Source organism: Prionailurus bengalensis, chromosome D1 (genome assembly GCF_016509475.1).
Source record: "Prionailurus bengalensis isolate Pbe53 chromosome D1, Fcat_Pben_1.1_paternal_pri, whole genome shotgun sequence".
Taxonomy (NCBI): domain Eukaryota; kingdom Metazoa; phylum Chordata; class Mammalia; order Carnivora; family Felidae; genus Prionailurus; species Prionailurus bengalensis.
In genome coordinates this window covers 21,794,372-21,934,365 of record NC_057346.1, presented here as the reverse complement: position 1 = coordinate 21,934,365, position 139,994 = coordinate 21,794,372, and the positions used below count along the sequence as shown (strand labels likewise).

Genomic DNA, 139,994 nt, shown 5'->3' with positions numbered 1-139,994 from the left:
ACCCTTGTTCTGGGCACTAGGAAGCAGCACCTGTGCAGAGAAGCAAGGAAAACTTGCTGTCGCTGAGCAAGGGTCTGCCCGACACTGCCAGGCACTTTCCTACATGATCTCATTTCATCTCAGAGTCCGTCCTGGGTTATTATCCCTAATTTATGGACATGGAGAGTGAGGCCAAGGCCACAGGTGCAGGAAACAGAGCAGGAATCAAACCAGGCTGTGTCTGACTGTCAACTTCTAAGCCAGTGGGATCAGAATGTGGCTCTTGGGCCAGCAACACCAGCATCGCCTGACAACTTGTTAGAAATGCAAATCCTTGGGTCCTTCCCAGGCTGATGAATCAGAAACTCAGGGACGGACCTAGCAACCTGGATTGGTAACAAATCCTCCCAGTGACTCGAAAGCACAGTGAAATTGGAGAACCACGGCCTAACGCCCATTTTAGCAGATTGTTTTTTGTCCCCCCTGCTGTCAGCCTAGAGAGAAGGCTCTCTCACTCCGTAGGGAGAAGGGAATAGGAAGTGTGGCTACATCGGGTGGGGGAGTGCTCCCAGGGGAACAGCGGGGCAGGATGACCACATGGCCAGTGGTGGAGGACTCGGCCCCTGGGATGGCGCAGGGGGTGGTGCGGGGGGTGGTGAGTGCCCATTTCCCCTTGTGCCTCAGGTCTGGAGCCTGGGCAACACTTCGTTGCCCCCAGCCAACTGGACTGTGGCGGGCGAGCAGACCCAGCTGGAGATGGCCACCCAGATGCCAGGTTCCTACTGCGTACAAGTGGCTGCGGTCACGGGCGCTGGGGCTGGGCCCCCCAGTAGCCCTGTCTGCCTCCTCTTAGGTGAGGGCGGTGCCCACCCGTACCCCGCGAGCCCCCATCCCCACCTTCCTCTCGCCCTGTTCCCGCCTCACACGTCCAGCTCATTGTCTGCATGACCCTCATAGCGCCACCCACCCCTCCCACTGAGCTCAAATTCCCACATAGAGCGGACCATGGAGCGAGCCACTCAAGAACTCAGCGATGGTCCCTGGACCCTGGAGCAGCTGAGGGCCGCCCTAAGGCGGCCAGAAGTGATTGCTAGCGGGGGTGTTGTGCTCTGGCTGCTGCTGCTGGGCACTGCCGTGTGTGTCCACCGCCGGCGCAGAGCTGGGGTTCACCTGGGCCCGGGTAAGAGGATGGACCCCCGGGGGGCCCAGGCCACACGATGCAGGGGCTTAGATCTCTGGCCAGGTGTTAGGCCCTCTGGATTTAGCTCTCTCCCTTTTGCTCCCAGGTCTGTACAGATACACCAGTGAGGACGCCATCCTAAAACACAGGTGAGAGATGAAATGCGGGGGGGCTTGAGGTGAGGGGGCAGGTAGAGGGGCCAAGGGGCCGTGGAGCTGGGACAGAGAGTTGGATGGAATGCTGTCTCCCCTACTGCCAGGCAGTTCGGGACCCTACTACCCAAATCTCTCCTGAACTCCAAGTGAGAATTAATTTCTCTTTCATTAGTGTTCCTACCACACTGCTTGACAGTTGAGTAAACGGAGACGCAGAGACGCCAGACTTAAGTGACTTTGCCCGAGGCTACACTGCTAGTAGCTGGCCTTCTGAATTCCCAATCTAGGACTCTTGTCACCCACCTCTCACTAATCCTCACTACACTCTCCTGCTGACCCATTCTGCTAGGTGGGGAATAACTAGCACGGGACGACCAGCCTAATTTCTCATTTTCTCTGTAGACCCCGGGTCTGCCTAGCAGCGCCTTCGCATTCAGGAAATCACCCAAATAGGGAGTGATCTTCACAATAATCACCCACAGTTCCAGCAGAGGGCGCTCTGCCCCTATGTTCTCAATTCTCACACCTCGTTCTCAGTAGCAGGGTCAGCTTGCAGGTACACCTGCTCCAAGTGTCTTTGGCTGCCAAAGCAAGTCTGTGGTTATGAGACAGGGTGCCAAGAAAGAAAAGATACTTTTTTGTCCTGTTGGCTGAGTTTCACACTAAATAACCATTTCATCTCTCTGCTCTTTTATCTCGTTGGATTTCCTCTGAAGGGCTTCACGTTCCAAGTCTGCATCTTTCAACAGAAGTTTATCAAGTACCTACAATGTGCCAGACACGTCCAGCCCTTGGGTTACCATTTTGCAAGGTTCCGAGTGGGCTGGGGCCGTATATTCCTGCGTTATTCTGTGCTCACTGGCCTTTCTCTTCCAGCTACCTCCTGGCCTTTGTTCTGTCCCCGAACCTTCTCTGGCTCCCCTGGAACTTTATCCCTTGTCTCTGAAGGGGATTCCACTCTGATTCTCTTGTTCATCCATCTCTTTAGCACAGGCTCCGTCCACCGGACAGCCATGCCAGCATATGCATGCAATCGAGAGCTAGATGTGTGGAAACATGTATAAGACACGTGGAAGAGGTGGGGTGGGGGAAAATTCCACGTCTACCCTGATGGTACGAAGGGGAAAGGCAAAAGAGCAGCGGGAAGAACTAGCCTGCTATGTTCATAGGGAAAGATAAGCTGTTTGGTCTGGCTAGGATGTGGGTTGCAAGATGTATCGGAGTAAAGGATAAGGTCAGGGAGCTGAAGGCCAGACCAACAAGGGTGCTGCTCGCCCTGCTAGGCAGCTGGTAAATGGGGAGCCACTGACGGTTCTAGGCAGAGAAGTGCTTTGGTATGATCTCTGTTCTTGAAAGATTGCTCAGGCAGCCAGCAGGACGCCCGGTTCAAAGGGAACCAGACTAGAGGTACAGAAGGCAAATTCCACGTAGCAAACTCTTGCTCTGCCAGCTGAGTGATCTCACATTTCCTCATTTCAACTCAAAACATCAGCCTTATATGGCAGCCCTTTTACAGATAAAGAACCAGGGCTTAGGCTAATAGACTTCTTTGCCCAGAGTCGCACACATAGGCTGTAGCAGATGGGGATTTTCACACTGGGTTTGTCTGTCCCCGGATCTGTGTTCCCTTTGTTTCAACACATAGCTGTCTCTCTTTAATGCCTCCTCATTCTGGGCCACTTGGACTTCCCCGGTCCCAGAATAAGAAAGGACCACTGAGTTTTGGGATGCCAGGTCAGAGATCCTAAGGAGTCTGTAAAGGGCTGGAAAGCAGCAAGAATAAAGCTGCTGCCACCCTCTACTCAACCCCTTCTGCTACCCTCTGAACTGGAGGTCTTGTCCAATGATGTTCTCGCTTTACCCCATTTCTTCTGTCCCCCCCCCATTGTCCCAGGATGGATCACAGTGACTCCCCTTGGCTGGCAGACACTTGGCGCTCTACCTCTGGCTCTCGGGACCTGAGCAGCAGCAGCAGCCTCAGCAGCAGGCTGGGAGTGGACCCCCGGGACCCACTAGACTGTCGTCGCTCCTGTGAGCATGCCCAGTGGGGCCAGGGCTCTGCAGTGGAGCAGGGATCCCAGGGCTGGAGATGGGCGTTGTGGGGGTGGGAGGCACTCACCGTAATTCTTCCTGTCATTTTTACCACAGTGATCTCCTGGGATCCCCGAAGCCCTGGTGTGCCCCTGCTTCCCGACACCAGCACTTTTTATGGCTCCCTCATCGCTGAGCTGCCTTCCAGCCCCCCAGCCCGGCCAAGCCCCCGGACCCCAGCTGTCAGGCGCCTCCCGCCCCAGCTGGCCCGGCTCTCCAGCCCCTGGCCCAGTCCAGACAGCCTCTGCAGCCACAGGGGACTCTCTTCTCCCCGCTTGCCTCTGGCCCCTGTGGAGGCTTGGAAGGCCAAAAAGAAGCAGGGTAAGGATGGGGAGCATAGACACAACCCGAAGCGGGTGGCAGGAGGACCAGGAGTGGGAACGTGGTGGGACCGTGGCCTGGAGACCTCGAAGCCAGATGTGGGCTGTATCCCACCCACGGCTTCCAGTTCCCTGCCCTGGTGGACACCAGGTCTCCCCGCTATCACCAAGGCACTCAGAGAGGGGTGTGCTGGCCTCCGCTTTTCTTTACATGGTTGTCTGCTTCCACTCGACCCACACCAGCAGTGGGCCCTCTTTCTGCATGCAATTGAATTTGGCAAACATTTCGTAAGCACCACTGTAAGCCAGATGTGGGGACACAAGAGACAGTTCTTGCCATCTAAGGGCTCAGAGTATGGTGACAGTGCCTGACCAGCACATAAGGAACTCTAGAACCTGGCGGTGTGCGACCGGTGCTAGCTTGAAGCCTCATCTCCATGGACACTGTGCACGGGCCTCTCCAGGCACTGACTCCCCACTCACTTCCCAGAGCAGATTAATTCCCTTCTGCCCAGATTCCTCTCCTGAATTCCAGCTACTTGCTTCGCCTTTCCAGAGAGAAATAATTACAGTCTCTGTTTCTTTTGGAACTACTATACGTTAGGTGCTTTATTTGTTTCATTTAATCCCCCCAACCTATTGGCTAGATATTATTTCTCTAATTTTGCAGGTGGGGAAAGAGGATCAGAAATGAGTCACTTGTTCAAAATCCCACAAGTCAGTAAGCTGCCGAACTCAGATTCGAAGCCAAAAAGGTCTGCTTCCTAAGGCCACCCTCTGAGAGCTCCCTTAGAAGATTTGATTCTATCACTATTTTCTCTTGTTTCTGAATGTGGGTCTGAGCCCCACCTGCTGTCTTCACAAGCCTTCTGTGCTGCTTAGTAAGACTTACGAATGTCCTACAGCCAATTCTTTCTTCCCCCCAGTGGATATAATCCAAATTTCACAGAGACAAAGATGGATACAGAGTAATTAAGAGCTTGTCCAATATCCAGAACTTTATGACTCTAAATATTAGCAAAGCTGGCATTCTTTCCAGCTTCGCCTCAGATGTATTGCATTAGGAATCCTCAGTGGGCACAAAATAGCAGCTAAAAAGGGATTGAACCAGTCCCATTTAAAACCCAGCCTTCCCACGGAGAACGGCACTGACCCGATTTAATGTAGAGCTCATCTTCGACTGTTAATACTGCTGGGAAAAAAAATGAGAAATTTTCTACAGCCAATTCTTCAGAAAGGTTCCAATTCCAAGATGAGACTTAGGTCCTCACTTCACCCTGTGTCTCTTCACCCCAGCCCCGCTGGTTGACCACAGTAAGGCCCCTGGGCTGGTGGACACTTAATCGCCCACCTCTGGCTCCTGGGACCTCAGCCACAGCAAGTTCGTGCTATGGTCTGGTCAGAGCCATGGAGTTTGGCTCTGCTGCTGTAAGTCCAAAAGACTGAGGATTCTTTGTCATCTAACGCTGGCAAGCTCTCTCAGTGCCCCCTACTCCCTTGATCTGTTTATTCTTTTTTTCTTATTATTTGCCCTTAGGTGGGTTTTTTTCTCCACCACTGATATGCTCAGAACTGTACTCTCCCGTGTTTCATCCATTATATAAGGATGTTAGTTTCACTCTTCCAGATACGCCCACTGAATATCCTAATTCATTCATTAATTAATTAGTACAAATATTAATTGCCATTCAGGTGTGCCCAGTGAGATTTGACCTAACCTTCATAACATTTTTATGGTGTAGTTTGCTCAAATAACAGTGAAACTAAGATCCAAGTAATTACAAGCAGGGTGGAAGGAGGCTTTTTGTTATGAGAATCCTTTAGAGGAAATGAATGGGTTGGGACAAATGTGGCCTTTTCTAGGACTGGCCTTTCCTCTTCCTCTTCCACACAAACCAACCAACTGACATGGGTCCCATTTCTGAGCTTTCTCAGGAAGCCAGGCACCAGACGAGACAAAGCTGTTCAGAGCAGAGTTGGAGCACCTGAAGTTGGCCTCCAGAACTCCCTAGATCATACAACTAAAGGAAATTTAAAAAACAAAGCAGCCTAGGTACAAAAGGAAATTTTGATGGAGGAAGTCTAGCCATTGTGTGGGTTTTCATCCCAGAGGCTCAGAAGGTCTGGCCACCGTATAGGGATTCCCAGGGGCCAGATAGTCTCAGGGAATGCCGTAGCCTTGATCTCCTCCCTGCTCTGAACCTGCCCATGGTGGCTTCCAAATCTTTGAGGACAGCTGTGCCTTGAGGATCCTGCCTGGTCTCTGGTTTACCAAGGAAGGAACCCCCTTCCTGACTGAGCTTCTGATCATGTGGCACAAATCTGAAGACTGGTTCCTTTTTGCCTTTACTTGATAGTTTCCTGGTTCCTGGTCTTGAGGAAATCTCTTCCATCACCCTTCTGGTTCCCTTTTGGCTTAAACTGAGATCCATTTGGGGTTTGGCCTGACCAAGAAGCATGCTCTAGGGTCACTGCACCCAGCTAGGTCTGTTTCTTCAGTTACCTCAGCTTCTCCACTATCAGAGTTCACTGAGAGCCCTGTCTCTTAAGTGGCCATGTGAGCCAGATGGTAGCTGCAATCTTGTGATTCTTCTCACCTTGTGTTCACATCTACCTCTCTCAGATTATCCATCTGTTTGTTCATTCATTCAACAAATATCACCGAATATCTATTGGTAGGGCACTGTCTCCCTGGGTGAGACCAACACTCTTCCTATTCTAGAGGTCCTCTCCTCCTCAGCTGACTCCTGTCCCACTCGGCATGGTGTGGGGTTGTCTTACCTACTCAGCTCAACTTGACAGTCCAACCCTTCTTCCCAAGTGAGAAACACTCGGGTTTCTCGGGCAAGGTTACCCACAACCATGTGAGATATTTGTAATGTGAGAAATGGAAATTAACAGATTCTCTTCAAGAAAAGAAGGGGTATTTGTCTTCACAGAGCCAAAATTCATGAGAAGAGTAGCAAGGTAGGGGGATAGAGATCAGGAAGATTGGGATGTATACATGAGGAAAAGAAAGTTGTCCAAGTATCTTTTAGGCACCAGGAACTTTCCAATCTGTTTTTAGAAATAAATTAAAATTGGCAAAACTATGGTTTCACTGGATGTTCCCAAATGAAACAGGAGCCCAGAACATTTAGTGGATTTGCCTGAGGTCACACAGCAACTATGTAACTGCGCTGGGCTGTGAGCGCAGGTCTTTTGACTCTAAGCCTCTTGCTACCTTCCTGCCAGGGGGAAGGGGGTCGGGGCAGAGGACGCAGGGTGGTTCTTCCCTCTTGTCTCTGAATTCAGGGACCCTAACGCCTGACTGAATGACAAGGCTGAACATAGAGCCTGTGGTTGGGGTCTGAAAGGCCCACCCTGGCTTGCCCCCCACCCACTGACTCTCGCCTTTGCAGAGCTGCACCAAGCCAACAGCTCCCCGCCCCTCCGGGCCAGCCACCCTATGGAGTTCTGGGCCTGGGAGTTGGGGAGTAAAGGCTCCAAGAACCTTTCCCAAAGTCCAGGTAAGAGGAGGCCCTGAGAGGAAAGTGAGGAGGTGAGGCAGGGTGTAGGGGTGGGAGTGGGAACAGGAAGCTGGGGGACAGGGTTGGGGCTGGGGCTCATGGGGGCCCTGCCATTCTCACCCCTAGGCTATTGTTCTCCAGGAGCCGTGCCCCAAGCTCTGGTTGCCTGGAGGGCCCTGGGACCGCAGCTCCTCCGATCCTCCAATGAGCTGCTTTCGCGCCCTCTCCCCTCAGCACCCCTCGCTTCTCGTGGAGCCTCCACTCAGAGTCAGCAGACCCAGTAAGAGGGCATGGGGTCAGGAAGCAGGGGTGGGGGACTGGGGTGTGAGTGGTCTTTGCTGTGCTTGAACAGGGGCTGGGGGAGGGGTGGACAGGGGCTGCAGTAATGACCCTGTCATCACTCTCTTACCCCCATCAGGCCCTCGGCAGAGCCCCAAGCTCCCTCCTCCCTCCCACTGCCAGCTGCCCCCCTCCCCATCCCTGTCCCCTCCAGTCCCCCCAGTCCCTCCAGCCCCCAGGCCTCTTCCCTCTCTGGCCCCAGTCCACCTTCCAGTCGTCTGTCCAGCTCCTCGCTGTCATCCCTGGGGGAGGATCAGGACAGTGTACTGACTCCTGAGGAGGTGGCCCTGTGCCTGGAGCTCAGTGACGGTGAGGAGACCCCCAGGTGAGTTGTCTGAGGGATGACCAAAGGACTGTAGATACGCACACAACAGGGGTATGCTTATCTCAACTGGAATGTCTCTGCTGTGCCAGTAGACCCACCTCAACCATAGCACTGTGTCCCATTTTGCCTTTTCTAGGAATAGTGTCTCTCCTATGCCAAGGGCTCCTTCACCCCCTGTCACCTACGGCTACATCAGCATCCCGACAGCCTCAGAGCTGGCGGACGTGGGCAGGGCCGGAGGAGGGGTGGGGTCCGAAGTGAGGGGCTTGCTGTGCCCACCCCGGCCCTGCCCCACCCCCACCCCCAGCGAGGGCTCCTTGGCCAACGGCTGGGGCTCAGCCTCCGAGGACAACGCCCCCAGCGCCAGAGCCAGCCTTGTCAGCTCCTCTGACGGCTCCTTCCTTGCGGACGCCCACTTTGCCCGGGCCCTGGCAATGGCTGTGGACAGCTTTGGCTTTGGTCTGGAGCCCAGGGAGGCCGACTGCGTCTTCATGGGTATGTGAGACCACCCTGCCTTTCTCCTCACCCCACCCCTTGGAATGAACTCAGATCCCATAAGAACCCCTCCCTCCTTTTCCCCAACCAAGAGGCAGGGCTTCCTAATCATTGTCTTTGTTGTTTTTTTTTTTAAGTTTGTTTCTTTATTTTGAGAGAGAGAGAGAGAGAGAGCCTCGTGAGCAGGGGGAGGGGCAGAGAGAAAGGGAGAGAAAGAAGTCCAAGCAGGCTCAGTGCTGTCAGCACAGAGCCTGATGTGGGGCTCCACCTAACAACCGTGAGACCATGACTTGAGCCGAAATTAAGAGGTGGACGCTAAACCGACTGAGCCACCCAGGCGCCCCCCAATCATTGTCTTTGTGGTTATCCTTAAAACAGCCAGCTTTTTATTTTATTACTATGCCCCAGGCCCTGTGATAAGTGCTTTATATACATTCAATATTAAAACTCTATGAAAAATATTATCTTTCTCTTCCAAATGAGGGAACTGTAAGTCAAACAGGTTTTTTAACTTGCCCAAGGTTGCCCACAAGAACAAGGACAAAATGTTCAAGTCTAAAGCCCAGAGGCAGCCAGTTATATTGCCCTCCCCCCAGGTCCCTCGTCTTACCCAGACACCGATCACCAGGAAAGATTGCTCCCCACCTCTTCTATTTACTATTTACTCCAACCCCCTGTTCCAGATTCTCCTCATGATGGGAACTTCTGTTTTCTCTCTTATTTCCCACTGTGCTTGCAAGCCCTCCTCTTGTCCTGTCTGTGGCTGGGATAAAGGGAAGATGGGCTCACTCCTTCACATGTCTACCAGAGTGGGACCATTATCTCCAAGGCAACAGAAGGTAGCTCAGGGCTCCCCGTGCCCCTTCCTCATACACTCTGTCAGATCCCCTATCGCCATCCTATGAACCCCAATAAAAACAACCAGGCTTGTAGTAAACGGGAAAGCAAGGATTATCCAGGGTAGAAGTGCCCACAACAGAGGGAGAAGAAAGGTGCCCAGGGAGAGGAAGGGTAAAGGGAAAGAGTATGGATAGAGGGCCAGAGCTGGGGGGCACCTGGGTGGTTCAGTCAGTTAAGTGTCTGACTCTTGGTTTTGGCTCTGGTCGTGATCTCATGGTTTCCACACCAACAGTGTGGAGCCTGCTTGGGATTCTGTCTCCCTCTCCCTCTGCCCCTCCCCCCACTCACACTGCCTGTCTCTCTCAAAATAAATAAGTAAATAAATAAAAAGAAGGCCAGAGGTGGGCTAGGAGGAAACAGTTCAAGCTATTCTCCCTAAGAAACCAATGGACTGATTCCAGTGGCCCCCAGAATTGATGGGCCGAGTTGGGGCTAGGTTATCTTCTGGGTTGGATGTATGCCTTAAGCAGGTCCTAAGTGTTCTGCCCTAAACTGGTCCCTCAGAGTGAAGGCCAACCCTCCACAAACAAATCTACCCTCCCTGACAGATGCCTCCTCACCTCCCTCCCCCCGGGATGACCTCTTCCTGACCTCCACCCTCTCCCTGCCCCTGTGGGAGTGGAGGTCAGACTGGTTGGAGGACATGGAGAACAACCACAGCCAGAGGCTGGGAAGGGGGCTGCCTCCCTGGCCCCCCGACTCTCGGATCTCTTCCGGAAGAAGTCAGCTCAGCCGTCCTGAGCCCAAGGCCGGCAGTAAGTGCCTGTCTGCCATACTCTTGATGGAGGGATTCTGGGGAGGAGCCAAGAGGCAACCCCTGGGGTTGGAGAGGTGAGATTAAGGAGGGTAACTCCATTCTCCTTCAACTTCCCTGCAGGCTCCTCATGAAGTGTACCTGAGACAGGAGACGGCCAAGAGGAGAATCAAAAACCACCCCGCTGAGGAGTGTCAGTCTTGGCCTGTATTCTCTGCAGCTGGGGGACCACCTTGCCTCGCCACCAGGACAGTTCTCCTTCCGGGATTGTGAGAACAAATGAAAGCAAAACAAAATAAGAGCAAAGCAGACCTGGAGCCCCCAGTGAGCAAAAAGTCATCTCGGCCTGACTCCTACCCCTTGCTTTCTCCTCTGCTCCATCCATCCCAAACCGGGTCTTGTGGCCTGAGAAGCAGGCTTATCTCCTGATCTCCCCCCCCCCCCCACTTGCATCACCAGAAGTGGAAGAACCAGAGATCTTCCCGGACAACAGCATCTTGTGGGACAAGCTGGTTAGGGAAGGAGCTTTATGGAGCCATGCCCCTCAGGAAGGCACCTTTCCTACGTAGGCAGGCTCACTTCTCCCCAGCCACACCCGTAAAGGAAGGATGGAGGAACACCCAGTGAGGACCAGCCTTGTTTCCAAGGCAGAGGGTCCAGAATGGACCTAGGGAGGGAGCCAAAGGAAGGGTGGAAAATGTGGGGCCAACACCCTCTTCATACTGTGGACTCTATGAGCTTAAGAAATTGATACCATTAAACTGAAATGACTTGAGTTTGTTGAGATCATCCCCCAGAGCACCATTCTGGGGAGGGTACCTGGAGGTATGGGAAGAATTCTCTCAGTTGGGGCGGAACTGAGCATTCGTTGGCACTCAGGGCCTGTCACTTATTTCTGTTCTGCAATTGAGGGAAGAATTACACACATCCATCAGATTTTCCCAGTCTGCTGGTCGTAACAACTGGTCCTGGGAAGACACTCCTGTTTTCAGCGGTCCCGGTGCCCCGCTCCCCAGAGACCAGTCCTGGATGGTTAAGAACAGGTGTTTTCTTAAAATAGACAAAGTAGCTAGATTCCACAAAAGGTAGGACCACCTATAATGGTTGCCTAGTGAGCACCCTTCAGACAAAACAACAGCACAGAGAAATGGAGCAGGACTGACAAGCCTGAGCCACAGGAAGCAGGGCAGGTGGGGGCTGGTCTTTTTTCTAACTTGGTGGGAAAGGCAGGGGCAGGACACACACAAGCTGCAGGGGATGGTGCTCCTGCGTGTGACCAGGGCCACCGGAGGACATCTTTAGGGAGGGCTGATCAGGAAGCAGGCCCTGGAAGGGGGTGATAATCCCCCCCCCCGAAACCAAGGCAGCTCTACCTGGAGGCCACTCTGAACTCAGAGGCTGCGTGAGCCGGGGGGACACGGTGCTGCCTGAACTACCTTAAACCGGCCAGTCTGGTCTGGAATGTCATAATCTCAGGATGAGAAATCAGTGCTCCGGATACATATCCGTTCCTCTCTATTTGCTTTTCCTTTTTTGGATTTTGTTTTTCTTTTAGTTTCCTGGTAAAATTCCTTTTGAAAACATTCCAACCCTGTTTGCCAGACCAAAGGAGAAAAAGGGATTTGTGCACACTTAGGTCAAAGTGGCAGGAGAGGTCAGAGGCCTGGGCTTGGGGTGGGGGTGGGGAGTAGTGGCCATCCCCTGAGAGCCCAGAGCAGTTCCTGAGCCTGGGGGTGAAAAAATGAGAAGGAAACAAACCACAGAAAACCAGTGAGTGGCATGGGCTGTGGGTGGGGGAGCAATGGTCACTATGGCATTCGGGGCCAATATTTTAAAAAATCCTGTGTCAGCCAAACCCATCACATTGGGGTCTCGCCTGGCCAGGAGGTATCTGTTTGCACACATCCAGGGTCAGGGAGCCTGACAAAAGCCTGTTTTCCCTTCTTGGCTGGGGTTTCCCCCATCAACTCCTTTCTATTATTTTTTTTAATTTTTTTTAATGTTTACTTATTTTTGAGAGAGTGACAGACAGACAGAGTGTGAGTGGGGGAGGGGCAGATAGAGAGGGAGACACAGAATCTGAAGCGGGCTTCAGGCTTTAAGCTATCAGCACAGAGCCTGATGCAGGACTCGAACCCACGAACCATGAGATCATGACCTGACCCAAAGTTGGACGCCTAACCGACTGAGCCACCAAGGTGCCCCAACTCCTTTTTTGTATTATTATTGTTAGGGGCATATTTCCCCCTAGAGAGGAGAGAGGCCCCAGAGGAGGGCCCCAAGGGAGAGCCTGGCTTAGTTATCTGAAGGTGGGACAAGTTTCAGCTCCTTCAGGAGGCAGGCCAGGCCAGCATCTCTTAGCCCCTGTCCTCAGCTGGTGCTTTTGACAGAAGAGTTTCAAGCGAGTGCCTTGATCTACACTGTCTCGCAGTCTTTCTTCCCCATGCCCCACATGAAACCAGACAAGCAGGGCCCAGAGCTCTGAACAGACTCTTTTTATTTGTCCCTTTTACACATGAGTTTCAGGTAGAAAGAGGTGGAAAGTTTCAGGTAGGAAGAGCTGGCTCTCTGGCTTTTAAGCATCATTGCTGGGAGGGAAGAGGGCCCCCCCTGCTCCTCTCTGCTCACACCCATTTACCAGGGGGAGGGGCTCCCATCCAAGGCTCCCAGCCCAGGGACAAGCCCTTCCCCGTGGAACTCCTGATATCCTCATCCAGGGTCATCTTGGTTCCTAGAGAGAGAAAGAGGCTAGTTTGCAAGGCCCTAGGCCCTGGCAAACAGGCTATGGGGGGGGACGTGCCTCTTTTCTCCTCAGCCCTCCTCCTGAACCCACTCTCCTCTGGGGAGCCCAGGCTCCTCCACATATCACCTTGTCCTCACCCTTCATCACCTGTTCTCCAGGATCCCTCCCTTCCCCCTCACCTACTGGGTCTCCTCCTTTTTGACACTTGCTCAGAAAGCCCTTCTCTCCTTTCCTGTTTCCAATCATCCCTTGGCTCGCCCCTCCTAGTCTTCTCGTCTCCCATAGTTTGCCTACCCCAGCCCCCACCTCTCCGCGTTTCTGTCCTGGTCTTTGGCTCCGGCTCCGGCTCCGGCTCCGTCCAGGGCCCCGGGAGCCTCGGGAGCTGCTGGAGCCTCTGGAGGAGTTGCTGCCAGCTGTGGAACAGGTGCTGGTGCCCTGGCCCCGGGACAGGAAGCTGGGTCGGCTGTAAGGGAGCCAGGCCTCTTCTGCAGCACAAGAGAGAAGGGCCACCAGGCCCGGGCAGAGAGCAGAAGGTCACTGTTTGCCCACTGTGCCACCTTGACTGCAATCCCAGATCTGGAAGGAGGGCGGAGGGCAGGCATAGGGCCCAGGCCCTTCTGGGGGCTGAGGAGACATAGAACACCCAGCACATGGCCTTGACATAGCACCTGCTCAGACACCCAGAGGGAGCTCCCGGGCAGAGGGAGCCTTGGGAAAGGAGGGACAGAACATGGAGTCCCACTCTTGCCTCTTCTGGGCTTCAGTCCTGGGAAACTATACAACTTGACAACTTCTGGGGATCTTTTCCAGAGAGAGCTACAGAGACGTGTAGGATTTGATCAAGTGCATGAACCCCGCTGAAGACAAGGGGTGAGCTGGGTGAACATTAGTCCTTCTTGGCTGTACTACACTAGCTGCCAGTCCCACCTTCTTGGGTAGGGATGACCTTCTGGCCTTTCCTGGCCCTCCTTACCATCCAGGTGGGGACCCCGCTGGGCCCCCAAGGGCCCGGCCTGCACCATTCTCCTCTCTCCACTGCGCTCCCGTTCCCGTTCCAAGGAGGACATGCTGCCTGCTGCCCTCAGCCCTACGGCCCAGCTTGCCTCTTCCTCTGGTGGCGGCAAGGGTGGCGGGGGCAAGTCTGGGGAGAGACCTGTTTTCAGCAGAGTCTCCCGCTCCTCCTGATACCAGTCTTCCTCCCGCTCCTACTCCCTGGCCCCAGGAGGCTGCGACTGAACAGCCCAAGATTTGGGTGCACCTGCTTCCTCCTCCAGCACCACTCCCCCCCCCCCAAGCAGAGCTCACCCTTGGTTTCCTGCCTGTTCCCCCTCCTTTCACCATCTCTCAGGCCCCTGGCACCCTCACCCCCAGGACTGTGCTCCCGTCGGTAGGGAACAGCCTTGGGTTTCCGGATTCGGGCACGGGGCGCTTGAAGTGGAGGAGTCATCTCCCCAGGGACCTGCCGGGTTCTCCCTGTAGCATTAGGGGACAGGAAGAGCAGGTGAGACAGAGGATCAGGAAACAGGCTTGAGGATGAAGAAGAAAGAAGCTTCGAAGGGTATGGAGAAGTAGGAGCAGGTTAAGGCTTCTGCAGACTCACCTGGGGCACTGCTGGCTGTACTAGGGACAGGGCTGGGGCTGAGGTGATGGGAGGCTGTGGGTCCAGCACCCAGGCCAGCAGGCCTCCCTTCATGGCTACTCAGAGTGGGCTGGGATACACTGAGAGGGGAACTTGGACCAAGGGGCACCCTCCTGCAATGACATGAGGCCTCAGCATTTGTTCACGTGACAAACGCTAAGTGCCTACCATGTGCTAGACACTCAGACGAATAAGGCACAGCCTGCCCCCAACAAGGCTCCCCAGCTAGTGAAGTATGAGGAGAGCCATGTCTTTGAAATGCCCGAGAAGCTTGCAGAACCAGTCCAATGGAGAAACAGTCTGAAGGGAGTGAGAGACCTTGTCAGCCTCCACGTTCCTTCCCAAATCACACTTCCACTGTGATGTGGCCATGAGACCTCTGCGTCCCAGATTCATCCATCCATCCATCCATCCATCCATTCATCTATCCATCCAGTCATCCACTCCATAGATATGTACCCAGGGCCTATAATGTGCAAGGCATCATATACCTCCCTACCTGGGCATCTGGTGGAGATGGGGGATGTCAGTGGGGGGCTGGGGAGGGTCAGGAGGTGAGGGGGTAAGAGTGGCTGTGGACTGCTGTCCATAGGAAGATGTGGGAGAGGGGGCTTCCCCTTGGGACGGAGGGACCAAGCACCCTCCACTGGAGCTGGGCTCTGCCAGGTGGCTCCTCTCAGGCATTGGTGGACACCACTCTTCTGGCTCTGAGCTGGGGGCAAACAGGGGTGATTGAGTAGCTTCCATACCTTCCCCTTGGCCTTCCAGTTGCCCTCTTCCCTTCCTCTCCCAGCACCTCTGCCCTCCCCCTGCAGGAGGCCCTGCAGTCCCATCTGTATAGGGCATCCGCAGCAGGGCACATCCTTACCCGCCCTCCAGCTCCTCCTCAGGCCCCTCGAGGCAGCTCAGTTCACAGGAAGGGGGAGGTGGTGGCAGGGCTTCTGGCCAGTTGAGAGAGGGCATCTGCACAGGTTTTCCCAGAAGCTTTACTTTGCCTCCCCTGGCTCCTGAGGAGGGTAGGATGGGGACACACCAAGATAGGAGGCAGATGAGAAATGTCAGAAGAAAGTGCTGGGCTAGGTCCCAGAGGGGAACGGTAAAGGATATTCTTTGGGGATCCTCTGCTCAGAGCTAAAAGGGGGGGGGGTATTTGGAACCACAGTCATACCACTGTTCCCCTGGCTCCATTCTGGAGGAGCGTACTGGCTCCAGGTGCCTGGATCCCCTGAGGGATTTGGGGGGAATCCCCCGTGGAAGGTCTGCAGCTCCTCCCCAGCTGGGTCAATGGTGCTGTAGACAGGACCCTCAGTCGGGGCGGCAGGACCCCGGGCCGTCTGAGCCAGGTACAGGGAGATTCCTGCTTCTGAGGAGGAGAAAGAGGGAGGCCAGGGGGGGAGGCAAGGGGCAGGGGGCAGAGACAGAAAAATAGCGGACAACAGGAGAATGGAGGGCAAAAGGAGATCCCACCGGACCAACTTCTCCCCCTTCCCAAACCTTACTTCCAAACTGGGGTGAAGGTTAGGCATGAGAGAGGCTCCCCCAACTCATATCCTCCCCAAGGACTGACCAACCTCAGGAAGACTGGCAATCCTCGGCTCCCTTCAGTTTGCCCCAGTAGGTTGAGAGGAGAGAAGGGTGTTGGGGGCCAGGTGTGCCCCTGAGAGAATTAGAACTCCTCACCATTGTAATATCTGTCATCTGGGTCAGGATTGCTGGGGCAGCAGCTTCCCCTGGGCTCCGGGGCTGAGGGGCTTCGAGATGGGTGGGGCCACGAGTCTGCTAGCCATGGGTAGGGGGCGGGGCCAAGGCCCATGGGTGGCCTGAGGGAAAGCACGTGAACGCTGGGGACTGAGAGCCCGAACAGGCCAGCGAATGTAAGAGTAACCAGGAGTCCTAGGGCAGTGATGGAGAATTTGGGGGTGACAGGTGGTAGGCAGCGTGGGGAGGCACTGAGGCCTGGGGAGGAAGGAGAATAGTCTCTTGATGGAGGGGATTATCCTTGAGAGATGAATTAAGAGGATTACCTGGAACTGGCTCCAGAGAGGCCCTCTGAGTGTGGGAAGGACACTGGGGAAGATGAGGGGGACACTGAGTGAGAGAAGGGCCCGTACTTGGGGTCTGAACCCCACTGGAGCAGAGATATCTTACCTGCAGGTGTGTAGGCAAAGGAGGCTTCCGAAAAGGAATCCATGGGAGAAAGAGGAGGGTAAATGGAGAAAGGGTCAGAAATACTCACATTCTTGTCCCCTTCTTGGCCCCGGTCCCAATTCCACCACTCAACCTGTACCCTGGACCAATTTCATCAGAATTTCTAGGAGTGGGACTCAAGCATCAGTATTTTTCTAAAGTTCCCAAGTGATTCTTATGTGTAGCCAAGATGGGGGGGCCCCCTGATCTCAGAGACCGCTGAATCTCTCCAGACACGCCCCTTATGGGGGAGTAGCAGAAATCAAGTCGCCCCTCTCAGCGGGCCCCACCTTTCCACCCAGATCCCGCCCCACAATTTAACGTCCAGGGTCCTGGCCACCCACCTGCTGCTAGGCCCCGCCTTTCAGGAAGTGAGTTTTCCCCCTCTCCAGAATTGCCCCTTCTATACAGAGACGGATGGCAAAGCCCGCTGTCTTATCGAGGCATCTTAGGGGGAAATTTTACCCCTCTCCCCAGATTCAGGTACGGGCCCCGCCGTTCCCCCAGTCCCGTCGGCTCCCTGCCCCATCTTTGCGTACCCCGCCCCTCTGGAAGGGGCTGAGCTGTGGTGCGACCCCTTCCTTCTGACTCCCCCGCCCCCCCCCACTCACCGAGCCGTGAGCCCCTCCCGTCCCGCTCTCGGTTCCGCCCGCCTCCCTCCCTCCAGGCTCCGCCCACTCCAAGGCGCTCCTCTCGGTCTAACCAAAGCCCAAGTGCGCCCCTCGGCCCGCGCAGGGCCCCAGGTCCCGCTCACCCGTGTAGTGACTGAGCTCCTTGCGCTGCCTCCGGCGCCGGTAGAGGACGCCGCAGAGCCCGAGGAGCAGCGCCCCGCACGCGGCGCCGCTGCCCGCGAGGAAGGCAGGCTCCCGCAGCACCCTCGCCAGCCGCTCCGCCAGCCCCGGGCCCACCTCGAGCCCAGGCTCCAATCCCGGCGGGGAAGCTGTAGGGGTCAGAGAGGTGAGGGGACTAGGGGCCTGGAAACCCGGGAGCGAGGAAGGGGTCATCCCTGACCCCGCAGGCACGGTTACACTAGGACCCCACTTCAGTTCCCCAGCGCGCCCACCCCCACCCCCACTCCCACCCCCGGACTCACGCAGTTGCACTGACACCGGGGCACTGGCCACGCCCACGCCCACGCTGGTGGCCGCCGCGACCTGGGTCCGGTAGAGAACACCGGGCAGCAGTCCCCGGAGCACCGCGGAGCGTGCCCAGCCTGCCGCAGACCGGTTGAGGTGGAAGCGACTCTCATTGCCCAGGCACCATATCTGGGGAGAGGAGACCCGGGTTCAGAGAGTCTGAAATGGGATCCTGGCCTCACGTGGAAACTTGAAGCTCTGAATGGTAGACGGGGCTTAGCCAGGTATCGTTCAGCCTGGAGGGATACTCTTGAAACCTCTCTCCTTTCCCCCAACCTCATCTCCAACCCTAAAGCCAGTCCTGGGTTTCCTCCTCCCTAATCCTAGCCCCTAGGTCCTCCCTCTCCCTCCCCTCCCCAGTCCCTTCTCAAACCCTGTACCTGGTATTCCTTGATGATCCCATTTTGCTGGGAAGGGAGTGGAGGTTCCCAGGACACTGTGACACTGCTGTTGCCTTCACCCCCCAGGGCTACTGTCACCCCCTGGGGGGGACCACTGGGGGCTGGGCCAGGGTAGAGCATGGTGAGAAAGACACAGTCATGCCAGCTACCCTTCCTGCCCCAACCTGCCCCCTCCCAGGTTGACACCTTAGGGAAGGAAGGTATCTTTTCTTCCCACAACTCCCCTTGCTCTCCCCCTGCAAACCTTTATCCTCCCCCACTCCCTCTTTCCTGTTGTCTATTCATCAGCTCTGTGCACCACCTCCCTTACCCTCCTCAGGAATGCTTCTGGTCATGAAGGGACTTTCAGGCCCCAGCCCCTCGTGGCCTTGGGCTTGCACCTTGACCTGAATTTGGGTCCCTGGGGGGAGTCCTCTTAGCACAGTACTTTGCTGGCTTGGGGACTGTAGGTCCAGTACTGTCCAGTGTCCCCCATCAGGGCCTGCTACCTTCCAAGACACTCGGAAACCTTGCACCAGCTGGACTGGGCCATCTACCTACAGGAGACAGGACAAAGCATACCAGAAGGAGAAGTAAGGACCACACAAGTCCTCCAGGTCCTGTCCCTCCTCGACTTACCTGTCTTTCCCAGCCACTCACTTCCCACTTTCCCATACCCATTCTTGGAGATCTCTACCACCCCCATCATCGTCCCTGCCCTTAACCTCGTCCCCATGCCACACTCACAGTCCAGGACACCTGCAAGGTCCGGGGCCCAAGGACTATGGGCTCCTGCATACGCACGGCCACTTCAGCCAGTCCCCTCTGGCCTCTCCATGGGTCCTCCACTGGCCTGGATGGGTTGCTGTCTATTGACCAAAAAGCCCACTCAGCAAGAGCCACCAAGGATAGAGTCAGACTGAAAGTGTGCTGTACCGACTGTATCCTCAGTCCTCCAGAGCACACCCCAGCCTCAGGAGGGGGCTGGTCAGGGGAATAGCTTCCAGAGGTGGGCCTGTGTGTCCAGCAAATATGAATCTACTTTCTGCATAACCACATATGTAGCCTTTAAAGACCTCAGTTCCTCATCTCTAACATGAAGATGAACTCTCCAGTGTCCCTTCCAGTCCTCATAAGCTACGTTATCTGTGGGTAATCCCCTCTTCTCTTGTCCCTAGATGAGAGGGAGGCCTGACCTACTCCAGGCTGGGCCACAGTAGAGACGTGACACTGCAGAAGAGAGTGGCTGTGCTCCCGTGGTTTGGGGGGAGGCGTGCTCTGCAGCATTCCATGTCATAGCCTTGAGCCAGGGACTCTGGCCCTACTCACCCCGGGTGCGGACAGGCTCAGAGACGGGGCTGGGCTCACTGAGGCCCCAGGCTCCCACAGCTCGTACCAGGAACAGATAGATGGTGTTGGGCTGCAGACCGCTGACAGTGTGTGTCTCCAGCTGCACGCCATCTGCCACTGTCCGCCACGTGTTGCCAGCTGCTTGGCTGCAACAGGAATGGGGTGACAGACTTGTCTGAGCCTGGGGACCCCTCATGCATTCTCTGTGGCCCCCTACTATCTCCTTGCCCTGGGAGAGGGAACTGGCAAAACTCTCCCCACCATAGCAAAGACCCTAAGGACATAAGATTCCCTTCTTCCAACTTTCCAGGTTTGCTTTCAACATTTTCTCCATACCTGAAGGCCTCTATCACGTAAGAGGTGACTGTGGCCCCCGCCTGCGGGTTGGGCTTCCAGGTCAGGGTAATGCTGTTCTTGGTGATCTCAGTGACCAGTGGCTGAGAGGGAGGCCCTGGAGGGGTACTGGGCTCCGTAGGGGGCTCTGATGAAACTCCCCAGTCCTCTGCAGTGAGGCGATAATCTTTCAGTAGAAGGATGGGAAAGGGACGGCACCTGCGTCACCAGCCTCCTTCCCAGAGAAGCTCTGGGGCTGTGGCATTGGTAATGGTGGAGACGGGGACGTGGTTACTGAACTGACCCCTCCTCACATCTGCCTCCCAAGGGCATCACTTGTGTCAAGCTCCTCCTCACCACCATGGCCGTGGCATTTGGAAGATAAATCAGTTCTGGGGCTCAGGGAGGTACTGAGTACCTTCGAAGCAGGTTTGGATGAAGGTGCTGGCAAAGCAAGGGGACAAACAAAACTCACCCCGCCTCCTAAGCCAGCTACTCCATGTGGCCTCCCCTGTGGAACTCTTGGCCACACAGCTGTAGAAACCCATGTCCATCTCCTGCGGGAGAGGGTAGAGGACTGGCAAACAGAGTGGATCAAGGTAGGGCGAGGGGGTGGCGGTGGGTATACAGAAGGGTGGTGAGGGCATTGTACACTTTAGGTAGTCTAAGCAGAGGAGTAGAAATGGAGTTAGTCCCAGAGGGTACTTCCGAGATTTGGGCATGTGGACTGTGTGGCCATTCTCGGTTACTCAGGGCCCAGGGGTGAGACTCACCTGCACCCTGGCGATGTACAGGGTACCGTTGGCCATTAGATTGAGTTGCACGTCGTCCCCCTGCAGCCACTGCCCGTCCTTCTTCCACTGGATGCTAGGTTGAGGGTTCCCAGTCACTCTGCATGGCAGCCACACAGAGGAGCCAAGTGCCAGCGTCTGATTGGCTGGTCCCTGGAGGATGATGGGAGGCAGCCCGTCCAAGGAGGAGGCTGAGAGAGGAAGAACTTGGGCACCTCAGGAGAGGATCCTGGGTTCAGGAAACCAGCCCCTTGTCCTCCTTCTCTGCTCCTTCAGCCCTCCTTCCCCTGGAGATTGGAAGGGTTTCGATAACCATCTGTAGTCTCTGCCTGGAACCAGCCATCTATTACTGGCTTCTGTAGCTGATTTCCTAACTTCAAGGCCATGTCTCAGGAACACGCCCCTCCCCTTGCAGACATATGATACAGAACCCAAGAAAAACAGATGTCCTTAAGCCATGATTTCCTTCCAGGCCATGGGGCCAGGCCTCTCTCCATGAGCACTTACCTGCTTTTACCTCCAACAGGGCCTTGGCCAGGATGCTGCCGGCCACACTAACAGCCTGACACACATAGTAGCCAGCGTCCCCACTCTGCACATCAGTAATGTTGAGCTGGCCTCTGGGAGAGACTGAGAAGCGCCCCTTGGGCTGAAGTGGCTGACTGGGGAAAAGCAGGACCTGTGGACAAAGCCAGGAACCGAGACAAGGAATGAACAGGCAGCTGGCAGAGAGATCCCCATTCCCATCAACCCCCGAATTCAGAGAATCCCTAAGGTTCTAGTTCATACTGTCCCCAGCCAGTTATATGGCCTTGGGCAAAATAGTTAGATTGACTCACAAAAATGTGGAAATTTTATGAGATGATATTGGGGTGCACTTCCTAGCTTTGTGATTACTAGTTGGGAAACTCTGAGCAACATATTTAACCTTCCTGAGCCCCAGTTTCCACAAAGTTGATAGTCATGAGGATAGTCATGAGGATTAAATGATTAAACATATGAAAATCTTTTAATGCATTGTGTGATAATTGTCAAAAACTTTCCCCTTCTTTCTGGCTTTAACATTTTACGTTACCTAGATACATGGAAGGTAGGGAAGGTGGTTGGGTCACAGGTAAATGGCACCAGGCTGATCCCCTGATGGATACCTACTCCCACCCTCTACTACCACCAGCATTTTTATTCATTTAAAATACAGCAATCCCAGATGCTAGAGAAGATATTGGAAAATTGTGGCTGTGGATTTGAAATGAGGTAGTGGGAGAGCTGGTTTTCCAGGGAGGTGGAGTTAGGCAGACTGATTTTATTATACTGACCCTGCTTCCTAGGAGCAAAATGCCCACCTTTCACCTAGTGGGCGGGACTCGTGTTGTAACTTCAGTTAATATTCTTTCCTGTTGTGCAATCAGCAATTTGTTGGCGAAGATTGGAGAGGGGTGCCTGTGAGCTCCCCCTGGTGGAAGTCCCTTGTAAAATGATGAGCAAGTAATGCTGTTCGCTGAGCAGCTTTGGTACAGTACACACTTTCCAGAGCAGCATATTAAAGCCCAGACCCCAGGTGTCTGGGAGAGGAGGCATCCAAGTGGATGTGCTACATCCTCAGGGCAGCCTTGCCTAAAATAGAAGGATTCTCCAAGGAATTACCATACAGGACTCTTTCCTTTCACCTAAACATATTATCAGTTTTTTTTGTTTTTTTTAAGTGTTCGGTATGTTAGCTAGCCCTTTTATATTCATTATCTTATTTGACCCACACAAATAACCTGCAAGGGTTTCTGGGAGGACCAAAGGTAAAACAGAGAGAAGTGTGCAGAGAATACAGAAGCGGGGAGGCTAAGACCCAGAGGAGAAGATTGTGGGAAGGCCCACCATGCAGCTGGCCACCTACTTGACTTCCCTCCTTCTGCCAGAAGATGGCAGGTGGGGGGTTTCCTTTGGTCTCGCATTGGAAAGCCACGCTCTCTCCAGGAGCTGCCATCTGGTCCTGGGGCTGGGTGACCAGCTGGGGAGGGACTGGGAAGGGGGAGGGGATAAAGGAACAGGGAGTCAGGGTACTCAGAAGGGAGACTGAGGGAACAGGAGAGAGAAGCCCAAGCTTGGCTTAAGTAAGAGCAGATATCCATCTCTTGTTCAAGCCTGTTCAGCTCTCTCCTTCTAGAAGTGTCAAGGGATCCCCCCCCACCACCATATCTCCCATTCTGTCCTTTGTCCCTCATTCTCCTCTTCATCCCATCCTCCCTGGTCCCTCATTTCATCCCTGCTTCTGACAGTCCCAGGCCAGCCCTCACCGTGAACACTGAGGGAGCCAGATGCTTCGGCACGGCCCACGCTGTTCTCAGCCACACAGGTGTACGTTCCCTCGTCGTCCGCACTCACACGCCCGATCCAAAGGCTGTGGTCACTCCGGATCTCATACCTGCTCCACTCCCCACCCCCAGAATGGGTTGGCCACAGCTAGAGACTCCTTCTCTCTCCCCCAGACAGACACCAGGATCAGGGTACGTAAAGACAAGGTAGGCCTCAACAGGGACAGAGGCTGGTACCCATGGACCCATAAAAGGAGCTGGAGACTGGAGAGGGGAGGGGCCACAGGCTCCAGGGTAACAGATTTCTCTGAGAGGGTGTCTGCCTGTCCCTTTTCTAGGGCAGGGTGTGCTCTTGAGTGGTTGGGTCTCCTTACAGGCAGGAGGAGGGGGCTTCTCACCTGCCTGTGGGTAGTTCCCCATCTTCCTTGCGCCATCTTAGACGAGGTGGCGGATCTCCTTGCACCTCACATGGGAAATCCACGGGGGCATCTGCCAGGACCACCTGATTCACAGGTCTACGCAGGAATGAGGGTCGCTCTATGGATCGGGAAGGAGTGAATCATCAAGGGATCTGCACAGCTTCTTACTGCCCAGGCTGCACACCCCCATAATTCCCAAACTCCCTGTGCCTACCCAGGACCACAAGTTCGGCTGCCCCACTCTCCCGTTCTCCTGCCATGTTGGAGGCCACACACACATACATCCCTGCATCACTCTTGAGTGTATGTGACATCATCAGCTTCCCTCCACGAATCTGCAGAGTAATAATGGTAACTTTGGTCTTTTGTAACCATCAAAGTATATTTATTTATTTGATCCTCCTAGTAAACTAATGAAAACCTGTAAAATTGACTCACTTATCAGATAAGGAATCCTTAAGTGATTTACCCAAGGTGGGGCTCAGGTCTGTGTTTGTTCCCACAGCCCAAACCACCTCCCACAAGTCCCTGGGGCATCTTGCTCCCCACCTAATTCATACCAGTTTCTTCCTATCCATCCTTAACTTATCCCTTACTTAATAGCTGCCTCTCAGCCTCTGGTCAGCTGATACCCTGACCTTAAATCTCCTGCCTTATCACATCTAAGACATTATTCCTCGCCCCTCCAAGACCCTGAGATTCACTGCTTCCTCCTTTGAGACATACCCAACCCCCTAACCTGTGGCTCCACCTCTCATGATGGCTCTGGCCCTGGCCCTTAGTCAGATCCCTAGCCAGGGCACGCCTCCTCACCGTGATCCTTCCCTCCTCCTCCTTGAGTCTTGCACTGTCCTTCTTCCAAGACACGGAAGGCTCCGGGTGGCCACGGGGGGGCACGCATTCCATTACCGCTGGCTCCCCCACTGCCACCACCACGTTCCCAGGAGACTGCCGGAAATCATCACGGAGGACTGTAAAGAGAGACAGACAGACAAGGACAGAGGCAGAGACAAAGAGACAGTGAGAATGAATGACCAGGGGAATAAACAGGAGTAACTGGGTTAAGACACAAGGCAATTGTTTTGGGGAGGGCTGTATCACCGCAGACGGGAACTCTTGCCCAGGGGCCAAAATACCAGGGCCACTTCCTCCCTCCGGTCAAGGCATGTATGTTAGAGACCAAAGGTCACGGTCTCCAAAGAAGATGTTGAAGGAGCTGAGATCGGGCTGGTTCTGGATCAGATTATCTGGTACCCTCCCGCCTCCCCTAGGCTGGGGAAGCAACCAGCGGACAGTGCGGACTCTCACCTGCCACTTCTAGCGAGGCATTTCTACTAGCCGCTGCCCCCAGGTAGTTGCGCGCCACGCAAGTGTAGACACCTTCGTCGGGCCGCGCGCGGCGCCCGTGAACGATGCGCGGGAAGAAGAGTGCCCCGCTGGGCAGCAGCAGGCGGTGCGCGCGCGGGTCCTCGCGCGCAGTGGCCACTCGCGCCCCATTCTTGTACCACTCGATGTTGGGCCGGGGCCGGCCCTCCGCGCGACAGGGCAGAGTGGCCGGCTCGCCTCTGGAGACCAACAGATCAGGCGGCTGCTCCACGATGCGCGGCATCGCGTCCTCCGGCTCCACCCTTGACACTAAGAGTAGGGGTGTTGGCACAGAGCATTTAGACCGGGAAATTAGGGGAGAGATTGAGGCTCCAGAGAGAAAAATAACCACTCCTGCCCACCCTGCCCACCCTTTCTCTGTAGGGTCTATTGTCTCCTCTGGGAAGGCACTCCCACGTTCTTGGGCTGGTGAGGACACACGTTACAAACAGGCAGATGGGTAGAGGAATCAGGACACCAACTCCTAGGCTGGCTTTCTAGGCTGCCCAAAGACAGACACTAGCCTTCTCTCTGGCCAAGTTTGAGTGACAGGGCTTCCCCTCCAGCCCACTGTTATTCAGTCTCCCACCCTCACTGGTTTTCAGATTGTCCTTGCCCCTGAAGACCTGCACCAGAGCTAACACTTGTTTCTTGGCCCTCTGCATGGCCGCGGGTCATAAAAATGGAGAATGGGGACAAGCCTGGAGTCCCTCCCTTAGGAAAGGTAAGAGGAGACTGATCCGACTAGAGACTGGACTAGAAGGGGTTCTTAACCTGGAGCCAATGCATGGACATGGAGCCCTTCTTCTTCTTTTTCATTTCTTAAAAAAAATTTTTTTTTTATTAAGTAAACTCAATGCCCAACATGGGGCTCCAACTCACAACCTTGAGATCAAGAGTCACCTGCTCTCCCAACTGAGCCAGCCAGGTGCCCCTCTTACTGACACCCCAGACAATCATGCTTGGAAAAACCTGTAGAGTCACAGGACTTGAGTGAAAATGGTAGTGAAAATGTTAGTAGTGGCTCCTTTTCTAGAGGTGCAAAGTTTTCAACAGCTTATTCTACAGGTTGATCGACGGATAGAGGCTAAGAACCACTGGGAAGGGGATTCCTCTCCTTCCTGTCTCATCAGATCCATTCACCTGGATGTTCTGTTCCTGCCTCTCACTTGGCCTACAGACTTCTGCTGGCTTCATCCTCTGCACTTGCCTTGGGATCCAGGATCCTGGAACCCGTTAGGCTCAGACACTTCCAGCTTCTTCTGAAGTGGATTCGTAACCCATGGCGGCCAGTAGGCGCCGCTGCTGCCTCGCGTGATTTGGTGTCCTCCGAAACCAGGGACTACCCCCGCTTCTGTTCTCTACCTTACCCTTCCCCGCCCGCGCCCCTCCCACTCTGTTCCAAAATCCGCAGGGACCTCCCTGTAGCTTCACGCTTCGTGTGGGATCGGGTTTCATTTCCCCACCCCTACCCTGAGAAGTTCTTATGGAGACTAGGCCAGAAGGAGGTTGCCCCATGCTGGTACTGTCCCGGGGAGAATTTATTTAACTGGCTAGGACCAGATTAGTGTCCCTCCTACTTAGGGAAGGGAGTAATTTTTCTCCGGTTGCTTCCTTCCAAATGGAGATCTCTGCTTCTCCGTCGTCTCTTCCCCTGCACCTCGTCCCCGTCCGGTTTAGACAGACCTCCATCCTGAGCGGCACTAGAGTGGTGAAGAGCTCAGGGGTCGTCCTGGAACCAAGTAGGGCTGGGATCTCAGATTTGACACTTCTTGACTGCAAGAACTTGGGCAAATTATTGAATTTGTTTGAGTCTCAGTTTATTTATTTTAAATATGGGAGTAGTGATAGGGTTGTCTTCAGATCATAATATATGTAAAGCAATTGAGGGAAGGCTCAATATATATGTCAATTCTGTGATGACTTGAGGGCTCTCCCTCCCTGGCCTACCTTAGCTTATCTTGGCTACTATAGTCTATACCTGACTCAGATTCTAACAGGCCCCAATATTCCTTTGTTCCCCTTCACAAATCATTAGAGTGTACTGGAAATAGGTTTGTTATTGCTAAGCTTTATGTTGCTTCTGTGACCCCTGGGGTACTTTTCATCTTTTCTGAATTTGTTTCCTCACTTGCAAAATGTGGCCATCAACGCCTTCCCTGCATACCTCCTTACATTTTCCAGCTTGAATGAGGCAGTGTATGGTGGAACCTACACCCTAAGAGCGCTGGGGGAACGGAGGTGTGTCTGGGGCGTCTGTGAGAAGGGCTCTCTCTGTGCCTACCCTCCTGGGAATCTACAGCGGGTCAGGAATTTGGAGACCTCCGGCTCATTTCCGACTTTCTTCGTCCCTGCTCCTTCGTGTACATACCACACCCTTCTGGTCGGCCCTTTCCCCCTAATTCCTGTAGACACAGCTGCAGGCGCCCTTTCCCTGGAATTTCTTCCCTGTCATTCCCGGTCTCAGGAGAGGCTCAGACAGCAGCTAATGAATAGCTAATGATCATGCTAATAGGGCTCTGGGGCTCCTCCCCCAGCACCTGGAGTACCCCAGACACAAACACATGCACATTGTCTAGGTCTCCTTTACCGTCATCTTCGAGTTTCCAGGACCGTGCTGCCCCTAGATTCGAGTGGGTGGATGTCAAGGGATGGGGACTGGGGAGGAACCACGGGGGAAATCACCCGCAAAGAGGTCCGGGAAAGCGGGGGATTCCCGACACCGCCCGCAGGGGGCGCGATCGGGCGTCTCCCCAGACTCCGGGAGATCAACTCTGGCCGCCTCCCCGCCGCGCTAGGGGCGAGCGCGCTGTCTAGTCATTTATTAATCACCGTAATTAGCGGTAACGACCTCGCCGCCGGCGCAGCCAGCCCGCCGCAGTTCCGCGGGGTGGGCCGGGGTGAGTTCCACCTCTGAGGGGCAAACTTCCGAGTTTCCCTAAAACGGTCTCAGCGTCTGTCGCCCTCTGTAGTAAACACACCCAACATTTTAGCTTCCTCACCCTAATCCTAAGTGAGCTCTTGGAAAACTTAGGGTCCCGAAGGAAAACTTGCTACCTGGGTGAGTCACTAAGTGGCGCGGCTTGGCCACCGCGTTCCCTCCTCTGCCCTCCCTGCAGTGGGTCCCAGCCACTCTAAGCTCCGTAGTTGCCCGTCACCAGCCACGGTTCTCCTCACTTGGGGCGGCAGTGGCGGTCGGTGGCGCAGGTGGAGAGCAACGGACTTAGCAGCCATCTCCTCCCAAGCCCTCGATCTTCCGTCGATACCTCCACTCGGGTGCTAGAAGCTCCAAATTATCCCCTGGTCCCCAATCCGGAGGAGGCGCTAGGAGGCGCCGCTTGGTCCCAGTTATTGGGACAGGAGCTCTTTGACCTCCCCTTCCACGACGCCCTCCCACCTTACTCCATCCCTTGATCTGAGGTCCCCATGGAGCAAGGTCTTACCGTTGAAAGAGGGATCGCCGGGGGGCAGCAGGCTGTGGTTGAGCGCCGCTACCGAGGAGTTGAAGCCGAAGAGCAGGTCACTGGAGTTGGAAATGTCCCCCGCCAGGGAGTCCGCGAACAAGTTCATCTGCAGCAGTGTTTTGAGCAGGTAGCGCAGCATGGCGCGACCCAACTGGGACCGGGGCGGGGGGCTCGGGGCCCAGCCCCTGGGTCTGAGACCCGCGGGCCGGGAGCCGAAAGCCCCTCCACAGCCTCTGCGCACTGCCCCAGCCACGGTGCCGCTCTCCTGCCGGCGCGCCTGGGTACGGTGCGTGCCTCCGCGTGCCCTCCTCCTTCCCTCGTCCTTCTCTCCACCCCCCAGTGCCGGGGTCCCCCGGGAGCTGGGCGGGCGGAAAGCAGGTGCCACGCCGATCACGGCGTAATTAAGGGATTAATCCGCCTCCTTCCACCCTCCCATCCCCACCCGGATGGCCACTAGCAGGGCCAGAGACTAGAGTTGCGTAGCGCGCGAGTTGGAGTCCCCGCCCCGCGCCCCGCGTCCTGGGTCGGGTTCTGGACACCGCAGGAGAGTTTCCCTCCTTTCTCAAAGCAGCCAAGATGAGGGGCGAGGCTCTGTCGGACTCTGCCCTTATGACTGACTTTAAAACAAGAATCCCATCTCTCTTTTAACGGCCCTTAGGCAAAAGAGCAAGAACACTCCCCTGGCTGTCAAAGCCCTGGCTTTCATTTCCTCCCAAGTCCGGGGTCTTAGCGGCGCAGTGCTGGAGGCTGGGGTGGTTTGGAGCGGAAGTTGGGAGTGGGTGGGGAATAACTGCATGGCACGTCCACCCCTTTACCCCGCGGCCGCCCGTTTGGCAGCCGAGAAGCCAGGGGACAAGGTGCCGAGTCTTGAACCGGAGTCCTGCTTCAGACGCTCTAATCTACTAGTTCTTGCAGGAGGCTAAGAACAAGAATAAAACCGGAGGGGGGGGCGGAGCCCCAGGCTCCCAGGCATTTAACAGCTATATGCATACCTCTGGCATCGATTTGCATACTTTTGCATTACTGTGCTCTGACATTGTCTATTAAATTGTTTTACCTTCTTGAGGAGACTGAATGAATCAGATAGTCCTGGACAAAGACAAAGAGAGCAACATTGTTTCTGTAAAGGCAAGTTCAAGAAAAGAGGAGGGGTTGATGCAAAATTCGTGCACATCCTGATAACGGTCTTTCCCACGGGGAGCCGTGGGGAGAAACCATGATCCCCTCTCCTCCGTCCAGACTGCTTCTGAATTTTCTGCAGTTCTTTTTACCTGAAGATCTAGTCCCCCACCGCCCACCCACCCGTCCACTCGCGCGTGTACACACACACTCACTCGCTCACTTTCCTAGGCTGGAGATAGCATTGGGGTGTCAAGGGAAGAGAGACCGGGGGCTTCCGATCTGGGGTAAGGTCGTGTTGATGGCTGAGTGGTGGAGTTCTAGCTCAGTCATCAGTTTCTGTTTCTGTATGATGAGATCACCTCAGTGGGGTCGCTGCTTCTGACCTGGGAGGGGCTAGGTGAACAGGTCGAGATCCAGAGAGGCGTCTGCTATACGGTCGTAGAGCTCCACAGTAAGCACACTCAAGAGTTGGAGTATTCGGGCAGGCAGCGCTCCAGTGAACCAGAGACTTTGTCAAAGGATGGCAGGCTTGTCCCAAAACTCCACCCTCAATCCACACGCTGGCCCCTGTGGCCTCAAACTAACAAAGTAACAGGTGTTTAGATATCTTCCTACCCTCTCGAGTCAGCTTTGCCCTGAATTTAGCAAAGCCGGAAGCAAAGGTGCTGGGGGTGGTGGGGGTGGTGGGGGTGGTGGGGGTTGGGGCGCGGAGACAGAATTGTGGGAGGCAGCGCCCTGGGAGCTGTTCTTTCAGCACCTCCTCTGCCCGTGCTGAACTTGGGGTCTGGCGCCCCACAAATGGCTTAAATCCGAGCAGACCATGAGGCTGAAATGAGTTGGGGTAGATGAGAGAGGGGGTAGCGACACATTCTCTCTAAAGCACCAGGATACTAAAAGATGGGATATGACGCCTGCCCCTTACCCCAGGGCCAGGCTGCATTCAGGTAAGATAGAATCTAAGGGATAGGTTTCCCTCACCAGAAATCAACCCGTTCAGGAATGACCAGCCCAGAAATGCGTTCCGATCCTATATATGCCAATTAGAAGACACCATCGCTCTGGACTTCAATTTCCTCATCTGTTACGGAGAAATTGTACTACTTTCTCTGCTCTGATGCTTCAGATTTCTGGCTGGGGGCCCTCTGCTCTGCCTCCTGCTGACTGGGGTCACCCAGGTTCCATCACACCAGGGCTAAGGCAGGACAGAAATCCGGGGTCCTGGCACCTAGCCCTGCTGTGGGGCGTGGAGGGTTGCAGCAGACAGGAAACTGCATCCTGCCATGTGGCTCCTGCCCCATCCTAATCCCCTGATTTGCTCCCTGTCGGCCTCTCAGCAAACACAGCGCCTGCCAGCGTCTAGGGGCTTGTCACCCTGTTAGCGGATTTGTTCCCAGAGATGGCGCAGTTAATTGGCCCTTTATGTGGGGATCAGGGCGTATTTGCTCAGGGTTCCCTGAGCGGAGGCTGCAATTCAGCCCATGGGCAAGGCTGCTTCCTAATCCCTGTCATCCTGATTTGGAGGTTTGACAAATAGTGGGGCCACTCTCCTTTCCGGGACCCTCCTGGCCTGAATCTCCCATTCCTCTTCTACACCTCACCCCTTCTTGGTACATTCTTTTTCCTATCCACACCTTTCTTCTTGTTTCTCTCTGTTCTTTCCTTCCTTTGTACTTCTCTGTATCTCCAGAATACTCTCCCATTAAACCAACTCAGACCTAACGACAAAAAGTAGGTGAATACTCAACTGGGGATATACTGGAGAACAAATACCTCCCAAGTCTAAGTTCCCTCCCCCTGCCCAAGTGTTCCTAGAACCCTAGAACCCAGAGAAAAGACAGAGAAGGCCCAGCAGGGGTCACACCTTCCAGTTCTGCAGCCCACTCTTTCCCTTCCTTTCTTTACTTAAAGTCAAAAGGGCAGCATGAAAACTGGCCCTGCACCTTTTCAAGTAAACTTTTCTCTGGGCTATTTCCAGAGGCCATTATAGAAGGAGTTTGCCTCCTATTTGTCTCCTCACTGGCCGCCCCTCTCCTCCCACAAAATACTAAACTCTGACTTCTACCTCTTACGTAGAGAGAGTAAGTAACTCTACCTCCATTTCCTGACTTGTAGACTGTAGGTGCTTGTGTAGCATCTGAAACACTATGTGTGCATTGCAATCACAGGGCCCTTGTGCAGGGATCCCTTCAATTCATTTGTAAGTTTCCACCTTAGGCTGAAAAAAGAATCAGAGTCGAGTTCTGGGCCCATCCCATCTACTGTGTCAGGAGACTACTTCTTTTCCAGAGACTTATCAGTAATAGAGTCTGCACTTTATTTTTTTTTTAATGTTTATTCATTTTTGAGAGGGGGGAGGGGCAGAGAGAGAGGGAGACAGAGGATCCAAAGCAGTCTCTGTGCTGACAGCAGAGAGCCCAATGTGGGGCTGAGACTCACGAACCCTGAGATCATGACCTGAGCTGAAGTCAGATGCTCAACTGACTGAGCCACCCAGGTGCCCTTAGAGTCTGCACTTTAAAAGGAAGTGTAAGGTAAGGAAGAGAAAAGGAAGTTTGGAAGTTAGCAGACAGAAGAGAGAGTAGCAGCAGGCAGGGAGGTTGGGGAAAGTTAAGCCTATGGAGAAAGAAGTTTGTTCTGATAGGGTTATGGTATCTAGGGGGAGTGTGTGTGTGTGTGTGTGTGTGTGTGTGTGTGTGTGTGTGTTGAGGGAGAGAGTAGTTACCCCAAGCCAGCTTGCTTGGCCTAGGGCCAGCACATAGGCCAGAGAATGTGGCTGGGAATTTTCAGTGACCGAGCTGGGGGCTGTATAGGAGGCTTCTTGGTGGTCCAAAGCCTGCATGCCAGCTGGTAGTAGATGAAGCTGCTGGCATGTAATTGCCCAGGAGGGCAGTCTGAGGACAAACCTCCCCCCAGTCCACACGGATTACTGCCACTGTCTGTCTCCCCAGTACGTTCGCATGTGCACACACACCCACCCACACACCCACACATACATATCGCCCAGTCCATTTACATCCCCCTAGAGCCTGCAGCTCCTCTCCTCCATTACTCTCTCTGCCTGGACCTCTTCCCAGAGCACTGGTACACATTGAGCATATGTGTGTGTTTTGGGGAGGGGCAAGGAACTAACATCTGTCCTCCACCCCTACTAGGCTATGCCTGCGAATGGCCCAGCAGGGTCGCTGGCTTCAGAGTGAGGATGCCAAGGGGCAGTGACCCAGCCAGCAGGGGCCAGAGGGCCAAACAGGAGGGGGGATCAGAGAGCAAAGAGCAGACACCCGGCTGGAAAGCAGACAGCAGGAGCCTGCCCCCGGCAGGAGCCAGAGTTTGTTGGCTCGACCCCTGTAGCTGCTGAGATAATAAGCCAGGGCCCCCTGCCCAAGGGTACCCTTTCCCCCCAGGGCTCCAGTGGAGGAGCATGCAGGGAGACACTTTGCAACACACTCCAGCAAGTCTGGAAATCTGGAGGCAACTGGGCAGAAATATCCACACCTCAGTCCAAACGGAACAACAATGACCGAGGGAGAAAGAGCTTTCTCAGTTCCTTTTATAAAACTTGGTATGGAGCAAGCACTCCGTAAATACTGGTTTAGTGATTACATCTGATTAACGCCTAGTCCTCACAACTGCGCCCTCAGAGCCCACTAGCCTTCTCTGCCTGGCTGCCTCCACCCTACTCCCCTTCTTATATTATTTCTGAGGCCTGCTGTTACAAAGTACCACAAACTAGTGGCCTCACACAGCAGAAATTTATTCTCTCACAGTTCTGGAGGCTAGAAGTCTGAAGCCAGTGGGTCAGCAGGGCTATGCCCTATCTGAAGGCTTTAGGGGAAATCCTTCCTTGCCTCTTCCAGCCTCTGGTGGGTGCTGGCAGTCCTTGGCTTTTACAGCATCACTCCAATCCCTGCTTCCATTTTCATATGGCATTCTTCCGTGAGTGTGTGTGTGTGTGTGTATGTGTGTGTGTGTGTTATAAGGACAGCAGTCATTGCATTAGAGCCCACATCAGTACAGCATGACCTCCTCTTAATTATCTCTCCAAAGATCCTAATTCCAAATAAGCTCACATTCTGAAGTTCTGGGTGGATATCTATTTGGGAGGATATTATTCAACACGATGTGCCTTCTTTTCCTGTTTTTCTTTCCCCCTTTCCCCCCTCTACTGTTCCTGATGCTCTCCTAGGGGCCTTATTTTGCTAGTTTTAAAAATAGTTTTGTTATTATAGGTATGATACATACGTGCACATGCAAAAATACCCAAGCAGAATAAGAGAGTATCAGATGGATGGTCAAAGTCCCCACCACTCTTAAGTCATTCTTCATCCTATAGACCCATTTGCCTGGTGTAGCTACTGAAGGTTTCTTGTGTATCTTTCCAGACTTCTAAAAAGCATATATATCTCTTTTTTAAAGCACAATTATCATCATACTATTTGTACTGTTTCACAGCTTGCTATTTTAAACTTATCAATATTTTTAGGGCATTGTTTCATGTCAGTATATGTGTCTCCATCTTTTTTACTTCAATGACTGCCTAATATTCCATCGTATGATTTATCATTCAATTGTAATCAGTCCCCTATTTATGGAAATTTGGATGGTTTCTTCTTTTTATAAATAAGCAAATCGACAAATAAACATACATGTATCTTTTCACGCATGCGTATCTGTAGGGTAAATTCTCAGAAGTGAAGTTGTGGGGGCAAATAATAGCTAATGTTTATCGAGTGATTCTATTCCTTCAACCACCCAGCAGATGTTCACCAGGCACCTACTATGCACCAGATGTTTGGATGTGGGGGCTACCAGTGTGAGAAAGATAAGACAAGAAATCTGGCCTGAGCATTTTGAAAGCATATTCTTGTGCAATTTTCGCAGGAAATTAATGAGGTAGGTACTGTTCTCTCAAATTTTCAGATTAGGAAACTGGGCCTAAGAAAGGATAGTACGTAATTTTACTTAAGTAAACTGCCCAAAGTCACTCAGGAAAGCTTTTGAGCAGAGGAGTAACGTAATCTGGCTTTTTTTTTTTTTTTAATTTTTTTTAATGTTTTATTTATTTTTGAGACAGAGAGAGACAGCATAAACGGGGGAGGGTCAGAGAGAGAGGGAGACACAGAATCTGAAGCAGGCTCCAGGCTCTGAGCTGTCAGCACAGAGCCTGACGCGGGGCTCGAACTCACGGACCATGAGATCATGACCTGAGCTGAAGTCGGATGCTTAACTGACTGAGCCACCCAGGCGCCCCAAATCTGGCTTATTTTAAACAGGATTTCTCTGGCTACTATGGTAGGAATACACTGAAGATGGGCAAAGGTAGAGAAGGGAAAACAAAACAGTCAGAACGCTTTTGCAATAACACAGTCAAGTGATGATGGTGATTAGGACCAGTCGTGATGAACAATAGCCAGATTCTGGATGTATTTTGAAATTAGAGCTGGCAAGATTTTACTGAGGTTGGGGAAACTCAGATTCAATGCATAATCTCAGGAAATTTCTCAGGAAATCTCAGGAAACCTAATTTCCTGTTAAGTTTGAGATGCGTGTTCGAAATCTTGGTGGTGTCATCACATGGGCAGTTGGATGGATGACCTAGTCTGGAAGTTCAGAGGAACAGTCTAGGCTAGGGATATGAATTTGAGAGTCCTCATCATACAAATAGTATATGAAGCCACAGAACAAGATGAGATCATTAGAGGAGGTAGAAAAAAAATGGACAAGTCCAAGGATTGGGCCTTTGGGTACTCTAACATTTAGAATTTAGGGAGTTGAGGATGAAGTGAAAAGAAAACTAAAAAGGGACCAGAGACCTAAGAAGGAATCTGGGAGAATGTGATGTCCTGGAACGCAAGTTAAGAAAGGGGAACCCAGGGGTGCCTGGGTGGCTCAGTCGGTTAAGCGTCCGACTTCGGCTCAGGTCATGATCTCACAGTCCGTGAGTTCAAGCCCCACGTCGGGCTCTGTGCTGACAGCTTGGAGCCTGCAGCCTGCTTCGGATTCTGTGTCTCCCTCTCTCTGCCCCTCCCCTGCTCATGCTCTGTCTCTCTCTGTCTTAAAAATAAATAAAAACATTTAAAAATTAAAAAAAAAAAAAGAAAGAGGAACCCAGGGGACGGAGGAGGGATCAACACTAAGTGGGGTAAGATCAATTAGGATGGAGACAAAGATTAACCACTGGATTTAGTAACGTGGATGCCACTGTTGGCCATGTGAAAAGCAGTTTTGGTGGGTTCGTGGAGACAAAATCTAATTGGAGTGGATTCAAGAGTAAATGCAAGGAAAGAAATTCGTTTTGCTGAAATGAGAAGATTCATATGGAGATGGCTGGAAAAAAGTGGGATAAGAAATATCTTTATAAAGATATAAATTTGACTGAAATTACCTAACAGGGAAAGGAAATCCATGATGTAAAGAGGGAGAGCTCCTGGAGCAATGTCCTCAAATAGGAGAGAGGATGAAGTCTAGTCCATAAGTAAACAGGTTCAAGTAGTTAGTAACATTGTTCATCCACAGTAACAGACAAAGGGTAGGGTGTGTGGACACATACAAATAGGTAGTAAGGTGTGGTTGGAGCCAGTGGGAGCTCTCTTCTGATGGTTTCTCAATTGTCCATGAAATGGGAAGCAAAGTTATTAGCTAAGAATGAAGATAGGGAAAGAGGTGTGGACAGTTTGAGGAGAGATGAGACTGTATGAGAGTTGTGTGGGAAAGCAGAAGACTTAACGACTGAGGAAATACAATATAATTGCTAGACAGAAGTAGAGGACTGCTTGAGGTTAGTAATCATGAATTAAAAGTGAGACAACTGTGCATGATTTTGTATTTTTTTTTCCAGGTCCATTCAGGTGCTTGGGTGCAGGTACAGAAGAGGTAGAGAGTTGGATTTGACCAAATTTGTGTGTTAGCCAAACAAGCTTATAGAAATGAGAGTCATGGGGGAAGTTGAGAATGTATGCAAGAAACCAATCATGATGATTGATGATGGGAATTTATGCTGAGGAAAAAGGGAAATAGAGGGGTGCCTGGGTGGCTCAGTCAGTTGAGGGTCTGACTCTTGATATCAGCTCAGGTCATGATCCCAGGGTCATGGGATCAAGTCCTGAATCAAGGCCCCATGCTGAGTTTGGAGCCTGTTTAAGATTCTCTCTCTCTCTCTTCTCTCTCTCTCTCTCTCTCTCTCTCTCCTCCTGCCCTTCTTCCCTGCTTGCACGTGTGTGCACACTCTCTCCCTAAAATAAAATTTTAAAAAAGTGAAGTAGAGCCATGAGTTGATAAACCAAAAAAGTGATAGTGAAAAGGAGTTGAAATCAATGGGAAACATTGATCAAAGGATTATGTTGATGGGGTCTAAGGTTTGTGGGAATTGGAATATCAGAAGAAGTGAACAGGAAAAAATAGGAGATGCTGATTAAAAATGAGAATGCTTGAAATTAAGATTATGGCTAATTAAGATTATTCTAAAATTATTAAAAATGAGAATGCTTGAAATTAAGATTATGGCTAATTAAGTTTATTGGTTATGACAAGGTCCACCAGGGTATGACCACAGGAATTAATGGCTAGGGTAGAGCAGACAACAAGATTGTGGTAGGAGAGATCAAGAGACTGAGCTGCAAAGGTACTGGATGGATCATCTAAGTGGCTATTAAAACCATCAAGAATTAGAGCAAGGGAAGAGCTAATGAGGGACAGTAAGCTGGGAGCTAAACCCCACAAGCAACAAGGTGGTATGCCCAGGAGTAGGTAGTGGGTGGTCCTGAGATGGTGGGTAGGTCTTATGACATTAGAGTCAAACTTGGAAAGTTTTTTAGGGTGGAGGGTGGGTGAATGGTTCAGATTCGACAATGAAGAGCAAGGAGTATGTTTATCCCCCTCTAGGACCAGTGGTACAGGTCTGCGGAGGAAAAAAGTCACCTCATTTTTATGTCTTTTAGTAACTTGAAAATTTTTCATCATGTAGATCTTGAACACTCCTTGTTTGTTTATTCCAATGTTTATTATTGTTGTGTTTCAATTGTATACAGGATCTTTCTTTTAAATATATATTTTTTTAACATTTGCTTAATTTTGAGGGAGAAAGACAGAGTGTGAGTGGGGCAGGGGCGGAGAGAGAGGGAGACATAGAACCCAAAGCAGGCTCCAGGTTCTGAGCTGTCAGCATAGAGCCCGAGTCAGGATTCGAACCCACAAGCCACACAAGCCACATGAGCCGTGAGATCATGACCTGAGCCAAAGTCCGCTCAACTGACTGAGCCACCCAGGCGCCCCAATTCAGGATCTTTCTTTTGAACTCTTTCTAACTTCTTCATATCCCCCTTAACTCTGAACCCCAGGATGCTTGGGTGGGTCAGTCCATTAAGCATCTGACTCAATTTCAGCTCAGGTCATGATTTCACGGTTTGTCAGTTCAAGCCCCATGTCAGGGATTCCACACTGACAGTGAAGAGCCTGCTTGGGATTCATTCTCTCTCTCTCTCTCTCTCTCTCTCTCTCTCTCTCTCTCTCTCTCTCAAAATTAATAAACTTAAAAAAAAACCCTGAAACCCAAGGTGAGCATGCCACTGCCTTGAGTTTTTGAGAGCCATTTCATCAGTTCTGTACCTCCTGCCCATCTCCAGTGCCATGGCCTCACTATCTTTCATTCTGACAATTGCAAACAAACTCCCTGCATCTACTCTCCCAGTGAGAGTCCATTATCCACACTGCTGCTTAGGGGAGTTGTCCTATGGTTGTTCAACCCCCATTTAGTAAGCACTTACCAAGTACCAAGCTACATACTTAGCTCTAATGTTCAAAACTGATCATGTCGCTCACTCGAGAATTATAATGGCTCCTCAGTTCCTATGGGGTAGATCCCATATACGTGGCACGCCATTATGGCCATAGTCTGGATGCTATCTGTCATTCCTCCTCCCCCCTGGCCATCTATATCCCACCACCAAGCTACCTTATTTCTGTAAAGGGTGGTGTTTCCCATCACCTCTTCCTGAAATGCCCTTTCCTCTCCATCTCCACCTGCTGGATTCCTTTTCTCCTGGCAATCCAGCTTTAGTCACCTGGTTAATGAAGCCTTCCCTGACTCTCCCACATAGACTACAGTGTTTCCCCAGACCACTTGGTTTATTCCCCTACTGTATAACTTAACATACGATGTTTTAATTATTTGCTTACATGTCTATCTTCCCCCATAAGCTCCAACTTCTCCTTAAAGAATAGGGACTATATCTTATTATCTTTGCACCGCTTAATGGGTAGCATATAGTCAGTGTTCATTTAATGTTAAGGAAAACATGAATTACAATAGATAACATTTATTTTTTTTAATGTTTATTTAGTTTTGAGAGAGGGAGACAGAGCACGAGCAGGGAAGGGGCAGAGAGAGATGGGGACACAGAATTTGAAGCAGGTTCCAGGCTCTGAGCTGTCAGCACAGAGTCTGACACAAGGCTTGAACCCATGAGCTATGGGATCATGACCCGAGCCGAAGTCTGACACTAATCGACTGAGCCACCCAGGCGCCCCACAATGGATAACATTGATTGCAAACTTACTCTCACCAGGGCTGTTCTAAGTGCTTTATTCACGTAATTCTCCTAAAACTCTATGAACGGGTACTGTTATTACACTCGTTTTACATATGGAGAGATTGAGGCACAGAGTGATTAATTAAGTTGCCCAAAGTTACTTGGCTTAACTCAGGCTAAGGCTACAGCTGTGTGCTTAGTATATCACAACTCTGCAAAAGACCTGCATCTGAGGATATCAGAAGGAAGACACCCCCACTTCCTCGTCCAACATTCTATGCTTACGTGTAATTCTAGTAACAGAATAACTTCACACTCGTATTGCTGAGTATAATCAACTAAGACATTCATATCTTTTCCTTCCATTCTATTTTTTGTTCCTAAATGCTCTAGTCTCTGGTACCTACCATTATAATCCTGCTGCTTTTTGTATTTGCTCATTTCTGTAACTCTGACACTTTTACAGCTTCAGGGAACTCAGAAATGGACCCTGTTCCTCTCTCTCTCTCTCTCTCTCTCTCTCTCTTTCTCTCTCTCTCTCTCCATGAGTATCAAATTCACAAAGGAAGAGACTAATTAAGATCTTCAATTCCTCCACATCCAACAGAGGATATCCCATTTTTCAATTAAAGATGACTTCTCTTGCCTCCAAGGATTTACATTCAGAAGGAAATGCTTTTGCATTAAATATATGTGAACGGTTTTCCACTTTACACTACTAAGTCTTTATTCCCTGTGTTACTTTGTTGCTTGTGTGTGTATTCATAGATTTGTTTATATTTACCTTGAATACCATAACTATCTCCTGTATTTGCAGAGAGCCCTCTATCCTGGAGTCCCTCCATCCACCGTTCTACATGGATCTTTGGTTTTCTATACCATAAGGGGCTTCTTTTTATGACATATCCTGGAGTTCAGTTCCTTGGAATGAAGATGACGACAAGATCTCTGTGGGTCCCACAGAAGCACAGTCTGACCAAGGAAAGTTCAGCTTCACTGTGACCTCATTCCTCATCTCCACGATGAGTAGGGAATCACCTAGATTTTAGGAGCAGCAGAGAAGTCACTATTCTGACCAGTAATGGGAACCTTCCTTCCTCCCTCCCTCACTTCCTTCCTTCCTTCCTTCCTTCCTTCTTTCCTTCCTTCCTTCCTTCCTTCCCTTTCCTTTCATGTGCCCTTCTTCTTTTCCCATGGCTTCTCTGCCATGTCCTCTCCCCTTCCATTTTCTCTACTCCCATCTTGCTGCCTGTTTATTTTTAAAGCCTTACCTCCTAGGTCCTGATTGCATAGCTCATAAATATTCAACATTTCCTAGAAGCAACCTCTGAATGATATTTCACCACTCAGTGTTGTTCCTTCATCTAATCAGAAATGGGGCTAGACTTTTCTCAGGGTCACCTGCCTCCACCCCTGAGCCCTGCACTTATCAGTATGGGTGCCTTACTTTCCTCTCCATGATCTTAATCATAAAGGGATTGCCCACTGAGACTTTGGAGCTCCTCACTGGGTCCAGCCTTGATAGGCTCTGAGACCCCTCTCTCTCAATGTGAGAATTCTCAAATATTCCACGATGAGAAGATAACCCTGGCATAAGAAGAGGAGAAGGAAATATAGGGACAGATCTGGAGTTATGATAGGAGTAGAAAAATTACAAGCACTCTGCTTGACCCACAGAAGACATTTAGCAAATATTTTCATTGTGCTGAATGATTTCCTATATGCATATAAAAATGGAAAGAGAGGTGCCTGGGTGGCTCAATCAGTTGAGCATCCTGACTTCAGTTCAGGTCATGGACTCGTGGTTCATGGGTTTGGACCCCGTGTCAGACTCTGTGCTGACGGCTTTGGAGCCTGGAGCCTGCTTCAGATTCTGTGTCTCCCTCTCTCTGCCCCTCCCCCACTTGTGCTTGTTCTCTCTCTCTCTCTCCCCCCCAAAATAAATAAATAAACATTTTTAAAAATAGAAAGAAAAATAAACTGAAATATAAGCAATATTTGGTTAGGTATGAGGGAATATCTACAATGTTTCCATCTTTTCTCCATTTAACAATATTTTGTTAATTAATAGTGGACAATATAAAAGTATCATTTTTAAAAAACAATGTTTATTTATTTTTGAAGGAAAGAGAGACAGAACGCAAGCAGGGGAGGGGCAGAGAGAAGGAGACACAGAATCTGAAGTAGGCTCCAGGCTCTGAGTTGTCAGCACAGAGTCCTATGTGGGGCTCGAACCCACAAGCCATGAGATCGTGACCTGAGCCAAATTCGGACGCCTACTGACTGAGCTACCCAGGTGCCCCTAAAATTATCATTTTTAAAGTGTTAAGTAGAGGAAGGAAGACAGGGAGGTTATGGGTCCAGGACTCTCCTCAGGACATAAAGCCCCTGCTTCAGTGGGCATGAATGTAGGAGCAGCCCAACCCAGGCAGCAGCCAATCTCAACTTTCCTCCACTGGTTTGGAAAAAGGCCCAGCAAAGCCACCACTCTCTTCATGGGGGAAAGGAGCGAACAGAGATGAGGGAATAGGACATAAATGCAAGGAATCCAAGAGTGGTAGGTCCCTTTGCAAATATCCTCCCCAAACCTCCCTCTATGACATTTCAAACAGACCTTATCCAGCCTTGGCTTGAATCCTTCCAGAGACAGGGAGCTTAAAGGCTGGCAGGGAAGCCTAGTCCATGATGAGGCAGCTCCAACAAAGAGAACAGCTCTTGTCTGTGGATATCTGCTACAGACCTAGCTTTGTCTCTAGCTGAAGTATTGGTCAGGAAGTGGTTCGGAAGAGAAATGGGATCAAGGAACAGAGATGGAATCCAAGAATCAGAGGAAAAGAAGTCTCTCGTTATGATTTTAGTAACAGTTGAGACACTGGAGACTGAGGGCCAAGTTCCCCTTTTTAACATTGCCATGAGCCATCTCTGCCCAAAACCCACAAGAAGACCTAGATTGGCAGAGGTTGGGGATAGTGTGAACAGCAATGACTTGGGCCAGTGTCCAAAGAAGCAGCTTCATGACCCCCTTTTGGGCCCTATTTTGGCACAGCTTAGGTTGGAGAGGGGAGTGAGGAAATATTCTATGGGACTATTTCAAAAGGCTAGGGCTGCTGTCAGAGGAAGCTGTAAAAGTGTGTGTGTGAGGGGGGAGGGTCGGTGTGGGGACAGGGCCCATGTGTTTTGGGCTCTATTAACTAACTCCCTCCCATCCATCACAGCCTCCCCCCGGGGCCGCTGCAGCCCTGGCAGCTGGGTCACCCCGGGGAGGCTGGGCTGGGGGTCCCTAAAGGGAGCCAGGCTTCAGGCAGAGGAGCGGAGACACATGTGTGCCTGGCTGGGTTGGGGCTGGCGCCTCATTGAGAAGGGGGCTCTCCAAGCTGGGCTTCATTAGGGCAGTGGCACTAATAGGGGAGGGGGTGCAGGGGGCTGGGCTGACAGCCAATTACTTGCTCGTCTGCATTATGGATTAACCCATCTGGGCCTGGGAGATTGGCTCTGAAAGGGGCACAAAAGGGGGGGCGTGACCACAATCACACACTGAATTATCCTGTCTGAGCGCAATTGTGCACCAACAAACGGGGCCTCAGGATGGGTGACCCCCTTGGGTTCTCTCCTTCCCCCACCCCTCACCCCACAAGAAGAGCCAGAGATAAACTGCTGCCTGGTTAAAAGGCAGGGTCTGGGACAAGGACAACAAGGATGCCGGTCCAGAGAGGCAGGCGATTTAGGGGAGGAGGCTGGGTTTGGGATGAAGTCAGAGAAGCCAGGAACCAAGCAAAAGTTCTCCCAACAGACTTTTGTACTTCACTCCTCTACCTCGAGGGAAAGCGTGACCTAAGAAGTTCCCCCATCTGAAATATGGAACAGAACCAGAGAGTAGAGGGTCTCAGCAGAGTCTAGGGAAAAGAATGAAAGGAAGGGCCCTCAGAGTCAGGTGTCTCACATCTCACCCATCACCTCTTCTAAGGCTAATTGATTCCAGACATGAATAAGGGGTCTTCAGATGGGGTCTTGGAGGACCCCTGCCCTGCTCTGGCATCTCTGATGCTCTCCCAGTGGGAGTGCCCGCACCCTCCCCCCACACCTCCTCCTCCAGGAGTAAGCCCAAGGAGCAGGGTGAAGGAGAGAAGAATGGGAGGGGGCGGCAGGCAGGGGGGCTCTCTCTGGCTAATCCCCTCATTACCATCTCATAATCAGAATCACGCTTTCAATGTAAATGGGGATGTTAAATATTGGTTTCTCTAGGCACAAGCTCCTTTGGAGAAAATTACTGATGCTCCCCTTTTGCCAGTGCTGGCCAGCTCCCACAGTGAGGGGGGTGGTGTGGAACATTAGCGAGGGCTGGGGGCTTCAGTGTCCAGTTGGTGGGGAAGGCGGAGGTGTCTGACAAGACAGGGCAGACAGATTTGGTTTTCGTTGGCCTGGGCAGCCTCCATTTCCGTGATTCAGCAGAAGAAACTCATCCAGAGGAAACTGGCTCATTTCAAGCTCACCAAGACTTTGTTGGAGCTGGTTGGCTTCCGGTCTCACATCACTCTTGACTGGAAGCAATCAATATGGAGTTGCAGATCCCAAAGTCAGATTACTGGGGTAAGGGAGGTGTGTTCATCAGGGAGCTCAGGCGCTGTTGCCCATTGCTAGACCCGCCTGGCACACCCCAGGGGGAAGTGACCTGGACTCTCCTTCCAGCCATTTCCAGATACAGAGCACATCAAGTTACAAAGGCTTTTAAATGGAAAGCTTCACGCCTGTCCTTTTACATCAGTCCCATGAAATAGGTATATGGCCGTTATCATTCCCAACTGGCAGGCTCGGCGTCCTCAAGCAACTCACTCAGCTTCACACGGATGGTCCATGGCAAAGTCATACATACTGTAACATGGTTCTTCTGAGCCCAACCTCATTGTGCCACGCTCCAGCCTTTAAAACTGAGGCTACTGGCTACTGCTCGTATGCCACTTGTGGGGGCACAGAGGACACTTGGGGTGTCTGTAGTCTGACCATAGAAGTATGCGTCCGGAGGGGTAGGTACAGGGGGCTCATGCAGAGGCCATTTTCTGTTCTTCTCTATCAGCATGGTTAGGACACAAGGCCACAGACCGATGGAGAGGCCATCACACTGCCTGTCCTCTCTGTTCAGGATCTCCATCCCTCATTGCCTCCTCTCTACCCCAGGTTCAAAACTGGGAATGAAAGAACAGCTATTTATTATTTTTAATTATTTTTAATGTTTGTTTATTTTTGAGAGGGGGTGTGTGCGGAGGGGCAAAGAGAGACACACACACACAGAACGGGAAGTAGGCTCCAGGCTCTGAGCTGTCACCACAGAGCCCCATCCAGGGATCGAACTGGTGAACTGCAAGATCATGACCTGAGCCCAAGTAGAAGGCAACTGAGCCACCCGGGTGCCCCAAGAATGAAAGAAAGTATTGTCAATATTAATAATGGTGGCTTCTTGGGGCGCCTGGGTGGCTCAGTCGGTTAAGCGTCTGACTTCGGCTCAGGTCATGATCTCGCGGTCTGTGGGTTCAAGCCCCGCGTCGGGCTCTGTGCTGACAGCTCAGAGCCTGGAGCCTGTTTCAGATTCTGTGTCTCCCTCTCTCTGTGACCCTCCCCCGTTCATGCTTTGTCTCTCTCTGTCTCAAAAATAAATAAACGTTAAAAAAAATTAAAAAAAAATAATGGTGGCTTCTTCTCAGGTTTGCTTAGCATTTTACAGTTCACAAAGTCCTTTTCGTGTGTTATATGATTAGATTCTTGTAACCACCTCATGACCTAGCACTGTCGCTTAATGCTTAAGGACACAGGTTCTAGAGTCCCACTGTGGGTTTACTACCCAGGCCTTCGTAGCTGGGTCATCCCAAGCAGGTAGCTAGGTGACCTCAGGTAGGTTATGTCCCATTCCCTGCCTCAATGTCCTTATCTATGGAATACAGATGATAACAACAGCCTACTTCCTAGAGTTGCTGGGGACAATAAAAGAGATTACAGGGGCACCTGGGTGGCTCAGTTGGTTGGGCAACCAAGATTTCGGCTCAGGTCATGATGTCACAGTTTGTGATGTCCCAGCCCTGCTTCAGGCTCTATGCTGACAGCTCAGAGCCTGAAGCCTGCTTAAGATTCTGTGTCTCCCCTTCTCTCTACGCCTCCCCTGCTCACGCTCTGTGTCTCTCTGTCTCTCAGTAATAAATAAACATTAGAAAAAATTTTTAAAAGAGATTACACATGCCACCCGCTTAGGGTCTGGCATATACTAGGTTCTCAATCAGGGTTAGCCAGTTTGAAGGGGGTAATAAGGAGTATGACCCAATTTTACAGATGCAGAGACTGAGGCTCAGATTACCAGGAATTTGTTTAAAGTTACTCAGTTGATAACGACAGAGCTGATTTTTAATTCCAGGTGGGAATGGAATCTGCAGGTGGTCTGGGACTCCTACCCAAACGTTCCTCAAGGTGAAAAGAAAGGGGCGGTCGATCTTCTGGGGTCCTTTGTTGTGTTGTGGTTGGCAAGGGCAGGTTCTTTTTCTGTTTAGCCAGGTTAGGCACACGCGGAGGAAGGAGAAGCGAGTCCCCCACTGTGGCCAGCGTGCGCCGGCAGCGACCCCTCCTCTCCCGGCCGGAGGCGGTGAATGGAGCCAGGGGCACCATGTGGCTTGCGCTAAGCCTCTCCTGAAAAGAGAGGGCGGGAGATGCCTTCGGAGGGCCCCCTCCGGGGCCTCGGAGATGGCTTCCGCTGCTCAGCTCCCTCCGTTTAGCTTTCTCCTCATTAACTCCCCGGCCTCATTAATCAGCCCCGATGAAATGCGCCCCCGGGAACACTGCCGGCCAGCTCCGCCGTTTGGCGCTTTAATTATCCTCCCAGCGGGAGGAGGCGGGGTGGGCGAGGTGCTCGCGCGGACGGACCGACGCGCGCACACACACACACACACACACACACACACACACACACAGACACCCGGTCTGGGCGCGTGCACACACACCGATCCGCCCGCACGTTCGCGTGCACACACCAGCCCGCGGATGGCCAAGCCCAAGCAGGTCCTGGGTCGTGACCCAGCCAGGGCAGCAGACACCGGGCTCGGTTCCCAGGAAGCTCCATCAGCCCCAGGCAGCGCTAGCTTCTACTGGGCATCTGTCGAAGGAGTACTATAGAGTTGTCATTTACATCAAGTCCCCTTCCTACAAGGGAAGGGAGAACTTCTGTCCAAAAAAGTCCTCAAACCTTCAACTCTTTAGTCTAATTTCATTTACTCATCAAACCCTCGCTGCCCCGCCTGCGGTGTGCTGTGGTTTCAGGTGCTGGAGACACAGACACAGTGGCTGGTTAGGCTTCAGGGAGTTCCCACACCATCCAGGAGGGAGACAAATGGGAAAAAATCCAACACAACTTGAAAACGCAGCAGCAAAAACAAAAACCCACCATGGCAAGCTGATGTTCTTAAAAGAAAGCACAGGATGCTACAGAAGTGCAGAGCAGGACCTGGAATGCAGCCAGGGCACGCCAAAAAAAAAAAAAAAAAGGGTTTTCCTGAGAGGATCACAGCTGGAAGTGGGACGAAAAGTCTAAGTGGGAGTTAGCTGGTGCCAGAGTAGTGCAAATAGCAAATACAGAGGACAAAATACAGGCAGCACTGTGTGTGCAAAGCCCTGTGGGTAATTTGACCTGGTTGGAGCACAGGGTCCTGACCAGGGGACAGCACCCAGGTGATGAGGGGCTTTGTGTGCTTTGCAAAGGAAGTTGACTTAGATCTAACCTAAAGGCAACGGAGGAGTTACAGACGGATTTTAAAGCCAGACAGTGACATGATTAGACTAATGTTCTCGAAAAACCTCTTTTCCAGCGAGGAAGAGGATTTGGAGGAGGACAGGAATGGAGGCAGGGAGGCCAATTAACAAGTTAGGTGACTGACATGGTGTGGGAGGAGAAAGAAGAGGGGGGTTTCAAATATTCCCAAGTTTCCTCTGTAAAGGGTGGTTGTGGGAATTGGGAGGAAGATTATGTTGAGATATTCCAAGGTGTCTGACTCAACTCAAATTAGAGGGAAGGCTGACTCCAGCTACTTCTGCCCTCGTGGGAGGCAACCAGGAGATTTATCTTCCAGTCCTAGGTAAGTAAATTACCTCATCGGCTTTCTTGTCCATAAGATGAAACACGGATTGGATCGGGCTTACAAACTCACACCTGTAGGGTCCAGGAAGATAAAAGAAAAGATCTAAGCAGACCAGGGTGAGAATAGGTGCCCACTAAGAGGGCAGTGCCCTTCAACCACAGACTACTCCAGCCATGCTGGAAAGAGGCTCAGGATTCCAGATGATCTACAGGAAAAGCCAGAGCTCAGTATTTTTTTTAAGATTAAAAAAAATTGTTAAAAGTAATCTCTACACCCAACATGGGGCTTGAACTCACAATCCTAAGATCAAAACTCCCATGCTCTACAATGAAGCCAGCCAGGTGCTAGAGCTCAGTGTTTTTAATATGGTATCTCCTAATTTAAAAATACCCATGCAATTAAAACATACTTGGTTTGAAACATATCAAATATATTGAAGTCCATGAATTTGTAAAGATATATTTTTAGGTTTATTTATTTATTTTGAGAGAATGCGAACAGAGGAGGGACAGAGAGAGAGGGAGACAGAGAGAATCCCAAGCAGCTCCCTGCTGTCAACACACTGAGCCAAAGCTGGGGGGACAGGGCTTGATCTCAGGAACCCCATGAGATCACGACCTGAACCAAAATCCAGAGTTGGAGGCTTAACTGCCTGAGCCACTGAGGTGCCCCCATAATTTTATATACATACATACATACATACATACATACATACATACATATATATACATATATATAATTACATTTATATTTATATTTATATATTTAAATCACTGCTCACCTTTAGATGATGCTAAGTAATCAACTTATTATTTTGTGAAATGAGTGAAGAGAGAATCAAGCATTTATCCTACCTTTCCTATTCAGAATGTATCTCAGGATAAACAAATAGTCTATGACAGGTTTTCTTTTTGCTTTTTTTTCCTTAATGCTTATTCATCAATTTTTGAGAGCGAGACAAGAGCATAGCAGGGGAGGAACAGAGAGAGGGAGACACAGAATCTAAAGCAGACTCTAGGCTCTGAGCTGTCAGCACAGAGCCCGATGCGGGGCTCGAACTCATGAACTATGAGATCATGACCTGAGCTGAAAGTCAGACACTTAACCAACTGAGCCACCCAGGCACCCTGATGACAGGTTTTCTTTACAGAAGTATTCCAGCTAATAAATGAAGATGGAATCACAGAATTAGAATGTCACAATTTGGCAATCCTTAATGAAATAATGGGTCTGGGCAATAATCATTGCTGGATGCTAATATAACAACACAACAACAAAACAGACAAGCAGCCATTACTCTTGGGACAAACGATATTGCCTATGAAGTATTCCTGCAACAACAACAACAACAACAACAACAACAACAACAACAACAAACCCAGACATTAATTGATTGGGCTTCTATATCTGGCAACCAATTTACAGAAAATATAGGGGCAGAAGAACATGTTAAATGACACCATGGGGATACATTCTCACAAAATCCAGACTGTGGGAAATTCTACAGAACAAATGACTCAGTTTTTCAACAAATAAATTGCAAGGGAAAAAGAGAGAGATTACATGGAGAACATCAGGTTCAAAGAGTCATTGCACAGTACAGACTCATTTGGATTCTAATTTGAACGACAATACCAATGAAGAAAAATAATTGAGACAATTGGGGAAGTTTGAACATTGGTTATAGATGATGATATATTTTAGGTTGATAATGGTGTTGTCATTACATTATGTAATGAGTCCTTACTTTTTAGAACTACATTGAAATATTTACAGAAGAAATAGGATTTCCAAGATTTGCTTTCAAATCACAAGGGGAGTGTGGGGGTATAGATGATGGAGGTTGCCTTTCAATGGATAAGTGCTGAGGCTTGGTGATGGATATACAGGGCTTCATTCTATTATTCTCTCTAATTTGGGGTATTTTTATTATCCACAATATGCTCTTATCCATAGTAGAATGTTTTAAAAATACTTTATGGGCCAAAATGTATCTGTTGCCTCAGTTTGGCTCATGGGCACCAGGTTGTGGTTCCATTCAACTCTAAATTGCCTGTGAACCAAACCATCAGTGGTGAGAACCTTTATTACTAGACCTCATCATCCCAAACCTCTTCCTGGTCCCTTTTCAGCTTCTTTCTCAGAGGTGCCCATCTCCCAGGGAACAGGAAATGGTGTGGCAGAGAGGAGCATCAACAAAGCCATGAACACTAGGAAGAGTTCCCTGGGACAGAAGACACAGGGATTAGGGAGACTTGGAACTGCAAGTTAAGAGCTGTCACAACCTAGCACCCTTCCTTAAAATCCCTGCCTGCGCCCTTCCCATATCCCACTCTTTCTCAACCTTAAAGGTACACACAACATCCGGCTGGACCTCCCACCGTTTACCTCTGCGTTCCAGAACCCAGACAAAGGCATCCACTGCCCAGAAAAAAAATAAAATAATGAAAGACAGGAATCTCCCCCGAGGCAGTTCAGGTTAGAGAAGAGCGTTGTCAGTATGGGGCGACAGAGCATTTGGGGTGGGGGCGGGGAGCGAGTGAAAGTCCCCTTATCCGCTGGCTCCTGGGGGGGACTGTGTTGGACCCGGGCTTAGTGCTTTTTCTGTGCAGCCTCTTCTGGTTGCATCCCCTCCTCCCTCCACCCCTACTTCTCCCTCCGCAGTGGACGACCCTTCCCCCGGCACGTGTCTGCGCTGCTAGCTGCTCATTTAGAGCCGAAGAGGCGGGCTGGGAGAATGAATTACGCGATCTGAAGGCTGGGGGTAGCGGCGGGGCCCGGGACGCCAGGCGGGCGCGGACGGGAGACAGACAATAGGCAATCAGCAGACCCCGGGGCTGGGGAGCGGCGGGGGCGGGAGCGGGGGCGGGGAGGGACGCCCACAGGGAGCGCGATCCCAGGGCGCGTCCCGGCCCTCCCCAGCCCGAAGGCCTCTATTGTTCCTCGGCTCATCCTCTCCCGCCCGGCCCTGGGAGCCCAGCTTGGCACCGACGGTAGGGGTTTGGCAAGGGTCGGTTCCGGGCCGCTACCGAACCGGTGTCCTCTGTGCAGGCCTCGTCCCTCCACTGTCGCGCGCTTCGGCCCAGGGGTCTGCGAGCAATGGTCAGGAGGCCGGCCCTCCCTTGCTCCCAACTCTTTCATCATCCGCTCCTCTGCGGGTCCCGGTAATGAGCTCCTGGTCCCGCGCCATTGTGTACACGTTAGGGTGAAGGCGGGTCTCCGCGGTGCGATGGAGGGTGACCGCGCGCGCGGCTGCGACCCCCGCTTCACACCTGCTCCCCGCCCCCAGCCCGGGGCCGACGCGGGTGTGTCCTCTCCCTCCCCGCGGGAGGGGTCTCAGCTGGGGCTGCACTTGGTAAAGAGGCCGTGGAGAGGACGGCAGCGGCCGGAGGAGCAGCTATAAATTTGGAGCAGATGCGGCCTGACAGTCACCCAACCCGGGGAGGTGGGGGGCGGGGAGGGCTCTGTGCCCCTCCCAGGCCCCATCTTCGAGTCTGCAGCTGAGTTAGACGCACTCCGGGCCGAGGTTGACCGGGACTTTGGACAGCCGGAGCCTGCCTCCTCGACTCACACCCTCGCTTCTGCTCTTTGTGTGCCCACGTTGGGGGGGGAGGAGGAATGGAGGTCAGACAGATACCTGAATAAGTTTATTATTTTTCGGCTTAAAAAAGGTGTTTTGTGGTTTTTGGGGTTTTGTGTGTGTGTGTTTTCAGAAGAGACTGACAAAGTCTGCGGCGCTGGCACTTCTGGGCAGCAGCTAGAGGAAAATAGCAGAAGCATGCTAACGTTGTTCTTTCCACTCTTCTTTAAATCAAGTGCCCATTTTGTGCTAGAAATGCCAGGTAGGGAGGCTCAGGCAGACAGGATGAGGGTGGGGAGAGGAGAGTGGGAAAGGATGGAAAAAAAAAAAAGGAATAATGCCTGTCCTGAGTATTCTATATACAGCAATACTGTACATTTAAATAGCATTTTCTTTAGTAAGTAGTATTCTCCCCATTCAACAGAGGAGGGAGCAGGGTCCAGAATGCCACCAGAGGTTTGGTGGGTTACTGTTAAATCCAGGCATCCTGAACACTAGTGTACATGGGGCGGGGGGGGGGGTGCTTATCACTACACCACACTGCCAGGGAGGTCCAATGGGAAGAAAGTGGAGAGAGTTGGAGCTGAGCGTGGGTACCAGTGGCTTATCTTACCTGCCCTGGACGGCTCCCTCTCTAGAGTAGCATGAATTGAAGACTGAGTCTGTGTTTCTAGTGTGAAGATCATGGTACCATAGCCAAGCTGACGTAGAGTGAATTTGGGGTTAGTGTCCACAACAGAGTTGCCAAAAGCCTCTGCAACTCTGTCATCCCTCTTTGCAGGTGTTCCTCTGCTTCCTCGAACACTGTGGGGCTAACTGTACTGGCTTGTAGGATCCATTGCTCTTTCTCTTCCCTTCCACTCTCACAAGTCTTGCTGGTCCATGCCCAATGGGTTACTAGACCAGTGGTTCTCAGACTTTAACTTGCATCGAAATTACTTGGAAATCTTAAAATGCTTCCAGTTCTGATTCAGTCAGTCTGTGGTAGGGTGTGAGAATCTGCATTTTTAAAAGTTTCCCAGGTGATGACCCTGCTGATGCCTGCGACCATACTTTGAGACCAGCCTAGGCAGAAAGGAAAAATAGGGACTGGTGAATAAGGAAAGGACTGTAGTACTGTATGTGTGGTATTGGAAATGGTTATTGGCAGTTCAGGCTCTCAAGGGTACTGGGGTATCTTCTCTCTCTGTGAGGGAAACATAGACTAAATCCCCAAGGAATTGTGGGCATAGTTCTGAATTAGCCCAGGGTATGATACTTTCCTGGAGACTTAGCACTCCCCCTAATGGACTCTAATGATTCTACACTTTCCTCAGCCTTACAAATGGCAGCAAGAATTACCCTAATTTTCCCAACCTAATTGGTTCATCCACTCATCTCTTTGTCACTAAAGGAAGAGGGGTGTTGTCATATACCTTTGCAAAATGGTTAGCATAGGTTTTTGCTATTCAGCAATGAATCAGTGAATGTGTATAATTGTTTTTTTCTTCTCTATACGAGAGCCCTAACACTTACAAGTCCCCTCCTTCTCACCTTTGCTTCTCCCAGCTGTTCTAAAACACTTTAAAGGTGATTTAAGATGGTTGAATTCCAGATATTTGCTGGAAAATTCTCTTTGAGGTGTCAGTATCTTTATCACCAGTTAGGAGCCTTTGTCAGGTGGCAAGCAAGCAAGTCTTAAGTCAGAGGCTTAAGGATGGGTTTGCAAAAATTGAATTAAGGGTGAGGTGGCTAGGTGGCTCTGTCAGTTAAGCGTCACACTTTGGTTCAGGTCATGATCTTATGGTTCATGAGTTCAAGCCCCACACTGGGTTATGCACTGACTATGAGAGCCTGCTTGGGATTCTCTCTCCACTCTCTCAAAATAAATACATTTAAAGAAAGGGAGGGAGGTAAGGAAGGAGGGAGAGAGAGAGGATGAAAAAAGCAAGTGGCATTTTATTTCTTACCACCAGGTGGCAGACCATGCCTCATGAATGAGAAGAACCCTACATTTGAAGCCCAGCCTAAGCTCTACTTTTTTTAAATCAGAGCCAGGACAAAAGGGCTGTTCTCTAATTAGAAGACTTGGGAATTGAGGCAGGGAGACCAATTGCTTGTAAATACCTTAGTAACTGCTGCCAAGGTACTTGAGTGATTCCCTGAGCTTCCTCATCAGTGAGAAAGGGAGCAATGGAATGTTCTAGTTTTTCCTACTGGAAAAGAGGTACACCCTCTTTGCAGATTTAAGAAAATGGGTTATTTAACTAAGAAAAATACAAAGAATGTCACTTCAAACCAGAGGTTTCTGATGCCTTAAAGACATATGGCAACTCTAAACCACTTTATAGGCACATTGTTTGGCCTCTTTCTCCTGCCCATTGTCAGGGAGGCACCCCTTTATTTCCTTTCATCCGAAAGTTCTTTGTTCTGTTGTTCATACTGAACTTTTTTTGAACATAAAATTAAAGCTTTATTCTAACTCTAGAATCTGCTCAGGGGTTTTCTTACTAAATTCCAGTTGGCAATCTAAGGGACATGTGGATGGTCTCAAATGATCATGCCCTCAGATGATACTCAACAGTCAACAAAACCTAAATCCTCCAATAAGTAAGCAAGAGTTACACACGTACAGCACAAACATATGTATATATCTCTTACAGGAGGGCTCAATGAAAGTTTTGAGAGAAGGGAAGGTGAAGATTTCTGTTTTATACACCTTTCTCATTTCAGGTGTACCAACAAACACTGAAAATACAGTAGTATCCACCACAATGTCAAGGTCAGAACAGATCTATTCCTTACATAGAAAACAGGAAATTGTAGGGTTGCCTGGGTGGCTCAGTTGGTTAAGCATCTGACTTTGGCTCAGGACATGATCTCATGGTTCATGGGATAGAGCCCTGCATTGGGCTCTGCACCAGCAGCAGGGACGGAGCCTGCTTGGGATTCTCTCTCTCTCCCTTCTCTCTACTCCTGTACCACTCACTCACTCTCTCTCCTCTCTATCAATAAATAAATAAATAAATAAATAAATAAATAAATAAATAAATAAATAAACAAACAAACTTAAAAAAAAGGGGGGGGGGGGACCAGGAAATTGTATATACCAGTATCAGGCTCTCTAACATAGATGGGATATTATCCTGTTAGCCTGCAGGGGACATTACTTCTCTTAGTTGATCAACTTTAGGCTTCCTCCCTCATTTGGGAGTGGGAAGATCCCAGGTACACACTGACCATCTCAGACTAAGCAAAGCTTCCCAGCCCAGAGTACTTCATTGATCAATTCTCTGCCATTGCAGCAGCCCCTTGTTCACTTTCAATGTTGATGGATATGAGTGGTAAAGACAGAGACCATAAGAAAAAAAATATGATTTAAATGGTACATATTTGGGTTTTTTTTCTTTGTGGGTTAACAAAGTCACTCAAAACATATTTATGGAATGCCTTCAGGGCACATAGCATGGCACTTCACCCTTCATTGAAAATCCATTAAAACAATTACCAGGTCATGCTTGGAAACTTTTTTTCACAAAGGAATTTGCTTTAGTTGTTGGGTTAGCAGAAACTAATTTGAGATGCAAAATTAACAACCCCGTTTGTACTAGGAAGGCCTTATGTAAACCGTCACACAGTGAAAATAATATATGTGAATTTATTATACCTATGTCTGAGCATATGGATTTAGAAGCTACAAACCTAATGAGCCAGTGTTCATATGAGGGAAGAATGATTTTAGAAGTTAATGAATCATCTTCTATTAATGCTCCAAAGTTAAATGTTTACCTGGAAGGTTGTGCCCTGGTTATAGGCCATTAATGACCACCAAAAAATGAAATTATGTTCACATCTATAACACTTATGGAATGTCATATCCTCTTGACTCATACCAGGAATCTAGGCTCAAAAACAAAAAACAAAAAACAAACAAAAAATCCTACTTTTTACTGAGATACTGTTGATCAAGGCAAATATCCAGATTCATCCAAACCAATATCTCGTCTTTGAAATTAATTTATAATTGTTTCTTCCCACAGCTAACTTTAACAACCTTTATTAGCATATGTACGTATACAAAGTTGGTTCTGTCTTCTTTCATTATTCATTTCACAAGGAATTTCCATTGCCTACATAAGGCGCTGAAATGGAACTTTCCCCCACATCTTGAAAAGCCCAAGTTACCTAGCAGAGAGATGTTTGAGAGTTGTGGGGTCTTGTTAATGCTTCCCAGTCGCAGTAGGACTGCCACCATTCTATTTCTGTCCCTTGTTTCTAGTCCCAAATCTTTCTGCAACCAGTGCCTAATCCAAACTTCTCTACTGTATCCCCTGCCTTCTCAGGGCAGGAGGAGAGACAAAAACTAGAGATGGAGAGAGGGTCCAACTCTGCCTTAAAAGAAGGATACAGTTGAGGCACCTGGGTATCTCAGACGGTTAAGCATCCAACTCTTGATTTTGGCTCAGGTCACAATCTCATAGTTTGTGGGATTGAGCCCCAAGATGGGCTCTGTGCTGTCTGCAGAGAGCCTGCTTGGGATTCTCTCTCTCCCTTTCCCTCTGCCCCTCCCCCACTCATACATGTGCTCTCGCTCTCTCTCAAAAATGAATAAACTTTTTTAAAAAAAGGAGACACTTTCCATCAAATTGTAGAGCTGACATAAGGTGATTAATATAAGAAAAATAATACAGGTTTAGAGCATAAACTGGTATCAGATAATCTCAGGTTTGAAGTTCAGATCCACCACTGACCAGTGATATGATTTGGGGCAAGTAACTTAACTTCTCTGAGCTTAAGCTAACTTCACTGTAAAGTGAGGTTTAAATAAGATAATGCATATAAAATGCCTAGTGTAGTGTCTACTAGAAAGCATCAGTGAATGAAAGCTCTTGGTATCCACCAGACCCTAAGCTCTGTGACAACAGCAGCCTATATCACCCCTGTGGCTTCAGGTGATTTCTGGCAAACTTTTACCTGTGATGGAGACAGTGTGAACAGACTAGCAATACAGCAGAAAGCTCATTGAACTGTCAGTAAACCAGGGTACTGCATCATAGCGACTTTCTTTTCTGGGAAAAAAACAAAACAAAAGCTCTGTTGTGAGTAAGTAAGTAAGTAAGTAAGACCCTCTCCCTTTCTTCTAATTGTCAGTAGGTTAGGTGGGTCCTTCCAGAGGTAGACACTGAGACAAAGATTAGAGAGCGAGGAGTTTATCTGGGGAAGAGGATTACCAGTAGGACAACAGAAGCATGGGAGTGAAAGGAAGGAAGCCGATAAAGGCTGGGTTGCGGGTACCTGGCATTTTATCCCATCAGGGAACTCTGGGAGATGGCACAAGACACATCTCAGAGTTATACCATGTAGGAGCAAGAAGTTGGGATATTTAGCTACTAACTCTCCATCCAGCATTGGTTAAGATCTGCTTCTGGGAATGTTTAAAAGGACGGACATGTAACAGGACCCTCCAGGTCTATCCTGCAGCCTTCCTAATGGAGCCTGCAAAGGACTAATGGCACAGGCGTCCACAACAAATGACACCAGCCTCCTGGAATCGATTAGTCTTATGGCCTAAGCAGTAAGGCCAGTGAAACTGCAGCCAGAACCTGCTGCAGGGAATCTGCCCTTGCTCTGGGCCCCCCTCAAAACTTGTTCCTCTATACACAGATTGAAGCAGTAATCCTAAGTGTAGTATATGTTGTCTCCAAAGTCCGAAGAGGCCTACCAGTAGGGCAGCTCTGAGTGGTAGCAAAGGCAAGTCACTTGTCCCCAAACTTGGTGTGGACATCTTGGCATCCTTCAGACACCTGGCCTCCTCGAAGCTTCACTGATGTGGTAGACCCCTGACTCATTTCAGCATTTGTTTCTTCCCCTCTGGTATTCAAGTGATCCAATTAACATAATGCCCTCAAAGTAGGGGAACTTTGTGTTGTTATATATATGGTCTTTTGGGCAATAGTTTGAGGCTGCTGTGGGAAAATACCCTGAAGATTCTCAGAAGCTCTAGTCGAGAGAGCCCTTTAGACATTACCTTAAATCATTCAGGGTCTTAACAAGGGTTTACAGCCATACTCTTGATTTGATTTTTGGCCTCAGACTCTCTTACTATTTTTTTATTTTAAAAAAAAAATTTTTTTAATACTTTTTTTTTTTTTCAACATTTATTTATTTTTGGGACAGAGAGAGACAGAGCATGAACGGGGGAGGGGCAGAGAGAGAGGGAGACACAGAATCGGAAACAGGCTCCAGGCTCTGAGCCATCAGCCCAGAGCCTGATGCGGGGCTTGAACTCACGGACCGCGAGATCGTGACCTGGCTGAAGTCGGACGCTCAACCGACTGCGCCACCCAGGCGCCCCTAAAAAAAAAAAATTTTAAGGTTTATTCATTTTTGGGAGAGACAGAGAGACAGACTGTGAGGGTGGGAGGGGTAGAGAGAAAGGGAGACACAGAATCTGAAGCAGGCTCCAGGCTCTGAGCTGTCAGCACAGAGCCCGACGCGGGGCTCGAACCCACGGACCCTGAGACCATGACCTGAGCCAAAGTCGGACTCTTAACAGACTGAGCCACCCAGGCATCCTGGCCTCAGACTCTTAGCTTTGAGAAATTTTTACCAGCTGGGAGAACTGGGGGAAAGTTATGTTTTCCAAACCAGCTAATCCTTGGGCTTTGAGATACCCTTGAGATTCTTCTTCTAAGTGCCATAGTTCTTGCTTTTGCTCATCTCTCTCTTCCTGCCCATTGTCATATGGTTAAAAGCAGCCAAATGGCACTTTCAACATTCTGTCTGGAAATCTCCTTAATCCTATTTCTGAAAGTCTATTAGGTATCTTTTCCATCTTTCACGTTTTCACAGGCAACCATTTGCCAGTTACTGCATCACTACACAACCAAAGTTGTCCTCTCTCCGGCCTCTGATAACCATTTTCTCACTGCATTCCCAGCCTCCAGCAACTGTTTGTCCTCCACTCCTCCAGTCTTTGCTAATAGCCTCTTTGGTGTTTCTCCAGCCTCTAACCACCAACTGGTCCAAGGGCAGAATTCCTGGAGCATGAGAGTGGAAGTTACAAAGCGCTTGAGGTTAGGCTCTGGAACAGCATCACTTCTGCTACATTTTATTGTAGCAAGCCACAGGGCCATTCCAGATTTAAGGAGTCTGGGGAAATAGACTCATCTTTTAATGGAAAGGCTTGTCAGACATTGTGACAATGCTTTGCAATCCACAGCAGACATCTTTACACTGTGTGTAGATACATCTTTAGAATAAATTCCTAAGAGTGAACTTGCTGATGAGTCCAGTGCAAATATGTATTTGTGAAATATTGCCAGTCACCCTTCACAGAGGTTATACAAATTTTGAAACTCACCAGCAACATATAAGGATGCCAGTTGAGGTTTCCCTAGATCTCACAACACAATGTGTTTTCCAAATTATTTTCTCTGCCAGTCTGATAGGTAAAAATGACATCTTCTTGTAGTTTTAATTTGTATTTTGCGTATTGTGAGTGAGGTTGGGAATATTTTATTAAGAACCAATTATATTTTCTCTTCTTGAAACCAGCCGGTCATATGTTTGCCATTTTCCATTTGGTTTGTAGGTATGATGCATCATCTTCCAATGCACTTAAGAGTGGGTGGGATACTTGGATACCAACTCTGGGACAGGTTCTCTTGAGTCTCTGAACTAAAAGATTTCTTACATACCCAATTTTGGTCTTGCTGAGAGTAACAAATTTTCTCCCTTGGGAAAGGCAATTACTATGAGGAGACCATAAATGAGCTCTAAGGAAATATGTAGTTCTCTAACTGGAGAAGACCCAAGTTTCTAGATATCTTCCTCCAAATCTCACTGCCCCCAAAGGAGAAAATCAAGTGGGAGAGAATCCTAAGTCTGGAGGGACCCAGGTGCCTTCAGTTTCCTAAAAGGTGCTAATGGAGAACTGATCATAAAGATTCCCTGCCCTCTCCTGCATATGTGTTGTAACTGACTCCTGTAGCTTGTGGGCTCTGGTATAAGGAGTTCTGCATTGAAGTAGAATGCCGTGTTTGAGTCTAGTGACTTCGGACAAGTGTCTTCCCCTTCACTTCAGTTTCTTCATGTGTAAAAGGAGGGTGATATTACCTGTTTTGAAGCTCAAATATGAAAGTAATTTGCAAAGGTAAGATGTAAAAATATATGTTATGATGTTTACCTAGAGGTTCTAGATGCCATCCAGAATCTAATGCAACATGTGGAAACTCAGCGATTCTAAACCATCATTGCCTGAAGGACACCACCATCTTTCTCAAGCTGAGATACTAGATATGCCTGCCTAACTTCTTCTAGTGCTACCACGAGTAGCCAGAGTTGAGGGTAAGGGCACAGTCCTCCAGGCTTCCAAGTGTACCCAAGACTCCAGGTACCAGCTGCAAGTTCAGGGACCCCTAGGACCACCTTTACTTCCGATCAGCTGGCTGCAAATTAGGGAGCTCTCATGACCACCATCAGGTTCAATAATTTGTTGGAATGACCCACAGAACTCAGGACTTATGATTACAGTTTTACTATAATGAAAGGATACAAATTAGAATGAACCAGAGGAAGAGACACATATGGCAGAATCTAGAAGTGAGAGGGTTCCGAATGCAAACTTTTGTGTCCTCAAGAATGGGTCTCCCTCCTAGCATTGATGTGTGGTAACATGCAGAGTGTTGCCAATCCAAGACGCTCATCCACATGCCTTGTGTATTCAAGAAACAGCAAGGAAGCCAGTGTGACTGGAGGTTGGAGGCAGCAATAAGAGATGAGGTCAGAGAGGTAACTGAATGGAAGCAGGAAGACCACTTAAGCAGTTCTTGAAATAATCTAGGCAAAACATGATAATGACTTGGAACAGCAGTGGAAGCTGTAGGAGGTCATATTTTGAATTTGGAAGGTAGCTCTAGCAGGATTGGCTGATAGCTTGGACACAGAGTGAGAAAGAGTCAATGACAATACCATGGTTTTTGGCCTTTGAACAGCTGGAATGATGAGGAAGACTGGAAGGAACAGGTTTGGAAGAGAAGATCAGAAGCTGTTTTGTACATTCAGTTTGAGGAGCCCATTATGTGACCATGTGGAAATGTCAAGCAGGAAGCATGTTATACAAGTGTGCAGTTTGGAAGAGAGGCCTTTCCTGGAGATATACATTTGAAAGCCATCAGCATATGGAGAATTATTGAAAACTGTGAGACTGGAGGAGATCACCAAGGAAATGAGTGTAGATGAAAAGGACAAGAAGTCTAAGAACTGGTTCGGAGGCACTAGCAAAGGAGACTGAGAAGGAGCAATAAATGTGGTAGGAGGAAAACAAGGAACCAGGAAAAGTATAGGTTTCTAAGAGCGAAGTGATGAAAACATTTGAAGGACGAAGGTGAGATCAACAGTGTCAAATAAGGCTGCCAGTTCAGGTAAGATAAAAATGAGATTGTGCCTCTAGAACTTAGCAACATGGGGGCACCTGGGTGGCTCAGTCAGTTGAGCATCCAACTTTGGCTCAGGTCATGATCTCTCGGTCTGTGGTTGGAGCTCCACGTCAGGCTCTGTGCTGATAGCTCAGAGCCTGGAGCCTGCTTCGGATTCTGTGTCTCCCTCTCTCTCTGCCCCTCCCCTGCTCATGCTCTCTCTCTCTCTCTCTCTCTCTCTCTCTCTCTCTTTCTCTCTCTCTCTCTCAAAAATAAACATTAAAAACAAAAACAAAAAGAGACAAAACAAAAAATGGGTTTGGCAAGGGGCAGGAGGAAGGAGACAGGAATTGAACGTGAAATACTGAAACACTTTTGAGAAGCTTTGCTCAAGAGGGAAGAAGAGAGAGGATCATTTCTGGAATGGTAGTGTGAGGAGCTCTGCGGATGCCCTCTCCAGTGAAACAGCCATAACTGGTGAAAATTATTTCTTAAAAACCAATCTTTCAGTCCCTGTAAATTGTCTTAAGGGTATCAAGCAAACAAATATTTATTCAACAAAAGTGTATTAGATCTCAGTTTAAACAGGGAGAATCTGTGGCACTTAAGCCACAACACCCCTCCCCCTCTTGACCACTCTCCCATCTCAGCTGGATAGAAACTCTGCATGGCAGCAGTGGCCATGAAGACAGGGCTTCCTTTCTGTCCAGCTCCCAGTCACAGACTGTTATCTCTCTGTGCAGGGCAGGCTACCAGCATTTTCCATACCTCCAAACTCTGTGTGGCAGAGGTTAAATTCCAGGGAAGTGCTGCCAAGAGGCTGGAGTCTCTCCTCCTTCACCAAGCCCCCATGTGTAGGTCGGAGGCTCTACCCAGGCATGACAGGCCTAGAACACTGGGGCCCTCATCACTCACAGACAGAGGTTCCATATGGCCAGAAGCAAGCCAAGGAGATCAGATGGTTACTACCCCCACCCTGTGCCCTGCAGAGGCAGATCACTTTGAAATACTTGGACAACTGTCCCCGACACTGGCTCTAAAGCAGTAGTGTAAGATTTTGCCCTAGGGGAGAAGTAGGCCATAAAAACAGAGAGTGCCAAGGCTTTCATCAAGGGAACTAACTTTATTTGGAACACAGTGTGGGGAAGTTCAAGCCTAAGGGCACTTTTGAAAACAATGGAGATTTTGGTGGTAAGCAATTAAAAGGCTGGTACCTCCATGAGGACAATAAGCTAAATTGTAAGCCAACAAGTTTACCAGAGAGAACTGGGGAAAGAGTCAGCTAAGAACAGCCCTCCTGGGGTCAGGACAAACCTCAAAAACTTACCTCAAAAACTACCCCTGCAGGGGGAGCCTGGCTGGCTCAGTAGGTGGAGCATGTGACACTTGATCTAGGGGTTGTGAGTTCAAGCCCCACACTGGGTGTAGAGATTACTCAATAAAATCTTACACACACACACACACACACACACACACACACACACACACCAGCAAAGAGAACCAGATTTCATTGGTTCCCACTGTGGGACAATATGTGCCCCACTCTATTATAGAAAACAATAGACCAATCAGCTGGCAATTAGTGGTACCTAACTATCAAGTGTGAATGTAGATGTGAAAATCCTAAAAAGATAAAAATACTAATAAACTGAATCCAGCAACATATGGAAGGGATTATAATTCATAACCAAGTAGGACTTATCCCCAAAATACAAAGTTGTTTAAACATCTGAAAGTTCATTAATATAAGTCACTGTATCAATAAAGGACAAAAATCATGGACAAATGATCATCAATACAGGACAAATGATCACCATATCAATAAAGGACAAATGATCATCTCAATAGAAGCTGAAAAAGTATTTGACAATATCCAACACACCAATATCCCTTCATAATAAAAATATTCAACAAACTAGGAATAGTAGAGAGTGTCCTTAACTTGATAGAGGACATCTACCAAAAACTCACAGCTAACAGCATTAATGGTGAAAGACTTAATGCTTTTCCCCTTACCATCAGAAATAAGATAAGGAAATAAGATAATTACCTTTTAGCCAAGGTAGTTAGGTGAGAAAATGAAGTAAAAGACATTCATATTGGAAAGGAAGAAGTAAAAATATCTCAATTTAAAAAAAAAAATTTTTTTTAACGTTTATTTATTTTTGAGACAGAGAGAGACAGAGCATGAATGGGGGAGGGTCAGAGAGAGAGGGAGACACAAAATCTGAAACAGGCTCCAGGCTCTGAGCAGTCAGCACAGAGCCCGACGCGGGGCTCGAACCCACATACCGCGAGATCGTGACCTGAGCCGAAGTCGGACGCTTAATCGACTGAGCCACCCAGGCGCCCCTAAAAATATCTCAATTTTTTAGATGAAAATCATGTAGAAATTATATAGAAAATAATAAATAATTCACTGAAAATTATTAGAATAAACAAGCTAACAAGGTTGCAGGCTACAAGATCAATTACACACATCAATAGGATTTTTAGACACTAGCAATGAACAATCTGATAATGAAATTAAGAAAATAATTCCACTTGGAGTAGCATCAAAAAGAATAAACTACCTAGGGATGTATTTAGCCACAAAAAGTGTAAAACTTACACTCTGAAAACCACAAAACTTGTTGAAAGGAATTAAAGAAGACCTGAATAAATGGAAAGATATTCTATTTTCATTGATTGGAAGATTTAATATTGTTAAGATGGAAACTGATGTACCGAAAAGTTGCAATCACTACCAGATATATACTGGCTTTTTTGAGGGGGAGGGAAGAGCACAAATTAACAAGCTGATGCTAAAATTCATATAGACATACAAGGGACCCAGGATACCAAAACAATCTTGAATTTGAATTGGAGGACTTACTCTTCAGAATTTCAAAACTTACTATAAAGCTACAGTAATGAAGACAGTATGATTATGACAAAGTGATAGACAGAAGATCAGTGGAATAGAATTGAGAGTCCAGGGGTACCTGGGTAGCTCAGTCAGTTGAGCATCCAACTCTTGATTTTAGCTCAGGTCATGATCCCTGCATTGTAAGATCAAGTCCCATATGTAGGGCTCCATGCTGAGCATGGAGCTTTCTTAAGATTCTCTCTCTCTCTCTCTCTCTCTCTCTCTCTCTCTCTCTCTCTCTTCCCCTCTCTCCCTCTCTCTCTCTCTTTCCCCTCTCCGCTGTTTGTGCTCTCTTGCTCTCTCTAAAAATAAATAAATAAATAAATAAATAAATAAATAAATAAGAGTCTAAAAATAAACCTCACATTTACAATCAATTGATATTTGATGGAGAGGTGGGCAAAACAATTAAATTGGTAAAGAATAGTCTTGCCCACAGTGTTGGGACAACAGGATATCCAGATGCAAAAAATAAATAAATAAATAAATAAATAAATAAATAAATAAATAAAAGGAAAAAAATAAAAGGAAAAAAAGTTGGACCCCTTCCTCATTTAATATGAGATAAACAAAGGCATCAAATAATCTAGTTGTGCAGGAGAGTGAGAGAATGAATGAGGGAAATAAAATGATTGTTCAACCATATCAAGGGGACTTGAGATCAGCAATCACCATTTAATTGATAGGCAGACCAGTCATTCTGATTTGTGGTTTTCTCCAACCAACAGCAGCTGCATGGTGCAGGGTTCATAAGCAGACAGTTGGATTTAAACAGGATTGTGATTTTGCCAATGAGTGCTACAAAGACAGAAAAGGAGCAAGTGAATGAAAGATTACAGCCCTCGTTTATAAGGGTTGAAGCTGGAAGCTGGGGACAGCCAGGGTTTACTAGGAGCAAGAAGGTGTACAGAAGGGTCAGAGAAGAAACTGAGGACATAGAGAGTTTTTTTGATCACTGATCACAAACACTGGAGGACACAGGAGTTTGAAGGGGTGGGTAATGGAATCAGAAAAGAGAATTTACGGAGTTTCAGGGTTATTAAATTCCATGGCATTTAAGAGGTCCTTATATTCCTGTGAGGAGTGACTTAAACAGGGAAAAGGGTGTGATGAGATTAGTTCTGATAGTCCCAAGTCTGATAGCGGTAGTGTAGAGGTAGCAGTCACAAGGCTGTTACTGTTGTATTGGGTCGGGGCTTGGGGTGGGAGCAGCTATCTTCTTTTTTTTTAAGTTTATGTATCCACCTTTAGAGAGAAAATGGACACACACACACACACACACACACACACGCACGCACGCGTGCTTGTGAGTTGGGGAGGGTCAGCGAGAGGTGGAGAGAGAGAAATCCCAAGCAGGCTCTGGGCACTATCAGCGCAGAGCCCAATGATGACGTGGGGCTTATACTCCCAAGTGAACCATGAGATCACGACCTGAACTGAAACCAAGAGTTGGATGCTCAACTGATTGAGCCACCCAGGCGCCCCAGGAGCTATCTTCTATTAAGTGCACTTTATCATTATCTTATCTATGCTTCATACATTTCCTAAGAGGTAGGCACTATGTCCCCATTTGGGAACAAATTGACACAGTCCACATTCAGTGTTATAGTGCCCACAAGTGCTACAGCCATGGGAGAGAGGGAAAATTATTGCATTACTTCTTCCAACACTTCTTTTTAAATGAACTGGGTCTTAAAAAGCAGAATCAGACCTGTAAACCCAAAGAACAGACTGATCATTGCTAGAGGGGAGGAGGGGTGAGAAGATGGGCAAAATGGGTGAAGGGAAATGGCAGGTACAGGCTTCCAGGTATGGAATGAGTAAGTCACGGGAATAAAAGGCATAGCATAAGGAATACAGTCAATTATACTGTAATAGTGTTGTAGGGTGACATATGGTAGCTATACTTGTGGTGAGCTGAGCACAGCATAATGTTTAAACTTGTGGAATCACTATGTTGTACACCTGAAACTAATGTAACATGTGTGTTAACTAAATAAAAAATTAAAATAAATAAAAATTTAAAAATTAATTTAAAAATAACTGAGTTTATTTTGTTTTCTTAGGTATCACAAAACCATCATTTTTTTTCTTTGTGAGAAAACAAAGATCAACAGCAAAATGAAAACCAGAATTAGATACAGGCAGTATTAAACCCTGTTGCATATTATTTCAACCCTTTTAAAAGTTAATAAATTGTATGGAAGCCTATTTTTCAATAAATTATTAATAGACATTTTTTTTTTCCTTAGAGCAGCTTTAGGTTTACAGAAAAACTGAACAGAAAGTATGGACAGTCCTCCTCGCCCTGCAGTTTCCCCTATTATTAACATCTTGCTATCCTGGTACATTTGTCACAATTGATGAACTGGTCCTGAAACCTTACTATTAATTAAAGGCCACAGTTTACATTAGCATCTGCCCTTTATGTCCCAGAATTGTATGGGTTTTGGCAAATGTATAACGTCAGTATCCATGTGTATGTCAGTATCATACAGAATAGTTTCACTGCCCTAAAGATCCTGTGCTCCACCTATCCATCCCTTCCTCCCTTCCTGCCCAACCTCTGGCAACCACCGTTCTTGGTCTTTCCTCGTTGTCTCCATTGTTTTGCCTTTTCCAAAACATCATATAGTTGGAATCATGTAGCTTTTCAGACTGGCTTCTCTCACTTAGCAATATGCATTCCTCTATGTCTTTTCATGGCTTGATAGCTCATTTCCTTTGTTCGTTGTGTGGATGTACCACAGTTTTTTTATTTTGTTTTATTTTTTTCCATTCACCTATTGAAGGACTTCTTGGTTGCTTCCTGGTTTGGACAATTACGAATAAGGCTGTTACAAACATTCACATGCAGCTGTTTGTGTGCATGTAAGCACCACCATTAGATCTCATAGTAAGACTATGATTAGATTTGTAAGTGGTTGTACCATTGCCTTGAAATCCATTGTTTCATATATTTTGTCTGGTTTTCTAGCTACTTAAGATAGGAGGGTATGTCTAGTCCCTGTTACTCCATCTTCGTTGATAGTGAAACCTGCCTGACACCATTCTAAGTGCTGGACCTAATAGAAGAGAACAAAATGGACACTCTTGGGCTTCAAACAGCTTACATTCTAGAGGGGGAGGGCAGACAATAAATACATGAAAGCAAAATAAATATGCATAAATAAATGATTTTGGAAAATGTATATTTTTAAAATTTTTATTTATTTTTGAGTGAGAGAGTGTGAACGGGGGAGGGGCAGAGAGAGACGGAGACACAGAATCTAAAGGAGGCTCCAGGCTCTGAGCTGTTAGCACAGAGCCCTACGCGGGGCTCGAACTCACAGACCGCAAGATCATGACCTGAGCAGAAGTCAGACGCTTAACCGACTGAGCCACCCAGGTACCCTGGAAAATGTGTATTGATAAAATAAGACAGTAATGTGGTAGAGAGGCAGATAGAAAGACATCTCTAGGGAGGTGATTCATGTTTGAGGAGATGAATTATGAGAAGGACGCTACCACTTAAAGAGTTAAGATAAGAGTGTTCTAAGACAAAGGATCTATGATCATCCCAAAGGCCTCAAAACAGAAATAAGCTTGACTTGGTTGATAGGACATATATAAGGCCAGTGTGGCTGGAGTGGGAGATGAGGTTGGTGAGGTAGGTAGATTGAGCTTAGAGTAAAAAGGGCCTTGTAGACCATTGTTCCAATTACCTATCACTGCATAACAAAACACCCTAGAAGTTAGTGGCACAGAACAACAACAATCATTAATTTTGCCCATGAATCTGGGGATACCTGGGGTCAGCTAGGCAGCTCTTGCTAAGGTCTCTCATGTGGGTACAGTCAGGTGGTGGCTGAGGCTAGGATTGTCTCAGAGCTTCTGCATTCACATGTCTGGCTAGGTACACAATAACTGGAGGCTGGAACATTTCTGGCTCCTTGGCTTTCTCTGTCCACATGGACATAGGGTAGCTCAATTTCTTACATGGTAGCTAGAGGTTTTCAGAGCAAGAGAAACTGGCAGAAGCTTCAGGGTATTTCTAAACCTATCCCTGAAAGTCACACAGTGTCCCTTCTACCACTTCTGGTTCATTCAGGCAATCACAAAGATTCACCCAGGTCCAAGAGGAGGGAATGCAGACTCACCTTCCTGTTGGAAGAGTGTCAAATAACATGTGAACATGTTTTAAAATCACCATGGTCACTGCGAAGAGTTTGGATTATATTTTTATAATAAGAAGCCATTGGTGGGTTTTTAACAAGGGAATGACATGTAATGATTTACAGTTTTAAAAGACTGTTCCATCAAGATTACTAGGTACAAAATAAACACGCAAGAATCAATTGTATTTTTACGTACCAGCAAAAACAATTAGAGAATAAAATTTAAGAAATGATACCATTTATAAGAGTGTTAAAAAATATACCAACCACCCAGGGATAAATCCAACAAAGTGTATAGGACCTTTGTGCAAGAAACTATAAAATTTTATTGAGAGAAACTAAAGACTAATGAAGGGATATCATTCCAAGGATATATCCCAAGAGATATCATTTCCTTTTCTTTTTTTCTTTTTCTTTTTCTTTAGAAAGAGAGAGTGTGAGTAGAGGATAGAGGCAAGGGGAGAGACAGTCTTAAGCATGCCCCATGCTCACTGCGGAGCCTGACGAAGGGCTCGATCCCAGTGGGGAGCCCAATGTGCAGCTCAATCCCACAACTCTGGGATCATGACCTGAGCTGAAATCAAGAGTCAGACGCTCAACCAACTGAGCTACACAGGCACCTGAAGAGACATCATTTTCAAGGACTGTAAGACCAATTATTATAAAGATGTCAGTCTTTCTCAAATTGGTCTATAGATTCAGTGTAATACCAATCAAAATGCCCACAGCTTTTTCTGTAGAACTTGATAAGCTAATTCTAAAATGTATGTGGAAATATTAAGGATCAAGAATAGAAAGCCACTCTTGAAAAAGGAGGAGGAAGAAAAGGAAGAGGAGGAGGAAGGACTTTCTCGACTTGACATAGCCTTATTATAAAGCCAGTGTGACTCATTATTGTGGCAGTGTGATATTGCGGCAGGGAACACAGAAAAATAGACAGACAAATAGACCAATGTAATAAAAGAGCCCAGAAACAGACCCATGCACATATGGACACTCGATTTAAGTCAAAGATAGCATTGCAAAAGGAGGAGGGAAAGGATGGTCTTTTCAGAAAATGGAGTTGGAAGAATTGGGTATACACATGGAAAGAAGGAAGAGAAGAAGGGAGGGAGGAAGGCATATACTCTTGACCATATGCGCTGGGAGACATGGACAAGAATGTTTGTAGCAGCATTATTCATAATATCCTAAATTAGAAACAGCCCAAAATTCAATAGTAGGATGGATAAATAAAATTTGACGTATTCATAAAATAAGAGTATTTTACAGCAATGAAAATGAATAAACTGTAGCCTCATACAGAATAGATGACTCTTAATTAAAAACATAATACTGAATGAAAGAAGCCAGATATACAATACATGTGATTTCACTTACAAAAAAAAAAAAAATCAAAACCAGGAAAAACTTTTAGTGATGTAGGATACAATGGTAAAATTATTGTTTTTGGGGGGGAGGGGTTCGACCAGCAAAGATTTGTTTTTTCTGCAGTGCCATATTTTAAAAAAAATAATGCAACATTTTAAAATTAAATTTAAAAAAATTTAAAAGCCAGACTTCTGGCCTTCCTTAAAAGTTGGAAGCTTGGCAAGGTGGGCCTACATTCCTTTCTGACAGTGCTTGGGTGGATGAGATACAGTGATAAAATTATAAAGAAAGGCAAGTTATCTCTATAAGGGAGATAAGGGTTTAACATTGGGAAGGGATTATGTGGCAAAGCTTCTAGAGTGCTATCTACATTCTATTTCTTTGACTTGATTGTGGCTATGCACTATTTGCTTTATAATAAACCATAGAGTAGTTGTACATGTATGTTTCATATACTCCTCTGTATTCATGTTACATTTCACAAGAAAAAAGTTTTAAAAAACCAAATTCACCTTGGCTACTGTGTAAGCAGACAAGTGTGCACATAGAAAGTCCAGTTGTCCAGGAAAGACATGATGGAGGCTAGAGTTGAGAAGTAGTCAGATTTAGGAAAGATTTCAGAGGTAACAGGACTTGATGTGGAATATGAAGGGAAAAAAAGATGAAACAGCAAACACACTGACAGTCATAAAACACAGCAAGGGAGTAAGTATATAACAGAATGAATAAAGCTTTTGAAACAGAAAACATTAAGGTGAAATGCTAAATTGTGTGAGTGGGTACTAGACGGAGAACTTTTGTCCAACTGATTAGGAGAGGCTTCAGACAAAAGTTGGAAATACAAACACTGGGCACAGAGGAATATGCACTGGGAAATAGATGGTCTTTTCAACAAATAGTGCTGGGAAAACTGGACAGCCACATGCAAAAAAATGAAACTGGACCACTTTCTTTTAAAATAAACTCAAAATGGATTAAGGGACCTAAATGTGAGACCTGAAACCACAAAACTCCTAAAATAGAACATAGGCAGTAATTTCTTTGACATCAGCCATAACAACATTGTTCTAGATATGTCTCTTAAGGCAAGGGAAACAAACACAAAAATAAACTACAGGGACGACATCAAAAAGTGAAGGAAACCGTCGACAAAATGAAAAGTCTACTACTAAGTGGGAGAAGATATTTGCAAGTGATACATCTGAAAAGGGTTCATATGCAGACTATATAAAGAACTTATACAACTCAATACCCAAAAACTCCACAAATAATCCCTTTACAAACTGGGCATAGGACCTGAACAGACATTTCCAAAGAAAATATACAGATGGCCAACACACACATGACAGGATACTCAACATCACTAATCATCAGGGAAACGGAAATCAAAACCACAATGAGGTTATCACCTTATACCTGTCTGAATGGCCAGAATAAAAAAGACAAGAGGGGCACCTGGGTGGCTCAGTTGGTTAGTCCAACTTCAGCTCAGGTCATGATCTCACTGTCCGTGAGTTCAAGCCCTGCATCAGGCTCTGTGCTGACAGCTCAGAACCTGGAGCCTGCTTCAGATTCTGTGTCTCCTGTCTCTCTACCTCTCCTCCACTCGCATTCTGTCTCTCTCTCTCTCAAAAATAAATAAACATTAAAAAAATTAGAGTAAAAAAGACAAGAAATAAGTGTTGATGAGGATGTGGAGATAAAGGAACCCTCATGCACTGTTGGTGGGAATGTAAATTGGTATAGCCACTGAGAAAAATGGTATGGAATTTCCTCAAAAAACTAAAACAGAAATACCATACAATCTAATAATCCCACAATAGGGTACTTACCCAAAGGAAAATGAAAGCACTAATTTGAAAAGTTATATGCACCCCTATGTTTATTGAAGCATTATTTACAATAGCCAAGATATGGAAGCAACCCAAGTGTCCATTGACAGATGAATTGATAAAGAAGACATGGTATATACACAATGGAATATTTACTCATCCATAAAAAGGATGAGATCTTGCCCTTTGTGACAACATGAATAGACCTAGCGAGTATAATACTAAGTGAATTACGTCAAAGACAAATAGCATATGGTTTCACGTATATTTGGAATCCAAAAAACAAACCAAACAAACAAGCAAACAAAAAGCAGAAATAGACTCATAAATACAGAAAACAAAGTGATGGTTGCTGGAGGGGAGGGAGGTAAGGAAATGCACAAAAGAGATGTAGGGGAAGGGAAGATTCAGGCTTCTAGTTATGGAATGAACAGGTCATGGGAATAAAAGATACAGCATAGGGAAGATAATCAACGGGGGGGAAAAAAAAGAACGAAAAGTTGAGAAAACAAATACTGGGCATAGATTGTGGAGGAAATGGAAAAGGGGATGATGCAATTAAAGGGAGGTAGTTGACAGTTGACAGGTTGATTACTCTGTATCATTCTGACCTCTTTTGCACATTATTTTGAGACATTGTATACATTATCTCTCAAATAGGTTTTTCATCTACTCATGCTATCATTTGAATCCACAAAAAGTGTAGTACATTACTTCAAACACATTCCAGAAATTCTGATTGAACTATGAAGCCTTGAACGAGCACATCACACAGCTCCAGGAATCCAGGATCAGCCATGGTTAGCCAGCATGACAAGCACATGATCCAGGTTGCCTATGCAGCAATGCCTCCATACTGTGTAGTACATACTAATGGCTTTTATGTTATTGAATTAATTGTAACCTCAGGATATTACTGGAAATTTTATTTTTGACACTTTTTCTCATTGGATAGACTGATGAGCTGTGGGAATAAAGGGGGGGGCATATAGAAATAATGTCTAGAAACAGAAGTTTGTGGGAAGGGAGACTTCCCAGTCAACCCACTTTATCTAGGAAGGCTTCCTGCATGAGTCAGAGTTGATTTGAGAATCATCCAGAATTAACAAAAGAAGGAGGGAGGCTCTTTTTCAGGCTCCTGGGAAAATGAGAGCAGGATAAGCAGTGATTTTAAAACTCTTCGGAGTCTCTGATTTAGACATGACTCTCCCCTTTCATGCACATTAAATACCTTCTGACATTAAAAAACGTACTGTTGGGTGGAATAAGAGTGAATTTTGCTTTGACAGGTGTTTGAGATGCCATAAGAGCCCTTAAAAGAACTGAAAATGAAGACACTGAAAGCTAGTGGTGGAGAGAAAGCGACAAAGGAAAGAGTCTCTATTAACGAACCTACAGTAGTCCTCCTTATCCACAGAGGATTGGTCCAAGACCCCCAGTGGATGCCTGAAAGCACACATAGTCCCCAACTCTACGTGTACTATGTTCTTTCATATACATACATACCTAAGATAAAGTTTAATTTATAAATTAGCCATGCTTAGAGATTAATGACAATAACAATAGCCCAATTATAACAACGTATTATAACAAAAGTTATGTGAATGTGGTCCCTTTCTCTCAAAATACCTTATCGTACTGTACTCACCCTTCCTGCGATGATGTGAGATGAAATAGATACTGCCTACACGATGAGATGAAGAGAAGTGACTGACAGAGGCATTGTGAGATAGCCTTAGGCTATTGACCTTCTGGCCATAAATCAGGACGATCTGCTTCCTGACTGCCTTTTGGCACTGGCAACTGAAACCCTGAAAGTGAAATCGTGCGTAAGAGAGGACTGTCGCATAGCCCAAATGAGATAATAGCTAATGTTCATCTAACGTTTACGGTGAACCAGGCACCCTTCTAAGGGCTTTACCTGTATCAACCCATTTAATTCTCGTAACCATGCTGTGAGGTCATCCCCATTTTATAAAGGAAGAAAGCAAGGTACTGAGAGATTGCTTAACTAAATTGGCTGAGGTTGCACAACTGGAATTTGAAGCCAGGCATTTCGACTCTAGAATCCAAACTTTTTTTTTTTTTTAACCCCTTCCCAACTCCCATAGAATCCATACTCTTCACCAAGGTGTTTGACCATATCTTTTTCTTAGAAAAAGAGGAAAATATAGCATAAATTCTGGAACTTCTTTATGATTCTTCATACTGAAAACTATGGGGGCCTTTTAATATGATAAACAGAGACGGTTACCTCCTCTACTTCATCCCTACTGCTTATTCCTTTGGCTTTCTAAGCATATTATTCTCTTAGTGTGATTCTAGGGTGTAGCTGACCTTAGCTCTATATTTATTTATTTATTTATTTATTTATCTATCTATCTATCTATTTATTCATTCATTCATTCATTCATTCATTCAGGGGCTTGAACTCACCACCCTGAACTCAACACCTGAGCTGAGATCAAGACTCGGACACTTGAGGGACTGAGCCACCCAGGCACCCCCTCAGCTCCATTTTCTTTTAAAAACCTAACATATATTTGCTTTCCAAAAAAAAAAATTCCACATATTTGAAAAAGATCCGCTGAGGCTTTTAAGTTAAGGATTCAAGATAAACAATCAGATATTTGGCTTTGAAGATTATTGAAATACCTTACAGCTACTATTGGCTTTGGCGTGCTAATGTTCATTAAACTGCAGCACTTTGAGGAGTATTCAGGAACGGCTGATCAACTAATTACCAGAGGTCACAAGAGCTGCCATAATTGGCAGTCGTCTTTTCAAGCTCCTTACACTCCAGGGTGTGAAATACAGTAGGAAAACGAGGCAACTTCCAAATCAGGGATGATGGAGAACGGTATTGGAAAGTAACTTTTCTGCCGGGCTCCAGAGTTCCTACATGTTTAAACTACAAAGTACAAACGCGATAAAGACGTCTAAGTTTTTCTACACATGGTCACACCTACCCAGGCTAACTGGAAAACAGATCTTAACTGGAGCCAGAGTTGCTGTTCCTCAAATAATGGCGCAAGGGTTTCTCGAAAAGCCACAGCGAACCAACCCTAACCCTGGTCCACAACTGCTTTTTAAAGCCTCCCCCAGAAATGCTCTCCTTCAGCCTCGGCGCTTCCCGGAGAAGCCCTCGGCAGGTTTCCCCAGTCTCCGCCCTGGACGTCAGCCTCGGCGCCCCGAGGCCAGCTCAGAGGGAGGGGAGGCAGAGCGGAGGGAGAGAAGAGAGAGAGAGCGAGGGAAATGGTCAAGTCCTCCTTAACTCTGGGCCCCCTCGCGGGCCTCACCCCTCCTCCCGGGGGCTGAGATTGGAGAGGAAGTGGGAAGGCTCCAATCTGTTCCTCACACCAGCGCCCTCATGCCCCCACCCTTCTCGTCAGCTCGGGGCTTCGGCGCGCCTCATCCCCGCCCCTCACCCCGGGAGAGGAGCGGGCGGCGCGGTAGGGCCCGCGGAGAGAGGCCGGGGGAAGCGGACGGCCTCCGTTCGGCAGCAGGGGCCCGTAGCCGCCCGCCCTCGGGCGAGCCAGGCCCGAGGGCAGCCCCGGAGACCGCGGCGGCCGGATGCGCGGGCGCGTCACTTCCGGGCGGTGCAGCGGCGGCCGCTTGGAAGATGGCTGCGCCCTGTGGCTCGGAGCTGCCCGCCAACTCGCCGCTAAAAATCCCGAAGATGGAGGTGCTCTCCCCGGCTTCTCCTGGTGGCCTGAGCGACGGAAATCCATCGCTGTCCGACCCTTCCACGCCTCGGGGTGCCTCCCCGCTCGGGCCGGGCAGTGCGACGGGCTCGGGGGCAGCGGCGTCTGGGGGTCTCGGGCTGGGGCTGGGGGGCCGCAGCGCCGCCTCGTCCTCGGTCTCCTTCTCCCCTGGTGGCGGCGGTGGCGGGGCTGCGGCAGCCGCCGCCGCCGCCTGCCGGGGCATGTCGTGGACGCCGGCCGAGACGAACGCGCTCATCGCAGTATGGGGCAACGAGCGGCTGGTGGAGGCGCGGTACCAGCAGCTGGAGGGAGCCGGCACGGTGTTCGGCAGCAAGGCCCCTGGGCCAGCCATGTACGAGCGCGTGTCCCGGGCCCTGGCCGAGCTGGGCTACGAGCGGACCCCTTCCCAGTGCCGGGAGCGCATCAAGGTAACCGGCCGCCCGGCCTGGGGCAGCGAACCAGAGGCAGAGAGAAGGCGGGGAAGCGGGCCTCGGGGGCGGGGGCCGGTCTGAGCTCAGGGCTCCCCTCCGGGGCCCGGTGGGCGATTCGCATCTCCTCCGCCTTTTTCTTCTTTCCCTGGGAAGGGGGCTTTTTTCCAGATGGCCGCCAGCCCGTAGGTTTCCTGAGTTTGAAGTTGGGCGTGCCTGCCGCCGCCCCTCTTTCTTGCCAATTGATGTTCCTACGCTCTGAAGTTGGTAGTTTCTCATTGTGCGCTGTGCGGCAGTTCCCGTGTCGCTGGCGCCTCTCGCCCCCACCGCCGGGGCCCCTCGCTTTGTTCCAGGCTGAGGGGCTCCCAGGCCGAGGCTTACCAGCCGGGGCGGAATTGAGGAAGGATAGAAGAGGGGGGCCGGTGAGCCCTCAGTGTAGGAATTTTCAAATGAGTGGCAGTGCAGAGCCACGCAAAAAAGCGCCTTTGGACGACTGGCCTTTGTGTCAGTCGCCTTGCTTTTCTAACTTGAGCTTCGAAGGATAAGACTTGAGATGCTTTGGAGAATTGAAGAGGCTCGGTTGTAGTCAGATAGTGTATTGTTATCGTGGAGTTAGGGGCACAATTAAAGTTAGCCTGGCTGAGAGTTGGTCTGGAATTTGTAGAGTGTCGATGTCTCCAGAGTTAGGTTGGCTTGAGGCCCTTCTATGTTTCTGACTAAGCTCCTTCACGAAAGCCAGTTTTTCCCTGCTTTAGTTATTGTGCCGGATGTGGTGAAAAGTAAAGCTCTCAGTGTGCATCTGGCTATCTGTGGATCTGAGTGTTCAGGTACAGAGGCTTAATTTGGGCTAGAAATTTTTATCACCAGCCAGGTTATCTTTCCGTTGTTTGTTTTGACCTTTAGGCTTTCAGATTTGTATTATTGCAGAGAGGGAGTTGTCTTTTAGGTAAGCTAGTTCCCTTGTCATAGTAGCTGCTAAAAGATTCTGGTAGGAATCTTTCTCCCAGTTTTCAATGAACTACTTCTTGTTAATAGTCATAGTATCTGTGTACTTCTCTTCTGGTAGGGATGGCACTTTCCCCCCCAGCTCCTTGGGTAAAAACCCAGTGAGAACAATCACAATCACGCTAACGGAGGAGATTGTTCCAAAGTTGGAGAGATCTTGGCTCAAGTAGTGTTCATCCCGGGACATTGTTGCTTAGGAAATTTGGTCCAGAAACTAAGATATTTCAAACTTATTGACTGTCGTTCAGGGAATTTGGCACCCACTTCCCAATTACAGAATTGAATTGGTTTACTTGATAATGTTTACATTTAGGTCTTCTTACGACCCTCTCTTTTTATACCCCCTTAACAAGGGTGTCATTAAAGTAGTAGTTTATAGACAGGATTAAAGTAGTAGCTAATAGGAGCCACTGTGTTCTGAATCTCACTTATTGTTCTATTAAAGAATAAAGTTATAAATTCAATTTCAAGGTCATTAAGGTTAAATTTGTGGGAGTTTTTGCACCGTGCTGGTTAGCATCCACCCATGAACTTTTCATGAGTTTAGAAGTGTACTTAGGCATTTGTAACTGTTTTGGCTTGATTGATTTTTGTCCATAGAAATTTCCCAATCAAAAGGGTAAAGTGTTGTGCAATCAAAACCTCAATGAATATAAATCTCTCCATAAAACTGTTTCTCAAACAACCAGGAAATAGCTAGTTGCGTCTTTGTCCACTTATGAGAAGCATAACCTAAAGCAAGGAAAGGAGATTGAGCTTCTCTGAAGAATTGTTTTTAATTTTTTAAATGTTTATTTATTTTGAGAGAGAGAGCGAGCATGAGCAGGGGAGGAGCAGAGAGAGAGAATCCCAAGCAGGCTCCATGCTGTCAGCGCAGAGTTGGAAGCGGGGCTCAAACTCACAAACCATGATATCATGACCTGAGCCGAAATCAAGAGTCAGATGCTTAACCGACTGAGCCACCCAGCTGCCCCCTCTGAAGAATTTTTAAAAGAGGATCTGTTCACCTGATGTCAAACAGATAAGACCAAATTGACCTCAAGCTCTTAGAATATTTTGAGAACATGTTGATGACAGTGGATTCTCTGATCAACAGTTGTAGGTGACAGGAGGGCAGATAACTGTATGTATTTTTTTTTTCTCTACTTGTTAAGTGATTTCAACCAAGGAACCAGATTTCTTCATTAACAATGTTGGTCTTTCCTGCCAGAATATAAGCTCTGTAAGGACAAGTTCTGGTTTCTCTTATTCACTGCCATATTTCCGTGCCTAGCACATAGTAGACACTGGACACATATTTATTAAATTTACCAAATACAGTCTAGAAGGAGAACTTTGGAAAGTATAGAGATCTAGATCAGTGTTACTCAAACTTTAACTCAAAGACATAGACTGAAACCCAGTTTGAAAAATTTTGCATTGAATACTAAGCTCTCTCCCTCTAGAAGACTTAGTATAAATGTAATCTTAAGCACAGAAGCAAATGTCGTCACTGAGACCGTAGCCTTACACAGTTATGAGGTGGATGTCCCCAAGTAATCCAGAGTATGTTTATGAAAATAAAAACACAACTTTAAAAAATTCTCAGGGAGTCTCAGATACCTGAAAGCAAATCTTTAGATCCCAGTTTCAGAAATGCTTATTCAGAATGAGTAATTCGGAAATCTCTTCTTCTTGTTTTTTAAGTTTATTTATTTATTTTTGAGAGAAAAAGGGGGAGAGAAAGAATCCCAAGCAGGCTCCATACTGTCAGCCCAGAGCCCGACTCAGTGCTCCATATCACGAACTCTGAGATCATGACCTGAGCCAAGATCAAGAGTCGGACGTTTCACCGACTGAGCCGCCCAGGCACAACCGGAAAGCTCTTCTTTTACTTTATTGTCTTGATGAGAACTGCAAAAAGAAATTCAGCAATCTTTTGTGCTTTGAATTTCACAAAATAGAAAAAGTACAGTAGATATGGACCATGAGGAAGTTTTTGTACGGACTAATGTGCTCACTTAAATGTGAATTCATGTCAGAGGGTCACAGGGAAGGAATATCCTGTGTGTCCATTAAATTTCTGGCTCAATGCATTTGAAATATGCATTAAAATGCAATTATGAAAACTCAGTAAACAATTTCTTCTAAGTTTGAAAGGAGGGAAGAGGTATATAGGAACTTTGGTTTTTCCAGGAAACTTTCCTTTAATCATAGTTTCAGTACGTTGAGGTAGCAGCCTTCATCTCATCACAAGAAGGCATCAGAAAGCTGAGTCCCATCCCAGCCTCTTCCCTGGCTACCTTCCTGAATAACCTGAAAAACACATCACTTCCCTTTTTTGGACTGTGTTTTAGACTTCTTATCTATTGAAATTGTAAATTTTGAAATTAATAGCTCTTGGATTTTGCTACCAAAGTACTATTTTTGCATGCTATCTAAGTGAATGTGTATATTTCTAAGTGCACAGGGTTTTAGCTTAAAGTCAGATATAAACATTTGTTTGTTGCTGCAAAGAGTTTCATTTTGAAGTCCGACATGTCCATTTATTGGTATTCGTTCAGTCATTTGGATAAAATGGATGTGTTTGATGCTGCCTTACTGCACAGATTACTGTTTGGTTCTGAAGTTTTGCTGCTTTTTTTGTTTGTTTGCCAGAAGAAAATCCGTCCACTAACAATTCCAGCCTAATTTTGGAGCCAGATAAACAAATGGGTGGTTTTCTGTCTGGTGATTGCATGATTTTTCTCTTATTCTATAGGCCTTTTCATCATGTCTCCATTCACCAAATAACTTGAGTGCTTACTATGTGCAGGGCTGTATGCTAGATGTTAGGATAAATAAAGAGCTTACAGTACAGTTGAAGTATGTATAGACACATCAAAGAGTTAAAAGCTGGACAACACAAGGGATGGTATGTGATGGCAGTATTTGATTAAGTGTCATATGACTAAAGCAGACAATAAGTGTGATGACTTCAAAGGAGGGAGAGATCTCATCACAGTCCATACTGTAGTAGTTGAAAGATCTATCTAGACTTGGCATTCATGAAAGCATTCACTTCTGAGCCAGATGCTGTATTCACACTTCAGTCAGTTAATCTGATGCACTGCAAAACTCATTCTCAAGTCCCATATTTTTGGGTGTTCTCCAAAAATTTGCCTCTTGAGAGTTGGCTTTATGTCTTTGAAACAGATGTGTACTTCTAGCTCTGCCTCGAGATGAAATGCAAGGTGATTGTATGACCTAAAAAGCTTGTGTTTGCTGGATCAGTACTGTTTGCTCATCAGACAAATTTAAAAGTGGTAAGGAGTCTTCTGCCTAGCAACCAAAATGATCAGTGTTTTAGGGGTATTGCTTAGATTTATTCATTAGTAATTGTTGTAATCTTTAGAACAAAATTCATGCTTTAGCAGACAAATTACATATTGACCTTTCGTTTTAGCCCTCAAGCCTTGGCATTTGTTTGTGAGACCCAGTGAGGTAAAGATGGCTTGAAGCCAGCAGATAACCTGTGTCCCTGTGTAGCATTTTAATAGACTCCACCCACCTCTGAGGATTTTTCTCTGGTGTTTGCAGACAAGACGTTCTCTCTGTACTGTCATTGAAAGATTTCTGAGAAATATGGTATACCACTCAAATCGTTTGCAAGAAAGATTGGGTCAGATTTGTTTGCTTCCATTTTTTACATATTCTGTTTCTGTTGTTCCCATGCCACTGTCATCCAGAGGCTTGTGTGTTCCAGAACGCTTGCCTGCTTGTGAGTCTGATAGAGGCTTGATATGTATCTTAAAGGAATAGACCATCTTGGACTACCGACCATACACTTACAGTCTTTCAGTTTAGGAGGTAAGGGTCTAACAAGCACATGTTAAAACTTTGGATGAATAGTCTTCTGAGTTTATTTCTTGGCATTTGGGGAAATCTAGTGAAGAGTGGAATGAAGTTATTATGGATCCTTCAATAAGATGATACGTAAAAAGAAAAAAGAATTTAGAAAGCACATAGTACAAACAGTGCTGTGTAATAAAACTTTCTGTGATGATGGACATGTTCTATATCTAACACAGTTCATTGTGATAGCTACCAGTCACTTGTGGCTGTTGAGACCTTGGAATGTGGCTAGTGTGCCCGAGGAACTGGATTTTAAATTGTGTTTCATTTTAATTAATTTAATTTTAAATTATAAATGCCACATGTGGCTAGTGGCTACCATATTGAACAGTGCAGGTAAAAAGTTGTTATTTGGAGTATTAAAGAAGTCTATTTTACGAAACAGTTTTCTTAGCTACATACTCAAACCTTTAGGGGAAGCTCAAAGTTCCTTTTTTTTTTGCCCTCCCTGTCTCTTTACCCCAGAGTAGGAGGAACCTTGATAAAAGTAAAGAAAAATGGTCCACCCTATTAGGGAGGAAGAGCTTTTAGTGCACAGAATAAAGTCTTATAATCTCAGTTAGCTAGGGCAAACAGTGTCATATTCTTGATTTTCTAGGACAATGCTGTCTGATAGAACTTTCTGTGATATATGTGTCCTGTTGTCTGCACTGTCCGTCAGCCACTGAGCAATAGCCACTAGCCACAGGTGGTTATTGAACACTTGAACTGTGGCTAGTGTGACGGTGTGAAACTGAATTTTTAATTTTCTTTAATTTTAATTTAAATGGTCATATACATGTAGCCAGTGGCTACTGTATTGGCCAGAACAGCTTTGGAATAATGATATTCAAACTTTGTTTGTTTCTGTGCTCCCAAAAGACTTTTTGTACTCTCTTGAACATTTTAAAATGGACATTAAAGTTTTTTTGTTATAGGTGAAAGTTTACAGGATGTTAATAGGATATAGGAAATATTAAATCTAGTATGGGATGAATAAAATGAGCATTGACTGTAAAATGTACTCAGTAATGTACTATGAATCTGAAAAATCCACGCAAAATTCGTATCTGTAGATTTTATCAAATGTATCTTGAGAATGTTGATGATCAGACAATATTCCACTTAACATTTAAAGAAAACCAATATCCCTAACCTATATTGCTTTGGTTATTCTAAATTCAGGGGCCAAGCTTTACATGTAAGAAATACATGCCAGCTGGAAATGCCAGGAATCCCTAAGGTTTTATGATGCCTTGATTAATCATGAAAGAGTAGGAATACCCCAGTGGGAGGCCACTGCTTTAGAACTCTGAGCATCTTTCTGATATCTTTCTTGGCAGCCGTAGCGGGACTGGACCCTTGAATTCCACTGTCCTTAGGAAGCAGGAGAAAGATGTGGAGCTTAACTCTTGGCTAAAGTGCAAGAATCTGTGGGAGGATTTGGAGATCTTACCCATTCCCTTTCATCAGACCCAGCTGACAGATTTCATCACAGGGTTTCTCCAAATACTAAAGTCTGAAATAGGGACTTACTTTTTTATTATTATTATTATTCACCACAAATATTTGAGTGCCTTGTGCAGTAGGTCCTAGAGATGCTGCAGTGTACCATTTACCGTCAGAGTGTCCACCTTCCAGTGAAAGAGTCAGACTACAAAAGCACCAGTTACAGGGTTGTGAGCAAGGTCTGTGTGACACGTTGACATTAAGCTCATGGTGCTTCAGGCATACACAGGAAAGGCACGTCGTCATAGGCTTTCAGGAGGTGGATCCTGAAGGTAGAGTAGACTGAACTGAGTAGAAGAGGGTAGATAGAGATGAGCACTTGGGGTAAAAGACCAGAGGCAGCATAACCTAGAACAGTGTAAACTGCCAGTATAGTAAAATATATTTTGTTTCAGGAATCTTAAACTGGAAACATCCAAATACCGCATTTGTTCCAGAAAATTTATAAGTGACTATTTTTTCCCCCTTCCCTTCCCCCATGGTCTTCTAAGTTTCTCAAGATCCACATATGAGTGAAAACATATGATATCTGTCTTCCTCTGACTGACTTATTTCACTCACAGAAGATTTATAAGTGGTAAGCTGTTTAAAAAGTCATCCCTTTTGGGGCACCTGGGTGGCTCAGTCGGTTAAGCGTCCCACTCTTGACCTCAGCTCAGGTCTTGATCTCAGCGTCATGAGTTCAAGCCTCGTGTTGGGCTCCATACTGGTCGTGAAGCCTACTTAAAAAAAAAAATTAAATTAAATAAAAAAGTCATGCCTTTCAACTGAATAACAGTTTGCTATAGTGCATGGCATTTGGTGAAGGTATGACTTAGAATCTACAAATGACTCGTTAGTGGTGTCTTAAAGAACCAAGAAAGGGTGGAGCAGATAGTTTTGGAATAACAGTATGGTGGGCATACCAATTCTAGACAATTTATATGTTTTGATAGATAACCTTTTTATAGTGTTAGATTATAGTTGTGCAGGTATCTATTACATATCTCATTCTTATATACTGGAATAAAAAACCAAAGCAACGCATCTTTCGAACATACAGTAAGAAGAAATATATTTTACCCTGTGGCCTAATAGTCACGTAATATATATGTTTAACTGAAACATTTCCACAAAATAATAATGATTGTAGCCAACACTTCTGTAACATTTACTATGTGCCATGTACTGTTCTAGGTGCTTTGCAAATATTCACTTATTTAATCCGCAAAATGACATGCTACTTAACTATGTGCAGTACCCTCTGGTATGTTCTATTATATTCGAGCACAGCTAATCTGGCTCTAGAACCACCAGGTCATATGTCCTCTCGAGTATCATAAGTATACAGCACACGAACACACCCAACACATTGCCTGTACCTGGTAGGCTGTTTCTCCAGTCTCCTCCCTACAGGTATGTCGTCCTCCTCCACCACCACCACCACCACCACACCTCCTCTACCCCAGTACTTGGCAGCATTGCCTCCCCTTTTCACCACCCCCCCTCCTGGTACCTCTCATCCTTCCCTGCCCCAGCCACACACTCATTTGTCTCCCGAAGTTCCCTCACCTAAAACTGGTGCAAAGAAAACCTGGGCGGATGGGGGTGCCCGCTCCCACTGGTATTGGGCAGCTGGCTTACTCCTGGGGGACTGGCAGCTCAGGGTCACGTTGGTCCCCACACGGGCCACACCCAGGAGACGGCAGGACGGAGGAGCTGGAGGAACTGGAGCAGGGAGACAGGTTAAAAATTCAATCCCCAGGAGCCAACAGACCCCCACCTCCACCACCTCCTACACTCCCCGCCTCCCTCTTCTGTCACTCCATCTGCCCTCCTCCAACCTTTACAGGCAGCCTTTTGGGAGACACCCGCCTGACCTCCCTGGGGGCTGGGGCGGTATTGCAAAGTGTGTGCTTCACACTTACCCAGCACACTGAGTTCTAAAGTTTTGCTGCTGTGGCTCCTATTTTTGCCTTGATGGTCTTGCACATTCACAGAGCAGCGGTAGGACCCAGAGTCTTTCTCCCGGAGGCCCTGCAGCCGCAGCGACACGTTGTGGGAGGGCATGGAGTAGACCAGGGATACCCCAGGTTTGCTTGTCGTGGTCCTGCTGATGTACGCCAACACCTGGTGTGGGGCACGACGCCTCCCGGTTATCGCATGTATGCACTGTGCCCACGGGCTCAGCCAATCCCCTCCCCCACACCGGCAGTCTTCAAGTGCTCCTCCCCTGCACCCATCCCCTCCAACCTGTACCAGCTCCCCATTCACCCTGTTCCCCCCTAGCCACCCTCACTGGCCCTGGGTTCTCTTTACCATGACGCTTCTTGATCCCCTGTGCCTTGTCTCTTTATCTCCCACTTCGGGTGTTTAGAAAGATGGTCACAACCTACTAAAATTGATTTCCCAACTCAGCCCACTCGTGGGCTATAACCTGCAGTTAGATAAAAGAAAATTAGAAGATACTGAGGTGACATGGGCTTTTTTTTTCCCAATCATTGTGCTTTTTTAGATTTAAGGCATCAAAACTTCAGAAGCATTAATTTGGAACAGGTCATGTCCCCAATATTCTGGTGAAATGTTTTATATGATGTAGTTCTAGCTAGCTGGAGCCTGAGGTTAGAGGGAAGATGGTGAAAGGAGGTGGGAAGTGATCAGAAATGAGACTGGAGACATACATAAGAGGTGAGATGAGGTACTAGGGGGTTTAGACTTGACCCTAGACTTAGTCATCAAAGAGCTGTAAGCTGGGAAGTGAACATAGTCTTAGGTCCTAGGACTGGCTGTAATGTGGAAAATGAATTGGCAAGGGTAAGACTGGAAGGACAAAGATCACTCAGAGGCTTCTTGCAGTAAGGTAGACAAGAGGTACAATAAAACAGTGGCCATGAAAACAGAAGACAATAGATTTCAGATATACTAAAATCAGCGGGGCTGTTTGGGAATCTGAAAATTTTATGGGGTTTGTTAAATCTTCTACCAGCTTACACAGGATTCTTTGTTGTAGTCCTCAAAGATCATCACAGTGCTTCATTGCCTGAATTTTTGGAGTTGGTTCTAGAACCCAGTGAAATCCAACTAAAATATCATTTTGGCACAGCTCTGTTACCTCTAAGATGTACTCTGGACTCTTGGATTCTAATCTCCCTAAACTTCAGAAGTGATGACCCTGCCTTCTTTTTTCCCCTCTTTTTTCCTAACATTACCAGAGGGCAAGAACTAAAATTCACATCTCCAGTTTCAGATATTGATTGTCATACAGGCACTCTGAAGTTGCTCATACTGCTAGGCTGAGGTAGAAGAGCAGTTTTCCCCCCTTTTGGAAGGTTGTATCTATGTAATGTTTAAAAAAGGCTTAAAAATGGGAGAAGGAATGTCTTGAGTTTCAAAAACAGACCAGGACCACAAAGAGCTTTAACTTTTAAACAGTTGATTGTTGGGACTGCTTTGATTATTGGGTACTCTTTAATCCTGGTTTGGGGAGGGGGGAGCGGTTCATGCAGTGTGTTCTTCTCTGCCTGCTGTTGACCATTGCAGAAACAGCATTCAGTATTCAGGATGAATGCTTAACAAATCTGGGCCTAGTATGCATATGTTGCAAATATCTGGAGTTTGTAAACTATGCGGAGTCTTCCCCCTACTGTTCCAAATCATTGGAAAATGTCTGCGAATGGAAAAAGGCATGTATTTAAATCTGTTTTAATTCTTACCTGTTGTAGTTGAGAGAGTCCTTGAGAACCAGTGGAAATACTTTTTTTCTTGGCACTAACCAAGTGAGTGTTCTCGTGTCACTTACTGGGATGTGTTGTTATTCCTTAGTATAAAATACAAACCTGTGTTTATTCTCAGACATTTTAGGAATAACAGCCATCATTTTATTTTTATATATGTGCTCTTGGCTGTATTCATAAATTACATATTTTGAGCTACCAAATAATATTTCAGTCAATATAAATTGATACAACAGAATGGAAGTTATTTACTTAGATACGTCTTCTAGTTGCCTTTTCTCAGCCTATGTAAGACTATTTTGTTGTAATAGCCTGAATTTTTGAAACTCACAGTATTATTGTTGCTCTACTATCTACCTTCAGATTTCATTTATTCAAATAAGTCAATTATGTTTGTAATTGGTATTAATAAAACCAGAATAAAGTTCATATCTATCAAAAACTGCTTTTATTATTATTATTTTAAATTTGCAGATACTTTCTCTAAATGGGAAGAGCTGGTTTATGATTTAGAAAGAAGAGTGTGATAGGTCAAAAAGTACCTCAACCTTACATTTAATCTCTCAGCTGCCATATAAAATCTTAAGGAATTTTCTTTCATTCATTCATTCATTCATTCATTCATTTGTTTAGCAAAAACCCACTGAGCTGCTTCTGCGTGCTGGCCATTGATGTAGGTACTGGAAATACATCAGTGAACAAAATTGAAATAAACTCCTGCCTTCAAAGAGCTTACATTCTGGTAGAAACCAATATGATATTTAAAATATGCAATTCAAAACAATTAGCACAATAGAAAGAAATTGCCTCAAATACGATATTACTAGATATCAGCCTTGTTGACCTTAGAACATTAGGGCTCTTATTCATTATATGTTACTTTTGCCTTTACCAAATGTTACCATTTGCCTTTACTTTCTTAAGAATGATTTACATGACTTTATATCTTTTTATTGTGGTATGTCCAGTTGTCACTGGGGTTTGCCCCATCAAGCAGCAAAGTGCAACATTGTTAATAGTCATTCAGTCATTAGATTATGAGCACCCCTATTCAGTCTTCTGTATAACCAGGTAATGTCCCTTCTCTTTTGCAAATTAGAAGACATGGTTAATAGTTGGATTTTGAGGGATCAGATTGTACCTGTTTTAGAACAGTGTAAAATATTTTTTTCCTTTATATAAGTAATGTAAACCACATTATAAAATTAAGAGGAAAAATCAAGGGAGAAATTTTAACTTTATAGCAGAACTAACATATCTATGAAACCCTAATTTTCAAGAAGTGGTGGTCAATCTGATTTTACTTCCAGTAAATTTCCATGCACCAAAAAAGGAATGAGAGGTCTACATGTTTTTTGTTCCACTGAACTCCAGGAAAATATATGAGCCATTCATACTTCACTGTTTGTCTGCCTACAGCTTCTTGTAAGCAGGCTGCCCAGTGAATGAGGCATGTTCCTATGGTTAGTTAAGATTCCTTGTTTCCCCTTTAGTTTATATGTCAGTGTTAGTCACCATATTCTTGCCAGGACTACAAACCTTTGAAAATGGTTAGATAATTAGCTTTTATAAAGAAAGAGGAAATAAGAGCAAAAGGTTGAAGAAGCTATGCTAGTATAGCCAGGTGTTTCTGAAACTTGAATAATCTAAAGCATGTTTATACAACAACGTTACTTGATGTGTAACACACCTAAATCTAGGTGTAAACTTGTTATTTGTAGATCTCATGTGTTATCAAACAAAAATAACTGTAAAATACTTTTATGTACTAATAAAACTAAAATTCAGAAAATCAAGCTAGCATTCCTTTAACACTAGATGATGTGGTGTAACTGAAACTTGCTTTCCAAACGAGATTCTGATATTGACTGCTACAGTTTGTTATTCCTACCATGTGCTTTGTGATAAAACTTTGGGGTTACCTTTCCCTACTTGAACTAACCTTTATTTATAAGTGGTCTCCATGTGGTGTGACTATTATTTTTGTAACAATCAAAATGACTAACATTTATTGAGTACAAGCTCTTAGGCACTGTTTTAAGTGCTCTGTTTGTATTTTTTCATTGAACGCTCACAGCAAATCTGTGATGGAGGTACTGTTATTAACCCCACCTAACAGATGGAGAAATTGAGGCACCATGAGATTAATTTGTATAATGTCACAAAGCCAGCAGGTGGTATATTGCCCCTTTATGAACCGTCAACCCACCTTTGAAAAATGTTGACAATTGAAGTAAGATTTTGGCAACAGTGTGATTATAAACGGTCCAATGCAATAGCCAAAACAGAGCAGTACAGATGGATGTTATGCTCATACATGTTACTTCTCACAGTAGGAAAACACAGGTTTTAAAAATTCTTGCAGATAATTCATGGTGTCCTAAGGTTATAAACACGTGAAAAACATTTGATTTGGAAGTCCCAAGGAAGAGTTGACAACAGGCGTCAAAACATTTAGACTTTTATTTTAGGCTTTTATTGTCAAAGACTCAGTTCACTCAAATCTTTATATAAATGATGGCATTTATTGAACTACCGACTCCTCTTGAAGTAAGTTTGAATTACAGAAGGAATTTACAAAGTAGAAGTACTTTTTTCTGCAGTAAAAGGTTAAGGATGTGGCTTACCAAAAGGAGGCCATAGAGCGTCCATTACCTATGGCTAAGTGTTCTTAGAGATGACAAAGAGGAGATGGGTTGTTTAGAATATATAATGTAAACGTACGAAAAAAGCATATGCATATGAAGAAAGCTAAAAATAGAAAATGAGAGATCAGAGGTGCAGTGAGTAACTCAGGTAAATATAGTTACATCCGCTAAATATTAAAATGAGCTGTGAACTTCCTGGCAACTATGGCAAAAAGGTAAACACAGTGACTTTCTAGACTTTTCAATGTCTACTGAAGAGAGGAACACCAGGTCCTAGTTTTGAAACCTAAATTTACATTAAAGAAGTTCTGTTAGTGACTTTGGATAATAAGCTCTTACCTTTCCCTTAGCGCTCTATTCAGTTAAATAGAAATGCATCACATATCTTCCACATACATGTGATATAGTCCCCAGACCCCTCCTCCAGGAATGAGACACCCAGCCCCTCCCCCAGCTGCCTGGAGCAACGATTGGTGACAGCTGCCAGTTGAATTCCTTCGCCCAAGGGAGCTGTCTCCCCCAAGGTAAGGCTCCCTCTCCAGGGAAGCCTGAATCCAGTGACTGGTCCGTGCTGAAATCCAAAGGAACAGTTTCTTTGCCCCAGTTCAGGACAAATCTGAAGGTTCATCCAGTTTCCACACCTCACTTTGGGTTAGCTGAGGCCTTTGCTGCAACTGTGTCTTCGTCAACGTCTTCGTCCGCCCAACCCTGTTCCGGTCAGTCTCTCACAGGTATTCGTTCTCAAGAGCCCTCCCCAGTAAGCCTGCTGCACAGACTCCTCAGTCTGTTTCCTGGGACTCTCTCTTTTAGCATTAAAGTAAAAATTAGGAATAATAAATATAAACTGCTTAAGTCTCAGCACACAGTAAGTAGGCACTGAGAAAATGGTAGTTATGGTTTTTACCTTCATTGCACAAGACATTGAGCCACATATGGAAAATGTTTGATTTTTGTAGACAGTACATTTTTCATATGGCTATTGCTTTTAGCAGTCCTCATAAAGGTAAGAGTAAAATATAAAAATGTTACCAAATGAACTATAAAAAGTATTATGATTGCCTGAATTTCTTTCTAACAACTTTCTAAATATGTTCAGGTTGCCTACAGACAGATGTATACACTTAAAACATGCTTATTTTCAGGTTTTTCATAGAGTATTTGTCAGCATATGAATATTTGTTCTTTTCATGCATTTATGATCTGTAGTTTACAGCATGTAAATGCAAAAACAAAAAAACAAAAAAAAAACAAAACAAAACCACTTTTTGAAGTAGAGTTGACCCTGAACAACATAGGTGTTAGGGACACTGATGCCCTGTTCAGTCAAAAATCTGGATATAACTTCTGACTCCCCAGAAACTTAGCTACTAATAGCCCACTGTTGATTAGAAGACTTACTGATAACATGAGCAGTGGATTAACGTATTTTGTATGTTACATCTATTCTATACTGTATTCTTACAACAGAATACACCAGAGGAAAGAAATTGTTATTAAGATGATCATAAGGAGGAGAAAATACATTTGCAGTAATATATTTATTGAAAAAAAACCTTGTAGTTCAAATCCATGCTGTTCAAGGGTCAACTTTAAGTCAACATTTACCTTTTTAAAGAACACCTGACTGAGTCTTGACCCAGATTCAGGCGAGACTAATATTTGTACCCAGATACCTTGATGGAGGATTTCTAATAACCTTACTTCTTAGATGATTTTATCTAGATGTCACAGCCAAATACGTAAAAATTACTAATGGAAGGAATTTGTATTATAGATTATCTTTTCATTATAGATGGTAGTTTTTAGTAAAAAAAAAAAAAAAAAGACTACAAAACTTTCATGAAAGGAATAAAGTGACCTGTTTTGGAGGGGGTGGGGTAACTGCTCTGCACCATTTCCCTTTTAAACACAGGTCTTATCACCAGTAGAAAGTGCCTTTGTGTTTGGGAAGCAATGTGATGTAATGGTAAAGCTGTGTGAGTTGTTATTGTAATGTGTATGCATGCATGTGTACTTCTTAAATTTTAGACATGGTTGATTATGGACCAGTTAGTGTGCAGTTCAGGGTGTTTGTGTGAGAGGCCTTTAAAGGTGAATGATTCTCCCCTGCTGTCCTAGAAATACTGTAGATAATACTCAAATATGTTTTTTTTTTCCTCACATATTAGTAAAAGTTAACATTTTAAATAAATATCATCTGAATACCACTTTGAGATGGTGCCCGGGGTGTGAAGTAAACAGAAAATCTAACAGAAATGTTAATATAGCAACTTCAGAGGTGATGTAGGAGGTCAGATGAAAACAACCTACCTAATCCAGGATAATTCTTTACCAGACAACTTGTTCCCCCCCCCCCCCGCCCCATCTAGATGGGAAGGAGGTTGTAGGCAAATAGTGGTATCTGACTGTCTTTGATGACTCTAATGTCTGAAATTTGCTGCTTATGTCTGAAATAGTTAAGTAGTTCACTAAAGCCCTAATGTTTTTACCTGTCTTCATGCCTGGAAGGATTCTTGTATCCCAAAGAAGTCCTTAAACAGTACTACGCTTACTGGGTATGGCTTTTATGATATTACTGCCAATAGGAGATATGATTTACCTACAGCATAGGGTTAAAAACTTTATGGTCATATGAATATAGTTCCTTGAGCAATGGAAGGTGTTTGTTTTTGACAATTAGTATTGTCCTCCTGGAGGGTTTTTTTTTCCGTTCATAATCTGAATGGACAAGACCCTCACCAGCTAGCATGGAGGAACCTAGAAAACTTGGAGGAGTTGATCCTCACTGAGAATCAAAATTTGCTGAATTATTTGTTCCACACAAGAATCTCTCCCCGATGAAGACAGTACTGACCAGTTGTAGACAAAAAAATGAGTCGTTCATAGCCAGATTCGGAATGCAGTGCAAGTCGATAGAATTCAATCCTGGACAGTTCCCCACAGAGACTGGGGCTCCAGAGAGGTAAGATCTTTTGGTTTCTGGTGGTCGTTCTGTTTGACCCTATCAGAATCCAGGAAACAATTGAGTCCTTTTCCTTTTCTATCTTTGACAGAACTCTGTATCCTTGAATATATTACTTATTCAATGTGTAAGGCATAAGAAATAATAAAATTTGGACAGAGCAACAGAGGTCTGTGTGGCAGGAGACCCCTCTCCCACCACCGAGAAAAATTTTAAAAACAAGAATGGTAGATCTTTTTAAAATAACCTGGCCCTCTGCAGTTATTCCCTTTGTCACAATTTGCTTTGCTAATTTGAGCTGTATCTATGCTTCATACCATTTTCTGCTCCTGCTTTTTTCAAGTAGGAGCCTTACGTACCTTAGATTTATTGATTCTATAAATATAATCTACCATGTGGTTAAACAGTGAGTTTCCTGATTTTCTTTGGTAAGAAACAAAATTTATCTTCTTGCTAATGATTTGCAATATTAAAATTACCTTAATTCATTTACTTAATAAATGTATATTGAACCCTTACGTGATAGGCACTCTTCTGGGCTCAGAGAAACCGAGAACTAGGCAGACATACCTAGTTCCTACCTCATAGAGTTGATGATCTAGTAGAATAGTTCTCTTAGGAAGCATTCACATTATATGAGTGGCATTTGGTAGTTTTTGTTTGTTTGTTTGTTTGTTTGTTTACCAAATCCCCTTTGAAGAAATACTTGTCTTGGGGCCTTGGCTCCTCATTTGTTAAGTGAGGACTCTGTGATCTCTGAGGTTCTTTTCCATTCAAAACATCCATAATATTTTGGAAGTTTGGAACTTGGTTTGCTATTAGAGCCTTGGGCAGCTCCACCCACCCCCTGTCAATCAGTAGACTATATAAAAGAGATATTTGGCAAGGAGAGTGTCATAGACAGGCATTATATCAGGTGCTGCAGGAAAGTCAAATGAGTTAAGGACAAAGTTTGAGGGTCATTCTTCTCAGTAATTAAGAAATTGCTGACCATGATATGAATGGTTTCGGCAGAATAATAGATCAGACTGAGTCCCATTGGGTTAAGGATTGAATTAGTGTAGACATTGCCTAGTCCTTTCAGACCCTTTGGTCTTTAGGCAGTATTAAAATGGGAAGATGCAAAAGCTTAGCCATCGTGACTACTAAGGAAAGTAGTCAAGACTTCCTTTCCTATGCTTGTTCCAAGATACGTGAATTTCCTTTAGGTAATTTATGTAGCATCTGTATTGATACGTGTATCAGATAATGAATGGTCAAGTATTATGTGATTCAATTGGGACAGTTAAAAAGCATAATTTATGAATCATTTAATATTGCTTAGTTTCCACTTCAGAAAAAGATTTCTTCCCTAGCAGGTGGAAAAAAAAAAAAAAAACTCCTATATTTTTGTGAAGAGTAAATTGATATCTCTGTGTGTTCTTACTGCTAGGAATTGTTTCTCTCAAAAAGCATGGGAATTTGACTAATTGGCCTCTTAAAGAAGATATTAATGCTGCTTTATCTAAATGAGCAGAATATGGAGCAAACTGGATAAATTTTACTTAAACTGGTTGTCCCGATCTTTATAATCTCTTGTCAAACTTAATACACAAGTTAAGTCTACCTTATTTTAGGGCTTCTGACTAATACCTGTTATATTCTTTTATGGAAGAAACAACCACATGGTATAGAGCAGTTTTTAACCCGAGGTTCTGGTATGGGCTCTTCAGAGTCCGTGTTCTTGAAATTGTATGGAACAGTTTTGTATGTGTGTTTTTTTCTGGGGATGGATCCATGACCCAAAAAAGAAAAGAACTTCTATTCTGGAGAGGAAAAGGAAAAGGAATATTTAAGAATAAAAAGCTTTCTCACTTGCCAAACCTCCCCTGTAGCGCTAAGAACTGGGGGAGTGTGATGCAAGGGCTATATTTTTGGTTTGAGTTTTGTTTTGTTAGGGTTTAGGGTTGGCTGGTTTTAAAGGATTAAGTGATTGGCAAATCAGTTTGCCAGATTTTGATGTATAGAAAACAGGTAGTAAATAGGTAGTAAAACTTCTGCTGGCCCCAGATAGATTTTGCCTTCCGTGACTTCCTAATCATTAGTTCTAGCTCGGTGTAATATACATCCCTATGTAGGAATTTATGCTGTATTCATAATACCCCTCTTACTGTGTGCAGAAATATGTTTATTTATTTATTCTCCTACTTGGAGTTTTATTTTATTTTCTACCTTTTGTGCTCACAGTAAGAAACTAAAACTAATTAAAGACATATTGAGTCTCTCCAAAAGATATTGAAATAAATTCAATGGGTTTGTTGTTGTTGTTGTTGCCTCATTAAGAGCAACTAGTTGTAACAGTTACAATAAAGCGGTAACTTTAAAGGAAGAAGATTAATGTATTTCACAAAGACTTTTGCTTTAAAAATCCACATCTGCTAAGGCTGAGGTATTGTTTTTAATTCTTTTATAAACAGCTAGTCATTGGAGATTTGCCCCCAGTGTAATTTCCTCTATCTCTTGTGAAATATGATATGTGATTCTTAAGACTCTGACTGCAAATAAGTATATTCTTTATGGAATCATTTGGGTTAAAAAAAAAAAAGCTAAAATTTATCATATTTAGTTTGCAGAGGGTTAAGATCATCTATGTAATCCATTTCTAGTGTGGCCAGTTTGACAACTACATTTGAAAATCTGTTTCACGGCTTGTTTTTTCTTATAACATTGTTTCCTGCTGTTATAACTAAGCTATCCTGCCCTGCGGTTTGACTTTTTCATCTGACATCTTAGGCTGATCATGCCAGTGTTTTCTGGACAACACATTTATGTAGCTATTATGCTACACATTTCCATTCCTCCTTATTATAGACCCTGTTCCACCTGTAGTCAGTTCTGTTAGAACAGTGGTTTTGTCACGGTGATTATGTTTCGATTGGATGAAATGGGGCAAATTTTGAGAAAACGAGCCAGTAGCAGAATTGGTTGGCATATGCCCATATGATTTATTTAGTTGGCTTCCTGCTTTGCCATACCAGGAAAAAATTCAATTCCTCCCACTTCCTGAAAGTCAGAGGAGGGATTGAAGGACACTGAAGCGAAAGAAACCTTATTTTTACCCCCAAAGTAGCTTGTATAATGTCAGGAAGGGCTTTGACGAAACCACTGGCCCTACTTATAGATCTTATTTTCCAAGCCTTTCATTATTTTATTTGCCCTTTTCTGAACTCTACAATTTCCCTCTCTTGTAGCTGGTTCGATGCCCAGAACTGAATGCTGTGCTCCAGCTGTGGCCTCACCGGTGCTGAATAGAGAGGAAGAGCCACCTTCATAGCTTACATGTGATTCCTCTGCTTATACAACCCAATACTGGATTTACTTACTTTGGCAAGATAGCTGCATTGTGCACTGTATTTAATGTTACATGTACTGTAACCCTGGGTCTTTCTCTGCATTGCTGCCGTTAAACCCCCAATCCTGCCAATCTAAAACTCCTACCTTTGTTTACCTGCCCCCTCCCCCGCAGACCTCCCCCCCACATTCATCCGCAATGAATGTCATCTTTATTCTCTCATTTCCTTTCCCTCCAATCTTAAACTTTGGCAGAACTTTCCCTCCGTCTATAAAATTATCAGTTGTCAGCCATCTTGTTTTCCTCCCTGCTTTGGTAATGGGACATCTTTTAAGCCTTGTCTCTGGTTCTTTTCCTGTTGAGGTGATTAAACACTTGGCATTTCTTCCAAATCAAAGACCTATGAACTCTTCTGATTTGACCACCTGATCAAGTTGTTACCTACCCTTTAGTTCTTTCTAGATTCTCTTGACTCCTCCTGACCTCTATCCCTCTGACTTCCTTCAAGAATACAGTGTTACCTCACTGCTCTTCCCCAGGGAGGAGACTGTAATATTGATTTACCATGGAAACTTCTAGCAATAAGGAAAGTGTTATTCTTCCTAATCGTGAATAGGCTGGTCTTTTCATAATTTTGAGCAAATTCTCCCCCCCCCAACTTCCCCCAAAATCTTAACTTTTAAAAGAAAATGCTAGAGGTTAAATTACCATACATTTCTAAGATGAGTGAGGTAAAAAAAGAAGGAAGGGGAGTAAGGTATTTGTGTTGGGTAGGAAACGGCCCTCCAAGAAAGCTAAACTTGAGGTTCTTGTTGGGTTTGATGTGGCTGTCTGAAGTGGGAGGTGAGGCTTTGCTTTTCCTAGAGTTTGGAGCATTATCGTAACCTCAGATTTAGAGTAGATTTTTAAGTTGGCTTATTTAGGACTGTTGACACAGGCACGCAGTCTTTTAATTGCGTGCTTTGGTTCATCGTTCGGGGTGTAGGAAGTGTGACCTTTCTTGATTGGAAGGCCTCCATAGGTTCCTTTTATCTGTTTCTAAAGTCCCTGCAGCTTCACTGAGTTCAGTGTCTCCCACAGCGGTGGTCTTGCTCAGGTTTGAGTTCTCCCTTTCGTTTTCTATCTTAGTTGATGTGTCCTATTCAAACAGCCTCTCCTCGGATCCCTGGATCCTTTGCTGAACCCAGAAGGTACCTCTTATGTGTATTTTATGTCTTGAGAGTGTTAAAATCAATTTGCAAGTCTTTTTAACATTATTCCAGTATATCAAATTCCTATCGTATGGATTTAGGAATTACCAAGCATTTTTCCTCCAGACCCCTAAGAGATATTTTTCATATCAACACATGACACTATTAAAGTGTATCACAAAAGTACACTACAAGGAAAGCGGTGGCAAGATCTCATAGCCTTTTTTGATGAAATATAAAATACATCATCTGACTGTTCTTCTGTATCTAAAACCATTAGATATTCCTATTCACAATTACATAAGCCAAGTGAAATTTTAAGCTCAATTTGGTGGTTTCAAAGAAACCTGTCGTTTCCCACCATGCACATTGTCAAAAGATTGGTGGCTTTGCTTAAGATGCCCATGTCACGACATTCCTTCAAAGGAACGTGAGTTTATTCCTTGACTTCTGAAATGACCCCCAGTGACAGAGGCGACTGGACTCTTGTGTGCTGCGTGCACTTCTCGAGGCAGCCAGAAAGTAGTGAGCAGTGACATCTCCATTTATGGCCTTGGCAGGGTGAAAGGGACACGGCCGGGACTCTCCATGTACGGTCCTTGGAGGAGTCGAAAAGAGCAGTTGGGGTGTTCTTGGAGGCAGAAACTAGACATTGTGAGATAAAAATAAGTTGGCAGGAGATGTTTGCAATTCAAATTCCAATCCCTGCAAGGAGGGCAGAGGGCACTGGGAAAGGGGAGTATATAGAAAATTAAATGAGATCTGCTGCTGGCATTTGTCTCCTTCCATTGGAAAAGTTACCCTGTGACGCATTCCCCAAGTTCATTTCTGACTTTTTTCTAGAAAGTTTTGTGTTATGTAGTTGTGACAATCTTTTACAAAGAGAAAGAGGGAACACTTTTAATCAGAAACCTTGGCTCTTTAAGGCATCATTTGAGGCACCAGAGATCTCAAGAAAGGGAGAAAGGCAGATGCTTACGCAGGGGGTAGACTGGCCGGTTTTGGGACAGGGTGACTAATCACCACTCTGTGTATGTCTGAGGAAGATCATCCTATGTGCCATGCTTTTATTACTGCTTTTGCCCATCTGGATTCCTGGCCTCAAGGGACAGATCTGCAAAGTATTTGACAGAGTGTCTTGTCATTTGTCACCTGTGATTTAAAGATACTGAACTTTCGTGGAGGCTCTGTAAAGATTATGAAGAGTTGTTTTAGTTTGGTGGGAATATGTGATATATTGCTATGGAAAGTAATCTCACATTTAGGAGAAACGTACAGTCTGACTAATGCATATAAATTAAGTCTGAAGTGAACCGGTTTTGCACAGTTGAGTCAGAAGGTATATGAGAGCCACCAGGGAAAAGGGGTCTTGTCTTTCAAGAAAATTCTGAGTGAAATTCAGTAAAGTAGAAGGGAGATTAGAAGGAGCAGAAAGAGCAGAGATGGGATAGAGACTGGATGTCAGTAAACTAAATTTGGATGCTGGGACTAAGTCCTTGGTTTATCTTTTGAAATACCATGTAAGACAGAGTAAAAGATGCCAATAATTAAGGAAACCGGGCTAATGATCAGAAACAAGTATGCGTTAGAAGACCACGAAGAAAATGGTTTGTGCAAGACATTAAAATGATCCAGGTTTTCCCTGTGGACTTGCATAGTGATTTTTATTTGCTGCGTAGCATAAGGCAGAAAAAGGAGTGCAATGGTATCCCTCCACCTCACTTTCCCCCCCAGGAAAGGAGATTATTGGTTTGTTTCCTGGCAGTTTGAGTTGGTAGAATAGATTGGAACTGGCTAACCTTTCGATGTAGGAATTAGCACATTGTTTCTTGATAGTTGATGTTTGAGACTGGGGCTCTGTAGCATAATTATTTGACCTCTTTTAAATTTAGCAATTTCCCTAAGACCGAGTAATTTAGTAAGGACTGTGGACTTTGAGGGTAGTATGTTTTACTAGCTGATTCACTTAGGCGATTGTTTTTACCCTGATTTCCTTCTGAAGAGTAGGGAAGGTTATATTCTTCACTTGGGAAATTCTTCTTTCTGTCCCCCCTTCCCTCACTTTTTCCAAATTCTGGGCACAATAGCAGCTCTTTCTCTTCTGTGGCAGGTGTGCATCCTATTGGCTGGCTGGTATTTCTTGTTTTCTTTTTTTTTTTTTTCCTACTTCTTCTTTTTAAATGGGGGTGGGGGTATAAAAATATGTGTTATGGGGTACATGCAATAATGTTGTAATGTTTCTTGTTGTTTAATGGATGATTAATTGCAAAATAATTGTTTGAATTATAACATGTTTGAGTAAATGCTAAATTAGTTTTTTTTCTAATATAATAATGAATTTGAAATCTAGCATTCCTGTAACAATGTGTCTGTGTTTGTCTGTCTGTGTCTGTCTAATAGTAATTAATATCTGTGGTCCGTACCTGGAAGAGGAAGTACAGCTTTAAAGGAATAACAAAAGACTTTGTGTCTTAGACCCTTCGCAGGTGTTACAGTCGGGTGAAAGAACATGGTGTTGGGAAAAGAAAGAGCAGTTACACATTTGAACAGTTGGAACAGGTGTTTGGTCAGGGAGGATGGGATGCTCAGCCCTGCCAGCCTGTACTTATTAACAGTAGTGGCTTGTACCAGGAGCTGGAGTCAGATGGCAGCACTATGGAGGAGTATTCACAGGAGGACTGGGGAAACCACAGTCAGGATCTCCATGGCTATCCAACAGATCAGGAATTGGGTAAGAAAGCCAATATATATGATACTTAACGTGTGTGTGTGTGTGTGTGTGTGTGTGTGTGTGTGTATGTGTGTGTGTGTGCACGCACGCCCCTTTATATGTGTATTTGTACTTAGTAGTTCAGTTCCTGCTGTCAGCACAAGGCACACAGCCAGCCCATTTGGGGCAATCTGGACATTGTTGGTTTAGCCCTCAATTGCCAGCTAGTGCCTGGTGTTAGTCATTTCGATTTGCAGACCAGCAAAAGTCCTAAAGACCCACAATTCCTAATCAGTGACAGGTAGAAGAATCCTATATGCCGTTTCAAATATCCTACACCTCCTTGTTCTAAGATAGCTGCCAAGAAGGTTAACTCGGCTCAAAACTGCTGTAGACATGACTTTATTTTCCTTGCTTTATTCCAAATACTTTTTATTTTCTGTTTGTGATTTGGAAAAGGTCCCCACCTACACTTTACTCTGAACAACAACAACAAAAAAAACAAAAAACAAAAGAAGAAGAAGAGAAGCCTCTGTTTATCTTGAAAAGAGATGATATTTGAATTTTATCAGTGATCATACTCCTTCAGAATTCATTAAGGATCCCATCTGAGCAGTGGCTGGAATGATTCAGACTTAGCATTAACAATGGAAAATAAAACTCCTGGCCATCAAATCTAAACGCCGGTGGCCTAATTAAGAGGGGATACGTAGTTAGTTTTTGTTTCTTTTTGCAACAGACTCTCCAGTTTGGATTTTTATAATTTGGAAGTGCTAATCAGTTTCTGCTGCAGTCACTGGGCTTCAGTAGCAAGTTGTGTGATGCGTGTTCCCTTACAAGTAAATGTTTTCTCCCCAGTGAGCTACTCGGGCAAGCTCCAAAGAAGTATAAGTAGGATTGGCACTATGAACGTGCTTCCCTGGCTTAAGATAAAAGTCCACAGGCATTGTTTTACAGAATTCCTGATGATAGAGAAATGCTAATGCAAAAGAAAAAGGATTAAATGCTAATATTTCTTTCAAATGCAATTTCTTTTTAAATCTCTCAAATATTGGAAGACAGGGAGAGAAGAAACTCTTAAACTGTAAAACTAATGCCATGTAAAGAGAGACTTAAGGACTGGAAGAATAAAAAGGGCAGATACCAAGTGATCACTACCTTTTAATTTCCAAACAGTAGTAAGGTCTAAATTACTTTGGCATCCTGTAACCCTGGTTTTGCCATGGAGAATTAAGCCACCCAAACCTTTGGGAAAAAATAAAATAAAATAACATGCAGAGTATATTGATTCTGATATTGGGGGAATAGTTGCTGTGTAAAACCTACATAGAAAACCTAAATAGAAGAGAATTATTTTTCATTCTTGTTCCTTCAAAAATCATGTTTGCAGTGAAATTAAGCTTTAAGCTCCTAGCTAGAAATCCCACTGGTGACCTTGAAGAATTTTATACTTGTAGAGCTGGTTTCTGATCTTGCATATAAATGTATGCATCTCATTATATAGGAGTTATATTTATAAATCTGGCATTGGACAGTGTTTGACACTAGAATTACGGTCTTGCGTTGGAAAGTATGGAACAGACAGTAAACACAATGACTTATGTACATAAATGTCTGCTACTTAGAAAAATATAATCTCTTTCAAAAACCTTGCTTTTCAGATGAAATACCTGTCACAAAGAGAACATTAAAAATAAAACAAGAGTCTTCTGAAGAAGCACAGTAAGTAGATGCTTCTTTCTATAAAGTGTATTTACCTAAATGTAATGACCATTGGGAAGATCCAGAAAGTCATGGCTGTCATTAGACTTGTGGTGGAAATTGTAGGCATGCCACTGCATGTAGTCATTGTTTCACATCTTCTTAGCTTAAGTTTGCCAGTGGTTAACCAAAAACATTGAGACTTTTGTGTGCGACACAAAGAAATGAATGTATTACACAAAAATAAGTGTGTTTATGGTGTTTGCCTGTACGTGAATGTGGATGTATGGATGTCCAGTTATGGTACTGAGATGATCCATGGGGCCCTGAGTTTATCTGGGCTCAGGTGAGAGGACAGGAGGGCCAGAGGGACACTTACATTCCTTATGATATCACACTGTAAGAATCAAAAAGCAAGCTCTTAAACAGCCTTTTTATACATCTGGAAAAGAAAGCAGTTGCTGGAGGAAAGATTAACCTGGGCCAGGGCCCTTCACCTGGTGAAGTTCAGTACTATCTCTTCTGTAAGGATATCACAGCTCTCTGAATTTCAGTGATACTATATTTGTGGTTCTTTTATTTGTTTGTTTGTTTGTTTGTTTGTTTTTAAGAGAGAGACTGTGAGTGGGGTAGGGGCAGAGAGAAGAGTGGGGGACAGAGGATCCAAAGCAGGCTCTGTACTGACAGCAGCGAGCCCAACATGAGGTTTGAACTCATGAACCAGGAGATGATGATGCTTAACCACCTGAGCCACCCAGGCGCCCCTGTTTGTGGTTATTTTGAATAGCTTTAAGTAAATCCCTGATTATATCTATGAAATATATTAAAAGATAAATTTAGTGGAAAAGTGGAGGGACACCATTTTTTTTTTAAGCCTGGTCATCACCCATTTTTTCTTCTGTACTTCATTCCATACATTCGATCTTGATGTTTGAGGGATGGTGGAGAAAGGGGGAACAGGCAAGACAGAAAGAGGTGTGATAGGCAACAAGCAATATAAAAAGGAAACTGATGTTTTCATTTACCAAACCACCACCACCACCACCCTTTGCAAACGCTCCTGCCTTTTTCAGAGCATCTGTGGGACCAAAGAATTCCCAATATCAGCTGCTTCCATGACTGGGGAGATGGTGAAAGTTTAGGGATCAAGAATTGTTCCTTAAAATTGTAACCACTCCCCACTCCTTAAAAAAGAAGTTTATGGCTCAAGTCAGTAAGTTTGAAGCCGTCTCTCGTTGGGAAGTGGGTCTGTTTTCAAATTGTGACATCGGAATGTCCCAAAGAAAGGTTAACTTTGATGAGTATTTTTAAAAATGCATTATTACAAGTCCATATCTTCAGACCCCTATTCTCCAAAAAGGCCATTCTCTCCCCTTCATTAAAATGTCCCATCTCTCCCTTTCACCCAGGGGAGACCCAGTTGATGTAACTGGAGATGAAGTGAAACTTTACAGAATTGGTGTCACTATGTTCAAACCATCTGCACTTTTCTTGTGGTTGGAACTTCAGAAGTCAGGAAGTATAATAGACAGTTCTCTGGAACCACTTAAGTACCTAGGTCTCGTTTTCACTGTGCTCTGTAGTTTTGCAAATGTGGTGAGTCTTAAGCCCAGGGACCTTCAGGCTGAGGCAAGAAACTAAGCAGAGCAAGAAACTGACAGGCTATGTAGAAATAGACAGCTTTGTTGCCTCTTCTCGAGGTTTTGGCTCACAGGGGAAAAAATATTAGATTGATTCCTAGTAGGCCATTTATTTTCCAGTACAAGTTTCCCCAGAACTGTTTCTTATTGATGATTTAGGGCATTGACAGTGCTGAATAAAATAACTTCATTTGGGCATTGGATTATTTTTTTCCTCTAAGTATAGGTGGGATTAGCCTGAGCCCGCTGACATAGCCTATAGTTAAAATAGTCCATGCTTCATCCATAAAGAAGAGTCACCTAATCTGCTCATTCAGTCCACATTTATTTGTCAAGTGCCTCCTTTATGTCAGGCATTGGGACATGTCAGTGAGCAGAATAGATGAAAATCTCTGCCCTCCCTCCCAACTCCTTAGCCTGTCCTTGAGGTCAGTGTCACATTTCAAAAGAGGACACGGAAGGATGTGGCTGTGAAAGATAGCTTTTTTTGAAAGCGTTGACCCATGCAGAAACATGGTTCTATATCTTCACCTCACAAGCACCAAGCTAAATGTGAGAGAAGTGATCATTGAGTGCCTTTGTGTTCTCTGAGAAGAACAGTTCCCACTAATCCAATGGTTTCATCAAGGTGGCCACGCTGATACTTGAAACTTCCATGACAAACTCAAGAGCGGCCGATAAGTCCAGGGCAGTCTTTGGCTCCAAGAAGCAGCTGATAACCAAATATTGGCATTTTGTCATCTTGCAAAGAAAGCCAAAGAGAGTACGAGGACAGACTGAGAATGGCTGTGTGAGAGATTCCCCATTTTGTTCCAAAAGCTCTTCCCCTCAAAGATACAAGAATTGAATAGGAAGTTTTCAAGTATCTGTCTCCTTCCGCGAAGCCATTAGCAACCAATGTACATCCTCTTCTCTTGCCTGTTGGATTGTACATAAGGACGGTAGTTGAGTATTTTTGTAGTTTAAACCTATAACCGATGTAGACTGTGATAGTTGGTTGCGAAGTTAATACATAACAGACTTCAATCTTCCACTATCCAAGTTTTGCCATACCTGAGAAACAAACTTGTAGTTACGTATCCTCATTATAGTACGTGAATTATTGAAGCAGCAGTTACAATTATAGGAGTTAAGCAGCATGTGAAACAAGAACTTCCCAGCATTTTCTGCCTTACTCCTTAACTATCCAAATCAAAATTGAAATTGTTTCTATGCTTTTGTTCCCTGTTAGAAAGTATTTTGTTAAAAAATTTTTTTTTAACATTTTTATTTACTTTTGAGAGACAGACACAGAGCATGTGAGTGGGGGAGGGGCAGAGAGAGAGAGGGAGACACAGAATTTGAAGCAGGCTCCAGGGTCTGAGCTGTCAGCAAAGAGCCCAGCGCGGGGCTCCAACCCATGAACCACAAGATCATAACCTGAGCCGAAGTCGGGACACTTAACTGACTGAGCACCCAGGCGCCCCGAAAATATTTTCTAGAATAGGCTTGATTCATTCATTTTCCCCTCTTAAAACCTGAGCTTGATGTAGACCTTTTCCATGTGAATTCTCAGGTCTTAATTTTGTGCTTAACTGACAGTTCTTCTAAATTTGGGAGTAGTAATGAATTTTATTTTATTTTATTTTATTTTATTTTATTTTATTTTATTTTTTAATGTTTATTTTTGAGACAGAGAGAGACAGAGCATGAACAGGGGAGGGTCAGAGAGAGAGGGAGACACAGAATCTGAAGCAGGCTCCAGGCTCTGAGCTGTCAGCACAGAGAGCCCGACGCGGGGCTCGAACTCACGGACCGTGAGATCATGACCTGAGCCGAAGTCGGACGCTTACCGACTGAGCCACCCAGGTGCCCCAGTAGTAATGAATTTTAGACAAATAGAAAATGTCATTTTGTTTTTGCATGAGGTCATTAGTCCTAATCAACTGTATATTTTTCTACAGCAAACACATATGGGCCAAAATTATTGAACTTTAAGAATTTCCAGGTTAGAAATTAAGCTGTTCATTATTTTAATTGATACCGAATACCTTTTTGAATACAACATCCTTTGTCTGCTTTTGGTACTTAGGTCTGAAGGCCACCATGTGCATTATAACAGCCACTTTATAAGTCACTCAGAGAAAGGCAAATACCATATGATTTTACTCATATGCGGAATTTAAGAAACATACAAGCAAAGGGAAGGGGTTACCAGAGGGGAGGTAGGTGGGGGATAGGTGAAATAGCTGAGGGGGATTAAGGAGTGCACTTGTGATGAGCACTGGGTGATGTATGGAATTGTTGAATCACTATATTGTACACCTGAAACTAATATCACACTATGTTAACACTAGTGGAGTTAATAATTTTTAAAAACTCTTGATCCTTGGATTTCTGAAACCCTAGGGTCTTAACGTATCAATAGTTACTAGGTTTAATACAGCCAGACTATAGAAGTAATGGAAAGCAGTTTGTCATTAATTCCTAGAAATTTCCTAGAAAGAGTGTTTCTCAGATTTTAATACTATGATTATCTAGACCTGCATTGTCTGATAAGGTAGCCATTAGTCACATGTGGCTATTTAAACTTAATTTCAAATTATGATTAAAAATGTAATAGTTCACTCACACTAGCCACATTCTCAGTGCTAATGGCTACCATATGGGACAGCACAGATGTAGAACATTTGCATCATTGCAGAAAGTTGTGTTGGACAGTGCTGATCTAGACACCTGAAGAACTTGACTTGTGTTTCTCTTTCCAGGAAGAGAGACATCATGCAAAATATTGTACAGATTTTGGAATCAGTACAATTGAAATGGGAACTGTTTCAGAGCTGGACAGACTTTTCAAGGCTTCATCTTTCTAATAAACTGGCCATTTTTGGAATTGGTTATAACACCCGTTGGAAAGAGGATATCCGTTACCATTATGCTGAGATCAGCTCCCAGGTGCCCCTGGGCAAGCGACTCCGGGAGTACTTCAACTCCGAGAAGCCCGAGGGACGGATCATTATGACCCGCGTGCAGAAAATGAACTGGAAAAATGTTTACTACAAATTTTTAGAGATCACCATTAGTGAAGCTCGGTGCCTGGAGCTGCACATGGAAATTGACTGGATACCCATTGCCCATTCCAAACCAACTGGTGGGAACGTTGTTCAATATTTATTACCAGGAGGCATTCCCAAAAGTCCAGGCCTTTATGCCATTGGTTATGAAGAATGTATTGAGAGGCCCCCCTCACCCCACATGGAGCGACGTTCCCTAGACCCAGGAAAGGAGGGCCGGGTTGACTTGGAGACCCTGTCAGCACAAGCCTCATTACAGGTGGAAATCGAACCCACCCGAATAATCTATTGCTACCTCGGGATTGCTGAGGTCAGGACTCTCCAGCAATGCTTGTTTTTACATTTCCAAGCAAATACCAAAACCTTCAGCAAAGATTGGGTTGGTATTAATGGGTTTTTGTCTCAGAACTGTATTGTGGATCCTGGAGTTTCCCCCAAATCCATCTATATCAAATTTGTCGAAGTAGAGAGGGATTTTCTTTCCGCTGGCTCTTTAGTTGAGTGCCTGGAAAAAGCCATTGGATACCCCTTAAAATTTAACAACTGAATGTCATCCTTCATAAGGATTTGGGCTCTTACCTCCCTCTTCTCTACTCACTTTCCATTACTCAGACTGCCCCTCATCCAGATGCTGCCATCAGACTCTTCATGGGAGTTCTTTCCACAATTGGGCCAGTACAACTTCTACGGAATCATACTAGACTTTGGGCAGAAAAAACAGACCTCACCTGAAAATGCTCATTTTGAGCAAGCAAGATACACAGCGAACTTGCATGGTGGGTCAACTGTTTCTTTTTTAAAAACAAAAAACAATTTTTAAATGGATTTTAGAGCCCTAATATAAACAAATGTAGGTACATTCCATATTGGACAAAACTTATACTTTGAGTTTCATATGAAATTGAAAAATTGTATTTTTTTCACAATGTTTCATTTTTACACATCTCTATGTCTCTATATAAGTGTTATTTACAACCCTGAATAAATAAGCAATAGATAATGGCAAGTTAAATCTTGAGTCACCGTAAATAAGACTGTTTTTCAATATCACCCTTAGCTATATTGTATATAATTTAGAGTTTCATTTTTTTCACCAACCAAGTGTTTTGCTATTCCCGATCAGTGTTGCCTGCAAAGACCTTTGTTTCTGTGATGTACCAACTTTATGGTTGTGTTACCATTTAAACTTTTTAACAAAGAAATTATTAAAGTAATTCTTGACCTCTTGGAGTACTAGTTGAGCTTTTTGTAGCAGAGCTGAGAATGTATGGAACAAATGGGGCATTTCATTTCATATTTCCTTTTTTTTTTTTTTTTTAAATGACTAGGATATTCCTGCTGACCCTAAGCGTGTGAATTTGTAAGAGATTTTCATTCCTCATCTTTACACTCAGTAGTCAGGGACGACTCTCTCAAACAGTACAAGAGGAGAACTGTCATCATGCTACTTACAAAAAAGGAGAGACGATCCAATAGAAACACCCAAAACGTTTTTGAAAGTGATCCACAGGGTAGGAGGTTGTAAGAAAGAAGTCCATTAGGAAAGTGGTTATCACATTTCGATCTCTCAGGGATTTCTTTGCATCAACTAGCACTTTACTTAGAGGTTAGTGCTCTTCACTAACGACTAGATTACTAGAAGGGCAGTCAAGGATCACTTTGGTCTTATGGCCAAGACTTGTTAGATTGATGATTTATCTTTAATGAGTCCCCCAACATCTCTCAGGTGCTCTGCTTTACACTGACTGCGAATCCAGGTAAGAGCTCTAATTTTCCCCATTTTTTAATACTATTGAAGATAAAATTGCACATTGATAAAAAATATTCTTTTCCTTCCTGCACCCTGGTCTCAAATCAGTGATTTTCTCATCCTGATACCTCTTGGCTGGTTGAAGCTTATTTTTCAAATGGCTAGATGGCTTCTAATCAGTGGGATGACTTTTATGAATGTCATTTTAGTCTGGGTTTAAGGAGTTGGCTGTTTTCTGATAGAAGCTGCTAAACAGGGTTTGCTAGTTGGGGTGCCTGGCTGGCTCAGTTGGTAGAGCATGCAATTCTTGATCTTGGGGTCATGAGTTCAACCCCCACATTGGGCGTAGAGATTACTGAAAATAATTTTTTTTAATGGATGCTAGTTCAGTGAGAGTATAAATATTCTTGGAATTTGAGTGTAGCACCTCTTCTCCCTAGGCACAGTCTGTAGGTATGGGCCTTATGAAATTCTCATGAGCTTGCTTTTCTTTGGAACTTGGAATTACAGACCTAAAGGCTGAGGCTGCACTGACCATCTTATAGCAGTAATTTCTTAATATTTCAGCGCTAAGTGCTGCAGGAAAATGCATTACCAGAGTACCACACTGTATCCCCGAAACTTTGCCACTGACAAACCCCCAAACCAATGTGCTTCAGGCATTTTTTCCACTCTATCCCACTTCCTGCTGCTGTTTAGTTACTTAGCTGGGGCAGATCATTTGGGGAACATTTAGTGAGGATGTTTCAGACTGACCTAACATTACTGAGAATGGGGCACTACTAGACCATTGTGAGCAGCACGAAGAAGATGGCCAAGACTGGATCCAGGATCCAGTATGTTTTCACCATTTGGCTTCGGACGAATGAGCTGTAGCGGCAAGAGGACAAAACTGAACACTGGGAAATGGACGCTGGGAAAGAAAGTAGCTGCTGCTAACTGAAAATCTAGTTTCTTTGGCCAGAACAATCTAGAAGAGAGGATAGCAGGGAATCAGATAACTATATGAGCTTTGCAAAATAAAACAGGGGGGGGGTGGTGAGGGGGCTTTAATGAAGCCTTATAATGAGTCAAGGGGGACTGAGACCCTATGTTCAGACATAAGAATCGGCATGAGAAGATACTTTGAGATATGAGATGAGATATAATTGGAAGAAATACTAGTGACCTGCACGTCTCTTAAATACGAAACTATGAACTTAGCTCTTGCGTGCAACATGTTTGTGGAAGCAGGCTCCAGGTCACTCACGGGTTATCTGCCAACATTCTCATTTTACACAAGGGTAGAGAATAGGGTTCGTCCCAAAATGCATCTTGGCACTTTCAGAAAGGAATAGAGCTGCTCTGCTAACTGCTGTCACTTTGACTGGCTCAGGGTCAGCAGAAAGAAGTGGTTGGAATAGGCATTCCAGTGGGAAATGTTTTGGTTGGGGTCAAGGGCGGTGAAAGAGTCCTCACAGGACTGCCCCTGTGTCACATGGAGATTTTCACTGCCTACACATCTTTGGTTGCAGCTTTACTTCTGATGTTGCAAGTTATTTGGGATCTAAATTCCAAAGGAAAAGTTGGCTACAGAGAGTGTGTATATTGAGGCTCTGATACAGCACTTGATAGGTATGAGCACAGCCTGTGAAATTAGTTGCTTTGGCCTTCCTGAGATGCAGCCAAAAGACTTTGTACTTTCTTGGAGGGAGTTACTTATTTGGGGTACATTAACCCTGGTGTGGAAATGAAGGAGGAATGTTTACAGGAGCTGGTTTGCAGTGTAAACTAAAGGAAAATTTGAGTGTGATAGAATAGAAAAACCAAACCAACAGCCCCCTCCCCTAGTACACACACACACACACACACACACACACACACAAAACACCTTGACAGTCTAAGCTTGTAGGTCCTCGAATAAAGGTATGAGACTGGCAGTAATCTATTTCTGTTGCCTTTGCTGCCGCTGAGCTGCCAAGTATTAGATTCCAGGGGTTACATGAGCGGTCTGGTGTTTGCATAGGCATTGCTCAAAGCCACTGCATGGCAGGTATTTGAAGAGCAGCCAGCAAAGTCACGCTAGGAAGAGGCATCTGAAAGGGTCTGTGGGGCACTGTGTACAAAAAGATCTTGTGCCGTGCAAGCACAAGGACCACACTCGGTGTTAAAACAGTGCAGAACTGTATGTGGAGTAAATGGAATCGGAGCCCTGACTGCTTTTCTTCCCAGTCCACTGCCACTCGGAGCAGGCAGCACCAAGGATTCTTTGTTATGCTTTCTGCCCCCGGTGACCTTTGCTCGGCGGTTAAGCTGTGCCCGGATGTTTGAAGCATCCGTATTTTGGCTGTTGGACAGAGAAGCGAGAACAGGTGCGTCCCCTTCTGTAAGGGAGCTGCGGCCGCCAGAGGGCGCAGAGGTGCCTCTGGACAGACCCGGCGGAGGGGCGAGAGTGTGGGGGGCGGAACGGTTAAATTAAATTCGCAGCGAACGCGATCTAGTCCCGGGAATTAAAGGATCAGAGCTGGCACGATGACGGATAAGGGGCAGTGAAGATACAAGGATAAAGACATGGGGGGACTTTGTCCAGTTTACCTTCCCACAGCTGCTCCTTCCTCCCCAGTCAGCGTAAGGCCTATAAACCATTCTGGCTGGAGGTGAGGAGCTGGGAGCCGGGCTCCTGTTTCCTCAGTTTCCTGCTCAGCATTGCTCCAGTCCTTTCCCTGCTAAGGGTGTGAGGCACAAGACCCGGTCACCTTGAGGGCTGGGTTTTAGGGGGTCTCCGAGGACCTGCGGAGAGCGCCTCTCTTCGCCGCCCGCAGGTGCAGACGGTCCCCGCGTGCACCTGCGGGCGCGGCCCTAGGCCTGCCGGGTGGCAGCTGCGGGGGGGCCCTGCGAGGCAGGGTGGAGGCGGGGCGGCCGCATCTCTTCCCCGCCCGGCTCCGAGGAAAGCAGCTGTTGCGGGCGGGAGAACCGCGCCCCTTCCCGCCGCTCCGCCCCACACACTTCGGAAGCGCAGTGGCTCCGGGACAACGCGGCTCCCCTCTTCCTCCAGGAAGGCTGTCCCGCTTAGGCCGAGGACGCGGTCCCCCCAAACCCGGAGCCAGAGCCCAGGCCGGCTACGGTGTCAGGCGTGCGGGTGGCTCCTGGACGTCGGAGGATCCCCAGACCTCCTTCCCTTCCCCGTCTTCCGTTCCCACCCCAAGCGAGCGGAGGGGGGAGGACATGGCCCCAGTGTGGCAGTTCGGGACCTTCCCGTTTCCCCTGGCCCCCGGCCGGCTGTGGGGGCTGTGGGGACACCGCCACTTACCCGACCCCACCCTGCGTTCTGCCTGGGCGGAGGCCGCGAGGTCCGGCCGTCGGAGCGCGGGAGCCCTCCCCAACCCCCGCCCGCGGAGGGTCACCCGCACGCCCCGCCCGGGGAGACCGCGACCTCTCCGCCCCCTCCGGACGCCCCGCCCCCCTGTCCCCGTCGGTCCCCACCCCGCCGGCGGGACACGCGCGCACAGACTCCGGCTAGAGCCGCCCTTGGTGTCAGTGGCCGGGCTCCCGCGTCCGCCCCAGCTGCGGAGCCGCCTTAGCACCTGTCGGTCGCTGAGTCCCGGAGCCGGCGCCCCTGACTCCGTCGGGGCCAGGAAGGGGGGCCATGGTTTCCCTGCCCAGGTCCCCAGCGACCAACTTGCTGCGGTTTTTGTTCCTGGGGCTGAGTACCCTCGGTGAGTGCCACCCGGGACCGGAGGGGGGGGGGGTAACTTGAGATGGGAAATGGGATGAATACAGCCCCCGAGGGAGGTGGTTTGGGGCACTGGTGAGGAACTGGATGGAAGGGGACTCCCGCCTCTGACTCTCGTCCTCCTCCCCCCACACTCCTCCGCCCTCTCCGCACCCAGGGAGGGCATCGCTGGCTGGTATTGACTTCTGTCTCCGTGTCGTCCTCGACAGCTACCACTTTGGGTGCGGTGTGTGTGTAGTAGGGGAGAGGGGCAGGGCATCTAGCTGGGTAGACCTTTCCCGCGAGATGTGGGAACATTCCTCATGCGTACTCCCCACCTCCACCCAGCAGAGCCAGATGAACTGAGCTACTAGATGAGACACTGGCTAAAGAGCTTAAGGACTTAACTCCAGCCCCCCTCATATCCCCCACCCCCCACACAAGCTGATGTGCAAGAACCCCCAGGAATTCCCTGGATCCCAGGCTTAACAAACGCACTTCGTGTCAATTCCCCAGCCCAGATCCTCTCTCTAGCCCCCTCCTGCTTCCTGCCCTGGGAATAAAGGGAGGTGCCCCAAAAGCATGACCGTGAGGTCACTTGGGACACAGGAAATGGGGGAGGGGTTTGAATGCCTAGAGGAGCAGAATTGTGACCCCCCCCCCCACGAGGTCCACCACCCCCATTGGTTCCCAGAGCCAAAGGGACAAAGGAAATAGAGAGGAAGTTCCTCAAAGAGTCAGAGAGGAAGGGTGCCTCCTTGGAGCAAGTGCCTAAGGAGTGTTGAGGGCTTCCATTCCTACATCTGGAGGGAAAAGGACCCATCATGAACTAAGCCCATTCTAAGCTCGTTTCACTTACTCCAAGGCTTTCTTGCCATCTTTTTTCAAGGATCCCGAATAGGGTGAAGGGTGAGTTTGTCAAGGTCAACTTTAACCCCTTATTTCTCTCACTTTGGAAGTCACCAGATGCAGAGAGCTATGCAGTGCGATTCAGTCACAGTGATGAGGTCCGAGATGGGGAACACCTAATGCCCACCTGTGCCCCCTTTAGCTTTGTGCTGCAAGGTGTGGGGACATGAAGTGGGTCCCCAGACAAAGAGGGCTCTAGAGCAGCCCACCGGCCACACTGAAGATGGAACATCTTTCTGCCCCTTTAGGCTTCGTGGGCCTACTCCAGGATCCCTTAACTTCTCAGGTCCCTTCTCCCAAGGTCAACCTCAATGCCCCTTTCCCTTCTGCCTTTCCCCCATCTCCCTGCTGGCCATTTGGGAAGCAAGGGAAGAGAAAAGTCCAAGTTCATTGCTTGGGCCTGGTCTACATCTCTCCTGTAACCTCTTCTTTTTCTATCCTAACTTTGAACCCCAGTTTTTACAGGACAGCCCAGGCTCAACGTCCCCAGCAGGCCACTGCAGGGGGCTGCTGACCTCTCGGTGGCCGCTCTAGAGTTAAATGGCACTCTGGCCACCATCGGGCGCTTGGGGCAGGCATCCGCCCTGCTGGGCTAGGCTGCACTGGGCTCTCCCGGAGGCCAGTCTGTTCCGCGCTCCTCCGCGGTTCTGCGCTGCTGCCCCTGGGGCGTGAGAAGCCGGCGGGGGGAGTTTCTCAGAGAAAAGGAGACTAAAAATAGTAGCCCCGGGGAGCGGGCCCATTTTTGTGCTCTTTAGGCCCTTGCCTGCTCTCTCACTCTGGTCTCAGAGTGGGCCAGAAGGGTCCCTTTCTTGGGGTGCCCCTGTGTCCTGCACTCAGACCCACTACTCCGGTGTCCTCTCCCCAGGGCACCACGGACCTTGTGAGCGAAAGGGGCTTCTGCTGCAGCGGGCACCCAGACCCGAGGGCAGGGAAGCCTCAGGCCCCCTTCAGCCATTGGTTTCTGACAGGGGCGTGTGCCCAGACCCCAGTGTGTCCATCACTATCTTTTACCACCCCTAGTCTTCCTTTTGCAAAGTGGTAGGATAAATGCAGGACCTGGGGGAGGTCGTCGGGGTCGCCTGTGGCGAAGAAGCTCTTGCCTCTCCCAGGACCCAGGCAGGGTTCCCAAGGGGAAACGTTTGTGGTCTCTCGGGAGTGTGCTCCAGAAAGGCCAGGGAAGATCCGGCACTGCCCAAAGGCCTCCCGGCGTCCCCGGCCTCCCCGCTCGGCGAGCGGGCCAGGTCCCCAGGGGGGTCGGGCTCCTTGAGGCAGAGGTTGTTTTCGCCTCTAGAGCCTCCGGTCTAGCTGCGCCTCCGTCATTGTCTTCTGCCTTATCACCGGGCACAAGTTTCCCGCCCGGCCCGCGGGGACCCGCCAGGAAATGGCTAAGGGGGGTGCGGCGAAGGCCAAGGAATAGGGCCGGGGGTTCTGTAAAGACGCACAGCCGGAAAGCCGTGGGGGTGGCGCGCATCCTGGCCGGATCTGCGCCTGGCCCTTAGAGGCCTTTAGGGCCTGCTCCTGGAGGGCGGAAAGCCGGACCTGCGTGCGGCCTCTGTCCGCGCCTTGGCCGCCTGGTCACCATGTAGAGATGGCATCTCAGATTCCAATGCAGAGTGCTGAGGCCAAGGACTACGGTGGCCAGCATCCTCAGGCCTGGCCGGGTACAACAAGCCCGAGGTTATCCACCCGCCCCCGGAAGGGTTTAGGATTGGGCTGCTCCATTGCCTCTCTGAAGGGCAGAACGTGACTGTTTCTGGACGCCATCATGCAAGCGTAGATTCCATTGTCCGCTCCTTGAAACTGACACCCCAGTCCACCGCCTGAACTCCAAACGCACACAGACATAAGATTTGTACTTGATTATCAGGGGACCATCATGCGTGTTCCCGCTCTGCCAAGAGTTCCTGTAACCTCACAGGACCCGTCCGGATCGCCTGGACCCAAAAAGGGCCCCTTTCTGGGTTCTCAACTCTGGGTCGGGACTGAGCCTGGGGGCCTGGGGAGCACTACCGTCAGTGGGCCAGGTGGACCCTCATCGAGACCCACTCTGGCCCAGGGAAATTGGGGGAGCAAGTGGGCTATGCAGAGTGTAGATGAAAAGTGTTAAACCTACCCTTCCTCTCAGATGTCTTCCCCTCCCCACTGGAAATCTGCCCCCTCTTCCTGGTGCTCTGAAATCCGGATACCAATAAATGCACAGAAATGTGTCCCTAACCCTGTTATGAACCCAGGAGCTGAGGTTGTGGAGAATAAGGTCTGATAAAATCCCAAAGCAGGACACTAGGTCTGCCGTCCCTGGGCAGTGTGGGATCTTGCAAGGTTCGTCCTTTCCTCTGCTGCCCTGGGCAGGGCCCTCAGGCAGAGTGGGAAGCCAGCCCTCCTCGCTCACACCTGTGGCTCTTGTCCCCAGTGTCCCCCTCACAGGCCCAGCTGGAGCTCCACGTGCCCGCTGGCCTCACCAAGCTGAAGGCCGTGGAAGGAGCAGAAGTAGTGCTCCCGGTGTGGTACTCCCTGCAAGGGCAGGTGTCCTCCGGCCACACGTGGGAGTTGCTCACCGTGATGTGGTTCTTGGAACAAGAAGGGAAGGACCTGAACCAGGTGAGGGAGCAAAGCATCTCAGCCGGAGGCTGGCTACACCCTGTGACTGAGGGCGGGGAAGAGCTGAGGAGAACAGGAGGGGTGGCCAGGGGATGGGGGACAGGGAAGGAGTTTCAGGAAAATGCAAGGTCCCTCACGGGCTCAGTTTTTGTTCTGAGCTTGGAGGCTGCCCCAAAGAATTTTCTTGTCCCCAATTTTCCCTAGGAATCCAGCACAGGAAACACTGGAAAGTGGAAAGGCATTTTGCTTTGCTTTGCTTTGCTTTGAGGAGGGGCAGTGAGGATTAGGGTTTGAGGAGGAAGGAAGGGTTAGAGCAAGTATTCCATAATTTTAAAAAGCTGAGCATCACCCTATTTTCATCTTCTCTGTGCTTTGGACACTGTCACAGGCCACTTCTCTTCCCACGTGATTATCTGTCCTGCTGCCCCTTCATACACTCCTTTGAGAGGCAAGTGGTAGGCTCCTGCCCCACCCCCCACCCCCACCTCCTAACATCAGACCTATTTTCAGAGGCAGATTTACCCAGAAGCCAATGAAATGTCATTTTCAGAGCCCCTTATTTGCATGAGCTCCTCCCTAGGCTCTGAAAAGTATGTTCTAGAAGTCATTTGATAAATAGGGGGTATGTGTGACAGAAATTGAGATTACAGGGGTAGATGTAAGTTTTGCAGGGCCTGAACTTATACATAGGGAAGGGGGGACATCTTCAAGAAAAAGAAGATTAAAAAAAGATATTTTAAAAATCCTGGATCTATCCCTGAATTCTAAGTTTCTGTCATAAATACCCCCTGTTTACATTATCCCTCACCCATTATACCACCTTTCCAAACACCCCAAGTGGGAGATAAAGAGACAAGGCACAGGGGATCAAGAAGCGTCATGGTAAAGAGAACCCAGGGCCAGTGAGGGTGGCTAGGGGGGAACAGGGTGAATGGGGAGCTGGTACAGGTTGGAGGGGATGGGTGCAGGGGAGGAGCACTTGAAGACTGCCGGTGTGGGGGAGGGGATTGGCTGAGCCCGTGGGCACAGTGCATACATGCGATAACCGGGAGGCGTCGTGCCCCACACCAGGTGTTGGCGTACATCAGCAGGACCACGACAAGCAAACCTAGGGTATCCCTGGTCTACTCCATGCCCTCCCACAACGTGTCGCTGCGGCTGCAGGGCCTCCGGGAGAAAGACTCTGGGTCCTACCGCTGCTCTGTGAATGTGCAAGACCATCAAGGCAAAAATAGGAGCCACAGCAGCAAAACTTTAGAACTCAGTGTGCTGGGTAAGTGTGAAGCACACACTTTGCAATACCGCCCCAGCCCCCAGGGAGGTCAGGCGGGTGTCTCCCAAAAGGCTGCCTGTAAAGGTTGGAGGAGGGCAGATGGAGTGACAGAAGAGGGAGGCGGGGAGTGTAGGAGGTGGTGGAGGTGGGGGTCTGTTGGCTCCTGGGGATTGAATTTTTAACCTGTCTCCCTGCTCCAGTTCCTCCAGCAACTCCGTCCTGCCGTCTCCTGGGTGTGGCCCGTGTGGGGACCAACGTGACCCTGAGCTGCCAGTCCCCCAGGAGTAAGCCAGCTGCCCAATACCAGTGGGAGCGGGCACCCCCATCCGCCCAGGTTTTCTTTGCACCAGTTTTAGGTGAGGGAACTTCTGGAGACAAATGAGTGTGTGGCTGGGGCAGGGAAGGATGAGAGGTACGGGGAAGGGAGGGTTGCGGGGGGGGGGGGGGGGGCGTGAAAAGGGGAGGCAATGCTGCCAGGTACTGGGGTGGAGGAGGACGTGGGGAGAAGGGTGGAAAAAGATGGCCCACCAGGTGCAGGCACTGTGTTGAGGGCTTCTGCATGCTATGTACTTTTGTATGTACTTTTGTTACTGAAGAGGGTCTAGAGCAGATGATCTGCATTCGAATTCCAGCCCGGCCATTGACTAGCTGTGTGACTCTGTGCTTCCATTTCCTCATTTATTTATTTTTATTTTTAAAATTTTTACTGTTTGTTTTTGAGGGAGAGAGAGAGAGAGTGCGAATGGAGGAGGGTCAGAGAGAGAGAAGGAGGGGCAGAGAGAGAGGGAGGGGCAGAGGAAGGGGGAGGGGCAGAGAAAGAGGGAGACACAAAATCTGAAGCAGGCTCCATCCAGGCTCCCAGCTGTCAGCACAGAGCCCAACACAGGACTCGAATTCACAAACCATGAGATCATGACCTGAGCCGAAGTCAGACGCTTAACCAACTGAGCCATCCAGAAGCCCCTCCACTTCCTCATTTGTGAAACGGGGATATCACAGCCCTGATTTGAACACACTAGCTACAAAAGATATTTGGGGACAATTGAAACGTTTTCAATATGGATAATTAGATAGTTATTATTAGGTATTAGATCATTCTTTTAGAGAACTATTAATTTATTGGGTGTGGCAATGGTATTGTAGTTATGTGGTCAGGGTCCTTATTTTTTGGAGATTCATGCCGAAGTACTTATTTTTAAATGTCTCACAAAAATTCTTTGGGGCACCTGGGTGGCTCAGTTGGTTAAGTGTTCAACTTGGGCTCAGGTCATGATCTCAGTTTGTGGGTTCCCAGCTCAGAGCCTAGAGCCTGCTTAGGATTGATTCTCTGTCTCCTTCTCTCTCTGCCCCTTCCCCGCTCATGCTCTGTCTCTCTTTCTGTCAAAAATAAATAAACATTAAAAAAATTAAAAAAACATCTCATGAAAAGAGAAATGAAATAAATATAGCAAAATGTTAGCAATTGTTGAATCTAAGTAGTGAGTATATGAGTTTTCAATTTGTCCCTTTTTCTACTTTTCATATGACCAATTTTATAATGGGTTTATAAATATATAAAAATATATTTATTTTTTAAGCTACTTTTTTTTTTTTTTTAATTTTACAGAGGGGGAGGAGGGGCAGAGGGAGAGAGGGAATCTTGAGCAGGCTCCACACTGAGCGGGCTCAATCCCATGACCCTGGGATCAAGAACTGAGCTAAAATCAAGAGGTCAGACACACACCGACCGAGCCCCCCAGGCTTCCCAAAAGTTGTGTTTTTTTGTTTTTTTTTTAACAGTGCTTATCTCATAGGTTTGTTGTGAAATTTTTACAAGTTTGTACACATAAGGGACTTAGTCTCTGGCATAGAGTAAGCAACCAATAAACTTTAACTGTTATAATGATTATTTCATATAATGCTTTTAATGCCATCATGGAGGTCATATTACCCCATTTTATAGATGAAGAAATTGGGCCCCAGGAAGAGGAAGTAACTTGTTTAAAGTCACATGGCCTATTCGGGAGCTCAGGTTTTCTGATTCCTAGCCTAATATTTTCTTTTTCACCACACCGCCAATCTGGAACAGAAGTATAACTGATATTTGGGTTTCTCTGGGCATCAATTCCTCCTTACATCTTTTTAGATTTCAGTTGGGGACACTGGGCAGAAGAAATGGAGAGGGGCATGGAGCTAGCAGCTTTGTACCTGGGGGGAGAACTCAGCATGGTGGTCACAACTTTTCCCACCACGAGTCTCCCAGAGAATCAAAGAGGACATCCTGGAAGGGGCAGAATTTTTCAGTGGGAAAGAAGGTCCCTGGACTGATGGTCAAATTGTGTCCACAGATGCCATCCGGGGGTCTTTAAGCCTCACAAACCTTTCCAGTTCCATGTCCGGAGTCTATATCTGCAAGGCCCACAATGAGGTGGGCAGTGCCCAGTGCAATGTGACCTTGGAAGTGAGCACAGGTCAGTGAGGGGTAAGTGTGGTTAAGGAGAAGACCGGTCACTGGTGGGGGTGGGGCTGCAAGAGGAGAGGAGGCCTGTCTGCTTGTCCTGGTCAAATGTTTGTCCAAATGTTTGGTCACCGGCTGGCTGACCATTTCCTGCTGACAGTCAACCCCTCTTCTTAACATGGAAAAAGAGAAAAACTGTTAATGGTGGCAGTGGGGTAGTGGGATTGGAGGGAGTGGAGAACGGCTGGGAATCTCCCTCTGACACCAAGGTTTCCCCAGGGCCAGGGCCTGCTGTTGTTGCTGGAGCTGTTGTAGGCACTCTGGTTGGACTAGGACTGCTCGCTGGGCTGGTCCTCTTGTACCATCGCCGGAGCAAGGCCCTAGAGGAGCCTGCCAATGACATTAAGTAAGTGTCCCCAGTCTCTGTCCCAATGGGGTTCTCCTAGCTTCCCCCAGCTGGGAGTTTAGGCAGCTGTCATCTAAAGGAAAGGTGGGCAGTGACTGAAACATCATTCCATTGGGGGATTTTAAGGGAGAGGAGAGTGAACTGGTGTGTGAGGGGGGAGTAAGACAAAGCAGGTAGAAATCCCCCCTCTTCCCCCATCCAGCTTCTGACATCTTATTACTTCTTTGATGACTAGGGAGGACGCCATTGCTCCCCCGACCCTGCCCTGGCCCAAGGGCTCAGACACAATCTCCAAGAACGGGACCCTTTCATCTGTCACCTCAGCTGGAGCCCTCCGGCAACCCCAAGGTCCTCCCAGGCCTGGTGCACTGACCCCCACACCCAGCCTTTCCAGTCAGGTCCGGCCCTCACCCAGGCTGCTCAGGACAGATGGGGCCCACCCTCAGCCAACATCCCCCAGCCCTGGTGGGGTGTCTTCCTCCACTCTGAGCCGCATGGGTGCTGTCCCCGTAATGGTGCCCGCCCAGAGTCAGGCTGGGTCTCTGGTGTGATGGTCCAGCCACTTGCTAGCTAAGCTATCTGGTTTATCCCCTTCTTCTAGCGGTCACCCCTAGCACAGAGGCCTGAGTCTTGGGAGACCACCTTCTAGACCTCCAGTCCTCTGCCCCCACCTTTCTTTCCTATGGGAAAACTGAGTCTCAGTTAAGACTCAAATTGTCAGGAGGTAGAAGGGGAAGTGGACCTCAGATTATGAAGAGCGTCCGCCCCCTTGCCCAGTTCTCTCAGTGGCTCTAGTGAATGCTGCTGAGGTTGGCTACCTGCCCACTGGGGCCCTGGTGGGGACTGCCAGTCAGGGAGTCCTCCAGGCCCCCTTGATCTGTACTCCACCCCATCTAACATCACCCTTCACTCCTGAGCCAGCTCTCTGCATTCAGATAACCTGTCCTGCTGGCTTGGCTGGGTTTTGCTGGGGCAGGGGATAGAGAAGGTATTTTTTAAACTAACTTGAAATGTCTGTTTTTGTTTTTATTTTGCAAATTTTAATAAAGATGCATTGTGTTCGTATGGAAAGTGAGAGTCAAATTGCCTTTTCAAACCCAAGAGCTCTTCTCCACACAGCTTCCCAGAATCTTTAAAAGGGTCATTTGCTATCACGTGGCTGGGGGAAGGCCCCAGAAGCCTAAGGCTGGGAAGATCCTAATCCACTCTGGGGGGTAAGGGGATGAAATTTGGTGCCCTGTCTGCTAGGGCTTGAGTTCCCAAGGCTTGGGGTGTGGTGCTCTTAATCTCCAGCTTCTTCTTAAGGGGTGGGAAGAGTCACCTGACTTATGCCTCTTTTTCCCAGACCACTGAGTCCTTAACAAACACATCTCCTTGCCCAGCCAACAGTGACCCCCTGGTAGTGGGGGAAAGCTGGACATGGTACAGGCAGGTGCCCCAATTCTGCCACACCCTTTCCTATCAAGAGTGGGGTCTCTCCTCCAAGACTTCTTTGCCCCTGAAATGGAGTGGCTCTGGGAGTGGGGATGTGGCTCTAGTTTCCACGGAGACTTCTACCTCACAGCAAGTGGTGATACAGGTGCCAAAGAAGGGATCTCAGAGAAAAGAAGAAGGGCTTGGAAGGAATAGTCATCTCTGAAGGGATCAGAAAGGGTCTTCTGTTCTGCCCAGGTCTCATGCTTGGGGTGAGGCCCCAAAGTGGTGATGTCGTTTGTTATCAGAATGCCCCCCTCTTCTTCCAGGGTGACCATTTGCCTACAGAGAGCTCCAGTTCCGACCCCTTCCCCTTGGGTGCCCACCCAAGCCCAACCCTTGTCCCAGAGCCTGACAGCTTCATTAGTTGGGGGGAAAGAGGACAGAAAAAGGGAGCAGGGCTAGAATGATTCCAGTATTGGGCCTAGAGGAGGGAGGAGCATTTCTTTACCTGAGGGCACAGGCCTCTCCCCTTGTTTGCTCTGAGATAGCCAGTCTCGCTCCTGCCCAGCTCGAGGAGGCTGCCCTGTGGGTGCTGCCTTCCCTCCCCACCAGACCCAGACGCCCAGACCAACCCATAGACGGCTGGACGGCAGGACTCGGCCATGGCCCAGCTTTCTGGGCTGTTGCTCTGTGGGGCCCTGCTGGGCTTCGCTTGCCTGGGTGAGGAGGCGGCTGGGAGGGACCGCGGTCAGAGCTGGGGCGGGGGTGGGGGGGGGGTGGGGGCGAGGCCTGACCTCCAAGCTCCTGGGGCCTGCTCAGTTCTGCGGGTCGGGACGGCGGGGGCGAGGCCGGGAGAGGGCGTCGAAGCCGGGTGGGCGAGGGCCACAGGCGCGCAAGCGCAGGCGGGCAGGCAAGTTGGGTCTCCCCGGGAGGGTCTAACCACCACCCGACCATTGTTTTCCTTTCTCTGGCAAACACACCCGCGTACCTGACCCAGTCTCAGTCCTTTTACCCACAAAAAAACCGGCTGGGGTGTGTGCTCCTCCCTCCCGGAAGGAAACCTCAGGTTTCGAGAAGGGATGGGTTGCGGGGAGGTAGGTGAGCTCCGCAGGAGGGAGGGAGCCCCCAGCCTCGGCCTCGGGAGCCGAAGGTGGGGCCGGACCCTCAGACCGCCGGGATTTGGCGCCGGGCCTCCGCCCCACCCCAACCCCCGGCCTGGCGCCGTCGAGCGCTCCTCCCGCCGGCCTCCTTCTGCGTCCCCCAGACCCCGGGGTAGCCGTGGAGGTGAAGGTGCCCGCCGAGCCCCTGAGCACCCCCGTGGGCAAGACCGCCGAGCTGACCTGCAGCTACAGCACGTCGGTGGGAGACAGCTTCGCCCTGGAGTGGAGCTTTGTGCCGCCGGGGAAGCCCCTCTCTGCGTCCCATCCCGTGAGTTGAGAGCAATTGCGCTCCAGCGGGGCGGCCCTCCTGCCTCTTGGTGGGGTTGGCTGGGAGAGGCTGGTACAGAGGGCCCACCCAGGATGAGGGAGCGGGGTCAGAGAGGGTGCGTTTGGGGATCAGTGAGCTCCGAGGAAAACATGAGTGGACTCTTTCTAGATCTTCTTAGGACCACAGCCTGCACGACCCTGTATCCCGTATATGGCTCTGTGTATCCAGCCTCCTCTCTCCTAGCTCCGACGTGCAACTCCCCTATTCTAGCGCAGTCCCAGTTTCCGTTAATAAACCCATTGAGGCTAAGCTCTGGAGACTGTTAGTAGGATCAAATGATGCCCCTTCCAGGAATATTTGCATTAATTCCCCAACCCTCTCTCCCCATCAAGAGCCATGCTTAGCTGAAAGCAATAAATCTAGCTCAAGTAGCACCTAGGAAGGGATGGTATTTGGGGACAGATAGACCTTGCTGGTTCTGACTCCAGAGCATCAGTTTCCCTGTCTGATATAAAGGAAGGGCCTCTTTTTTTTTTTTTTTTTAAGTTTATTTATTTATTTTGAGAGGTGGGGAGAGAGAGGGAGAGAAACAATCCCAAGCAGGTTTCAGGCTGTCAGCACAGAGCCGGATGGGGGACTCAATCCCACCAACCTCAAGATCATGGCCTGAACTGAGATGGAGAGTCAGAAGCTCAACTGACTGAGCCACCCAGGTGCCCCTAAAGGAGGGGCCTCTTTGTTTTGGAGAAAGGACTGTAGAGTTGACACCAGGCAGAAAAAGGCACACATGTGTGTCTTTTGCTTCTCCCCAGATCCTGTACTTCACCAATGGCCATCTGTATCCAACTGGTTCTCAGGCAAAGAGGGCCAGCCTGCTTCAGAACCCCCCCACAGGAGGGGTAGCCACCCTGAAACTGACTGATGTCCACCCCTCGGATACTGGAACCTACCTCTGCCAAGTTAATAACCCACCAGATTTCTACACAAATGGGTTGGGGCTAATCAACCTTACTGTGCTGGGTAAGGCCGGCTGGGGACCTACCAGACACCCATGTACCACGAAAGATTGCAGTGGCCCTGCTAAATCTGCTAAATCTTCTCTCTACCGCCCCCCTTCCCCACCCCATATCTCGATTTCCAGCCCAAGCTTACAACTGCACTGGGGACCCCAAAGGAAAATGCCTCCTTCCCAAAGTCTTCTAATCTAGATGGTCCTACTCCTGCCCCACTCTCCTTGAAGAATGACTCCTCCCTCGGCCCCTAGAAAAAAAAGATTCATGAGAGAGAAAGCCCTTCCCATACATAGGGATCTGAGTCATGGCCCCAACAACTCTATCTTTGAGAGAATGTCTCATTTGTAGCCCAGGTTCTTTCTCTCCTTAGGTGAGTGGCAGAGAAGGAGAGTGGCCACTAAAGGAACAAGGGCCCCTCTCACAAAGCAGCAACTTTGTGCTCAGAGTTTCCATCTTACTCCAACCTAGAGCCTGCTCATGGATGAGCAAACAGAAACTATTAAAGAGGCTGGGGATGTCTAGATGGAAAAGTGAAGGCTTGGGAGGTGTATAACAACAGCATTCAAATATCTGAAGGGTTGTCTTGTGGAGGAGAGATTTTTCATTTCTCTTTGCGGGCCTGGAGGGCAGAAGTTAGGACCAAATGGGTGGATGTTATATTAACACAGATTTTGGCTCAGTATGAGGAAGAAGTTTCTAACAATCAGAACTTCCAATAGTGGGAATCATTTCCTGGGGATGCAGTGGAATGTGAACAGAAGTGGACTACTATTTGGTAGGAGTATTGGAGCAGGAATTCTAGCATTTAATGGGAGTGAGGCTAAAAGATTGCTAAGGTACTTTCTGTGATTTTTGCAGTGCCTCCCAGTAGTCCCTTGTGCAGTAAGAGTGGTCAGACCTCTGTGGGGGGCTCTGCTGCACTGAAATGCAGTTCTTCCCAGGGAGCCCCCAGGCCAGTGTACAACTGGGTACGCCTTGGATCTTCCCCTACACCTTCTCTTGGCAGCATGGTGCAAGGTAAGGGCCCAGAACATCTGGGAAGAGAGGACTCAAGACTGGGGCAAATCTGTCTCTAGACTCCATATACCCACACTATCAATTCCATGCCTGTGGGTATGAGACAAATTGCCATACCTTTCCCTGCATCTTTCTTGGTGTCCTGTATTGCTCCCTCCTGTCTGTCTTCCTGCAATCTGTGGCTCTACGGTCCTGGGAGCATTTTTTAACTTAAACGTATTCCTGATATCTTAGAAGAGAGTGGAAGGCAGGGGGCATAAGAGTCCCACTTTTGGGGATTTCTTAAGGGTCATGAATCATTGCCAAACTTCCTAGAGAGGAAACTGAGGCAGAGTAGCATGGACTGGCTTGAATCACAGTCAGTTTCTTTGGAGGAAACATATAATTGGGTAAGAGCCTTGGCTTCTCAGCCTCCTCATGCTTGCTCCAGCCCCAGCCCCAGCCAACTCCTTTATGGATCCAGAGAACCTTCCAGATCATCTGGTGTATGCTCTGGCTTCTAAAGGGAAAGTAAAAAGCTTAGGAAGACATTTGGGTGAGCTGAGTCACCCCAGAGGCTACAGTTTCTAACAATCAAGACTCCCCCCCCCTCCAACCAGGAACCTGACATCAGCTAGTAAGCATCCCTCCCCAATTCCTTGCCTTCTCCCCATCCTCTGAAAAGGCAGCTGTGTAGAGTGGAAAGAATACATAAGTGGCAGTGGCTTTGGCACTTTCTGGGTCACCTTAGACAGTTACTTTCCTTCTCTGAGCCGGCTTCCCCACTTTTAATAAATGAGGTTAGCCCCTTCTTGACAGGATTGTTGTAAGGAGGTAGTGAAATTTGCTTTCATCTTAGTAGGTGCTCACTGTGATTCAAATGAATGATGGAAGGCTTCCTCCTTACCCTCTAGATGAGGTGTCTGGCCAACTCATTCTCACCAATCTCTCCCTGACTTATTCGGGCACCTACCGCTGTGTGGCCACCAACCAGATGGGCAGTGCATCCTGTGAGCTGACCCTCTCTGTGACTGGTAGGGGACACTGGGCAGAGGCCCAGCTGGCAGGCCTGGGTTGGAGAGGCTGCATGGAACTATCTGGGGAGGGGCAAAGGAAGGTCTGCTGCTCTGAGCTTCCTGTGTCTCCTTAGACCCATCCAAAGGCCGAGTGGCTGGGGCTCTGATTGGGGTGCTCCTGGGCGTGCTGTTGTTGTCAGTTGCTGCATTCTGCCTGATAAGGTTCCAGAAAGACAGGAGGAAGAGGCCCAAGGAGACATATGGGGGCAGTGACATTCGGTGAGCTGGAGGGCTGGGGGAGGGTACAGAAAGGGAGAAAAGGGCTTAGGTTATGAGTGGGTGACTCCAGCCCTCAAACTCTGACATCTTTAGGGGTGTTTGGGGGTAAGGAGTGCTGTTCAGCTCTGGGATTTGGTGTGGGGGGGGCAGTACAGCAAGTGCATTTGTGTGTGAGCAGTGTGCAGGGTGGGGGACTTGGTTCATGGCTTCCCTCAACCTCCTCATACTTCATAGAATTTTCAGTTTTTGAGGCCTTTTCATACATGTCTACAGGATGTGGATGCCAGGAGTTGGATTTGCCCTGAGCCCTCAGCTGAGTTCAGTTTTTCTGGGTGGGGTAGTAAGGAAAGGAGAGGCAAAAGCTGCCTGTGTCAACCGCTTTAGCTTGTCAACCTTTGGGTCCTGAATAGGGATCAGAGCGCTAGTTCTCAGAGTGTGGTCCTCAGATTACCTGGACAGAACATACCAGGAGCTTGTTAAACATTCAGATTCAGGCTGCTTCCTATCCCTCCTGAAGCAGAATCTGTGGGGGCGAGGGTGATGGACCTGGAATCTTCATTTCAGCCAAAATTCCACAGATGATTCTCATGCACAGTAAACATGTGAAGTCCTCAGGTTAGAGGATGGGATGGGGGGCGAAGACCTCTGAGGGATGCCGCCAGCCTTCACTAAAAATTTGCTTATATCTACCAGGGAGGATGCCATTGCTCCTGGGATTTCTGAGCAAACTTCTGTGAGACCAGATTCTAGCAAAGGGCTCCTGCAGAGACCCCCCTCTTCCAGCAGTGTGACGACCACCAAGTCCAAGCTCCCTATGGTTGTCTGATTTCTCCCCCTGTCCTTGAAGGGGAATATCAAGAATTAAAGCCTTTGGGTATCATATGGTCTCCCTCTTCTTTCTGCCGGCATAGCAAATTCCTTTTCACCAGTAGAAGACGGAATGGGCTGGGAGTCCTAGAGGTGATGCTGTAGGTGGGAAGTTTGGCTCCAAGGGAGTAGGTTTTAACAGAGGTCCTCTTCCCCTTTGCTCACCTCCACTTTTTGGTTTGATCAAGTGAAATATGCCCAAGCTTCAGGTGGTGGCCTTGTGCACCCAAACCCCCTCCCCTCTGGCACCCTCTGAATACTTGGACATTCCTCTTTATTGTTCACATTCCAACCCAGCACGGTCACATGCACACACGGAGATAAAAATCCTTCGGGCCACAACCCCAGGAGCCCGGCGGGGGCAGGGCTAGCAGGGGCGGGGGCAGGGCCGCGGCAGACTCCTCCTACCGAGCCTCCCAGGCGCTCGGCGTTTGCATAAACAAGGTGAGAGCTGGAGAGGCGGCTCTCGGGGTGCGCTGGGGGGGTGGGGAGGGGAAGCAGATTACAGGCAGGCGTGGGGTTATAGGTGCGAAATAGGTACTTCCCTTACGATCAGAGCAAGAGGCATCCGGCACCATGAAAACCCTCTTCCCCTCTCTCCTCGCCCCAGAGCCAAAATTCTGGGGCTAGGCTGGGGCGCGAACAGCACAGAGACGCAGAGCGCCCCCTTCAGCTGCGCACAGAACGAAAGGACTGGTGTTTTTTTTTTTTTTAAGTGAGTATACTTGGGCGACGCTTAGGGCGCCCCCCGCAGTGCGCGCAGGGAAGTGCGCGGAGACTGCGGAGGCAGAGCTGCATGCGGGGTGCTGGCGGAGGTGGGCGAGAAGCAAAAGAAGGAAGATGTGGGAGCGCAGGGTTTGGGGCTAGGGTGGGAAGAAAGGGCGAATGGGGACCATTCTAGACTGGAGGACTAACTAAAAGGGCACAGACTTAGCGACTCCTCGATGGAGCCTGCCTGGGAGTGGGAGTCTCTGGGGACGCAGGGAGGGCTCCTGAAGCTGGCAGGTTGGTGGAAAGGAGAGGATCACAAACACGGCAGGGAAGTCTCATCACTGCGAAGGGGACGCGCCATCCGTCTCTCCTGGCAACTGAGGACAGAGAAGGTCTGAGCACCTGCCCTCCCCGGTGCTTCCTCTCCTTTTTCCTTCTCCCTTTCCGAACCAGGACAAAAGGGCGGGAAGGGCCAGGGGACCCCAGTCACCCAGAACCCCCAACCCGAGTCACTGAGCTGAAATAAGCCCGCGGCCAGTGCGTGCGTGCGCCTCATTGTGTTCATAGCCTCAGGCCGGGTTTGTGCAGCCAAATGGGGGTGGCTGCGGTTCTGTATAGGTCCAGGTGTGTCCCTGTCGCAGCCTCAGGCGTCCAGATGGATCAGGAAACCCTCAGGCTGGGAGGGGGTGAGGGCGGGCAGAGGGAAGGGTGGACGATTGGGTCCTTTTCTCCCACTCAGGCCTCCCACCCGCTTCCGAGTCGTATTCATTACCTTTGAAAATGCTCAGTTCTTCGGTCCAGGGCCGGGCAAGAGGGAGGGAGGAGAGAGAGGAACAGGTGAGCTCTCGGAGCCCGCAGCACCTTCAGCCTCCTCCCAGCCACCCACCTCACGTCCCGGGGGTAAGTCCCCCACCCTTAGCTCCCTCTCCACCTCTCCACCCGCTGCACGCCCTGAGTCCGCACTCTTTCCCGGGGTGGGGGGTGGGGAGCGGGGCCGCTCGCAGCAGGTCCCGGGCTTGGGAAAGGGGAACCCTGCGGCCCGCCGCGCCCCGCCCGCCTCACCTGGCCTAGTCTCCGCTGGGGCCGCCGCCCGCGCCTCCCCGGGCGCCCCCAGCTCCGCCCGTTCCCCCGTGGCCCGGGCCCTTCCGGCCGCGCTCTCCGCTCTTTATCTTCTTCCTTGCCATGTGGCCCCGGAAACTCGCCTGGATTTTGGCAGCGGCCGCGTTGGCGCCAGGATCGTCCAGCGGGATGTCTAGAATGTCGTCGTCCGGCTTGGAGCACGCGCTCTCCTGGGGGCGGGGTGGGGCAGGGGGTACTTGTGGGGTGACTGGGCCGAGACCCCGCGCGAGGATAGGGTAGGAGTAGAGCCTTGCGGGGCTGAGACGAGGGAGACGCACGAGTGGGAAGCGCAGAGAGGGGAGCTGCGGGCGCGTCGAGAAGGGCTGAGGAAGGGCTGTGCGTGTGTGTGTGTGTGTGTGTGTGTCCCTCCTAGGGAACGGCAAGCAAAAAGGAAGGGTCAGGGGGTCAGGTGGCCACGGCCCTATTCCCAACTCGGGAAAGAGACGTGCACGGTGGGACGGGGTACAAGACAGCCAGATAGCCCTGAGGGAAGGGTCCTTCACCATCAGCAGGGCTGAGGAGCTGCAGAACTGCTGGCTGGTGGGCTGGGAGGAGCAAAATAAACAATGAGAGGGACTGTTGGACGTGACTGCCCCTCCCCTTGTCCTCAGAGGGTGCCTCCGGCTCAGAAAGGCTCCTTGCAGGAGTCCAGGATTCCCTTGGACAGGGTGTAGAAGAATCAGGCCGGTCCCTTCCCTGAGTAAAATCACACCAGGACTCAGTGCTGGAATTAGGGTGAGAGTGGGGCTAGCCCCTGGAGTCAGCCTCCTTCTCCCTAGGGCTAGAGGCCCAGAGACTGCTTTGCCATGGACTCTTCTTTTCTAAAGTTCCCCAGGAGGCACTCAAACACAGAAGAGAGGAGATGGTCTGGAAGAAGCTGAGAAGGCTTCACTCCAAAAAAAGGCAAAGGAAAGATGAGTAGGAGCAAGTAGCCCTTAGCCTTGTGTGCTCCAGAAGAGAGGAATTATGACAATAGCTACCCATTAAGCACTTCCCTTGTTCCAGGCACAGTAACACAGTGTTTTACAGACATTATTTTATTTAGTCCTGGCAAAGCTATGACGCACCTTTTATTATTATCCTAGTTTACCCCTACTAAAACAGATGACTTAAGTGTTTATAAACCTTACATGAGGTGATACAGATGGTTACTATGATTTAGATGGTATCTATGATTTAGACCCTTGTATGTCAGAGTCCAGAGTATATTTTTAACCCCTATTCCATAAAAATCAGCAGAGGCCATCAAGAAAATGACGTGAGCTCTACCACTTGCTACCTGTGTGGTTTGGGACAAGTTATCTAATGTCTTATATCAGCTCCTTCATCTGAAATCAGGATATAACATCTACCTCTGTGGGTTGTGAGGAACAATAAACCCCATGATACACATAAAGTTTCTGGCACAATCTAGTCACTCAATGTATAGTATCTATTACTATGATTCTTTTAATTAATAAGTTTATGTGAAATAGTTGTTTCTGTAGGCCGAAAGTGGTCATATAAAAACAATTTCATATGGTTCCGCCTATAATAATCACATCCACCCCTACGCCTCAGGTTTCTGTCTCCCATAACCTGCCCTATCTGACAGTGGAAAGGGTTAGGGAATAGATGGCATTGATTTTATTTTTAAAAAAAAATTTTTTTTCAACGTTAATTTATTTTTGGGACAGAGAGAGACAGAGCATGAACGGGGGAGGGGCAGAGAGAGAGGGAAACACAGAATCAGAAACAGGCTCCAGGCTCTGAGCCATCAGCCCAGAGCCCGACGCAGGGCTCGAACTCCCGGACCGCGAGATCGTGACCTGGCTGAAGTCGGACGCTTAACCGACTGCGCCACCCAGGCACCCCATAGATGGCATTGATTTTAGAGGTAAAGCTCTGGAATGGAGAGGGCCTCCGTCCCTGTGCCCCTTTGTTGGTTAACATTACAGCATGAATGTGGGTTGGGATGCAGATAGTTACTATGGAGTTAAAAAGGCATTTTGCTTTTGCTTTGGCCCTCTGGCTTCTAAGAATTGTCCTTTTTTTTCTCTCTCCTAAGGACTATTACTATTTTAAAAATGGCTTCCGCTCATCATGCTTCACAATGCTGTTGTCATTTCCTGGGTTTCAGAGTTTTGCAATTTATGCTCAAGATGCCCACGATTGATTTAAATGCAGTTAAAAGGAGTTATCCAGAAGCCAGTGTGGTTGTGGAGGGGACTGACACTCTTTTTGTCTTCTGCAGGTCTAGCGCTCTCTCTCTGACATCTTAGTCTCCACTTGTCATCAGAAACAACTCTTTTGGGCTCCTTGATTCTTAGAGCTCAGGCCTCTCTTGGGATATCCTTAGGCAACAGTGAAGTGTCTCCTCAACAGAGGACAATGATCACAACAACAACAACAACAACAACAACATAAACCCATTCCTGACCCACCTCTCTTTGGCCAGTAGCTGTGGAGGAAGGAGTACCTTCCCCCAGTCATGTTAAGGCCAACCTGCTGTCTCTACCCACCCCAGCTGGATATAGAATGGAAACCTGGAACAAGAGGAAAAGCCACCCAACGCACTGTTCCTCCCCCAATCAGCCTCCTCTCACTCCAGCTGAATTCTCAGGGCAGAACTGCTAGAGAGAGTAAAAGGAATCTGGGAAGCGTCATGGTTCCTGGGCTGGTGCCTTCTAAAGCCAAGATCTGATGATGTGTGCCTGAGAGCTCTGTAGGAACTGGAGGTGGAAAGTGCACTAGTGGCTAAAACAGGGGCCAAGGCTTCTGGTCCCAAGTGGGCATATCCCTTCACCCCTGAGGGTCTCAGTTTCTTCAGCCACAAGTGGAATTTAGCCTAGATGAATAAATTCTTCTTTAGGTCCCAAATCCTAAAAGCTTTAAGAATTATCCCTTCCTAATGCTTATTGTATGCCAGGCCCTAGGCTAAGTGCTTCGCACACATTACCTCACTGAATCCCCATTTCAGAGGTCAAAAAACAGCCTCAGAGACATTTTGTAACTTAGCAGAGGCCAGCAGAGCTAACAAATTGTGATGGGATTCAGAAGCCTGGCTGTTAATGACTGCCTCAGGACAGGTAATTATTTCTATGAGTTCAGCTAGACCTCTAAGTTCAACTAGACCAAGCGAAAGAAAGGAGTGGGATCCAAAAAAATGTCTTTGCCTTTTCATATTAAGTGAATGTAGGAAAGGCACATATATGTGACTATGTAAATCAGCAACTGGTACATTTGAATCGACAGCACTGCCTCTTAAAAAAAGAGGCAGGTTTTCTTCTCATTTCTGTCTGAGCCTCCTTACCAAGGAGTAAGAAGGAAATAAGGCAGGATTAAGTGTTTCCCAAACACCAGGTCAGATGGTCAGCAAGGAGAGCCCCAGAATGAAAGATGAAGAGAGTCCTTCCTGCCTTGGGGTGCCTGGCTGGCTCAGTGGGTAGAACATGCGATTCTTGATCTTGAGGGGGTTGTGAATTCAAGCCTCACTTGGGCATAGAGCTTACTTAAAAAAAATAAAAAAAAAAAAAAAAAAGAGGGCCTTGCCTCTAGACCCCAGATGCACTCTGTTCTCTCCATGTCCCAGCTCCCTTCCAGCTAGGAGTCCACCTCCACATAATGGAGATGAGGTAGGAAGGTGCCCAGTTCCAGCCCTGTCCCAGCCCTCTGCCCCTGTCACCTCTTCTCCCTTTTCTTGCCCTCTGCACAGTTTGACAATCGGGCTGCCTCCTGCTCAGTCCTTTAGCTCTGCCGATCTAGGACAGGGCCTCACAGGGTTGTTGGGATGATTAAATATAAAGTCAGGCACATGGCAAACATTCACAAAGTGACAAATATTACTGATATTATTAAATCATAATAACTATCACAACAATTTGTCCCTAAGTTCTTTCTGCCTCTTGGTACGAAGTCTCACCTCTTATAAACTGGGCTATTCTTTCCTTCCAAACCTCACTTTTTTTTTTTTCTTTTGTAAGCCGTAGTGTGGAGGGTGGGGGGCAGGCAAAGTCATAACCTTATAATTAGCCGGGTTGACTGAATGACAGAGAAGGCAAGGGCTTTGGAGTGGTCTTTCTCCATAGATAGGGGCTAAAAATAAATAATAATTAAAAATTAAAAAAAATAAACACATTTTATATACGCATGATCACTGTATTCCTCTAGTGTGCAGGGAGCCAGGTCCTGTGCCGGGCGCCTTCATACCCAAGTCACCTTAACAGCAACCTACTTTGGCATTAGGCACTTGCAGCATCCAGGTCTCCGTGGGCGCTGACAAACTGCAGACACTTCCTTCCCTCGCCAGCAGGGCTCTCTCGCGGTCATTTCACCCAGCCCCCTTCCAGGGCTAGAAGGCGTTGGGGGACGGGCCAACCCCTCCCCAGAACCAACTGACTAGGCTCTCTGCTGCCCATCATCATTACTGAGCTAACCGATATGAACGACTGTCCCATCCTGCTCTGTACAGTGCACGAGGGTCATGGAGATCATCCCGTCTGCCCACCCACGGCGGTGGCAGTGGGATGGGGAACGGGGCGAGGGCAAAAGCCAGGGGGAAAGGATACCGAAAGGAGTCGCCGCAGCTTCGCTACAGTTTACAGCGCCTCTCTGGAGGAAGTTCTTCTTCTCGTCTAACCTGCAGCTTCCTTGCTGCAGAGCCCTGCCGGGTTCCCAGTCCAATCTAGGCTGCCTGGCGGCTGGGCGCCCAGACGCCCCCGCGAGTTGGGGAGCATTTTCCCTAGGGCTCCAAGTCAGGCGAGTGCCTTCCACCACCCACCACCCACGTCTCAGCAGGCACCCCTATGGCTCTTGGGTCTTCTGCACCCTCAAATGCACTTCCATCCCTTACTCTCCCTCTGGGGGGGGGGGTTCTTGGGGACCCCTTGCTCCAGATCAGGCAGAGTGCCGGTCCCCCCGGCCCTCTAACTTACGGTGCAGCAGTCCATGCTGGTGTTGGGGGTCCTTGGCTGGGGCACAGGCTGGCGCAGGGCAGGGGTGGGGTCTGGGTGGGGACTCTGGGGCCTTGGGGCGCCCGCTGACCAGCGTCGAAACAGCCGCTCTGCTCTCGGGTCCTCTCTCCCGCGCTCCGCTCTGCTCGCGAATGTAACCTGAGCCCTTCGGTCGAGAAGCCAATCAGAATAAGCCTTGGGCAGGGCGGGCGGGGATATTGCAGGGAGGACCACGCCCCCTCTCTGCTCCCTCCGCCTCCCTCCCCCTCCAGCCCCAACCCCTCCGCCTACACACTTCCATCCATTCCTCCTACACACCCCAGCTTCTCAAGCTCAACCCCCTTGTTTGCTGAGGCGGCAGACTGCCAGGCAGATGTATGCCGCCGCGGGCAGAAGGAGGCCCCCGACTACCCGGGCACAAATACACTCACATCTGGGCACAACACCTCTCCCACCCATATGTAGAAAACCACGCACCTCTCACCCACCTCCCCACACTTGCACAACTTAGCTAGAGTCCCAAATATGGCTCGCTCTAACTCCTCCTCCCCTCACCCCCGCCAGTCCTCATAAAAAAGCCCCCTAAGACGTGCGTTTAAAAAGTCCCATCATCACTCTGCTAGGGAATCAAGAAAGCTGTTGATACATAACCTGGGGATGAGCACACATAAACACAAAAGCTCACAAGCCCCACATGTGCATATATGATACTGCCCGGGCTCACTAAAATGTGCACTTCTTCAACAGATTCTACAGACACAACGTACAAAAATAATTGCACAGAACTTGTAAACACACGCAGACGTGTGCATGCAGATGTATGACACAGGGGTAGTCACCCTATCTGAGATGTTGCATTACATCCTTATCTATCTATCTATCTATCTATCTATCACCTATCAATCATCCATCATCTATCTAATGTATATGTTTATGCATAGATACTGGCTTCAGAGAAACATCCTTCCCTTCCCATACTAGAATCTCCCTAACCTCTTGGTATCTTGCTTCAGAATAAAACAAAAATGCCACTCTCACCTTGCCTGGGAGGAAGAAAAATACCCTAAACCCTAGTATTGGGAAATATAAAAAAAATCGTTGTTTTTTGGGGTCTGTGGTGGAGGAAGGATGTGGGCTTTTGTGAGAGGCTGGGAAAAGGAGATGGGGGAGGAGAATTGTGGAGCAGCAGCCTGACTGGATTGTGGTGGCCAGTGTCCCCTAGCCAGTCAGGGTACTGGAGCTGGCAGTGTGGCTTATTAAATGGATAGAGTGGGCCATCTCGGAGGAAAGTAGAAAGTCTTTCTCAGCTAAGCTCCCAGAGGAGGGAAGGAAAGAAAGGGTGGCTGTTGCTCAGGCTCAATAACTGAAGCGGGCAAGGAGGGGAAAATGCCCTGTGGTTCTGGTTGGGAGAGGGGATCTTAAAACAGCACTGCAGTGAATCCACAGCCACTGGCCAGTCATAGCATAGCTGTTGCACGCTTTCCTTCCTACCTGAATGTTTGGGCTACAGGCTCTGTTTGCCAAAGGGAAAATGAGTGGGAGGGAAATTCTGGTGGCCACTCATGATGGGAATGGGGTTAGTCAGCTTAGGCTCCCAAACCGAGCTGGAAGCTGGCCGGGATTCCAGGGTTTGGGGCATAGGGGTGTCTCTCCCAGCATGTTTGGGACCCACCCACCCTTGTAACTGAAAATCTGTTCCCCAATCTGTCTCTGGCACATCCTCGATCCCCCCCCCCCCCCCACCTCCACCAAATGGCAGGATGTCCTGGAACTCAGTCCCTTGCCTAAATCACGGGCACATCTGGGGCCTTGGTTTGTGCCAGCTCTTGTTGAACTTCAAATTCAGAATCCAGAGGGGAAAGGGAAGGAGGAAATTGGGGATAGAATGGGTATCAGGCCTGGACTCTGTGCTTTTCTCTTCCCAAATTAGAGCCGAGGAATTCGGGATTTAGCGAGTTTGCAGTAAAGTCTCCCAAGTTGCTAGGCAACATCCCTCTGCAGGCTGCGCTGCCTCTGGGCCCTTCTTCCTGCTGGTCAGAGCTGGAGGGGGGGGAGTATCTTTACAACATGCCCCCCCTAAACTCCCACACAGGCAGCCCAGCCCTTCCCTCTTCCTAAGACGCCCTTGTGTGGGGTGAGGGCGTCTCTGAACACTGGCGGCGGTGGAAGAGCAGAAATGGCAACTGTCAGTTCCATCCGCAAAACAAGCATTTCATCAACAGCCCACTTGAGGCGCCTACGCGGAACTGGCCACTGTGCTTGCCCTGGGGGATGGGCAGTCTCTGAGGTAAGGAAAAGGTAGACAGAGAAAGGCAAGGACGGGAATCAAAGACAGACTCAAATAATCCAGAGGCAGGAGCAGCACCGCGTACAGCCTCATTTAAATGACACACACCCCGACCCAGAGGCACAGAAACACACACTGTTCACACATCCACAGAGATACATGCTGTGGGCACATTGCCATCCACTGCCATCCAAAGATATGCACAGAAGTGGACCCCTTCACTATCATGCATCGAGGGCACATGATTCTTTTTGGTAAGGGGTTCCTCTTTTGGACTAGGTGGCCAGAGTTTGTCAGCAAGACGGGCTGGCTGGAACTCTGAGCCTCTGCCTTTCTTTCAAATAGATGAGCTCAGAGAAGGGACAGGAGCTGTGTGGAAGGCCTGGGTCTGGCTGCTTTGAGGAGCAGGCTGCCTCACTCTGCAAAGCTTGAGAGCTTGGCGGAGCAGTGCCGGAAGACCCTAGTGCCTGCCTGGGCTTAGGACCTGGGTGCCAAGGTCATCTTTTGGGGTGCCACCTATTTACCAGCTGGATGTGGGCCCTGTCTGTCCTCCTTGACTCTTCGAATTTCATAAACTCTTCTCTATTTTCGGCGGCCCCCACAGCTCTTGAAGGAGAGGGACTGCAGGCCTGGAAATGAGATGAGCTCCGGAGGGCCAGGTTAGAGAGGGCATGGGGGTGAGGTGGGCTGTTTCTAACAGGGAGCATGGAGGTGGGGGGGGCACGAAATAGAAGCTGAGGCCAGCAAAGGAAGAGATTTTAGACAAAAGAAAAGAGATGGATTAGTGGGAAGCTTCCGGGGTCCAATACAGATCCATCTGGGGACAGATGGTGGGGGATTTGGAGAGACTTGGTCCTCATAAGCAGAGAGAAAAGCCAAGACACATGGCAAGCTATTTGCCAATACTTGTGGCTTCCCTTCCTTGGAGTGGGCACTTTCTGAACATCATATCCCAGCTTAAGCCCACAGAGGGACTCCGTGGTAAGATGGGGGTGGAAAGTAGGAGGCCTGTGCCTTCAGTGGAGATGATCTGGGGGCTTCTTAGGTCAGGATTTCACCCATTTGAATGGAGGGGGTGGGGGTAGCAGGAAATTCAGTTTTCTCTGCAAATATTTCAGCTTTTGCTGTAGTAGTATTTTTAGCAACTTGGTTGGCAGAGGAGGAGCCCGGGTACATTTTTAAAGGGGCCTCTGCCAGACTGGAGGCCTCCTCCCACCCTCACCCCACATGTCCTAAAGGAGAGGTCGGGGGGGGGGTGGGGAGTACATGGCTCAAGGTGCATTCAAATCAGCTTTGCTGATCATTAGCTGATCATTAAGTGGTCTTCACCAATAGTCATTATCAACCATCAGCGGCACCATTATCATTAGCAGCTTTATCAAGAAGAGGAAATACTCCTTGCACTTCTGTTGTGTGCAGGGCACTATTAGGGGCACAACACAGAAGGTCTAATATACTTGGAAAGATGGGGAAGGACCCAACACTTGTGAGTGAGTCCTAGATGCCATGTGCCGTGCTAGCCGCGTTATATAGGTGGTTTCATTTAATTCTTATAACAATCCTACAACTTAGTCATTGTAGTTCCAATTTATAGATGAAGAAGCAAAGGGATTGAAGAACTTACCCAAGGTTATATCGCCATTAAATGGAAGAATCTAGATCAAAACTCAGAGCAGAATAATAACATTATCCTAAATCTGGATAGTGCTTTACAAAGTGCTTCCAAATTCACGATTTAATTTGCTGCTCCTGAGAACTGTGTGAAGAGGTATTAGTATTTTTTAACCTCTTTTTCTGAGGACAAAGTAAGGCCTAGAAAGGTTAAATGACTTGTCCAGAATGAGACCTCTGGTGAACTGCAGAACCAGGACTAAAAGGTAGGAGTTCTAACTTTGAATTCTGTATTTTCACCTCTGAACTGCTCTCATCTCCGGCCCTTGTACTGGGCTACATGGACGGGATTATAGTGGTTAGCAGATCAGATATAGTCTCTTCTCTCTTGGATTTTATAGCCTGATGATAAAAGTACATTATGTATATGTGTGCAGGTATACGTGTATAGATGTATAGCTATAGATGTGTGTATATGTGTGTGTGTATGAGATATATTTATATCTCCTAAAGTAATAAATGATGGATGTCAAATGAATGATGCAGACGGTAAGTGTTATGGGAGAAATGATTGAGAATTTGGATGATCCAGGAAGGCTTCCTGGAAGAGGAGGCTGGAAATGGGCAGAAAGACATCTTAGGCAGGAGAAGATGTTGTGAGACTTGCACTGCATTTAGTGTCACTGTGCTTCTGCTACCCCAGTCCAGAAAGGCCCTGAGGACAGCAATCGCAATAACTTTCCCCCCACACAAGGTTTTAGGTCTGAAGTTTGGTGCCCTGGTTTTATCTATGGCAACATATCGAAGCACTCCAGGACCGGCAGGTGCACACCAAATGTGTGCTTGTGCCCCCTCTGCAGCCCTGCTGTTCCTGGTGCTTGCACACACGCTTGCCCTTTGCTTCTACTGGTGTGGTACGAATCTGTCTCCTGCCTACCCCACCCCTGCCCCCCTTGTTCTCTGGGCCTATGTAGTTCAAAGTCCTGGATGTAGTTTACTCCCCGTTCCTGCATTGCCCTAAACATCTACTGGTTTTGTTCCCCTTCGCTTCCCTTTCCTCGGTTTGCTTCCCCACCTTTCCTTATGAATAACAGCTAGTGATGGCTGAGCAATGTGTTGTACCTTCTGGGCTGCCACATCCCATCTGTAAACATGGGACCTACACAATCATTCTTATAACAAGGGAACAACCATCTTGATAATATTTTGATGCCAAACTCTAGCGCAAGCCTAATAACCATCTCAATTTTGGTCCAGACAAATGCCTGTTTTAATTAATTTTTATAAAAAGGCTTACATGTGGGGCACCTGGGTGGCTGAGGCAGTTAAGCGTCCGACTTCAGCTCAGGTCATGACCTCAGGGTTCGTGGGTTCCAGCCCCTGCACCAGGCTCTGTACTGACAGCTCAGACGCTGGAGCCTGCTTCAGATTCTGTGTCTCCCTCTCTTTCTGCCCCTCCCCTGCTCATGCTCTGTTTTTCTGTCTCTTTCTCTCTCTCTCAAAACAAACAAACAAACAAACAAACATTTAAAAAAAAAGACTCACATGAGGCATAATTCTTACTTCTTCTTTAGTCCACTTATAGACCCTTTTCTGGTGTAGTTCAGCCAGACATTCAGATAAAAGAAATTCTTGGTTCTACCAGGAATGAGTCAAGTGGGGTTCAGGTCATTCTCACTGTCATTTTCTACCTCAGGGCAGAAAGAAACTCTTATCCAGGAGATGGAGACCCTCTTCCTGTTGTCGAGAATGAGCATCTCTTGGAGTCTGTGTATGCGGTCAGTATGCCAGCCTCACACTTCTTCGTGTTGACATTGTCTAATCTGAGAGCTCGGAGTAGTTCATTTGATCTGGATCCACTGGCCATGGCTCTCATTCATTCAGCATCTACCAATGCAGTCTTCTTTTTTTTTTTTTTTTAACCTTTTGTCTTATTTTAGAAAATTTAAACTCTTGCAAAAGTTAAGTAATATATATTGAATCCCACTGTACCTGTTACCTATGTTCAACAATTCTCATCTCATCACCAAACTCATTTAACCTATTTTCTTTATGGTTCCCCCATCATCATTTCATTCATAAATATTTAAGTGTGTGTCCTTGAAACATACTAACACTTTAATGCCTATTTTTATTTTATTTATTTTTTTATTTTATTTTATATTTTTTAAATTTTTTTTAACGTTTATTTATTTTTGAGACAGAGAGAGACAGAGCATGAACGGGGGAGGGGCAGAGAGAGAGGGAGACACAGAATCGGAAACAGGCTCCAGGCTCTGAGCCGGCAGCCCAGAGCCCGACGCAGGGCTCGAACTCACGGACCGCGAGATCGTGACCTGAGCCGAAGTCGGACGCTCAACGGACTGAGCCCCCCAGGCGCCCCTTTTAAAGCCTATTTTTAAAGCATGTGTTCCTTAGCCTGGAAGCTCCATAAGGAAAGAGATTAGAGCTGTTTTCTTTATCCCTGTAGTCTTAGCGCAATGTCTGGGACAGAGTGGACTCAGTAAATATTTTTTGAACGATTGAATGAATAAGGGGGTGAATGAATAATACTTCAAAAGGAAACAAGAGGTAAAAAAAAAAAAGTGCATGTATCTGTGATCATGTATGATCTAATTTGCAGTGAGATTCTGTTAGAGGCCAGGTATGTCTTCAGCAAGAACTTAGTAGGTGGGCCTTATATACACAGTCAACTCTTCATCTCTCTGAGATTCAGTCTTAGGCCTGCCATTCTGAGGAGCTGAGACACAGACCCATGTGTTCCTTGGAAGTGCACGCAGAAGTGGACCGTTTCTGGGAACAGCATGGCAGATGAAGCATGACAGGGACCTAAGATCTTGGGAAGGAGCCATGCCTATAAAGCAGTTTATTGAGTTTAATGTTTCTATTTCTGTCTTATTATTTCTTTCATCTGGGCTAAGCATTTCAACTTTGTCTTAGTTATGAAAGGGGGGCATTTAAGGAGGAGTTATATACTCAGTCTCAGACCAGAGAGCCCATGGTGGAACAGCCAACTTGGTGGCAACAGCCATTAGTGAGGCATGTTACAAGGAAGGTGGCTCTCAGGGGATCAGAGTCCAGCTTTGTGGTCTTGCTGCCCTGTTCCATTTTGAGATTCTTTTCCCATTGCTAACCTTGGAGAGTTTTGTTTTGTTTTGTATTTTTTAGAGGAGGAAGTTTAATTGGGTGGTCTGACCATGACTGATTCCAATTGCCTTGAACAAGTTTATGTATTAATATTTTCTGCCTACCAGGCCAAACCAGTGGCCTGGTCAGTAGATGAAACCAGTCTGCCACTGTCATTTATAAGGAATTAAGGGCTTACCACCTATCACTTTCCTTAAGCCAATACAGATGAGGCATATGGCTTGAGATGGTGTTACCAACAATCATCTTCTACTGCATTTCCGTATGAACTTCTGTGAGAGCAGTATATGTTGGAATGGAAAGGTGTCTTACTCTAAACTTCAAAAGGAAGGAGAATTGACAGAATTGCCCTAGCAGACTGTCATCCAATATGGCCCAGATATGGGGGAACAGATACTGGAGTTCAGCCATTGTAAAGCCGGGGTGGCAGGCCATCTATCTGCAAGAGAAAGCTTCCTTAAAGGTACCACCCAAAATGAAAGACACATCACACACCCCTGGAACTGGATGACACAAGAATATGGTAATTAATTCAAATATCTTTCCCTATGTAAAAATGGGGGGAGGGGAGTAGTTCTACCCAGCTTAACGCTGCCTCTAACCTTGGAAAGTGATGTTTGTTTTGTTTGAATTTTTTTCTTTTTTGGTCAGATGGAAGCACTGAAAGTAAGGGATTATTAACTACAAGCTTTTGTTATTCTGTAATTTGGATGGAGCATTTGAGTTTAACGAGGTAAGCACTGGTAGTTATTTGGGGTTGATATACTTCTGTTATTTTTGCTTTGCCTGCCGTGGGATTGTGTGTTGGAGTGGGGTGAGTGGAGAGTGCTGGAACATGAGCTGTTTTGGGACTGGGCTGTTTGTTAGTGGAAATGTTCCTGCTGTTTAGATAGAAGGCATGCCAGGTAAAACTACCCTGTCCTTTTGACCTTAAAGCCTTAAGGTGTTTAAGTAGTCTTTCTGTCTGTATTCAGTGTTCACATATATGCAGAAGACAGAGTCAAAGGTCTATACTGTAGACACAATCCTGTGTCGTAGATATTCCTCAGAAGCAAAAGAGTATAAAGCCTGGTCCTTAAAAAAGAACGTTTGTTGTTCTACTGGGAACAGCGTCATGGAGTTATGCTATGTTATGATTTGCTAAACATATGTCAGATCATAACAGCAGGAAAGTTCCACATTTGGGAAACTATGTGAGGATGTGTATAGATCTTACGAAAACCATCATGGCAGATACTATTGGCTTCCTAGCCAATATCTACGCATTTCCGCTTCTTGCTTGCTAACAGAACTGCGATTTTGTTGCGAGCAGTCATGGGTCCGGACCTGACATGGTGCCATAATCAGTCTAAGTCTGTTCCCACTTCAGCTTTTATGACAGCTAGGGCTGGTCACAAGACCCAGATATGGCCAATAAGATATAAGCAAATTTCTGCTGAGAAATCCTCTGGGAAAGCTTTTGCTTTCCCGAGAGGAGGAGGCAGAGGCAGCTGGCACCACCAGCCCCCTTCTTTCTGCCTTAAATACAGACCTGAAGTCTGGAGCTACATCCACTATCTTTCCACCATGCAGCAAGTCAAATACTGAAATCACGAAGTAAAAAAAGACCCTCCTTTATATTTAAGCCGTCATCATTCAAACTTTCTATAAGGTTTACACAAATGAATCCCTAAGATGACATAATAATACAAGAAAGGTTCAAGTGCAGATCAAGACGCCTATCACTGACAAGACAGGGACTGCATGTGCAAGTTATTTCCAGGGATTCTTTGATGACAGACCTGAAAATTCTAAGTTAAAATAGCTAGTAATTCAGACACAAGTGGTATGGGATCCTGTACAGCTTGACTTCCTAATTGGTTGCCCTAGATCGCCTCTGCTTAATTAAAGGAACCATTGTAGGATTCTAAGTGACCATTTATAGTTCCTGTAGTCACGCTCAAAGCCTTTGTCCCTGGCTTGTTGACATTGCTATCACATCACCCTCTCTCAGTGGTCCCATGAATGGTGCGTGGGTTGGCTATAATTAGAATTACTGACAATTAAGGAAAATTCCTTTAGGACAGAGACAAGAATCCAGAGATAGATGAGGACTGGATGGGTTTGGGCATTTTATCTCTAGCCGGATGTCTGATCTATATTGGTTTTTAAAAAGTTATAGGTGATAGATCCTTAATTCCTTATAAATGGCGGAGACAGGCTGATCTTCATCCACCCAACAGACCACTGGTTTAGTTTGGTAAGGACGAGTCATTAACATATACACTTATTCCAGATAGGGGCGCCTGGGTGGCTCAAAGCATCTCACTTTGGCTCAGGTCATGATCTCATAGTTCGTGGGTTTGAGCCCCACATTGGGCTTCACGCTGGCATTGCGGAGCCTGCTTGGGATTCTCACCCTCTCCTCTCTCCCTGCCCCTCCCCTGCTCATGCTATCACCCTCTCTCTCAAAATAAATAAATAAACTTAAAAAAATTTATTCAAGGGAATTGGGATCCACCAT

The 139,994-nt window shown here is 47.4% G+C and overlaps 6 protein-coding genes and 1 long non-coding RNA gene across 17 annotated transcripts in view; 4 read left to right on the top strand and 3 right to left on the bottom strand.

The window, feature by feature from the left end:
* The window catches only part of ROBO4 (roundabout guidance receptor 4), a 13,639-nt gene extending 2,825 nt beyond the window's left edge, over positions 1–10,814 (top strand). Inside the window, exons 8-18 of one of the 4 annotated variants that reach the window (XM_043579708.1) lie at positions 664–832; positions 977–1,159; positions 1,266–1,308; positions 3,209–3,345; positions 3,463–3,726; positions 7,127–7,234; positions 7,361–7,514; positions 7,653–7,898; positions 8,008–8,393; positions 9,842–10,048; positions 10,171–10,814. In XM_043579708.1, the coding sequence (XP_043435643.1) occupies positions 664–832; positions 977–1,159; positions 1,266–1,308; positions 3,209–3,345; positions 3,463–3,726; positions 7,127–7,234; positions 7,361–7,514; positions 7,653–7,898; positions 8,008–8,393; positions 9,842–10,048; positions 10,171–10,181 (1,908 nt within the window). In that variant the 3' untranslated portion in view covers positions 10,182–10,814. The remainder of the gene's footprint in view (positions 1–663; positions 833–976; positions 1,160–1,265; positions 1,309–3,208; positions 3,346–3,462; positions 3,727–7,126; positions 7,235–7,360; positions 7,515–7,652; positions 7,899–8,007; positions 8,394–9,841; positions 10,049–10,170) is intronic. The other 3 variants (XM_043579710.1, XM_043579709.1, XM_043579712.1) reach the window with 3 other exon arrangements.
* Positions 10,815–12,527: 1,713 nt separating this feature from the next.
* On the bottom strand, positions 12,528–28,413 carry ROBO3 (roundabout guidance receptor 3). Of its 2 annotated transcripts, XM_043579707.1 has the most exons (28): positions 28,140–28,413; positions 24,640–24,966; positions 24,145–24,302; positions 23,546–23,666; positions 23,311–23,449; positions 22,895–23,022; positions 22,495–22,619; positions 21,114–21,285; positions 20,589–20,797; positions 20,291–20,372; positions 19,819–19,984; positions 19,462–19,628; positions 18,880–19,001; positions 18,464–18,689; positions 18,133–18,254; positions 17,710–17,881; positions 17,371–17,556; positions 16,578–16,601; positions 16,454–16,496; positions 16,110–16,249; positions 15,598–15,792; positions 15,298–15,436; positions 14,929–15,141; positions 14,391–14,542; positions 14,156–14,263; positions 13,764–13,931; positions 13,097–13,275; positions 12,528–12,778 (listed from the first exon to the last, which is right to left on the bottom strand). In XM_043579707.1, exons 1-28 carry the CDS (start codon positions 28,297–28,299, stop codon positions 12,767–12,769), a joined length of 4,155 nt encoding a protein of 1,384 aa, XP_043435642.1. In that variant the 5' UTR covers positions 28,300–28,413; the 3' UTR covers positions 12,528–12,766. The 2 variants fall into 2 exon arrangements, with proteins under 2 accessions (XP_043435642.1, XP_043435641.1); XM_043579706.1 differs by lacking the exon at positions 28,140–28,413 and having other exon boundaries at positions 14,096–14,263; positions 24,640–25,036.
* Positions 28,414–41,630: 13,217 nt separating this feature from the next.
* LOC122483106 lies at positions 41,631–73,701 on the bottom strand. 2 transcript variants are annotated; one of them, XR_006297305.1, is made up of 5 exons: positions 73,589–73,701; positions 71,809–71,971; positions 55,448–55,542; positions 46,925–46,985; positions 41,631–43,986 (listed from the first exon to the last, which is right to left on the bottom strand). It is a non-coding gene; the product is annotated as an uncharacterized LOC122483106 (long non-coding RNA). The 2 variants fall into 2 exon arrangements; XR_006297304.1 differs by lacking the exon at positions 55,448–55,542.
* On the top strand, positions 73,368–104,836 carry MSANTD2 (Myb/SANT DNA binding domain containing 2). 6 transcript variants are annotated; one of them, XM_043579700.1, is made up of 4 exons: positions 73,482–74,292; positions 97,134–97,233; positions 98,874–98,934; positions 103,301–104,836. In XM_043579700.1, exons 1-4 carry the CDS (start codon positions 73,531–73,533, stop codon positions 104,151–104,153), a joined length of 1,776 nt encoding a protein of 591 aa, XP_043435635.1. In that variant the 5' UTR covers positions 73,482–73,530; the 3' UTR covers positions 104,154–104,836. The 6 variants fall into 6 exon arrangements, with proteins under 6 accessions (XP_043435638.1, XP_043435639.1, XP_043435640.1 ...); XM_043579699.1 differs by having other exon boundaries at positions 96,978–97,233; XM_043579701.1 differs by lacking the exon at positions 73,482–74,292 and adding an exon at positions 74,309–93,301.
* Positions 104,837–108,826: 3,990 nt separating this feature from the next.
* On the top strand, positions 108,827–117,741 carry ESAM (endothelial cell adhesion molecule). The gene is made up of 7 exons (XM_043579696.1): positions 108,827–109,051; positions 112,367–112,554; positions 113,626–113,827; positions 114,028–114,183; positions 116,155–116,277; positions 116,544–116,670; positions 116,906–117,741. Exons 1-7 carry the CDS (start codon positions 108,982–108,984, stop codon positions 117,219–117,221), a joined length of 1,182 nt encoding a protein of 393 aa, XP_043435631.1. The 5' UTR covers positions 108,827–108,981; the 3' UTR covers positions 117,222–117,741.
* A 104-nt stretch (positions 117,742–117,845) lies between these two features.
* Positions 117,846–123,698, top strand: VSIG2 (V-set and immunoglobulin domain containing 2). The gene is made up of 7 exons (XM_043579698.1): positions 117,846–118,806; positions 119,351–119,514; positions 120,327–120,534; positions 121,386–121,544; positions 122,438–122,557; positions 122,674–122,818; positions 123,512–123,698. Exons 1-7 carry the CDS (start codon positions 118,749–118,751, stop codon positions 123,642–123,644), a joined length of 987 nt encoding a protein of 328 aa, XP_043435633.1. The 5' UTR covers positions 117,846–118,748; the 3' UTR covers positions 123,645–123,698.
* A 244-nt stretch (positions 123,699–123,942) lies between these two features.
* On the bottom strand, positions 123,943–130,631 carry NRGN (neurogranin). Its single transcript, XM_043579697.1, has 4 exons — positions 130,429–130,631; positions 125,459–125,685; positions 125,169–125,186; positions 123,943–124,773 (listed from the first exon to the last, which is right to left on the bottom strand). The coding sequence occupies exons 1-2, from the start codon at positions 130,441–130,443 to the stop codon at positions 125,464–125,466; spliced, it is 237 nt and encodes a 78-aa protein (XP_043435632.1). The 5' UTR covers positions 130,444–130,631; the 3' UTR covers positions 123,943–124,773; positions 125,169–125,186; positions 125,459–125,463.
* Positions 130,632–139,994: the final 9,363 nt, after the last annotated feature.

Coding starts and splice junctions, on each gene's coding strand:
- ROBO3 (XM_043579707.1), bottom strand. CDS start 28,299: ATGCTGCGCTACCTGCTCAAAACACTGCTGCAGATGAACTTGTTCGCG. Junction 19,002..19,461: donor TGAGCCTGTCCGCACCCGGG/GTGAGTAGGGCC, acceptor TTTGGTCAATAG/ACAGCAACCCATCCAGGCCA. Junction 17,882..18,132: donor GGATCATCAAGGAATACCAG/GTACAGGGTTTG, acceptor TCCTCTCCCCAG/ATATGGTGCCTGGGCAATGA.
- MSANTD2 (XM_043579699.1), top strand. CDS start 73,531: ATGCCCCCACCCTTCTCGTCAGCTCGGGGCTTCGGCGCGCCTCATCCC. Junction 74,293..96,977: donor AGTGCCGGGAGCGCATCAAG/GTAACCGGCCGC, acceptor TTTGTGTCTTAG/ACCCTTCGCAGGTGTTACAG. Junction 98,935..103,300: donor GAGTCTTCTGAAGAAGCACA/GTAAGTAGATGC, acceptor TTCTCTTTCCAG/GAAGAGAGACATCATGCAAA.
- ESAM (XM_043579696.1), top strand. CDS start 108,982: ATGGTTTCCCTGCCCAGGTCCCCAGCGACCAACTTGCTGCGGTTTTTG. Junction 113,828..114,027: donor TTTAGAACTCAGTGTGCTGG/GTAAGTGTGAAG, acceptor TCCCTGCTCCAG/TTCCTCCAGCAACTCCGTCC. Junction 114,184..116,154: donor TTTCTTTGCACCAGTTTTAG/GTGAGGGAACTT, acceptor TTGTGTCCACAG/ATGCCATCCGGGGGTCTTTA.
- VSIG2 (XM_043579698.1), top strand. CDS start 118,749: ATGGCCCAGCTTTCTGGGCTGTTGCTCTGTGGGGCCCTGCTGGGCTTC. Junction 122,558..122,673: donor GCTGACCCTCTCTGTGACTG/GTAGGGGACACT, acceptor GTGTCTCCTTAG/ACCCATCCAAAGGCCGAGTG. Junction 122,819..123,511: donor TATGGGGGCAGTGACATTCG/GTGAGCTGGAGG, acceptor TATATCTACCAG/GGAGGATGCCATTGCTCCTG.